The sequence below is a fragment of the Emydura macquarii genome, unplaced genomic scaffold (genome assembly GCF_026122565.2).
Source record: "Emydura macquarii macquarii isolate MOO-44397 ecotype Brisbane River unplaced genomic scaffold, CSIRO-AGI_Emac_v2 contig_1483, whole genome shotgun sequence".
Lineage (NCBI taxonomy): Eukaryota > Metazoa > Chordata > Testudines > Chelidae > Emydura > Emydura macquarii.
In genome coordinates, this window is record NW_027131620.1 from 16,763,753 (window position 1) to 16,906,787 (window position 143,035).

Consider the following 143,035-nt stretch of genomic DNA (forward strand, 5'->3'; position numbering starts at 1 on the left):
GGGGGAGAGGAGGAAGACAAGCAGATACGTTAAAATGAAATCCTGAGAAAGGTTTTGAGTTACAAACGTTTGAAATTTGCTCATCTCCATCACTCCTGCCAAGGGGTGCCAGTTGCCCTGCTGACAAGCCAGTGTCTTGCACCTGTACCATTCTTGGTGACAACTGAGCACTGCACTTTCCCATTTTCATGCTAACGTATAGTGCGAGCCAGGGTCATCTTAAGTCTGGTCTGCAATGGACCAATCTAGTTTAAATTATTCAAGCTGCTAGTGGAAACGGTGTTTAAACCAGTTTTGCTTGCCTCTGTAATTTACAGAATTAAACTAAGCAGATTTAAGCATCTGAGGTGGATCTAAATTGGGAGGATTTGCATATTTTTAGATCAATTTTAAACCTTTCTAAGATAGCCAGTGCATGTTTTTAAATATAGACAAGCCCTCAAAGATCTAGCAAATGCACGTAAAGCATCTGCTGAAATCCACTTCCCAGATCAGCTGAGCCCAAGTTTGCACAGAGGATGCATTCATCTGGAAGGAAAAGGTACTGGCTACTCCAATGTTCCCTACCTACTTTAGATGGGCCTACTTTAAAAATCACATCTCAGGAGGTGTTTCACTTTAGGGTCAGCTTTTTTTTCATAGCCAATCAACACGTTTGCTACTCCAAAGGATTTACAAGTGGCTCTGGCTAGTAGGTGATGTGGGCATTGCTTATTCTCACTGTGCTTGGAAAAGACAGGACTAAACTACAGAGCCAGGTACAGCTGCTGTAGTATTAGCTAGAGTACATCTAATCACATAACTCCCATCTTCAAATACGAGACTGGTGAGTGCACATAGAGAGGGGGTAGTTACACCCCAGCATGTCACACTGATCCAAATCTTTCCCTCCTTCAGCCATACCTATCCCATACCCAAAGGAGACACTCAGTGAGACTATAAAAGGATGAGGTGCTATTTAGTGACAACCATATTACTAGGAGCAGGTGCTTATCCCAAAGGAAACAATGGCAGCTATGGAGCTAACTTCTGTTTCTTTTGGCACATTATGTATCCCTACTTAGAGGTAAAGTATTGAGACAGGAACTCCAGCATTCTAAGCTCTACCACTGGTTTGTTGTGTGGGTTCAGGCACACTGCAACCTATTGTCTCATCTCTAAAATTAAAACAACCCGCTGTATGGTTGTACAGGGCCTTACAACTGATGCTACCATTGTAGGCTTACATTTTTAGAACTGCAAAAGTACATGCCTAAATGCAGCTGCACATGCAAATACACCTAGCCATTTGCACACACGCATGCAACAAAGAACAAAGTTAAGCACAACAGTGCCTCAGGCTAACCTTGTTATAGAAGAAAACAGATCACCAGCTTTAAAGCACTTTTGACCGAGGATCTTCCCTTCTCCAGCCATTCAGCTTCATTACTGAGGTCATTCAAGCAAGAAAGGAACTAGCAACAAAATTCTATTATACATAGTTTCTTAGACCACACTTATCACCATAGTATCTGAATACAAGATCTGTGGCTCAGAAATGCCAGTTGCAGAACTATCAACCCCAAGCATTCAGAACTCATGAGTTGATCTCAAAAGTTGAGAGACTGGATTAAAAATAAGATTCTAAAATAAGTGTTGGATTCTTTCACTAACTTCTGGTTTGAGCCTTTAGGGCAGTGGTTCTCACACTGAGGGTACGCAGAGGTCTTCCAAGGGATGAATCAACTCATCTAAATATCTGCCTAGTTTTAAAACAGGCTACATAAGAAGCACTAGCAAAGTCAGTACAAACTAAAATTTCATACAGACAATTACTTGTTTATACTGCTCTATACACTATACACTGAAATGTAATGTAAGTACAATATTTATATTCCAATAGATTTATTTTATAATTATATGGTAAAAATGAGAAATTAAGCAATTTTTCAGTAACAGTGTGCTTTTCTATTTTTGTATCTGATTTTGTAAGCAAGTAGTTTTTAAGTGTGGTGAAACTTGGGGCACACAAGACAAATCAGACTCCTGAAAGGGGTACAGTACTGTAGAAAGGTTGAGAGCCACTGCTTTGGGGGTACAGACAGGTCACATTTTCAATGCTCTGTGCATTGAGGAGTGGTAGAACTTTTTTTTTTTTTTTTTTTTTTTTTTTTTTTAAAGAACGGATATTCTCATATAGTCACTTTACTCCAGATGCTGAGACTAAGAGAAACATCAAATATTGCAAGACTTGTGATAAAATTGAAGAGTTATTAACACTGAAGTTATAACTAACAAGTGTCTTCAAGTACCTCTGATGCTGTTCTAGAAGAGCAGTTTATTATTCCTATCTGGTTACCAGCACCAATATGTCATTGCCTTAAAACAGGCCAAGTTCAACAGCATGAAAGTTATTTACATTACCAATTGCAGCACTGTTCCATAACAAAATTGTAAACATAATTACGTTCAACAAATGTGTATTTTAAGCACCACTTGGCTGCAGGACTCCCAATTGACTGAACTGATGCACCACTTCGAAAGTTTAGGATAAGTATCAGTTAGCCAGTGGTTCTATCTTGTCATGGACATGGAATAAAGGTGACATCTAGTGGCCAGACATGGAGTACCAACTTGTTTGGATGCTTTTCCTTCACTAACCAGCAATAGTTCACACCCAACTACTGTACAGTTTTCCTTTAGGGTCCCTAATGGATATCGACTTGTACTACAGGAGTCACTCTTCACAGAACACAGTACAAAGTAGTTGACTGTACCAGGTCCACCACATTGCACTTCACATATTATGAAACTGAGCAATCAAAATATAAATCCTTACCACCTAAGTTTATGAAACTCCAATGAAAAAACAGAATAGTGGAATGGTAACTGGGGCCTCTTCTCTATGAAAGGTACTACTCCCATTCCCAGGATGTAATACCTATTGTACCAACTAGAAGATGAGCAATGCAATGAGTTGGTACTGGCAGATACATGGAAAAAATCCCAAAGAATGAGCATTTGGGAGATAAAATTTCACAGCTTACAATTCTAATTCTATTTCTGCAGTAGACAACCACTCACAAGGAAATGGAGCTACTTCAAATTCAAATACATGTGATAGAAATCTTATGGAGTTATCTGAATGTAGGGAAATTGAAGGGAAAAATGAACCCAGCACAGCTTGCCTCTTTAGGACTTCTGATGTTAAGAAATGCTAGTTAGTTTGGGGTCACTGATTCTATCTTAATTAGGAGGCCACTTCAGTTGGCTAGATTATAATGCTCTGATAGACAATGACCATCCAGTGTCATTAAACCATATCAAGCTGCAGATAATGGAGCAGGGCTGACATTCTTAATAACCAGAAGTGCCAATGGAATTTAGCAAAGTGTTTCTCCTAAATTCTTCTGGTCTCTCACACAAGGCAGAGAACTGTAAAAGCATCAGCAAGTGATAATGCCTGGTTCATGCCCTCCCCACAAGTGGTAGTTCAGAGTACCTAGTAGTATACTCCCTTGCCTCACTCCACTGCTATACCTAGAAGAGGAGACAGCTGTTGGTGCTGCTTTGATGTGATCACATGCAGATTTGAAACACTGCAGCTGCTCTTTTGTGCAGAAAGATATGCACTACAGGCAGCTGGGGACCATACCTGTATCCATCAGCACTCTGCCTCAGGACAAGACAAGGATCACACTACCCTGGGAAAAACATCCCTAATATTTTTATGTTTTAGTAAAGGGGTTGCTATAGAAAGTGAAAGGAGAACATATGGATGCAGCAGGAATGCCAAGGCTTGGTGACTGACCAAGTGTTAGTTGAAGCCTGCAGGTCTATTATGTCTCAATTCACTATTAAGAAATTAGCAATTGCAGGGAGGAAAAATATTTGGGTATTTTTGTCTAACCACAAACAAGATTACAGTGGAGGAAGGGTGTGCAGAGAAAGCACACAGAAGAAGTTGGTAAATGCTAATCTGGGTCTTTTGATGAACTTTTAAAAAAACAAACAAACTGCAAAGGAGTCAACTCACCTCATCAATTGTTTTTCCTTTGGCTATTAATGAGGAACAATTACATTCAAGACACAAAGCCATCTATTTCTGCTGTGGCAGACAAAGGTAGAATCTACTGCACCTTATTACATTTCTCAATAGCAAGCTCTGATTATCTAAATTATTTCTCTGATTGGGAAGCCTTGTGTGATAGTACCTCTTGCAACGTTAATACTAGCACCTGATACTGTATTAACTTGAAGAATAGGGGAGCTGTGGAGAAAGGAAAAAGGAAGAAAAGGTCAGAGACAAAGTATGAAGAGAAAGTTTATCCTACTGGAAACAAAGCTGTTTAATCATAAACAAGCAACATTGCACCCGCCAAGAAAAGCAAATTCAGGCACCTGGAAATAATTAGAGCAATAGATGTGAAGATAAAGGAAAAAATGGGGCATGACCCCTACTTTTAAAGTTTTCCCATAATTTGGTGAGATTGGGGATACACAGCCCCACTTGACAAGTTTCCAAAGCTAAACCTGAATCCATAGCTGCCTACATAAGAGTTGCAATCCAACATCAAAAAGGGATCTCAGATGAGCTAAGATGCAGCATCAGGCTTCTCAGATGAAGAGGTCTGATCCCATACAGCTCTTTCTATTGACTGGTCTCAGCAATAATGTAAAACTGCAGGATTTAAAAAACAAAAAACGACTGTCAATCAATGCAGAATTTCCCAAGTTATCTGTTCCTTAAGCAGATATGGGAAGAGACAGTTCTCTAAGAAAACCAACAACCATTCTTGGGTTAGAACTATCAGAGTTCTAAATTAAGGTGTTTTTGTCTGGTTAAAATAATGAAAGTTAGCTGAGATGCAAAGACGTGTTTTTATTGCAAGCACAGTGAGCTGGGAGTGGATTGCTTCTTATGTGGAGTGTGACTGAGGGCAAATTTTAATCAAACCCTTTCTCTAAAGTACACTGCTGTCAAGTGTACATCATTTCTGCCATGTGAGACATTTTCTTGGGAATATATAAGTAATATTCCATGTATCCTGAAAGGTCTTCAATAGTCACATCATCCACATAGGCCCTTGCTTGCTCAGAGCAAGATCGTGGACAGCTTGAGGGAGTTCTTGATGGCAAAGGCTGGGAGTGGTCATGAACAACTTTTCTTTCAGGTGCCAATGGGATGGTGTTCTGCAAGCCGGAGAATTTGTACACTTCCATGTCTTGCCACCGGTTACACTGACAGGCCTTGTCCATGCATGCACATAGCTTACTCTTGTTTTGTTTGGACACAGACTGGAAGTCAGAAAGATCTGTGGCCTCTAGATTTGCTTTGGACACCAGAGAAACAGCAACAGAAGAGTTTTCCTGTTTGTTCTCTGGCACTGGTTCTGCGACGGAAACTCCCGAATACTCAGCACCAACTCCTTTGTGGCCAGCACCATCAAGAGCAGGACTGGATTGTTCATTTGCACAGAATTCCTTTGGGACTGGCACCCCTAATCCGGTGCTGTTGTCTGGAGTGTCAATCTGGCTCTTGTGCACCAGATGGCTGCACACAGAAGGTGTTTTTGAACTGCAGTGAATAAATTTAGGAAGATGAAGGATTGGAGATTTAGAACGCCTGCGACGCTGGGTTCTCACGGCTCCTCTTGAAGGTTTCCTCATAGACCTAGCAGTAGAAGACACACAAGTGAGTGTTTACTCTATAACCAGTTGTAAATACTATTTCCTTTCTGTGAATCATGGTAGAAAAAGTATTTAAAAAGCAACTTCCTCCACTATATTTATATCACATTTTAATGAGTGCCAGTAGCATCTACTGAAGTTTACAGAACAGATGTACAAAGTCCTTGCCTTGGAGATTGTACAAACTAACTCAGACAGACCTGATACCAGTTCTGGTAAACTATAGGTGTGGAACTAGCACCTGAGAAATCAATGTAAAAGACAACAAATAAAGGAGGAATTTGAAAGAGGAGAGGGAGGGTACTTAACACATGGGATGAAAGAACACCACAGGGAGCACATGAAAGTAGTAGTGATTCAAGAATCGATGAAACGACAATGCTTTACATTTCCAAACTTCTGTTAAAAAGCTGCATAAGCATTAAGGAAATAAAAGACATCAGGTTCTTTAGATGCCCCTAAGGATCTGTTCTGATATGTTATGCAGTTATGAGGCCAAATGATTCTTCAAGAAAGGATTCATGATTTAAAGTGATCATTTCCAAGAAGAAGAGCTTGCTGGATACATTTACAGTGCTCCTGTTCCTAATGCTGGTGGGGCTGCAGAATTTAGAACTTCACCCATAGCTCAGAGATGTTTCACTTTCACTTTGTATATTTAGAAACAGAACACTAATGACATGGGAATGAGGGGAAATGGATGATGTTTGCTTTTAAAGTGAAAATAAAAAATGTAAAATGTTTGTAAACAAGTCTGTTTAGAATCCTAAACCAGTAACAGAACTGGGTAATTAGAGTTAAAATAATTTCAGTTCATTTACATTTAAAACAGTTCAATCCGTCCCAGGCTGCCCTCTTCTTACCCATGCCAGACTTCTTTAGATGTGCACACATTCTTAGGTTTGGTTTCATCTGTAGTTGTTCTAGCCAGTGCTCTTGGACTTGTACCCTCAGCCACAGGAAGAGAAGCAGTGGACCTGAAAAAGGAACATAAATACAGTGCCATTAACTTAAGAGAATGAGAAACACGTCAAAATACTGTAGAGAGGTTATGAATTCTCTTTCCCAAAAACATATTCCTATGTAACCAGAAATACCTTAAGCAAACTGTCTCCTTAAAGCTTCAGTGAACCACTAAATCAGAAAAGACAGTGTGTTAGTCTGTAATTGAAGTGTTAAAAATTCACGCAGTAAATTTTCATAGTGAGCCACCAGTATGTGAATATACATAAATTAAGTAAACAAATGGTGATATTGTAGTAACCTGTGTAATGAATAGTAGGGTGAAGAAGAACACATCTGTTATATCACATTGTTTAATTTTGAAGTCTAAACTCTGCCGGGCAGGGATCATGGTTTTTCATTTGTCCTGTAAGGTCTTAGCACACCTTTTGGCACTAAAATTAATAAATATAAATTAAGATTATAACAGTTCCAGTCAGCCTTATTTACTAAACCATGTTTTGTCACAAGCTGTTAGCCAAAATGATACCTGCAATTACCTATTAACAGGGGCCAAGAAAACACCAATAAATATACGATAGGGAATAATGTGTCTGAGCCAAAAAGTCTTTTCTATGGCTTCATTCTATAATGCTCAAATATCACACAGATGTAAAATGGGTTAAGTGTGGACAAACAACATTACAACCATGTTCAGGCAGGTTAGAAAACGGTTTTAAAAGCAGATTACTAGCAGTCGAATGGACAGAGGCTTACAGAATCCAGTTTCTTTCTGAAGCTTATATATTGCTGCCCATTGCTGGAGACCAGAAGTGAAGTTAGATTTAACTAGAGCATGGCTTCCATGATCAGTAGATGAATGCTTAAAACCCATGTTTTCTGAATCCACTAAGTGTAAAAATGGATTAGCTTTCTACATGGAGGTTTTCAGTCTGGAGAATCCCAAAGCACTTTACACATGGGTGATCCACAATCAGCTATCAAAGTGAAATGCAGCAGCCCTCAAATGGTGTACAACACTACTGTACTATGTTCATCACTCACAGACTGATGTAAGCTCTCTCATTACAACACTCCTGTACTAGTGTTGTAATGAGAAAGTTTACATCAGTCTGTATGCTTTTACTAACTCAAGTCTACTTCAGCACCATTCTTTGTATCTTACTAAAATACTTGGGCCCCTAATGCAAAAATGTGAGTTTTCTTTAAGTACAGGGAAAGTCTCCCCACAAAGGAGAATCTGAAGACACTATGATTTGGAATATATGACAATAGTAAGCCTGCTCCATTATCCTTTTTTTCTGGGCGACTTCCACTTGATACTCTACAAAAGCAGAGCTACCTGCTGAATAAAACATATCCAACATAACTAGATATAGAGTCCAGAATAGAAAAACCAAGTATTCCACTTCAAAAAACTTAAGTATGGAAGTCCAATGTGATTAGCAAAAACACCAAACTTAAGATCTTTAGAAGCAATATCATAAGTGTCCTTATGGAGAAGGGTCATGGAAAAATAGTAAGTCCATCCAATGCAAATTTGAACAGCTTTCAATGAAGATATCTGCATAGTACATTTAAAGTAAAACGGACTGAGAGCAACTAATGAAAAGGTCCTAGTATGGCACAACCACCTACAAATAATACAGACAAAAGATGTCTCAGATATGTCCACCTCAAGAATGCCCTAAATAAGCATTTATTTGGTGACTAGAGGGCAAGACACAGAGAGGCACACTCCATAGCACAATAATGACTGAAGCAGCATTATTACATCTGAATATAAAAAATCTGGATGAACACGTCCAGGACAGGGGTGACTGGTGCTGTTTTACTTCTGCCTTATACACTTGATAGTGTGAGAAGAATAATGAATATAACTGAACTAAATCTTAAATTAGGAAAAATCAACCTGAGTAACAGGGTAGAAAAGATTCTGTAGATGAAAGGGAAAAAATTGCTAGTGTCGATTACACTTAGGTGAAAATTGGGCTAGGGAGGAAAGGATGTCCATGGAGTTTCTCAGAATTTTGATTAAATGCTTAGGAACACTGTACTGATACCACAATCCACTGTCAAACAGTTTTTAAACAAATAATTGGAATGGCGGCTATTTAGCTACTAGCTTTTAAATCAGATCTTCACACTGCAACTCTAACAGTGTACACAGCCTTAAATTGAGTTTTTCCTAGAGAAACAGGCTCCAGAAAGTGCCTCACCTTTATAGCCACAAAGATAAACAAGTCTTAAAGCCAGTCTTTCCTAAATATAAACATTCCTTGGCTATAAAAAAATTGTTTATCTGGAACACACTAGTCCCTGTATACATGGAGAATGTTAGCTATATGAAACTCTTCTCACTATTGTAGATCTGATCAACAGAACTGCAAGGTTAAAGTACATTATATTTTCAAAGTTTTGGCTTAAGTAGATTTGAAGATTTACTAGCCTCTCCACCCACATTTTTAAAGCTGCATACAGTTTGTACACAGCTGCTATAATTGAGTATGCAGTTAGTCAATGGGCAAGTGCAAATTAAGGTTGCAATTCTGAAAATTTAGGCCCATGTCTATCAATCTTCTGGAAAGCCTTACAATACAGGTCAGGAAAGCATACTCTCTCTCCCACTACCTCAAAAAACTGTTCATACAGTTTCATAACGAATTGCTCATACAACTCTCATAACAGGAACCAGTTAATCTGGAAGATAAAATGAGCAGTAACAGACGAGGGGAAGGTGAAGCATGAGGTCATGTAAGAGTCTAGCAGTGGGGAAAATAAATGACAATTCAAAAGCTGAAGGCAGAGAAGAGATGGATTTTGAACTGCATTTTAAAAAGGGAGTAAGGTATCACAATGAAGCAGACCAGGGAATACCCAAGTAGTCAATGGAAGGGCAGCAAGACTTTATAAGAAGAAAACATGCCTCATTTAATGAAAAAAACAGTAGGGTCTGGACTAAAACTGCTTTAAGATGAAGACTACATATCAGTAACCTAAAGTATTTAGCTCACTTGACAAATGTAAGGCAGCTCTGAGCTACTGCCATGACATTTGAGACGACTAGGAATTTATGATGTAGTAACCTCCACTTAGTCACAGCAATGACTCACCCTTCCCACTCCTGTGTCTCATCGCTACCATGTCCTCTAGTTTCATATATCCAATTCATGGATCATTAATCTTTGCTCATAAGGCACTTTTGTGGAAAGTCCAAGTATTATACAGCAACCAACTCCGAACAGCAGTGTTTCTACAAGGACTTGGATATTTTAAGTTTACCCAAAGTGGCCTTTATCCTTACATATTTTGGTCCTCTCCCAAATACGGGAAATAAAATACTAGATATGTTTTATTGTACCGCACCTGTAAAGAAAAGTCCTTGTGGACATTATATGTTTGTAAAATATTGTTATAATACTTCACTTCTAAGTACTTTAGAATAAGGTTAATACCCACATTTGTATACACAGGAAAACTTGGGTACAGACAGCTGAAGTGAATCAAATAAGGGAATACAGTGAGTGTCAAGGTCAGGATTAGAATGCAAGTTGAGAATATTTAAACATGAGACATTTCTCATGGGATTATTTTCAGGCTCTTTGCAAGTTGCAAGTGTTTGAGTTTTGAGATTACGAATTTATTGTGATTAAACAAAATCAGTATCCAACTTCAGATTTTAAATGAGATAAAACCAATTTGTTAAAGATCAAATCAGAGATCATTGGACTAAACATGCAGATACTTGATAAATGCAGAGTGTTCCTTTATTTATGAGGCTTCTTAAGTGTCAAAAGTAGGATGTTATAAATCCATCTCAAACCCCTATTTTCAAGGCGTTGTAATAGCCCAGAGTATCCTTTCAGGCTGAGGGTTGACACACTGGATTTCAGCCAACCAGGGAATTATTTTGCAACACTAGCACTACATTGGTTCAGACTGGAGTTGGATGTTTCCTGTGAAGTGAAATTCAGTCCTTATACCCTGTCTTGGGCCTTTTCTAAATGTCAACTGGGCTGAGCCAAGATATTAACATTCAGAAAGCAGCTTCTCTTTCTACTGTAACTGCTTTGAACACAGACCAGTCAACTGGAGACTGAATGTGGAAGAGATCGTATCAGCCCTTAGAACTCACCTTATTGGAAAAGAGGTGAAGCATATTGAAGAGCAGGGCATATGCAGGGAAAGGGATTGTATTGTCATAGATTTCCAGTGAGTCTGGTCAATTGTATTGAAAGACCTTGAATATACTAGGGCTCTCTGAGGCTTCCAGTATTATCCTCACCAGCTTGAAACTGACTGAGGCCTTGTCTATACTTGGATTTTAATCACCTGTTCAGTTGCTTCAGTGCAAATTGCTTATGTGTTATTCACACCAGCCCAATTTTCGCTTTTTTCAAACCAAGGAAGGCTGCATCACTGCAAATCATGCTGCTCTGGTGTAAACTGTACCTATATTAGGAATTTGCACTGGTGACACCAGTGGCTGAAATTCCAGCGTACACTAGGCCTAAGAGTTGAGGCTTGACAATTGTGTCGAGTGTTCTTTTATTAAGTAGGAGAGGATTCCATCTTGAGAATTAAAGTTGAGACGGACAGACTCCTTATGCGCTATTATTGTGGAGCAGTGAGTCAAGTACTGCACATCAGATCACCCAGGTAAGGAGAAGACATACAACATCCTCCCTTTCATTGTTTTCTGCTATAGAAAATATTATTCTTTGAGACTAGAGTCCAATGGTGGTAATGCTGGATTCCTACATCACCTCACCAGTATTTTCATGTTGATGTGAAAAGACCACTTAATTCAAGGGGGTAAGAAGGGAGTCCATTTCCATGGCTCAATTAAATGGTTGGCCTTGCTGATAGCATTGCCAATAAACACTAATTACATTAGTAGCATTCTAGTAATGTGCACGTCCTTTGATAACCAGGGCTCAGACCAAACTCATTCCATATGGACAACCAACTGACTGCTATCAAATTGTGGCAACTTTTAGTCACTGCTAGCCCAGGTTGGACTTGAACCAGTAACCTAGATGTAATGTGACCTGTATCCCATTTACTAATCCACACAGCTATACAGCCCGCTGATTATAGATTTTTTTTTTTTAATTTCAAATTTGTTGTGCTACACAGTTAAGCCAGCCACTACCTCATCCTTTGGTATCCACTCAATCGCTTTAGATTTGTAGAGTGGTTCTCTAGCAGTCCACTCGTTACATAGTCCCTCAATAGCTCATTATATGCTTGCTTACCCTGCTGCATCAACTCTTAGCTTTTTGAAAGCTGTCTGAAGACTTTCTTCTTCTCCATCCTTAGCTTCTGTTTTCATCCTTGGCACGGAGAGTGCTGACAGAGTTACCATATAGTGCTGAAAACAGAAAGTGAGTGTATGAAAATAAAATGGAGACAACCAGCACTGTTGTCTTTACTACAATTGCCCACCATCATCATAACTCACAAGAAATAAATTCTGAGTAGCAAACTAGCATACATGCAGCCCTACTTACTGTACTAAGACATTTCTGTGAGATGATTCAGAAAGAGGAGCAGGAAGATACGCAAGAATGAGTGTCATCATCATCTAGAACAGTTCAGGCAAATAAAAACCTTTAGAGTAAAATAATTTGGTGTCAATACTGAGCCAAGTGGGGTCAGGGATGGGATAGATCTCTTCAATGCGGGAGTTTTCTATGGATTCCTATACTTAGTTCCACTGTAACAAACTCCATTTCAGAAGCAGTAGAAGAAACAAGGAGAGCCAGCACCATGGTCCCAGTCAACTTTCTGTAGGCCACTGCTGGTCCAGTTTGGGAACCTCTGCCGCACAGTATAGTCTTTGGGGCTCTGTCCTGTTTTAAAAAGTCTCAAATGATATGGCTTTCACCACTTCCCTTGAAGACTACTCAACAAACCAGGGATACGTCTACACCAATGGTTCCCAACCTGGTGTGCGGGTCCCCCTTGGGGGGGGGTACCAAAGATTACAGGGGGTCCATGAGGCTTCGGTAATATTCAGGTCATTTAGCCCCCGAGTCCCGTGCCGGCTGGAGTGAAGAAGCAGCCCCTCCAAGGGAGCAGCAGCCCTGAGCTCCACTCCAGCTGGAACGGAGAAGCAGCCCCCCACAGGCCAGGCAGGTGGGACCTGGAGCAGCCCCATGACGGGTGGGACCTGGAGCAGCCCTGACCAACCCGCCAGAGACCACCTCCATTACCCTCAGTCCATTAGGGATGGGAAGAGGTGGGGCCACACAGATCATGCAGTGGTGGCTGTGCCAGGCAAGGCTTAGCTTCTTACTCAGTAAGAGTAATTTATTATTATTAATGTAATTTAGTGTTATCATCATCATAATATGCATTTCCAGGGGTTGTGTGTTTATGGCCAGTGAGGGGGGAACTGGGGCGGGCGCATGTTTTACCTAGTGTTAACTAGGTAGGGCTTTCACTCAAAAAGGTTGAGAACCACTGGTCTACACTACAGCAGCATAGCGATGGTGCTGCAGCTATGCCACTGTAGCACTACAGTGTTGATTCTTCCTACAGCCGACAGAAGAGGGTTTTCAGTTTACACGTCCGTCTGAGAGGCAGCAGCTAGGTTGACAAAAGAATGCTTCCATTGATCAAGCTGCATCTATATCAGGGGTTAGGTTGACCTAACTACAATGCTCAGGGTGCAAAACTTTTCATGACCCTGAGCAACAAGGATAGGTTGATTTAATTTTTAAGTGTAGACCAGGCCTAGATTCCAGCCTCAGGAAGTTCTACTACAGGTTCAGCGCAAATCTTCCATTTCTTAATTTCAATTTTTTTTACTTTGTTATATCCTAGCATTTCATACTAATTATCTCCTCTTGGATGTTTAAGACCCAAAAACTATTTGTAGACTTGTGTCCCTTACTGTCCATGCAACTACCAGTCACTTGACCTATTGGACATCAATCCTTACAACCTCTCAATCATTTTAATAATCTCTGTTGCTTTTCTTCAGCTCTTTCCAATTTGTCAATATTTCACTGGTAATCAGTTGCCTAAAACCAAATTAGTAATTGTTCTAATGCTTTAAACAATCTAAAACAAGTTTTTAAATACTTGGTGTTTAAAATGATGTTTTATTGATTGGTAAATACTAGACCAGTATGGTTAAAATGATTCTTTTAATTTGTAAGTACTCCATATACTTCTGTGGAAGAGTCCTATGAAACTAATCTTTGATATGACAGATATAAATGGAATATTGACCACTGTAGAGCTGAGTTCTCAAGTCACTACAGAGATAGACACCAAAGAGCAACAGATATTAAGTAGCTTTCATTATGGTAGTTGATAAGGGCTATTAAATAAAGCTATTAGCACAATATTACATACATTGGTATTTGAATACTACATTTGCTAAATTAATTCTAACTTGTATACCCTGGAAGAGACAGAATAAGTTTAGGTGAAAGAGGACTGCAGCTAAATAGTCACACAGATTCTCAAGAGACAAAATGAAACAAGTAAATATAGAAGGGTTAATTCTGCCACCTGAAAATCTCATTTCTACCTGGCCCCCCTCAAATCTCCCAGCTGGTGTGTCTCCTGCTTGCTCTGCAATGCCTTCATTCAAATATATTCCTTAGCTGCTAGTTGGGTGACATTATGACACATCCAAAAAGATGGATGTGTCATAATATGTTTGATGCACATACTATGAATTGAGTCAGGCAGCCAGTAAACACAAGGAGAAGTAACTGAATACAAAACTGGTCACTGCAATATTCATCTGAGCAAAAAAGTGAGAGAAAATTAACAAAACAGGTTGGTTTATAGGACACTCTTAATCAGATACTGGTACCACTTTGTGTGATGTTTGCTTACTCAAGCTCCATTTCCTTGGGTTAAACAATTTCTGTCACAAATCCAATGTGGGGCTTGCCCAATAAAATAATTCTTCTCTGTCCCAATGAAAAGATCTCCTTATAAACAGCTTATACCTTCTTGCCAATTTTAGACTGATAGGGAGTTAAATTTGAAGCTTTATGCTAGAACACTTTACATCATGGCAGCCTGAGAGGCGCAACAGCAGTTAACAAGGAAATGGGGCAAAAATTTTAAAAAACAGTTAAAAAAGATGTTTAATATAGTGGCAGTTTTAGATTTGGTGGAAATTTTAGAAGATATATGGTCCTGTTGTTTTTATTCGCTGGAAACAGAGCAGTACAGAGTGAAATTAAATTGATAGTGAATTTGTTCACACAAAGCCTTATGCATTTTATGATAAATTGGCAGGATGAATTTAAGTCTTTCAGAAGCTGTCCTGATTAGTGAAGATCACACAGAAAGTTTTGGAAATATTAGTTAATACCTGCCAAAATTATATTCTTGTTTTACCTCTGTCTTCAGACTATATAATCTCAACCCATTTCTGTTCTATTGCCTTCAGAGAGAAGCTCACATACTTCTAAGAACCTACTTCTTTTGTGAACAGCAATCACAAGGAACTCACTACCAACTGAAAGGCTGGGCTGTATGAATGTTATTATGCAAACACATTCATTCTCTTTGAGTGGTTTACAACCTTTTTTCATTTACAGACCCCTATAAAAATTTTGAATGGAGGTGCGGCCCACTTTGGAAATCTTAGTCTGTGGAAATCCACTGTTCTATTTCATTTGGAGACCAGTATCTGAAAAGTCTCATGGGGACATTGGACATGAAAAGGTAAGGAGTTTATAAGTGAACAAGGTGGCTAAAAATCAATGATTTTTTAAAATTAAAAAAAAAAAAATCAAAAGAATTGGCTTTTTTTATTTAAATCGGATTAAAAAAAAATCAAATACTAAATGTCTCTCATTTAAAAAAATAAGAGTTTTAATTAAATCTCATCACAAACATGGCTCTAGTCTGTCCAGCCTAACTACCAGCTCTTGCTTCTTGAAAAAGTTTTGGGCTTTCAGTTTCTGTTTCTCAGCAGACTAAGTCACATGTGCAAAGAAAGATGCAGGCTGGATAGGATTGTTATTGTTCTGTGCTTATGTGGTGGTGGAGGTGGGCCAAGCAAGACAGAGGAGTTAGTTAAGACACTGTCTTAAAGGCAGAGAGAGAATATGTTCATCATTTGGTATTATTCACTCCATGCGCAAACGTGGCAAAGATGAGAAGATACTTAGAAGAAATGGAAAGGTGCTTCTTAACAACATATGGCTGCAGTGCCCACTTAATGCATTTTTTAGCCAAAGACAAGTATGTCTTCTCCAGGAATAAAATAAAATGTTGTTGAAGTCGCAAAATACTTCCACAACAACCATTTTGCTTCAGCTTCACTGAAGAGAGCAAGAGGATCCAAACTAATTCTCCCTCAAGTTCGATGGAATTCTGTGGTTGATTGTTTTGAACAATTTATTAAGAACTGGCCTATTCTCATAAAGCTTTGTGCAGAAAACCATGATAAACAGATGGAAGTATCTCATCCAAAGTATCTAACATTGGATTAAAGAAGAATGTAGAGGATATGCTCAGTATACTGAAGCCTATATCCATAGCCTTAAACAAACTTCAGAGAAATTGTGCTGCATTGCTGGTGCTGTCGCACTTCAAGAGACATTGAAGGAAGAAATACCTCAACAGAAAGTTAAACTGCGGCAATAAAGAAGCAAATGGATCAAGCACTAACTTCACCTCATTTTCTTGCGAACAGTCTCGATCCCAGACAGAAAGGTAGATGCCTAACTTCTGAAGATGCTGCTGCCATGGCATGGGCATCTCAAAATCACTCCTCAGTTATGCCAGTCATAATAAATTTCAGGGCTGGAGTGGAACCATCTAAACAGTACATGTTTACTGATGATGTTTTGAACAAAGTCACTCTCCTGAACTGGTGGAAATCATTAGCCAGGCACCTTGAAACAGAGTTCCTTCAATTGCTAAGCCAACTTTTCACAGCAGTAGCGTCCTCTGCAGGCATAGAGAGAATATTTTCATCGTTTGGTATTATTCACTCAAAGCTAAGAAATCAACTGGGAGTTGAAAATGCAGGAAAACTCGTATTTCTGTTTCAGTCTATGAATAAAAATGACAGTGAGAGTGGGAAAGAGGAGAGCTAGTTGTAGACGTTTTAAGGACAGAGTACATTTAGTGTTGTGATGACTTCTGTTGGAGTTAATAACATTTGAAAATAAAAAAGAGTTTAAGGACAGCCATCAGCCAGCAACTCAGGAGACTGCTGAAACTGCAAATGTGAACCATTTATGTCACATTTAAGATTTAGTTTAATAAAATACAAGTGTTATTGTGTTTGTGTGTGTGATTTAGTTCTTACCATTCCTAATGTACTGCTGCTGCATCTGCAGCTTGACACAGGTAATGAGTGTTATGTACTATTTCCTAAATTAATAAAAATAAGTTATCTAAAAAATTATACAAAGTATACCCTTATAGATGCTATATAAAATGCTGTATTGAGTTGTAAATTAACATGTTTTAGTGATCAGATTTACACCATTGTTTAAGAAATGTGAAAAAGTATCAGTGGGAAACTTGATTTAAATCAATGATTTTCTTGGTGATTTAAATCCCCTTGATTAAATCAATCCACCCTGAATGTGAATAAAACAGAAACGAGCCATCAGTGCGTCCGTCCCCAGTTCCTGCAGTGGCAGGCTACGATTGAGGTACGGAGGGTAGCCCAGCCTGAAGGAGGATCAGACACTTATAAACGCTACCTGTAAGGCCAGGAGCTGCCATCGGAGCCCAGCGGGTTCTCCGGGCCCCAGGCCGTCATCCGGTCAGTGGCTGGAGAGTCAGACTGAAATTTAGCGCTTTTTATCTTCCACTCGTTCACCGCCCTTGGACGGCAGCAGCCGACGGGAGCTCGGCGCTTGAGTCCCCCCCAGCCGTACCCCCACCTCCACTGCCCGCCCGCCCTTCCACTCCCAGGCCCCCAGCCCAGCGCGATGTGCCCCTCAGCGGGGACCGGCCTGCCCGGCCGGGGTGACTCAGCACCAACCGCGCTCACCCGGAGGAAGCGGACAGCCGAGGGCCACCGCTCGGCCAAGAGAGAGAAGGACCCGCACGAGGGCGGCTCCCGGCTGGCTGGGGACGGTCCTGCCGCGCGGACACAGCCCGCCGACCGGGAGCCGCAGCAGGCGCTGGCCCCGGAGGAAGGGGCAGGACAGCCGCCCCAGAAGGGGGCACCTGGCAGGGAGGACAAGCCGGGCAAGGGGGAGGCTGCTGCCCCACCCAACGCACTTACCTCGCTCAGCCCCGCGGAGAAAGAGCCTGCAGAGGCCCCGAGACCCAGCGGCGTCCGCTCCTCCGCGGCGGGAGCCGCCGTTTAGGGTCCGACTAACCCGGATGGGAAACCCTTCACAAAGGGAACGGGCGCCACCAGTCGACGACAGTTCGGACGGGACTATGCAACCCTCCAGCACGCATGCGCTCTCCGGACAGGCGGGGGGCGGAGAAACACAAAGCGCGCATGCGCAACACCCGCAGGGGCGCAGGGGAAGAGCGCATCTGAGCATGCGCCTCGGCCATCCTGCTCCTCGCGTGCGCTTCCGTCACTTCCTGTTGTTTTTATTCCCCCCTTCCGAGAGCGAGTCTTGGAGCAGGCCCTTTGGTGAGTGACGCATCCGGGGAGGGCTGGTCTCACCACCCCTTATTCCTCCCGCACCGGTCCCCGTCCCGTGCCGTGCCCCTTTTCGCAGAGGAAGAATCGGAGCCGCGGGCGGGGGGTGGGGTCTGGCGCGGGCAACCCTAGAAGGCCTGGAGATGACGTAGGGGGGCCTTCTCCCGGGCATAGTGCTGCGCTATCTCTGAGGGGAGCTCTGCTGCCGCCGCTCAGGCGCTGTCCAGCGCCACTGAGTTCGCATCGCAGGTGGGGGAGAAAAGGAGGGGTAGGGTGGCCAGATAGAAAGTATGAAAAATAGGGACAGAGCGGGGGGAATAGGCGCCTGTATAAGTAAAATCCCCGAAAATTGGGACTGTCCCTATCAAATCAGGACATCTGGTATCCCTAGGGTGGGGAACGGTGCCCCCCTCGGCTGTGGGAGGCAGGAGCATCCACAGCGCCTCTGGGCTGCCTGATGGCAGCTTGTATTTCTCTGGAGGCCCCTGTGGTGCTCGGTGCTGTAGGTACATCGCCAAATGGCAGGCGGCCCCTGCCTCACAGAACTGCTCTGCCCTTGGGTTTGCGCGGTGAGCTGGGCAGCAGAGCGCTCTGGGCCCAGCTGCTATAGGGCATCGCCCACCCCTGAGCCAGTTCCCTGCAGTTTGAGTGGGCCTTTTCCCTCCAGCGCCAAGAGAGACATGCAGAGAACAAGGGGAGCGGGGAGCTGCTGCTCTTCATGCAGCAGCATGACAGAAGGTCTGTAGGAGTGAGGCCTGAGCTATACACATGGGTTTTGCAGTGTAACTGTCGGTCAGGGCTGTGGTTTTTCATGAAAATAGTTATATCAGTACAAGTCCAAGTGCAGACACGGCTATACCAGTGTAATGGTACTTTATACCAGTACAGGTTATTCCCCTTCATATATGTGAATAAGATATCATTGTAAGCATGTTTATATCAATATAACTGTGTCTACACTAATTAAGGGTTGCACTACTTCAGCTGTGCTGTTCAGTTAAAGCATACAATGTTTGTATGTAGAAATGCCTGAGTCAAATTCAAAACAAAATGGTTGGGAAATAAAGTAGGGGTCACTTCTCAAAGAAGGTTGTGTGGAAGTGTCATTGCTGGGTTCCATGTTTGTGTCTCGATGTGTTTTTTCGTACGTACAAGTGCCACAAATTCATACTGGACTGAGTCAAATCAAATTGCAGGTTATGGAGATTTAAATTATGCCTTCACAGTCACCAGTGTAGCATCATTACCTTGAGTTATCTTCCATGGTTTTATATGCCCTGAGGACAGAAATTGGGCAAGCAATTGGAATGTGGTTAACAATTCTGTTGATGCATGAGCTACCAGAACAGGATCTCATTTCCTCTCCTAGAGCTGTGCAGAGCTAGCAGTAGTAAACAGTAATAAAAATGTATATTTGCTAGAAAACTAAGCAGATATGACGAAACACACAGAACAGATCCATATGGTAAGGAAATGACATTTTATAGTCACCTTTTAGAGAAGGTTCACACTTGTGACGTTTTCTTCACAACCTGTGTATTTTCTATTTGTCTATGAAAAACACTATACTATACTTTACATTATAAAAAGCCTAGATAGATAGAATGGAACCAGCAACACAACAGGTGTACATTCTGAGAGAGCTCCCCTTAAATACATCAGGGATGGCATGCTGAAGGGCAACTCAGCTGCACAAGAAGTATGGCTTTTGGCAGTGTGCGGCATGCAATATTTTATTGCATCTGATAAATTATTGTTAAATGTAATACATTTAAAACAGCTATTAAATTAAATTAAAGTAGATGAGTTTTCACTACAAAAAGTGTCAGTTGTCAATTACCTTCCTGTCTAGTCTAATATTTGCAGGCACATTGCATATCTTTATACTTACCTACTTAAAGAGCCATTGGGATGTTGTTGAATCAGGGCAGAAAAAGAATGGCAGCACCTGGTTCCAACGCAGGAATCTATAAGCAGAGAGTATGAATGAGGCATTTCTGGCCTGTGTTAGCTCTGAGGTGACTAACTTTGTCTTTCTACTTCCACCCTGAGTTGTTGTTTCTCCTTTTTCCTGCATGTTTTATTGCCACATAGATCCTGTTTTGTATGTGCACTGTGGACTGCAGAGGGAAATGTACTCAAATAATGTTAACTTTCACTTTGCAGCCTATGATGCACATAGAGCAGTGTTTCCCAAATTGTTGGTCCTGACAAAGTTCTAAATGGGACATGAGCCAGGAGCAGAGGGTTAGAAAGTGAGCCCACCCTGTATTCACCCCAAAGCTGCAGTTCCTGTCCCACAGGTCTGGGGCCCAGTTCCTCACTCCAAGAGTTGTGACCTGATGTATGGGGTCGCATTGCCACTCAGGTTTGGCTCTGCCTCCCTTTCATCACAGAGTGGTGGCTGGGCCAAACCTGAGTGTTTCTGCAATTCCATGCACCAGATCATAACACCCAGAGGGGGGAGCTGGGTGCAGTCTATAGGACAAGAGCAGCTACTGCTGTGTGAATGCAGGGCAGGTTTGCTCTCCAACCTTCTACCTTCAGGTCTCCCCTCCACACGAGGCCAAGATTCATGATGTTGTGCCAAAGCAGAGAGGGCTGGTGTGGGTAGTTGGTGCCCCCCATCAGGGCAAAGAGGAAGAGGTGGTGGCAGAAGAGAAGATTCTGGCCTCTTTTCACCTCCCCCCTCCCATATGATTCCTGAGTGGGTTGCAAAAAAAGACCAAAATAAATTGGTGGGTCACCTGAGTAAAAAGTTTGGCAACCACTGACGTAGAATATGAAAGAATAGATTGTTAGAGAACACAGATGATGTCTGAAGACAAAGATCAAGATGATAGTCTTTCTGCTGTGGTGGAAGGAAGTGATCCCTTGATATTAGTTCTTAAACCTATAGGAGAGTTCTCTAGTAGTAGTGGGGTAGTATACAGAAGAGAAAATCTACCTATAAGGACAACATATAGCAGTGAATTTTTAATAGCAAGCACTAGAGTAGAGTAGTAGTCATGTTGCAACAGAACCTCCTCTTCCACCTCAAGGATGGCAGGACTGGGTTGCTGGCTGTGATTAATCTATTCTTGGCCTTGCAATTTCTGCTGTATCATTTTGTAGAGTCTCTTGTTGGATACTGTCCTGTTCCATCAAACATGGAATTTTGGTGTAGAATCTCCAATCAGAGAGTAGTTCTCATGGACTTTTCCCATGGTAGCATGGGTTGTAGTAAGATATGTCAAAAGGAAATGGGTAAGTGCTCTCTTCTCCAGTGTTTTCTTTCTCTAAGTATTAATATGAGAACAAATTCTGTCTCAGAGTTACACACAGAACCAGTGGCACCCACACACAGAGCTAAAGCCTCTTTCACTGGGAGCACTATGCTTCCTTAACCATATAAACTTGAAAATGTTGTCCCTTTTTCTTAGTCCAATATAGCCCAGATGCCTATGGAACTCTCATTGGTTATCATTTCATTCCAGCAATGGGATAAAAATATACTTGTGTGCAGGCTTTGGCCTACCACTTCTTTATGTCAAAAAGTGCTGCTGCCTCTCTGTTACCTCAGGTCTGTCTCACTCTCTTCTGTGTTAGTTGTCTAATCAACAGTGGCCAAATCCTAGATGAATTTAGCCCAACAACTTCTGGTCCTAGAAAGCTATGTGATTTCAGGGGATGGGGCTGCACTTCAGTTTCTATGTTCCTTTCTCTTTTAGATATAACATTCTTTTGTGGCTCAAAGTACTTCCTTAATTTGGCCAAAGCTGTATCACAGTCAATTCTAATGTTTCAAAAATATCCTGCATCAGAATCAACAAAGTCCATTATGAGAGCCCATTTCTGTTCTGGCTTGTCTGCTTCAGAGGCTATCTTTCCTCATTTTCCCAGTGATCGGTGATATTGGGTGATTCTCCAGACACATCAAAGAGTCTAGTAGGAGGTAAATCTTCATTTCAGATGTAATGTTTATAGCACAGCAATGACTGGGTGCACACACAAAGGTACCTGTTTCCAGTAAGTGCTTTATTACCTGTAATGCCTTGTCTAGGCTAGGTGTGGCCTATCTAAAGGAACAGGCTACAAAACAGTACAATTCAATTCACTGTTTAGTCTCTAAATTTTACACTCCTGTCTGTGGTGTAGTCCTGTAGGCTGAAGTTAACACTATTCTGTATGAGTTCAAGATAATGCAGATAATATATGTACTGTTTTATAGGCTTCACTTCTCTTACTCTTTCTCAATAGTTTCTCTTTACCTTATTGACATAAGAGTTCCTCAGTGTGTGTTGGTTCAGCGTGCTGACCAGAAACTACTCAGGAAGGCTGATTGAGGTCAGTGTCCTTTCTGGCAATGACAAGTGCCTCCGTGAAATTGAAATGCCAGAATTACTGTTTTATAAACTGCCAAAGTACACTTTGTGTTAAAACAGTGTGTATGGAAGTGGTGAGACTTTGACTGTAATTCTTCAGAGCAGGAACTGTGTCTTCCTCTGTGTTGTGAACAATGCTGAGTACACAGTTCAGGCTGAACAAATAATAATAATGGAACGGTTCTAATTTGAAGGCAATGGCACTGACACTAGAGGAATGATCCACCATGTTGTGTTTCATTTCAGTTGTGTGGAGTTTAATCAGAGACCAGTAAGTCTTCAGTTCCCAATATTAAATCACAATTTGTATGTTTTTTAGTGCAAGCTATATGGCACAGTCAGTGATACTCTGACAGCTCATCAATGGACTCAGAAGATAAAGACAGAGAGGAAGAAAGTCTGCAGACAGCTTTCAAAAAGCTAAGAGTAGATGCATCAGGGTAAGTGAGCTTGTAGAAAATTATCACAGTTTGTCAAGTTTTAATAAATTAAAAAACACTTTGTACTTCCCTTGTTCAATGCTTTACAGGCCTTACCTAAGCCTCCAACCCACCCGACCCCACCCAGTAAGTAAGGGACATAAAGGAGTCATTTCAATGACCACTGCAATGAAGTTACCTGTGGCATGGAAACATGTCTAATTGTGGGAGTTTTGTGTTAGATGGCTCATTAGACATCTGACTGGCTATTTGCATTTATTGCACTTGGGTGCGCAGTTGAGTGAGTTAGGCATACAAGGCATTTCTGGTAATGCAATTGTATGCTTGCAATTCTGAAAAATAGGGCCTAGAGTCCTATACAGGAATTGCCTTGCATTCCATTTCTGTCTGAGAGGAATAACGAATAGCTAGCCTTTTTACATCTGATGCCACATCTTCCTTCCTTCCCACTAGCTCCTTGGTCTGCTGCGGTAGCCATCCTGTCCTCTTGTTTTCAGTGAAACCATAGGTCTCTGTTTAGCAATCAGCCTGTGACAATAGAAATTGGAACATGGATTTACTTCCATTACCATTAACATATCCTTCTGAGTGGAGCATGGCGCAATATCAATATGCAGACACTTTGAGATATGTTGTGGCACTACCTTAATGTAGCATTTTTCTTCTCACTCAGATCTACTGCATCTCTTACTGTGGGGGAGGGAACAAGTCTGAGAGCACCAATAAGAACAGCTGTGGACGGAGCCAAACCTCAACCTGTCTGTTCCAAAGAGACTTGGCATGGGTAAAACACAGTGTTAATTGAACTGTATATTTATTTCTTGTTATTTAGAGATGATGAAAACATGCATAACATTTCAAACAGGGACTGCTGTTTAATTAAGCAGCTGACCCATGTTATTTTTTCCTTTTTTTGTTCATAGAAACCATCTTGATTCTTTTTAATCCTTTTAACAACCCTTGAAGCAAATGCTGTTTGATTGTCTCCCTTCAAGAGAGAACAGTATCCATATCTGTCATATCTGGGCTAACTGAACCTTTGACCCATCCTGATATCTTTGAGAACACCCTCCTTCAGCTCTCGGGCCTCTAGCTGCTAACTGCCTCTGTGTGATTCTTCCATTCTCAGACCAGGCTCTAGGTATCAGTCCCCTGTTACTAACTGATTACCTCACCAGATCTGACTTATTTCCAGACCCTGGAATTCTGTTCCCTCTGGGGCAATGAAAGAGGTAATCAGTGACCAAACAGCCTCCTTAAAGCAAAGTATTAGTTATTTAGCACAAAAGCATTTAAGGGAAAACAAATCTTAAAAACAATAGAACAGACTGTACGTATATCTACCTCTGCCCACTAAGGCTTACCACTTCTTAGATTTGGGAAGGACCAGTTCTTTCAGACTCCTCCAGAGAGCCTGTCTGTGGCAGCCTGTCTCCCTAGACAGCTGTTGACCAATGACATCCGTCCCCCACCTTTGCAGGAATCAAAATACTTCCTTTTTGTAGCCCTTTGATTTGGGAGGTTTGCAACTTATTGGAAACAGAGGAGACAGGATCCTGGATGCTAGCTCATTGTCTTTCAAGTATGTACCTTGTTCTTATCTATGTTATAGATACATCTTATAGATGTTCTTATCTAGGAAGCCATTGTTTTGCTTCCCTGTTTGTTCTTCCTACAATCCCTATTGAATCCAAGTATTATTGTGTGTTAAACATTCTACAATCCCAATAAAAGTTTACACACACACTCTCAATAACTAGGTTACATATCAATATTCTTAGATTCTTACATAGTGCTCTTACAGGACTGATAACGTTATTCCATATCAGCTCCTCTTCTGTTATCATATCAATTACTGATTCTCAGGAGGATGTATCAATGACAATTGTCATCTCAGTCCTTTACTCTCCTTTCTTGCACCCAGATTCTTAGGTGTCCTGAATGATCATTTTGTAATTTAGTATTAATGAAATAAAACCCAGCATCAGTTCTTTTCTCCTGAGTCTATTGCTGCTTCCCTCAAAACCTACTCAGCTTGGTTCAGTTACAAAAAAAATCCTACTGCAGGAAAGCATCCTTCCTTTGGGGGTATCAGCTTCCTCACAGTCCTTCTTGCAGTACTCTCTAGCTGCTACTCTCCCACTTTCTTCACCGGCTTCCAGCATAAGCTAGGATGGAGGGAAAGTCAGTTCTCTCTCCCCATCCCTCTTTGTGAACGTGTGTTCAGATATCTTGGGTCACATCTCTTCTGTGACATAGAGCACAGCTGCACTAGAGAATTCTGTGCCTCTATACACTTTCTAAATGTAGCCACTCTAAGCTGACAGGAGAGAGCTCTCCTGTCAGCTTAACTACTCCAGCCCTCGCAAGCACTTTCCACATTGGCGCTTATGTCAGTGTAACTTGTGTCGCTCAGGGCTGTGAATAAATCATATAAGTGACGTAAGATGTAGTGTAGGTATAGCCTTAGTCTGCTGAGAGTGTTCAGTTACCACTGGAGGACTGGGGTTTTCTATAGCTGTATAGGTAATTATCATTCAGGTCTGATACTTGACACTGTCTTGCTGTAAGTGAGGTCCTGTTTTGGAAAGCATTAGGCTCTGGAATTGAGTTCTGAATAACCTAATTGTTCATCTTCTGTTCACTGACAGGTGTGTGAGAAAACCCTCCAGAGGGTCAACAAGAACTCAGCGTCGCAGGCGTTCCAAGTCTCCTGTCCTGCATCCTCCCAAGTTTACCTACTGCAGTATGAAAGCATCTTCTGCCCGCAGCCAATTGAAACACAAAAGCCAGCCAGACACTTCAAAGAATAATATCAGCTCAGACATTTGTGTTACAGAAGAACCGTGTGCAGGGGACAGGTACGATTCGTGCTTTGAAGCCAGTGATTGCAGAAGAGTCAGAAATGAACCTTTGGGAGCATCCACAACTGCACAGCCTTTGGAGAATTCAAGAGATAAGTGTGCTGCTGTTTCTTCGTCCTTTGAAACTAACCTGGATTCTAGCCAGCCTTCAGATTTCCAGTCATTATCCATGCCCAGCAATAGCAAGCAGTGCCCTTGTGCGGACAAGGAATGCCAGTGCAAACAGTGGCGAGCCATGGAAGTGTACTCTTTCTCTGGCTTGCGGAGTGTCCTGTCGGAATGTGAAAAGGCAGTGCTAGAAGTCCATTCCCAGTCTCTGCAGAACAAATCACCCTCTGGTATGGCTTCAGCAGGTTCTCCCCGATCTTGTTCTGAGGAAGCTCGAGCCCTTGTGGACGATGTGACAATTGAAGATCTTTCAGGATACATGGAATATTACTTATATATTCCCAAGAAAATGTCCCACATGGCAGAAATGATGTACACTTGACTACAAGGAATCCATTGAGAATCATGGGCTGGAAAGTCAGTGTTAATGGGTGGGTGAAGTGCTCCCTCAGAGCTATGAGTGGGAATTTGGCCATTCTCATTGCTGTGTATTTGCTCAAATGTTTCTTTGCACCATACAGTGTAGTTTTTTAATAAAGTGAAAAACAGATGATAGCCTCTGAACTTAGTGTTTTAAAAGAATGCACTAAACTCTCTACAAACCTCAAAGAATGAATTGTAGATCAGATAAACTCCCCTTTGGTCTGTGCTGTGGACATTTCAGCTGCCTGTACTGCTTTCACTATATATCTTAGAAGAATAGGCTTTTGTGTTTGAAGCAGGGGATTTGTGGTTTTTGGAAGATCTGTTCTCTTTTTAATTGCAACATACTTAAGTCAAACCAGGTCCCAGTAACTTAAAGAAAAAATATGTAGCTAGGGCTCTGCCTTAAACCAGCCCACTTGTGGGGGAAGGATGAGTAAATATTCTGTATGTTGGGCAGGGTCTCTTTCATTGCTGCACCTGAGTATTGGATAGCTGGTTCCACTTGAAGCAAATTTTGAAGCCTTCTTCCTCACCACTATATTTAGAAGTGCAGACTGTAATAGAGCATGTTTCTGCACCCTATATAATAATAGTAATAATAATAGCTCTTTCATAGCACTGTATTTTATAGATGGGGAAAGTGAGGCAGAGCAAAGCAAAGTGATTTCATCAAGGTCACAACGCAGGCCCATAACAGAGCTGACAATAACTCACATCTGAATCCCAGTCCAGTGCCCTATCTACTAGGCCACACTGTGTTTGTAGTAGAAAATCAGCTCCTGTGTACATCACTGGTTTTTCCTCATTGGTTGTTTCTGGGCCAGTATTCCCATAGGCCGTGAGTCTGGAAGGGGCAGAGAGACTTTATACACATCATACAAACTAGATGGTGTAGGACAATAACACTGAAGTTGGATGAAAATTTTCTGTCAGAACATTCTCTTTGCAGAAAGTAGCTCTTTGACTAAACTGAAATCTTCACCAGAAACCACTTTTGTAAAAACACACACACACACACACTCTTCAGTTTTCATTTATCAAAAACTTTGAGGGGGGTGTTAAGTGACCCCCCACCAATTCCATTTTCATTTACTTTTTTTCACTGGGCAAATAATTTCCCAAGCCAGCTCCGCACTCAAAATCAGTTATCGACCCATAGTAGAAGGCAACAGACTGCATGTGCTTTTCCAAGCACTATTGCAATCTCTGCTTGTAAACCTCAAGATCAATGGGCAACATGTTTGGGAGCTACTGCGGTATCTTTACAAATCAGTTGTAGCAGGTGTACATGTCTGTACTTGCATTCTGTGCTGTGGAACCTCAGAATTCCCAGATAAAATATATATACATCTAGAGTTAAGGTTGAGTACAGATCAGTAATTTATGGGTAAATATATTACAAGGAGTTTGTAATTATCCCCCAAACAAGTATGACAAATCCAGGAAGTTCAGAGCTAAACTTTTACTTTAAAAGAAATCCAAACATGCTGCTGTCTGAAAACACAGTTAAGGCACATAAAGGACCATAACTGTAGTGAGGCCATGCAATAACCATACAACTATTATTAAGCCATAATAGTGTTTGTAGTCATAGATTAGATTAAGCTGATTTTTAGACATCAATTTTGACGACTTTTTTCCCCTCATCATGTCACTAGAAGGCATAGTTTGGTTATCTGGGTGCCTTACTTGTGCGTTCCACACCTTACTACAGTTTGGATTTCTTTTAAGTTCAGCCTTAACTCTGAATTTCTTGGCTTGTAATGCTTGTTTCTGATAATTGCAAAATCCCTGTAATGTTGTTATCTTTAAATTCCAGCTCAGTGTTTTTATCTGGAAATTCCTTTGTGTCGCTTTTTATTAATTAAAGTTTAATACATGAATACTAAACAAAGAGAATGATAACATGCAATATATCTAATGGGTTGAAGCTATCTAATATCAGCCTTTACATTTTTTTTTCTTGTAATTTTTAGAGCCAGATTCTGCAGTAGGCTCTCTGCTTCATCATACACTGGAGCAGCACAGACCAGCCAGAGCACAGCTCCTGGCCTCCACATTCCCCTGTACATACACCCAAGTTTCCCTCATGTGCCCTGCATTTCCCCACATGCATTTTCTCACTCCCTCCCACATCCTCCTGCAGACCACACCACTCTATTTCCCCTTTCTTCTTGTAGCTTTTTTTTACCCATTCAGTTTCCCCCTGCATCCTCCCCCCTCTTTTCTTTCTTTCTTTCCTCTTCAGTAAATCTGTTGCAGGCAGTAGTTCTTTAAAACAAATTTTTTGGATTAATGATGTTTTACCCAATCTTCAGGAAGAAAATTTCTTCTTCCCAGGTGCCAACCGATAATGTTCTTCTACAGAGAATTCCATGAAGAAGTGCCCTCTTCCAAAATGGCTGCCACTTCCTATTGTTCTCCAGGGGCATGAGACTACAGGGCTGCCATTGGCAAAGACACCCTCATAAAATGGTGACTGCCTGCCACTAAGAGGTTCCCAAGAGGTTAACAAATCCATACTAGAAAGCATCTATGTAACGTGTTTTCTTTTCTAGGCTATGCTAGTATTCCACTTGAAATTGTTATTAGTTGTCTGACCCACAGAAAAAAACAAAAAACCCAGTCAACTCTCCATGTACCAGCAGGAGCACTGAGAACTGGCACAGCCATTCCATTTTCCCTGGAAATGAGATCTTAATTGTTACTGTGTGTGGTAAAAGGACTCTAGTGGGTCCTGCAAAGCACTATAGTGTTGCTTCTATCCTACCATGTTCAACTGAGCAATGACCTTGCTGCTGTGAAAGATGTACAGGAAAAGTGGGAAGATTAGGCCGATAGGCTAGTACTACGAGAATTTGGTATTGAACTCAAACATTGTGAATACATCAGATTGCACCAATCATATGGAGTTTTCAGCACAGAGCATGGACCAGATCCTGATGCCATTTAGTATGGGCTGGGGGTGAAATGTAGGAAAAAGTAGAACTCAAACAATTCCAAGAAACATCTTAAAGTACTAGGACCTTCATGGAGCTTCATTTGAACTATGGAACTTTGCTCTGCAAAATGGGTGGAAATAGCACGAAAGCCGGCTCTCCAGTGAGTTTTCCAGTGTGTCCTGTGTTAGATGGAAATAGTTTGAAGCCAGGCACGATTTCAGAAAGTTTTAGCAGCTCCAGTTCTGGTTGGAAATACCATGAGAATGCCCTCGTATTTCAGGCAGCTCTGGAAGTGCTGAAAGAGAGGCTAATGTTTCACATCTTGACTATTTCAAGCTTGCTCACCTCAAGTCTATCCAGAATACTGCTGCTAAGATCATCTTCGTGGCTCGTCTCTCTGATCACATCAATCCCTTCTCTGAGTCCCTCTTCACCTCTGCCTAGCTATCTAATAAATCATGGGGATGCCAACCTCTGCCTTTGACCTACCAGCATTCCCTGGCTTCATTGCCCAACAGTCAACTTCTTTATTAAACACCTTCATGCTTTCCTCCATACTACCTGAGAAAAACTCCTGGATATAATTCATAAGCCTCACCTCTGCCATAGTGTCTACAAAACCCTATTGGTTGATCATGGCTAGTCAAGTAAGCTGTTATGACTTCCTCTCTTCCTTCAGTTTTGTACTCCCTTACTAGCACCCCCGTTCCTGCTGCTCCTCACTCTTTCTCTAGCCACAGCTAAAAATTGTTACAAAACAAGCAGCTAACAAAGCTGAGCCAATGCTTCACCGGGTTCATTTGCTTCATGGTACATTCCCAGTCGCTACCCTTTGTACGTTTTTGGGTGTTCAGCTGTAAGCCTTCTGAGGCAGGGATTGTTATGGCTATACAGCACCCAGCACAAAAGGCCCCTGATCCCAATTGCAGCCTTTGAGCACTACCATAATAGAAATATTTACCCCATGGTATTCCCGCATTTCCTGCCCCAGCTGAACTAGCATGTAGAGAGCTGCAAGACAAAGGCATCAAATAAGGTAACTCTTTCCAGGCACAGAAACGGCTCAGTTTGCGTGTGGGGCAGAAGGGCAGGCTGGTTCATTGAATTATTTTTCTCTTTAAAGGGGGTGGGATGAATCCCACACTCAGAATAGGTTAGACAACATCTGGCAGGGGTGATCTAGGTATAGTTAATCCTGCCCTAGCATGGGGGCATGGACTAGACAACCTTTTGAGCCCTATGTTTATGATTCTATTAGATACATGTTGGCACTCACTGGTTCAGGCCTGCTGGAAAAACCAAAGCAGCTGATTCCTACCATTAAAAAAAAAAAAAAAAAAAAAGCTGGGCCATGTTTCTGTAGTCCTGGATTCACCCTTTCATCTACCTTTAAATCTCAGTCCTAATCACCTTGCTATCAAGCCCATTGTAGTTTAACCCTTAGCATGCCTGCAATTTGATGCTTTCCATTTCTCTAGTCAGCACCTTTCAAACACTAACAAATTAACTTCACAATGTCAGGTGGAGTAGATCAATATCACTCCCATTTTACAGATAGGAAAATTGATGAGGAGAGGGAGGGGAAGAAACTATCTCAAGGTCACACAATGTCAGTATCATAGCCAGGAATAGAACTCAACAATCCTGCCCCTCAGTCATTTGCTGTTTATTAGGCCACACCCATCGGAGTGGCAGCCCAGTACACGCTTCCAAAGGCTGTGAATAGCTGCAGGATCTAGAAGGATACAGAGACTGTCATTTTCATTCCTGACCATACAATATATAGTATATAATCAAATAGTCCACTAGATGGTGCTTGTTGGACAACCATCTGTCCTGATTTGAAGGGCTCCCCTTCTCTTGTTCTAAGCCCAAGCAGCGGCACTATTTGATTATATCCATTGTCAGTGAGAGTTTTTAATATAAAGAGGTCTGGAAAGATACTTCATGGGCACTGAACCTCTTATTCTTGTGCCTAGAGAATAGAAATGCCAAATCCAAGGCTAGGATGAGCTGGGGAAGGCAGCATTGCATTGCTTTTCACTGCAGACTGTGCTTTTGTTTAAGCTGCAGAGCTGGAGTGCTCAAAGTTTGTGACCACATCAGCAACTTGCCAACCACCTAAAGGCAGTCAAGTATCAAGTTTGCACGTATATACATGTAATAAAGCATGCACAACTCCAGCGCTGGGGATTGGATCTCTCTTGGCAGATGCGTAGAAATTGCCTGCGGCTTGAGGTCCCCTGTCATAAATGCTAGAGCTGAACAGCTTTTTCTGTTAAGTCTTCACGGGCTGCACTGAGGCCCCCGGATGCACTTTGCAAGCCCTTGCTATAGAGAGTGCTGCTCTTCCATGCTTGCTTCATGAGACTGAGGAGGATAAAGGAGCACGGGCAGCAATAGATCTTCCTAATGCCCACCCATTAATTTTCCTTGCTTGTGGGACACAATGCACCGGGAAATGAGGCCATGAAGGGACAAGGCTGATTCATTGTTAACTCCCACCTCAACCCCCAATATATGGTTTTTAAAGAAAGTCTGGCTATTTGTAGAGGCCGGACCTGCCTTGCACATCACCCTGTTGTAGACAATGCCTGTGGAGAAATGCATAAGGTGGGAAGCCTCTGTTAAATTCTCTAAAACAGGGGCAAACTCCACTAAATGTCTCAGTTCCCCCTCCAGCCCTCCCTCACCCCCTCATTCCAGAGGGCTAGTTCTACATGTGTAGCATTAGGGGTAAAGGTGGGATCAAAAGAAGCTGGTGATGGGAAAGATTTGTGGGGACAGGTCTCTGAAAATGGCCCTGAAAAACGTGCAGGTCTTTTCTTTTGGGCACTCCAAGCCCAGCCCTTGCGTACTCAAATCAGCAGCTAGACAAGGTTCGTTTCCTGGTGTGTGAAACATACATACAAACATGCACCAGCACATTTTGCATGTGCATCTTGTGTAGGTACAGATTTAGTCCCCCTCAGTTATCAAGTTCATTCTCCCCGCCAGTACAGGATTTGTTTTATTTCCTCAGGCTTTAACCAGTCTAGTCTGAAATGGGGCTTTAGCACTTTTCTTTGGAGACTATTTCAGTGTTACAGATGACAGATTATACTGTCAGGAAGCTTTGCCAGATATGAAGCATAATAAAGCCAACTAATGAGGAGTATATGTCCTGATTTTCAGACCTGTGTGCTCATTTGTAGCCCCACATACTGTCACAATAGTTGCACCCACAGAAGGCCCGTAGATGTCTAGCCAGTCATTTGCATGAGCACTGACTCTGACTGCATGCACAATTACAATAATTGCATATGAAATGCATGGTCCCAATTCTGAAAATGTGAGTAATCAATTTCATAAATAAAACCATTGTAACCCACATCTGTGAGCTCTTTGGGGCAGGTATTGTCTTTTTGTTCTGTGCTGATACAACACCTAACACAGTGGGGTCCTGGTCCATGACTGGGACTCCTAAGTGTTACCGCACTACAACTAAATTATAATAATTAATGAATGGTTGGAACATACAAAAACATGAGAACATTTGAAGCATCCTTGCTTCTTTGTTTCATACAGGGCTGTAGGTAGGAAAGCACCTACTGGATAATTTATAGACAGCATGTATTTATGAATCAGTTTATTCTACATACAGTTGATGATATAAATCTGAGCATCAGTTACAAAAACATTCCTAATGAGATTCAGGGTTTGGAGTTGCAGGTGGCCCCCTGAGTTGGTGTGCAGATAACAGAGACTGTTTCTGATCTGATCCGGTGAAACAATGCACGTCCCGTGTAGCATGTTTCGGTGGGAGCCCTGATATGCGTGTAAATGGGTTGCAATTTAACACACACCACCCCCTTCTTTTGTAAAATCAGACCCGATTCTGATTCTACTGCCCTGCGTTCCCAGTCCTAATACAGAGCGTGTGATGAAATTCAGTCCACTTGCTCCAGTAATGATGCTGTTTCCACGAGCCCATGTGATGCTTGGATAGTGCAGCTGCTGCTGCTCTCTCCTTCCTCTGTTCTTCCAATCTCAGGCTGTCATGGCGACTCCCAACAATGTTACTCCCACCAACTGCAGCTGGTGGCCCATTTCAGCTCTCGAGAATGATGCAGGGAAATCTGCGGAGGTTGAGGACATCCAGGACCTGACAGACCCTGCTCTCAGATCCAAGGACAGGCTGGTTTTGTATCACTGGACCCAATCTTTCAGCTCACAAAAGGTAAATGCTCTGCTGGATTCCCAGGGAAGAATCACCTCCAATATCCAGGGCAGATCCCTGCCTTGGGAGAATGGCTTGGGTGGATGCTTTGTAGGATGAGCAGATTGGCTATTCCTCAGGGACCAAAAGGGGAGTAGCTGGCAACACAAATGTCTAAATAATGGTGTGTTTTGTGCCTGCATTTTGACAGAATCTGTCTGAGGTGGGAAGAAGGGGGGATTCACTGTAATTCTGCCTTTAATTTGGGGTCAGATTTTGGGCAGGAAAATGTTCATGATTTATGATTCTGTTTAATCTAAAGCCTGACTCTCCCGTGATGCTGAGAGGGAGAAGTGTAGACAAAGACAATTGCATTGAAATTTGAGGACAATCCTGATGTTGGGGGAGGGGAAGGTGGCCATACATACACTGGTCACCATTAGTTCCTATGGATCCTGGTACAGAATTCTATCCATGGAGTTGAACAGAGGGCACAGCACTGTGCCAAACAATGCTATTGAAATCCTGTTTCCTCGACTGTCTGCATCTGTTCAGAGCTGCCACGAATGGATTTTGGTAACAGATACCAATCAATCATATTCTTCAGTCAATAGTGAATGTCCTATTCTGCAGCTCAGGTGTTCAACAAACCCAGCCTTATTTTCATAGTCACAAACAGCTCCCAGTTGTTCTCCTGACATTCATTGTATATGTGAGCTGAATTATTCATAGTGGAGAAGGTGGACATAAAGTTTTTAAGAGGGAAGGGCCTTTGGTTTCTCATGAGAGTAGAATGGTCTTCCTTCACCCCAAGCACATTTCGGAGGCTGTGGGGGGGAGAGGGGCTTCTGTGTGTACACAGAGAAACCTCAGGGCACACGGTACAGCAGGGTGTCTACAAATGTTCAGTCCTTTCTTCCCACTCTTCCTCTTGTGATGGGTGACTAAGGTGCTTATTCTGCATTTGCACAGCTGAGTTGTTAGGCGTAACAATCTGACTCCCATCTTTCCTTTCTTCCCTGCATTGCAATGTCCCTTTTGGGAGAGGGGGAGGAGGGGTTGTTATTCGTACCCTTATCTATTGCTTTTCTCATTTGTTTCCCAGCATTGGGAGGGAAACAGTTAACCAACCACTCACACATTTTCTACAACCAATCCAGAGCTGGCCATACCTCTGCCAGAACCCATGGGACTCCATGAACACTGCATGGCACATTTAAAGACACAGTGCACCATTTCATATTGTTTATAGAAACCCCAATCTGATTTTTTTAAAGTCACTTGCAAAGGAATAACACCCTGAATGTAACAGAGGTTATCCTTTATAACAGAGGTTTTGTTTCAAGTCCTCTAGGAATAAAGCTGTCTCCAATCCCCTGTCTCCCTGACTAATTACACAGACCCATCATCTTCCTGCCGGGATTGCTGAATATTGACTATCAGAGTAGGATTCCAGGGGCAAACCCTGAGAGGTGGGAGGCATCTGCTGACTCCCTGATTTGGCCTTTGCTCTTGTGAAATAGATAGGCTTTTATTTTGAAAAGGTTTCTTCTTTCAATCTGGGTGTCTGGCACAATAAAAAACTTCAAGTTGCTGAGCATAGAGAAGCCTGATGATAGAAGTGCCCTTAGGTGCTACCAAAATGCCACACGCAACCAGGCCACCTGATCTAGTCTGCATGCAAAGCAACGACTGAGGTTCCTTGTTCTACGTTTGGGCCCAGCCGCACCATTCAGCACCACGGCCAGAGCATAAAATGGTCTCCTGCAGCCTGCCAGAAACAAGCTGGAGGCAATGGGAAGGGGAGCAGAGTAACCAGGTTAATTCCAGTGTAATCCACCTGAGTTAGTTACACCAGGAATACATTTGGTCCAGTATTTCTAAAGCAGACCTTGGACCTTCTTCCGCTAATTGATGCTCCCCCTCAGACCCCAGGGGTGAGTGTCTGGCCTATTGATGTTGGTGGCAAAGCTCCCATTGACGTCAGTGGAACCAGGATTCCACTCTAAGTCTCTGGGATGCAGATGTTTTGTCAGTGGCTCTTATAGAGTGGTGCACATCTGGAACCCAGACCAGTGATTTTTTTTTTTTTTTTTTTAGGGAATAGTCTAGCTAGACAAAGTAACTGGTTCTGGTGGCAGAATCCCTTAGAGCAGGGATTCTCAAACTTTTTTTGCTGGGAGCCCCTCTGAAAATATATCAGGCTGTGAAGACAACCCCCTCTCCCCCCCCAAAAAAGTGACCCCTCCCCATACCATGCCACTCTTACTTCTGCACTACTGCCTTCAAGCGGGGCGCACAACCAGCAGCCACTGCTGTTGTGACCCCCTCACAATAGCCTTGTGACCCCCTTTTGGGTCAGGACACCCCAGTTTGAGAAATACTGCCTTAGAGGCTATTACAGGAGGTTCTCAAAGACTGACCTGGAGATCCAGGGGACTGCTTTGATTACTGAGCACTTCACAGCTTGGTTATCAGTTCAAATCTAGTCCAGGGCAGTTGTTACCTTCTGGCACTCTTTGGTGTCTCTTGTATGAAATGAGCTGGTGAGGCATAGTGTAGTTCCTAGCAGACTGGGTTTCTATGTGATAAAAATTGCCATAGCAATTGGTATGGACACCCTCCTTCTTGGCAACCTCCGCTGAGAGCTCATGGATTGACTAAATCTGATGGAACGAGTTCTTCTCTTAGCCCTAGATGCAGTTCCTGTAGGACAGGGTCAAGTTACACTGACAGAGGTTGCTGTGCGTGGGAAGGTTGCTCTGCTGCTTTGCTTGCTATATGTGTTCTATGAATAGAGGATATCGGTCTCCAGGGCTGTCAAGCTTCCTGCTTCCATCAGAACCAAACTGCACTAAAGATTATTTTTCAGAAAGAGGCTTGTCCCAGCACGCCAGTGCTTATTATCATCAGAATCCTTTTCCACTCCAGGCTCTGAAATGGAGTCCAAGCTGCTAGTGGCTCTCTCTTAGCTTGAATGGAAGCCTCTTCCCACATATAGGGAGGAAGCATGGTCTAGTGGTTAAAGGACAATTACGGGAGTAGAACTGTGAGATTTCATTTCTGGTTTTGGCATTTACTCACTGTGTGACCTTGGGCAAGTCACTTCCCCACTCTGCGCCTCAATTCTCCATCTGCAAAACAAGGATAATCGCCCCCACCTACCTACCTCCCAGTGAGGCTGTGAGATTTCATTCCTTAATGTTTAGAAAATGCTCAGCGATCTTGGGATGGGATGTGCTACCGACACACAAAATACCCGATGAGTATTGTCTGGTAATGATGGGCAGCAGATTGCTCTGCCAGGGATTCAGTGGACACAACTGGCACTGTAAATTGTCAATCCCGTAAATAATGAATTGCTAATTCTGCAGACACTTTGTTTGAAGGTTGGAATTAAAAACATTTATTTTTTAGTTTTGTTTTTTAGCAAATGTTAGTTTTAAGAAAACAATTGCTTGTTTGTTTTTAATTCAGCAATTGTGTGGTAGGCACCTGTTAGGTGTCACATCAGTTTTGTTTTTATTAGTGTGCCCTACTTAAGTCATAATGGTGAACGTTTTCAAAACCTGCATGTCTAAAATTAGACTCCTAAATTCATATTTTGGATCCTGAACTAAGTGGGCTGATTTTTAGATATGCTGAGCACACATAATTCTTCTAGAAGTTAATGGGAGTAGTGAATGTTCAGCATCTTCGAAAATCAGGACCTTAAATATGGCTTTGAGGTCTAATATTGAACACATGAGTTTGAAAATATTGGCCAATGTATTTTATACACTTTATACTTTTCACTTCTCTAATGTTTTCCATCTGAAGATCTGGAAGCACTTTGCAAGTGTTACTAATTCAATCTCAAATCTTCTTGCCCCTGTGTGGTTGGTATCATTGCTCCAATTTTAAAAATGGGGAAACTGAGGCACAGAGGTTTAGTTATTTACTGAAATTCTCATGGAAAGTCTGTGGCAGAGTCAGGAACGGAACTCAGATCTCCCAGTTCCATGTCCCAACCCACCTGTCACCCCTGAAGTTATTTTGATTTAGAATGCGTTAAAAAAACAGACATCCTGGTGTTAATACCATGCATCAGTACAATTTGTTGAGTGCCTAGCAAAATATCACTGGTTAACTATAGTACTGGATGGGCAGTGTGATGGGCCAAGCTTTTATTGCTGGCACTCCAGGCTCCCTGACTTTTCCCTACCCTAGGATGAGGCCCTAGTGCACCCCACTGCCTGCCTCCCCTTAGCTGTGCACAGCTCAACCTGCATGCTGTGTGTGCTGCTTTGGGAGTCAGTTTTGTAGCAGCCCAACCCCCCTGGCAGGTTGGAGCACACATAGCAGTGGGCACTGCTGGTACTGCCAAGGTCCTAGCCTGGAAAATTGGCACAGCTGCCCAAAGAGGCTGGGATACTCACTGATCTAAATCCCTGACCTCCCCCCAATCAGAAGAAGGCAAACCTGGTACCCAAAAGCCATGTAAAGGACGGGATGCAAATGTAAGGGATGCATTTGTGCACACGGAACAGCTTGGGACGGGGAGTGCAAAGATGCTTTAAGCCACCTATGTGTCTCCATGATTCTCCTGGGTCAGGTGTGTTCTGGGAAGGAGCCCTGGCTGATCCCTGTACCGCCTGCAATGGCCTTGGCGGGGGTATGTGTGTGTGTGTCTGATGCAGTATTAGGGGGGTCACTCACACACTGTTGTCATTGGCTGCTTCTCTTTTTCCGGGCCATACCTCCTCCACTGGTGGAAAGGAGGGATTTGGCATAGGTGTCACTAACCTGTCTCGGTGCTGCCAGAGGATGACCCTAAACTGCACTGATCATCCTAAGGCTTTCTACTCAGGCAGAGGGGCTCAGTGGCTAGGCATTGGCTTAGGACTCAGAAGAGCTGGGTTCTGGTCCCTGGCCTGTCAGGTTTCTCTCTGCCTAAGTTTCCACATCAGTCAAATGGGGATAATGATACTGACTTTCCTTTCCAAGGCGACTTGAGATCGCTGGATGAAAAGTGCTGTGCAAGAACTAGGTAATATTGTTTATTATCACCCTGAGTTTAGAGCTGCTCAGCCCATGAAGCTGGGGACGTGGGTTATACAGCAAGGATTTGGGAGCCTCTCTAAATGAGATCCAGTGTGTGGCATAGCTTTGTGTGTGCACCAGATAGGAACAATATGGCCCTAATAGGTGCCTACCGTGACCCTAAAACAGGCATTTGAAGTGTACTAGGTATGGTCGTTTGTTCTCTCTGGCAGCTTTAGGAAGATTTCCAGAGTTGACTGTCTGTATCTTAAAGAGAAACACATAGGGAGCAGAGAAAGATGCACAGGCCAGACAAAGTGTCTGAGTCGTGCTCCCCATGAATGAAACTGCTGAGCAGTGTGGGTGGTGTAGAAATGTGCAGTATGTCTTCCTGCCTCAGCAGATCCCAGTGCTGGAAGGGAGCATGGACTAGATTGGCAGATTATAACACCACTCTCACAGAGTGACTGATAATCAGTTGATAAAACCATAAATCCAATCACACAGAAGCTTAAGCTTCTATAAGCATTTACTGGCCTTTATCAGCTGATAGTGATAAGTCAGGACACAGCCTGGGCTAAAACACAGAGATCTGATTAGTCCAAACCTTTTGGTCCAAGGAGTGCAGCAGTGCATGGCTGAACTTCAGCAGGGTGCTTTGTATTAACAGCCATCCTCACAGGGAAGCACACAGAAATGTGCACACTCACAGAGACAAGTCCTGCTATGTAGATACACACACACACTAATTGCCACACTCAGAGAGAAACACCCACAAACACACCACATTTTAATTAAAGAACTAGAATATAAAATTAACATGACACACAATAAATGGATTGAAAACTGGCAAACTGAGAGGTCTCGAAATATAACCGTGAACTGTCTTATAGCGACAGACTCAAGAAGCTCAATCTAAACAAACAAACAAACAAACAAACAGAAAAGGTTAAGGGATGATTTGATTACAGTTAAGGATCTACATGGGGAATACATTTTAATAATGGACTCTTCAATCTGCCTGAGAAAGGAAAAACATAATCCAGTGGCTGGAAATTGAAGCTAGAGAAATTCAGACTGGAAATAAGGTGTACATTTTTAGTGGTGAGGGTAATTCACCATTGGAGCAACTTATCAAGAGTTGTGGGGGACTCTCCACCATGGAGAATTTTAAAATCAAGATTGGATGATTTTCTAAAAGATCTGCTCTAGGGATTATTTGGGGGAAGTTCTACGGCCTATGTTATACAGGTGGTCAGATGAGATGATCACACTGGTCCTGCTGGCCTTGGAATCTATGAAACTATGTGCACACCCACTGTGTCACACACACATTCACACAAGCACACCCCCACAATGTGACATGGCACCAAACACCTACATAACCCATGTGAAGAGACCAGTGTGTGAGCAGTAACTGTTAATACTATTCTTTATTATTTGTATTGCAGTAACTCGTAGGAGCCCTAGGCATGGTCCAGGGCCCCAAGATGCTAGGAGCTGTACAAACAAGGAACAAAAAGACAGTCTCTGCTCCAGAGCGCTTACAATCTAAATAATCTGTTAGCTTGTTGTTTGTGAGTGTCACAGATTCTTGGAGCCCACTGAGTGTTTCATGTGCAGAACAGAGGTGGACATTTCCCCCTCATTCCTCATTTTCCAGAAAAGCAAAGCAATCCCTCGCCTTGGTGAGCTTTCCCTTGTTTTTGCCCTGCATGGGGGTAGGAGAGCTCTGGAAGAAACAAAGTGCAGGAGGAATTAGGGTAGAAATATATCACGATTGCAGAGGACAGGAAGTAAAGGGAAAGTAGGAACAGGGCTGCAAGAGAAAGAAGACATGGAACAGGCAGCAGAGGAAGCAGACAGCATCACAGAAGGGAAGAGGCAGAGGGAGTATTATAGGCAGCAGAAGAATGAGGACATATAACAGTTAGTAGGAGAAAGGAGAGTAACAGGTGGCAGGGGAAACAAGTGGCATTATGGGTGACTAGAGCAAGAGGGAGTGCAGCACGCGGCAGGAACAAGAAGGGAGTGCAGCATGCCTAATCGTTTCATTGTGATCAGAATAACTCTCTATCGGCTGAGGTTCCCATGGAGCTCCTCCAGGCATGCACCACCTGTGCGTCGCTGTTCCTGTGCTCCTCGCAGCACCGGATGAAAGCCCGGAGGAAGACAAGGACAAGATGTACTTGGAGTGATGGAGCATAAAGTGACAACCTGACTCCAACACACACCAGCAGCCTGTCAGCCTGAAACCCTGGGCTCCGGCAAACCCAGCACTGTACGGTAGGGAATTATAAGCTAGGACTAAGCAATGGCAGGAGAGCTCCTTTCAGATTCCACTGGGCCCAAGGAGAGTCGGAGGGAATGGGACATGCACGGAGTATCACAGTTGTTTGTCATGCAGGTGCTAGTGATGTCAGAAGCATAATATCCTGGCTGCAGGTGGAAGCCATAATGACACTTGGTACCTGCCTAGCATCCCTTTTTATCTAAGGATCCCAAAGCACTTTATGAAGGTGGGTGCAATGAGTAAATTATCCTCACCTGACAGCTCAGGGTAACTGCAGCTCAGAGACATACCAAGGGCACAGAGAGAGTCAGTGGCAGAGATGGGAACAGAACTCAGTAGTCTGGGCTCCCTGTTCCCTGCTCTAACCATGTAGCAGGAGCACTCAAGGAGCCAGACCCTTCTATAATGCAAAATGTCTAGCAACGAGGACCAGGAGAAGCGAAATACAGAAGATACAGGCTCCAGGATGTGAGGGACCTTTATCCTGTAGAGCAGCTTCATACAAAGCATAGCTCCCAAAACACTTCACAGGGATAAATAATAGGAGTCAGAAAGTGAGCAGAGGCAAAGGAGGAAAGAGAGGCAGGGTTGATGAGGTGGAGGGATAGATGGAGACTGTCTCACAGAGCAGGAACTGCAGAGCATGCGGCTCTCTCACTGACTAGGATGAGAGTCCAGGGAGGGACAGAGAGGAAACTAGTGCTAGAAAAACAAAGGGAATGGGCAGGGGTCTCCCCGTTGGACACTTGCATCCACCTCTCCCCACGACACTCCCGTCTGCATCTAGACCCAGCAATATTCCCAAGTGAGCACTGGCTGGCGGGGGGTGAGGAAAATAGCAAGCCTTTCCCTTTTGTGTCAGTGATGCTCCATGTGTAAGTGCTGAGAGCCACTTTGGCATGTAAGGGAGGCGCCCAACAATCACCCGACGCTGTCCAGACATAGATTTGCAACCTGTGTATCGTGGCATGTCCTTGTATCTCAGGGATATCATGTTCAGAGGCGCCATTGTGATGAAACATAATGGCCCAACAGGAAGACATCACACTGAGATTACTCCTGTCTCCAATCAGCCCATGATGCCTGCTGCCATCACCCACTTGTTCAATTTTCAACCAAGCACGTTGGCACTTTCTCCCCAGCTGCCCCTCATGCCTGGGAGAAGCTCCCCGGAAACATCCTCAAAACCAACTCATTATCCACCTTCAAAACCCTCCTTCCAACTCTCCTTCACTGTGAGGCCTATAAAACTCTTGACAACGGCTAGGCTGCTGGTGTGCAGAGACCACGGTCTATCATGCTGGTCAATATTGTCTCATTTTCATTGTTTCCTTTTCTTCCCCCACTGGTCTGTATTCATCTGTCATCTTGTCTTAGACTGTAAGCTCTTTGGGAAAGGGGCTGCTGTTCTGTGTTGTACAGCACCTCACACAACAGGGCCTGACTCCATCATGGGTGGTCCTAGAAATTATGATAATATAAATAATAATAAGTTTCTGTGGCTCTCTGAAACTGGGTAACAAAATATCTCCTCTGCCATCTACCTCCTTCTTGGCTGCTGGGAGAGTTGCCAGAGACTCTTGTGTATTGGGCCCAGGGCATCTCTTGCTGTCCTCCTACCTGGTACATGTCAGGTGGCATGGGGAATAATCCCAGGATGGGCACTCTTCTGAGTGCCTGTTGGTAAGAGTCGCTCCAATCAGCCCTGTGAACTCCACAAGGCAGCATAGGGCCCAAAGAGCTACAGGTGGTGGAGTATCACTGCCCTGCAGACTCTGTGGATATGGGCAACCATATGCAGAGCCTGATGGTGAGCCTTCTCTGCCCTTGCTTCCTGCTCTAGGTCCGCCTGGTCATCGCAGAGAAGGGGCTGCCGTGCGAGGAGCGGGATGTCAGCATGCCCCTGACTGAGCACAAAGAGCCCTGGTTCATGCGTCTCAACCTCGGGGAGGAAGTGCCCGTGATTATCCATGGAGACAACATCATCAGCGACTACAACCAGATCATCGATTACATGGAGAAGAACTTCACGGGAGGTAATGAGGGATGGGCCAAAATTCATCATCAAGATGGGGTTTTCATGGGAAATTGGGTTTTGTCTCAAGGAAACTGTTGGTGAAAAGTTTCTACTTTTCTCTGACAACCAAACATTCCAAAACCAAAAAGTTTTCAGCCAAAACTAAAAACCTGCAGCTGAAAACCAGAAATTTCAATTTAGAAATGTCACCACAGTGCCTCAGGGGAGTTGTAGTTCATGTCCCTCATGTACCCATTCTCCTTTATGAACTGGGCTCTGCAGCGGGACTACATCTCCCATGATGGACCACAGCCATGGGGAACTCCCATAATGCATTGTACCAGCTCAGCAAGAGAACAGGCCATGGTGCATCATGGGAGATGTTGTCCAGCCAAGGAGTCCAGCCTGGCTAATTTTTTTTTCATTTTTCCATGTGCAAATTTTCCATTGGGGGGTGGGGGGGAAACCATTTCTGAGCAACTCTGCAGGCAATATCTGCAGCCATATTCTGTTTTAGTAATGCAACCCCTCTGATTTATGATCACCAGTGAGCTCCCCCTTTCAGGTGTGACTTTTCATTGTCTCCATTAGGGTTGCACACATATAAAGGAGGGCAGAAGATGGCCTAGCATATGTGATAGCATCCTGTCACCAGCAGAAGGCATTGACCTAGCCAGTGACATGGAATAGCTCCTAAACCGGAGTGACAGATAATTTCAGCTCTTCTGGCTGCCCCAGGCAAGGGCTGAGAGCAGAGAGACAGTCTTTCCTTCATCTCTGGTGATATTACAGACCTGGCTTTTTAAAATGAGACACAATTGTATGCCTAGTCTGCACACACGTTGACTATCCCCTCAAAACTACCTAGTGTGCAAGTGCAGTCAAAGGCACCCACTGTCTTTCATACCTTTGTAAATCTCCAACTTGATCTGTAAAATGCCCAGCACAGTGGGGCCTTGGCCTCTGGGCACTATTGCAATTAGGGTGATCAAATAGCAAGTGTGAAAAATCAGGACAGGAGGTGGGGGTAATAGGCATCCATATTAAAAAAAGCTCCGAATATCGGGACTGTCCCTATAAAATTGGGACATCTGGTCACCCTAACTGCAGTCGTTGTAATAAAAACAACAACCACGTGCACAATGAGCTGAGATAGTTTGGAAATGGATTCCCCCACTCCCTCCCATGAAAAAATTCTGACAAAAGCAAAAATGTTTCATTTTCATAGAAATTTCTCTGCCAAATGTTCTGGGTTTTTTGTTGAAGAATTGAAAACTCCAAAACTGAATTGTTCTCTCTTTTTGGAAACTGAAAACCAACACAGTTTTGATGAACCCCCAAAAATTTGCACTGACATTTTAGTAAATAAAAACTCAAAAACATGCAAGGACATTTTTTTCATTAAAATTCCAATGTTTGTTGCGGATTTTTGCTTTCTTTCGCTAGAATTTCTCTTTTGTTGATAAGCTGTTCTCTGTCAACAAACGATTCGATAGAAAGTTTCCAATTAGCTCCAATGATTAGTGTCAGAATCACAATAACTGCAGGCACACATTAGATGCACAGTTGCACCCCAGCGTTTGAAAACATCAGGCCCTAAGGATGCAGTGGATGGATGTCTTTACATAACTTTCAATAAATAAAGCAATTGCCCAAAGCCATGGTGCTGGGAAGGGGAAAAATCCTCCAACTCTGGTTAGCAGGGGACAAGCTATTAGTCATATTAATAAGCTCCGGAATTATGTCCAGCTCATTCTGCCTGTTTCTGCAATGCCAGTCTTTTGAAGCTGATGCTGGAGAGACAAATCACTCACCCCATAAAAATGTTTTGATATTGGAAATGCTCTTTATACTAAGGATAAATATTTACCAGGCTTAATCTTGTCTAAGGCTTGTAGCAGAGCCTAGCTCTGTTGGTTATCAGCAATACCCTGTGAGATAACATATAACGTGACATCAGCAGCAATCAATCCAAATATGAGGAGTTTGTTCAGCAAGCAACAGACAAAACAGGTGCTGTTCCAGTGAGCTAATGCCTCCGATACCAGGTGAGGGGATTAGGTCCACAGCCAGAGCTATTGCATTTTAGTGTGGTCACTGAATATCCTTGCTGGAAGGGCCGGCTATTCTGAGTACATTGGGTTCCACCTTTGGAAGCTTCGGCATGAAATGATACGATACTAGCTGGGAGCCATATGGAAGGAGCTGCATGTTATAGATTTTGAATTAGTATTATTTCATTCCATTGGTGGTTGTTCCCAAATGAAAAGTCCTAGTTTGTGGCTGGGATCCAGGCCCTTGTACTTGGTGCGGGGGCAGCGTGAAGGTGAACAGCAAACGAGAAACCCCATGAGGGACTTTGCCTCAAACATATCATATTTAGAAGCTGTAAAATCTCTCGGTCTGAAAAATTCAGTGGGAATGGCTTTAATCTGATAGATTCCCAGAAACTAGCAATGGAGACACCTCACTTGGTCCCATGCAGTTCATCCCTGGGGGCCAGGCCAGGATTGTTCCCTATAACACATTTACTAGTACTTTATACAGTCTAGATTTATATTCTCCTAGGGAATAGACACCTTACTTCTCATGGGACAAGCCCTTCCCATTGCTGCACTTACCTACCCCCTCAGAGGGAGGTGATGCAGTTTAATTAGATTCTTAACAGCACTTGAAGATGCAGAGTGCTACATACCAGCTACCAGATATTATTTCCCTCCCAAGTCTGATATTCTTTTCTGTGTGAGGATGTACCATGGCTAGATCTATAATGCAAATCCTGGGGCTCATGCTCAGAGAAACACCCACAGAAGTCAGTGAGAGTTTGCCAGAGTACAGGCCGAGCAAAACCTGGATTAGGACCTCATGGTTTGACTTTGTGTTTGGTGCAAGGAAATGGAAATCATGGGACCAGTGGAAGATTTACACCAATCACAGCTGAGAAGAAATCAGCTATTCACCTCTGGGAATTGTTTAAATCCTCAGTTATTTTTTTTGTGGGGGCCACATTTTCACTGGGTTTCCAAGAAACACCTGAAAAATCCGCTTACACGTACAAAACCCTGTGCTGGTGACACAAAACCATTCAGATGACATAACCAGCTTTAGGATAGAAAAGGCAGGTACACTCCCAGACCTTTACTTAGCTACTGAAGATCCCTGAAGCAGGAATATGAAGGTTTGCAACACAAAAACAGCAGGTGCTATGTGGCTTGTACCAGAATTGTTTGGCAAACTGTACATCTTCAATGAAAACACCGTTCAGGTCTGATCCTGCATCAGCACTCTAGTGAGTAAATCCCATTGCTCACCATTGGAAGGGCTGTCAGATCAGGTCCTTCATTAAGACGCAGTACGAGCCAACATAATTTCTTTACCCAGATCAAGAGCCAGGCCCTTTGAAACTAAGGATGTGAGCACTGCACTGCAGACAGCATACGGGCAGTGTGGCTAACTGAGCCCCTGCGGTAAATTTACTCACTGGCCATTAGAAGCAATCTATAAAAGCCATAAAAATGGCCCTGATATTCTCAGAAAAATAATGTTTCCCTTATTCCAGTGTCAACCCTGCTGTATTTTCAGCTCTGAATCTAATAAAAAAAGAGTGCTACAAACTGTTCCCGATAGCTTATGCTACCTGTGTGGAGTGAACCAGGCGAAATAAGCCTAGAAACAGCAAAGCCACTAAATATTGAAACAGAAGCTGAACGATTCAAAACAGGCTTAGAGAAAAGAGGTGATCGAGCGGCTAAGGAGCTGAACTGGGCCTCAAGACTCAATTCCTCACTCCACCACAGTCCTTCTTTGTGACCTTGGACCAGTCACTTAGGCTGAGATTTTCAAAGATGTCTGAGGGAATTAGGTACCCAACTCCCATTGATTCAAGAGGTGCCTAACTCCATTAGGCTCTTTTGAAAATCCCAGCCTTAATCTCTCTCTGCCTCAGTTCAGGAATACTTCCTACCTCACAGAGAAGTGAAGACGAACATTCATAGTTGTGAGGTGCTCTGTACTCAAACAGAAGGAAGCTTTAGACATTGTGAGCCTCTTTTCTTAGGCACTCAGCTGCCAAGGGCTGTTGGCAAAAATCCATGTGCAAGAGTGTGCCTAATTTGTATGCGTAATTACTGCGGCTGCTTGAAGATGATCAGAAGTGTCTGTTTGCATGTGAATTGCATGTGCAGTCACAGTCATTACATGCACGTATTAGACGTGCCATTGTAAACAATCCTGGCCTGCTGTGGCTTTGAAAAATCAGGTCATTGGCTCACACGTTTTGGTAAGAAAAGAAGGAACTGAAATGTTGTCGGTCAGGAAGCGAGAGCGCACACATAAATGTGAATGTGTCAGTGAGTGTGGGCTGATGACCCGGTACATAACGCAGCCAGGCCTGACCTTACAATAGTTGATATTTGAGCAGTGCTATGAAGATGTAAAGTGCCATATAAGTACTAAGTATTGCTATTATTATTAAGTGGTATGGTTGTGGGCATTTGGCAGCACCCCAGTCGGCACACAGGAGCTAGCATAAAGCTAAAGTATATGTGGTGGATCTTGTCTATAGGGAGTTGCTGTGGCTGTGTCCACTGATTAGCCAAAAGGCTTCACTTGGAATAAAGAGCATCATAAAATTGTTCTGTGGCTCTACAACTCCATACACAGGGAATTTAGACAATGCCATCAATTCAGGGCACAGAGGTTTGGGGCCAGTTTGCTTTCCTGGGACTAGAGCTCAGCATGTTTAGAGATGCAGAGAATTTGCAACCTCCACTGAAGTCAATGGCAGTTTCAGATACTCACTGCGAGACCCAGGCCCAGAACATTTATGTGCAACTGGTGGGGGAGGGGAGCATACTGTACATGATCCGCCTAATCCATCAGTGCACAAGAGGGGAGCAGCAAAACCAAAACCAGGAAGGCTTAGATCTGGGGTTCATTTCACTTGAACCTCCAACATTCCAGGAAAGTGTTTCAATTAATGGTTTGATCCCTGGCACATCTCTAATCAGAACTAGCACAAGCTAAACACAAACCTGTGTTGCAAAACAGAAAGTAATGAGCCACCCTAAATTAATCTCTGATCATCCCAGTGGCCTGGGGACAATCAAGTCACATGGGAATAGGTTGACGTAGCATAGCTGTAATCAGTGCCAACGTTTTGTTCTGCATTTCAGAAAATGTTACCCAGCTGATCCCTGAAGCCGGGAGCGTTCTTCATACAAGAGTGGTGCAGTACAGAGAGCTCCTGGACTCGCTGCCCATGGATGTCTACACTCACGGTTGTATCCTCCACCCCGAGCTCACCATGGACTCCATGATTCCAAAGTACGCTACAGCTGAAATCCGCAGTAAGTTGCTTCTTCAGCAGGGCTGCCTACCCTTAGTGAACACTGGGATGGTATGGGATGTTTATTTCTTTCTAGCTTGGCCCTATGCAACCTCCACACCGACAGGTGCTGTTGACATACATTTAAAAACACAAGGGCATAGGAGATACAGAGTAAATCCACCAAAGCAGCAGCATTTTCCCCTGTGCTACTGCGCGTCATTTGGTTGTGTGATTACTTTTCACCTTCAGTGACTTCAGCCCTCTGCCAGGACCTGCTCAAACAGATGGGCTCAGCGGTGTGCGCAGGAGACAAAGCAGAACTCTTCACTGAAGAACAGGAGACAGTCTAATGGCCTGCTGACCCAATATACTGGCTTTGTTGGAAACACGTCTGGTGTCACTCAACCTCCTGTATGACCTTTGCTTCAGTTGCCTTCTCCAAAAGCTTTACTCCAGATGTTTATTCCCTCTGGTTCAAAGCCATTCTGCATGAGTTCCCCATTTACTCCAAGTGCCCCATATTTTACCCTGTGCCCTTCCCCAGGGTGGAAAATATATCTCCCGAAACAATGGAAATCCTGCCGTTTTGAAAATCTCAGTCTCCTTTTCCCATGGCAAATCAACCCTTAACCATTCCCCAGAACTTACAGCTTTCGGGCAGAATGTTTTTCTATTGGAAAATGCTGTTCAGTTGAAAACTGCTACACTCCATGGGAACGTGTCAAAATTTTGTTTTGAGACTGTTGGAATATCTCATTTTGGCATTTTTGGAATGGAACGTTTTGATTTTTCCTTTCATGAAATGGAAATTCTGGTTCCCGCACAGCTCTACTCACAATCAATGGCTGAGTGCCGAGGAGCATCCCCAGTTCCATGGAAGACAGTGAGAAAATTGAGCATGGGCAGCATTAGACCTTCCAGGATGGGACCATTAGACCCTCCAGATATAGCATCATCCTTGCAGGATGGGACCATTAGACCCTCCAGATATAGCATCATCCTTGCTGCTCTCTGGGTACCCTTCTCTAGGATGATAATCTTCACCCTGCAGGATGGAACCCAGTGCTCTGCACACAGGCTCCCAGATGGGGATTCAGCCTCTTCAGATGATTGTCTCTTTCCTGTAGGATATTTGTACCCCCTGACCAGAGAGGCAGGTGGGGATTGTGGACCTGTTGCAACAGGAGCTGTAGGACTGCTCTGACGGCCAGGCACTGAGCATGCCAGGGGTGCAACGTCAGCATCAAGCAGGGCTGCTGTCAAAGGCCTGTCTTCATAATAGATGCAGACATAAAAACCAAGAGGGCAAGAGGACTAGCCCTTGCTCAAGCAGGTGCTAGTCCATTGGGCTTCAGTGGAGTTGCACTATTTTAGGCCATAACTGAATGTGACCCAGAGTGGTTAACATCCAGGCACAACGTTCTGCCAGTTACTCATGGCTAAGATGCTCAGCCAGTGAATAGAGTAGCCTGGTTAAGGCCTTCTGTGGCACTGTAATTAACTTGAGGTAATTATGGCTTGGCGGTTCTGATTCCAAACAACCAAGGTAGCAGACAGTCTGGAAAGGAGACAGAGAAATCAACTGCAGCCTTTTAGGGCAGAGGGTGGGAGGCCATCTAGTGGTGGTGAAGGGGGATCAACCTCCATGCGTCCAGGACCAACAGTATGACTTTCAGTTACTGGGCCCTTTGCAGATGTTTTATTCATCCGTGCGGGTGGAGGGTATGCTATGCCCTTCATTATCACATAAAGCACATTGCATTCGGATGCACTAGTCGTTGTTGCTGAGGGGACACTGCTAGGAGAGATTGTTATACTGCACATTACAGCTCAGAGACCATGTCAAACAGCGCACGTGTTAATGATCGCCAAGCACATTCCACTCGAACATGTGCTGTCAGTTCCTGGGGCCTAGAAAGCCCTCTGAACCACTTGCACTGCTGTAGGGCCGTGTGTGCTTTGGGAGTACAGACCTTTGGGGTCCTGGCCACAAAGGGGTTATCTGGTCCCCTTTGTGCCATGGAGGGGGATCCACACAGGCCAGCATGGGTGCAGGGCTGTGTGTGGAAGAGGCCTGTGGGGATCCAGTGACCCCCAAGGCCCAGGTAGGTGGATGGAGCTGCAGCAGCCTGTTCTAGCCTAGGGGCAGAGTAGAAACCATGGTGTGTATTAGCCCTGTGACCTGCCCCACAGACTGCCTAGTGCCTCCCACAAGGCCTAAGGACTTTGGTTTTGAGCAGGAGGGTAAACATCAGAATGGAACACGTTGAGTGTCGCCAAATCACAGCCTCTCTTTCCTCCCTCTCATTGTCTCTCTTTTTCTCCATCTCTTCCATGCATGCTTTCTCCCTGCTGCTCTGCTCTTTTCCATGTGCTTTCTCTCCTGCTTTCCTTCTTCCTCTCCTTCCCCCCATCTCCAGTGGGCTCTTTCATTATTATTTTCAATAATGTAAAGGTTATAAGGGGAAGATTGTGCAGGGATTCAATTACAGACGCTGGATGAAGCAACGTAAGATTGTACTTGACCTTCAAGCATTCATGAAACATCGACAATACTTAATATAACTCTGCTGCAAGGACTACTCTTAAAGCACGCTTCTCCTCTGGAAAGTGCCTTTGTCAGAATGACACCAAAGCGCCCCACCGTTATTGTCTCTCAAGGCCGCTGAATCAAAATGGCTCCTGACTCACTGTTTGCAAGTGCAAAGATTTTTTACCTTTGACAAGCACATCCTAGCATCTGAAATTCAAGCTGCCTGCAGTCCACCACATGTATGCATGTCTATGTGCACGCATATACTACTGCTGCCTTGTACTGGGTGGAATCAGATCTGCTCATGTGTATTAGCAGTCCTTTCTATTGATTAAGTTAGTGCCTCTACTTCAATTTACTGAGTACCACTTTGTGTTTTTGGAGCACAATCATGATTATTATTTATATAGCACCTAGGTAGCACCTAGGAGCCCCAGTCACAGACGAAGGCCCCGCTGTGCTAGGTGCTGGGCAAACACAGAATAAAAAGACGATCCTTGTCTCAAAGAGCTTACAGTCTACGTAAACATAAGAGTGTAGGTTCTTTTCCCTGGACTGTGTGTCTATGAAGGGTTGATGACAATGGTGTTGGCTTGCCACAGCTCAGTGCACAGAAGACAGTAGAAGGCTTCCAGCTGTGTGCCTAAAATAAATTCTCTAGAGTCGGGATTATACCAGTCCACCCTCAAAGAATTATAATAGATTGGTGAGGCGTGATTTCTCTTTACACAGACTGTATTGACTCTTCCCCAACATATTGTGTTTATATATGTATCTGATAATTTTGCTTTTTACCATAGTTTCAACCGATCGGGAGTGAATCTTTAGAACAAGGGTCAAAGGATGGTAACATCTGGTATCTCTGGGATGGTTTGTGCAGAGCAGGTGAAATTGTTGAGTATAGGCCAGGTAGAGACAGCCAGTGATCACTAAGCCCACCCTAAATGTCACTTTTGCCTTAACGAGGACATGGAGTGACAGTTTTTGCCCTCATGTGCTATGTTCCCACAGTGTTCCATGTCATCCGGAAGGATAGAAAGCTATGATGTCTGCCAGGGGCACGTTATGGTGTCACTCAGGGCAGAGTTAAGGTTCTGGGGACTGGACTGGCATGCACCTTAACTCTGTATCTCCTGGTTTTCAGACATTGAACTCTAGGTGCACTCAACATTCTGAAAGGGTACGAAGCCCTGACGGTCACATTAATTCATTAAAGGAGTTTTGAGTAATGACCCTCTTTCTCGGAATCATTTATGGTCCACATTAGGATGCACATGTAAATCATGGAGCAAAAGAACTGAGCTGAGCCAGGTATAGGGGAAACCTGTTGCACGCTCCAGCCCTGTTTTCCCCTGTCCCCAGGGCTCCTGGTCTACAGAGATGGAGTGAGAGAGAAGGAGGATGTGGGCTTTACTGATCATCTCAATTCTGATCCGCAGCATGCACTACTATCCTGGGTCCTAGGCTCCCCATACACAGCTCTGCCCATGCTCCTCAGTACTGCCTGCAACTCACTCTGCTATTCCACTGCTTGGTTCTTCTTGCACAGAGACTTCACCAAATGACGTGATAACTATTCTTTAAAAGCAGCCCTGTGACCTGCATAGGCAGCTAGATTCAACTTTCCCACAAGCCTCTCCCCAACCCCAGGCAGCTGTGTTAGGTCAACCTCACCCCTTTCAAGCCAATGAACTGTGAGCTGCCTGTGATACTGTACGGGCATTAATCCTTCTGGCTGTGCTGGGGAATGAAGGGAAAACCAGAGGCTGATTTATAGACTAGCCCTGCATCTTTCTGAGCCATTGACCTTCTGATAATTACCAATGATTATTTAAGGGAGGCACATGAAGGTGAGGGGGCAGAGTCATTACTCGGCTAATTTATTCACTGACGAGCTTGCAGAAATATCCATTTCTAATCTAGTAACCCGTTCACTGCTTCATCTGCTACCAAAAGCAAAGGGTCCTGCATATGTGACTCTCAGAGGAAGGGCGAATGTGGATACCTTGCTGTACATCTATCTATTCTTAAGGGATTGTTATTATAGGCCACACCCTGCCTTCCTGCCAGATCCCCAAATCCCACTAACTGCACTGGAAGTTTGGAATGCCAAAGGAATGCAGGCTCAGGCTCAGGCCATAGAAGTGTCCGGGAAGGCTACTATACTCCCTGTTGCTGGAGGTAGTGTGTATCTTCCTGTTGTAACAGAACGAGCAATGCTTCTTGCTCACAATGGAAAGTGTTCTCACCTCTCGTTTAAATCAGGCTGTTGCTTATTAGTTACCAGTTATAATTATTATTAATAAACCAGACTTTGATCTCAGTTACATGTCTGTAAAATCCAGAATAACTGCACTGAAACTACCAGCATAACTATGAACAGAATTTTGCTCAACATGGCCCAGATTCAGAAAAGCATCAGTTTCAATGGGACTTAAGCGTATCTTGACATGCTTTCTGGTACTGTATATTCTTGCATATGTCAGCACTTTTGACACAGATGAACTGCACCTCAAGGTGATTTACAGACTAAAGGCCCCGTTTTCAAACAGTCTTGTCTAGATGATGCGCGTAAATCCCTATCAGTTTACACTCTCCAAGGGTAAATCTGCCAGAGCTGAACAAAATGGCCAGTTTCAGCTCAGCAAATATTTGCTGTGAAAGTTAATGGGCCAGATCCTTAGTTGGTGTGAATTGGTTTCAATAGAACTTGACCAATTTACGCTGCCTGGGGATCTACCTTCATGTTTTTACCAGTATTTGCACAATTTCAAGGTCCATGGGCAGCGGAAGATTTTGGCTGCAAAAATAGCTGGGTACTACCCCCCCACCCAGGGGCAAAATGATGACTCGTCCCCAGCTGGGAAGGTATCATTTTCACAGACGAATGGCTTCAGAAGGAAGTTATTAGTAAGACACACTGGGCCGAATTCAGCCCTGGCATAAGGGGTTACAACTCTTCAAGTTAGATCTAAAGTTACACCTGCTTACACTAGGGCTGAAGAAGGCCGTTATATAGACAGGTATGCAGTAAAAACCACTTTTCCTGGTGTAATGATTGCGGTGAGAATGACAGTTTCATAGCCAGAATGTGGTTCTTTTCACACAGTGCCAGGCTGACATCACTTCTGCTGAAACTGGCCTTCCTTCTGCAGCACGAGAGGCTGCAACAGCTCTCCTGACCTGTCCTTCTCTCTCCCACCAGGACATTTAGCTAATGCCAGCATGGAGCTGATGAAGCTGGACTATGAAGAGGAGCCCCAGCTGACTGAGCCATACCTTTCCAAACAGAAGAAACTCATGGTAAGTCATCCACAGTGACACATGGGACTTTATTTCTAGGAGGGGGAGGGAAGATGGACCCCAAAGAACAGCCAAGGGCACCCAATGCTGGGGTCCTGATACTGCTGAGAGACTGGGAGAGCATTTGGGCTTATAAGGTCCATCTAAAGTGCTGAATATTTCCTCCCAAGTCACACCTGATGATGTATCTGCTCCACCTGGGGACCAGACTCCAGAGTGAGCTGAAACCACTAGTAGAGCCTTTCTTTCCCCTCACCCTTCTCTGGGCCCAGACTCACTATGGGGCATCCTGAATTTTACTGCAACAGGTACTCCAGCTGGGGCTTGTATGGGCTCCAGGAAACAGATTCGTTACGTGAGCCCAATGGGCCCCTCTCCCAGGCTGATCCAGTAGGATCTACGCTGAGCTGATCTGACCTGGGAGTTGCTTCCCCCGGCCAAAGTGGTAAGAGCTCAGCTGAGCTAGTCTTAACTGGGAGTCCTCTACTCCTTGCTGAGCCAATAGGAGCTGTGCTGCTGACCTGCTCTGTGCAGGAAGTCACCTTGGCTAGGAGTTGCGTTCTCTTAGCCAAAGCTAGGAGCTGTGCTGAGCTGGGTGAAAACGGAAGTAGGTCTCAGAAGGGAGTCACTATTTACATAGATGAATATTCTCTTCAGAGCTGGGTGAACTCCTCCTGCAGCTGTTGAATGACTAGAATGATGAAGGGCTATGGAAGGTGCGGCGTACGTTCTGCACAGCACCCAGTCTAGTGCCAAGAGCACTGGTGAGGAAGCAGCACCTGTGCAAGGGATGTACGGGCTCAGTGCCGCCCATTCAGTGTGAGCCTTTGGCTTTTATTCAGGCCAAGATCCTGGAGCATGACAATGTGAACTACTTGAAGAAAATCCTGGGCGAGCTGGCAATGGTGCTAGACCAGATTGAGGCCGAGTTGGAGAAGAGGAAACTGGAGTATCAAGGTAGGTAGCTTTGTGGGATGTTTTGAAAGGCGTTGCTGAAGAGCCGGCCCAGGACAGAGCAATAGCTTTGCAGCTCCACAACATTCACAGGCTCTCATCCAAAGGCTACTGTGAGGCGTTCCCTTCTCTTCACCATCGCTACCCTTTGGGTGGCCATCTGAGACTGGCTTTCAGAAAAACATCCTATAAAACCCCCTAGAAATCCCCTTCTTTGTTTTTAAATGATTGTGATGCCATGGGAGGCATCACCGGAGAAGCAACACCTGTGTAGTTGGGCACACAAGGGGTTAAGGCCCCCCTGCTGATGTCAGATGCCCAGGTTACAGATTTCCACAGGTCCCTCTCTCCCTATTTACACTCCTCTCTACTGGCTGAGTGATGACTTCTCATAAGGAACCACCCAAGAAACCAGCTGAAAGTTCAGAGGCAGAGGAGTAATTGCCCTCTGCTGCTCTGATGAAATATCAGGGGTGTGACTTGTCATTCACCATTCATATCAACTGCTCCACCCATCTCCTGTCAAACACGGTTACAAGGGAAGCGAGGCTGTGGTGGGAGCTTCTTTGACATTAGTGTGACCCTAGAAAACCTCAGTGCTGGAGGGGAAGGGGAGAAACAAAGGAACTTCCCCTGATCCAGTTGTGGCTGCATCCTTTGCAAAATAACAATAGTTTGTGCATAAAGCCAAAACAAGCTTCTGAGAACTACAATCAGTGAAGTAACTTCAAGGAGGGGCAGGAGGGTGTGTGAGAACATGTAGAATGGTCCCACCTTTCATGCAGTAGGAGGGGACAAGGAATTCTGTTGATGCACAGATGGAAAAATACCACTGCATGAGAAAGAGCTAACTAAATCAGTGCTCATGGGTTACACAGCAGGGCACCTTCTTCAGAGAGAGATTAAACCGCTCAGACAGTGGGGGATTAAAGACTGGCCTTTTCTGCATAAACATGACATTTCTAATAAAAGAACTTGTCAGTGTATTTTAGCCCCGGCCTGTTCAGAGTTGGTGTATGGCTTTATAAATCATCGGCCTTTGTTTAATTCAAGAAGCTTCTACTCACTCCCAGTGATTTGTTTGTGAAATTTGGGAAGTTTGGGAATGGGGGAGTCATACAAAGGTCCAAAGTGATAGCATATTGTAAAATAATCTGGGCAAGTCTATGCTACAAAATTAAGTCAACCTAAGTTACGTCGACCTACAGCCACCACAGTAATTAAATCGCTTTTGCATGTCCACACTGCTCTCCTTGCGTCGGCGGTGCGCATCCTCACTAGAAGCGCATGCACCGATGTAATTGTCAATGTGAGGCACTTTGGGACAGCTTCTGAAAGGCAGCAGAGTCGATGTAAGCAACACAGTGTCTACACTGACACTGCGTTGATCTAACTACATCGACCTAAGAGCTACGTCTTTCGTGGAGGTGGAGTTATTAAATCAGGGTAGTGGGCGAGTTACAGCAGTGGGAGTTACATTTCAGTGTAGATGCTTATGGAGTTAGGTTAACATAAGCTGCCTTATGTCAACCTTACTCTGTAGTGTAGACCTGGCCTCAGAGATTGTGGATGCAAACTGCAGAATTATATGGAGAAGAGGAGAAAAATATTCCTACTAACTGTGATATGTAATCTATCACTTAAATATCTCTGTACCAGATGACTGGAGTATAACTAATATAATGCCAATTTTAAAAAAAGGATCCCGAGGTGACCCTGGCAATTCTAGGTCTGTAAGCCTAACTTCAGTTCCAGACAAATTGGCTGAACTATAGTAAAGAACAAAATTATCGGACACGTAGATAAACACGTTGGTGTTTATGTTGGGGAAGAGTCAACACAGCCTGTGTAAGGGGAAATCATGCTTCACCAACCTATTAGAATTCTTTGAGGGTGTCAGTAAACATGTGGACACGGGTGATCCAGTCAATACAATGTACTTAAACTTTCAGAAAGACTTTGACAAGATCCCTCACCAAAGGCTCTTATACAAATTAAGCTGTCACAGGATAAGAGGGAAAATTCCTTCATGGACCAGTAATTGGTTAAAAGACAGGAAACAAAAAGTAGGAATAAAATGGAGAGAGGTAAATAGGCGGTCCCCAAGGATCTGTACTGGGACCAGCACTGTTCAATATAATCATAAATGATCTGGAAAAGAGGGTGAACAGTGAGGTGACAAAATTTGCAGACGATACAAAATTACTCAAAATAGTCAAGTCCAAAGCTTCCTGCAAAGAGTTAAAAAGGGATCTCACTAAACTGGGTGATGGGGCAACAGAATGGCAGATAAAATTCCATGATGATAAGTGCAAAGATGCACACTGGAAAAAAAATCCCAACTATCCATGCAAAATGATGGAATCTAAATTGGCTGTGATCACTCAAGAAAGAGATCTTGGAATCATCGTGGATAGTTCTCTGAAAACATCCACTCAATGTGCCGCAGCAGCCAAAAAAGCAAACAGAATGTTAGGAACCGTTAGGAAAGGGATAGATCATAAAACTGAAAATATCATAATGCCACTATATAAATCCATTGTACACCGACACCTTGAATACTGCATGCAGTTCTGGTCACCTGATCTCAGATAAGATATATTAGAATTGAAAGGTGCAGAAAAGGGCAATGACGATGATTAAGGGTATGGAACAGCTTCCGTAAGAAAAGAGATTAACAGTGGGACTGTTCATCTTACAAAAGAGATGACTAAGGGGGAATATGATAGATGTCTATAAAACCATGAAGGGTTTGAGAAGTGTTGTTTACCTCTTCTCATCACACAAGAATTAGGAGTCATGCAATGAAATTAATAGGCAGCAGGTTTAAAACATACAAAAGGAAATATATTTTCATACAACACACTGTCAACCTGTGAAACTCATTACCAGGGAATGTTGTGAATGCCAAAAGTATAACTGGGTTTAAAAAAGAATTAGAGAAGTTCATGGAGGATACATCCATCAATGGCTCTTAGCCAAGTTGGTCAGGGTCATGATCCCTTGCTCCAGGCGTCCCTAAATCTCCAACTGCCAGAAGCCAAGACTTGGTGACAGCAGATGAATCACTCAAAATTACCTTGATCTATTCATTCCCTCTGATGCATCTGGCACTGGCCACTGTCAGCAGACAGGATATTGGGCTAGATGGACCATTGGTTGACTCACTATAGCCATTTTTGTTCTTCATGCATGTGCAATTGTACAACTAATCTGCATGCAAAATTCTGTAAATGCGCATTTACAACCTGGATATTTGGGTGCACAATTGGCCATTTATAAATCTTGCTAATTATTTACATATGCAAATGATGAACTTTTGCATGAAATCAAGGTAATTGATTGTGCAGATTAGGCCTGCAGTTGCTCATGGGCATTTCTGATCATCTGTCACTGACTGTTTAGATCCAGAGAAAATAGGTTGGTGGGATGACATTTCCAAATAACAATAAATCTTTTCACTTCTATAGTGCTTTCCATTTAAAGATCCTAACGTGCTTCACAAATACCAACTGACTAAGCCTCACACACCATCTCTTCCACTGTGAGGTAGATCAGTATCCTTACAGACAGGGACCCATACAGAGATTAAGTGACTTTCCCAGAGTCACACAGCAAGTCAGTGTCATAGCTGGGGCTAGAACGCAGGCCTCATCATTGCACATCCCATGCTCTAACCTTCGGAAAATACACATCCTAATTCGTATACATCACTGGTCACACTGCAGTTCCTGTGCTTTTCTTCTCTTCCATTTTGTCACTCTTCTCCCCTTGTGTCCTGGTATTTATGTGGCAGCCCAATCTCCTGTGTATGGGTTTCCAGAGGAGGCTGTGCTGCTGCCCATCATAAAGCTTCAGCTTTCCTGAAACGCAGGGTTATTCCCAAGGTTGTGAATGCTTCAGGCTGTTCTTCAGTAAATGCTTTATATAATGAGCACACAGGAGCCACCAGCAGCTGTCCCACCACAGAGGCTTTGGGACATGAGCATCACGGTCCCCCAGCTCTGCTGAAACTCACGGGAGTGTAAATGGAAAAACCCAGCGTGTGTTTGTGCTGCCCATGGAGTGCAAGTATTTTATGGGTACTGCATAAAATGCCAGCAGAAGCAAGAAAGATTCACTTAGCTCCCAATTACAGAGAGTGAGAGCCTGATGAAAAGAAAGCTATCAATTACCACAAGAGCAAATCAGCCCAACAGGACTTCTGCCCCCCGCAGGGACCCTGACATGTGAGCAGAGAAAGCTTCTCTCTGGAACTGAGCTGCTGTACAACAGCAAGGGAAACAGATTGCCAGAAATATGGGAAGCCCCTGGGGATTCCTGCTCTGAACAGAGTCATCCCAACTGAACAGTCATCGCTAATGCTGCTGGGGAAGGGAACAGTTCCTCACTGATACTTAATAAAGGATTCATAGGGCTCGCCCTACTCTGAATAACCTTTAATATTTGTTTCCTTCTCCTTCCCCCTTCATTCCATTTCCCACTCTCTTCCACGGTCATGAGTGCAATTGAGACTGTAAGCTCTTTGGTGCAAGGACTGTCACTTTCTGTGATCCTCCCAGCACTGTACGGTGAAAGGAGTTCTAAGCAATGTGACAAGCAGGGCTGAGGGGTTCCAGGTTTGGAACAGACCCTGGAATTAGTTAGACAAACAACAATTCCTGCAGCCATCACAATCTCCAGGGCGAGATAACTGGTTCTGATGGCCGTGATGGGAGATGGATGTCATTCTCAGGTCAAAAGCAACAGAGGGCCTTAAGAGCTATCAAGTGCAGTCCCAGCAGACCCCACAGATCTGGGGATTATGGGAAGCCATGTAGTCACTTTGAATATTTGGAGTGATTCCGTGCCCACACCTGCTCATCATGTCCGATCACCCTCTCATTAACTGATATCCTTACACTTAGAAGTCAGCGAATGACTGATTATGGTGCCCTCTGATGGGAGATTTCTGGGGCACTGTCATGGAAAAGAATCACACTGCTACATTTTAGAGTTGGATCGGGTGCAGCTTTAATTGTGACACACACAATCACATAACCATAGCTATGGGGAATACTATAGCCATAGGGAAAACCCAGGTGGCTATAGGGAAGTCAAGCAGCATGTCTGGATGCTGGCAAATGTACTTCACCTGGCTACCAGATACAAAAGACTTATATAGGGGTTGCTTAGGTTCGTTTACATGTTGATCGTATAGTGGAATTTGATTAACAATTTATACTTAACAGAAAAGACAATCACAATGCATAGTGGGGCACACCAGATGCCCTCACAGGAATGCCCAATGAGTCACTTGAGTATACAATGTAGTTTTCAGGGACCCTGGTTAACTCCCGAAGATGGGTGGTGACACAATACTTGTTCAAATGCTAATTTGTATGGAGTAAGTTTCTATGGGGCCAGTAAGACAAAGGGGGGCAGGTACTGGTACTTATCAAAACAGGTGAAGTCTGTTCAGACTTCAATAAGGCTTAAGGCTCATAACAGAGACCTGCCTCTCGGGTGTGGTTCAGAGACCTCTTGTGTGACTTTAGCATCTTTATCCTAATTTCAGTTTCAGGCTACAACTTCAGGCCAGGCCTTCTATGACCAGTTTCAGACCAGGCATTCTATTAATCAATTTTATGATTAATTCTTTGATTCCACAGCACGAAGCCAAGGGCTGCTGCTAGTGTCACTCAAAGGCGTTTTGTTTCCTTCCCACTTAGGCAGGCCTGTTCCTATCTCCTGCTTCATAGCAGGGGGCGCCCAAACTTGAGCCAATTAGTGCCAACTATTTGACAACTGCCCGTGAGCTGCATTGCAGCTGCCCTCGTCTTCAGTAGGGAGCTGCAGCCACTGAGGCTGCAGGGCCTGAAGTGCGGTGCTCCAGCTACCTGACTGCTTGCACCCAGATGGCCCTGGGGCTGTATGGGCTGGGATCTGCCACCGTTTGGCCTGCCCCTCTAAAGGAGGGCAGGGCTGCATTGTAGAACAAACAGGGCAACACTTGATTCACGCGCTGTGCTATGGCCACCCTTCGAGTCTGTACGAGAGAAGGACACACGTCATGAAAATCTGACCTTCCACACTGTTTGGGGTGGCCAGGCCTGGTGTTTAGGTTTGGCCCATTATAGAGATGTCTCCCCCATGGTGGCCTACTGGTGCTGTAAAATCCCCTCTGTCCGGGGGTGGATTTCTGCATGGTAGCTCTAAGGCCCAGGTCGTGGAGGCATGCTAGAAGCAATCCTATGGCGTGTGCTGCTGTGGAGATTCCAGGCAGCCTGAGATGAGCTGTTCGAACATAAAGCTACACATAAAATACACTAGGGTCATTTCAGCCCTAGGAGCAGCCGGGACTCAGGAAGGTGCAACGATGTCTGGAAGCCCCCTTTGCCCTCCCTCACTCCCTCCCCCAGAGCTGTGAGTTCAGGGCTCTGCCTCCAAGCAATGCAGCCAACATTTGAGCTGTGACAGCTGGACTGGATCCTGATCCAAGGTTCTCCCAAGTTCCCATCCTGTGTCCTGCTGTGGAACCTTTTCTACTCATGATTCACACACTCCTAGCAGGGGAGTGATCTGCATTAGCTGCTGAACCAATGTATTAATGAGTTAGGCACCGGTGCTGTCCCCTGCTCTCTGTGTCTGGCAGTATTAGGCCAGCTGCCAAGCCAATAAAAATCAGGCCTTGCAATTAACATTAGCTGCATTGCTGCAGCTTCTCAAAGCTGGCAGACACCCCTTGTTTGCTGCTCCCTGCACAAGGAGGGCCACAAACTGTCTGTTTCTGCTCCATTTGCCTAGTAACGGTCTTTAGAGCGTTCCAGAGCCGGGGCTGCGGCTTTCCTGCTCCCTGTAAAATGCCTGGCCATTCACCTGACTAGAGAATGGGTTAACAACGCAATAATAACAGCACTAATAAAAGATGAGTATAGTTTGATTCGGTGCATGTTCGGTTTTTACACTACAGCAGAGGGGGCAGCCTCTTGATCCCCAAATAGGGGAACATATGCCAGTAGAGGGGGCTCAAAGATCTTCCCTTCTCTGCTTCCCTCTCCACCCCCGTTAGGGCATTGCATTTCCTTTCTTGGTTGGAACAACTGGACAGGGGATTTTCTCCAGTGCTCCCATTCAGGCCCAGGAAGGGTAAAGAGGGCAGAGATCAGGTTTCCTCAGGAGGGAAATACTAAGCTTCCCCCCTTTGATTCACAGGAGCTTTCTCTGCCTTTGGCGCCTCTGCTCTGATTTGTTCAGATAGTGAAATGGTGCTGAGAGCTGCCCTCATTTAAATCTTTACCACAGCTTCATGATGGTACAGGAATAACTCAGGACACAGTCCCAGTCTGGAGTGCTTCTTGGGTGGGGAAAGACAAGCTGGAGGTGGAGGGGGTGGTTTATGCCAAAGTAGGTTTGTTTTCTGACAGACAGAACTGTTTGTTAATGAGCAGATTGTCTCTCACCCTGTGCCATGGCCCTGCATGCTCTGCAGGAACCCAGAGCTCTAGAAATCCACCCCTGCCCCCCTGCAGGCCTCCAGATGGGGCCTGTCCAGGGCTGGGTTGCTCTTCTACTGAGCGTGTCCCTTTCTCCTCTAGCTATTGTCAAACCCCTGGTACCTCCTCAGATTAGTGATGTGTTCTTCAGAAGAGGATGTGGAGGGGTTGGGGCATTTCAGAGATGACTAAGGCAGGTTTTAGGATCACTTACTTATTTAATTAACAATAAGAAATAGCTTGCAAGGTCAGCATGGCACAGATGCTGCTGTAATCTAGCCTGGCTTTATCTTCCTGTCTCCAGCTTCCTAGAAGACTCATCCTGCACCTGTGGGAGAATCAATAGGAACTGTAGCCGAGCATCATATCTTGCAGGGTGTAGGACAGCTTTTCACCTCGTGCTAAAGCTTAACCTTTTATACCAGAGGGCTGCTCCCCAACTTATGGGCTAGGTTCACTGGTCTGTTCATGAGCACTGGCCACTGCAAATCCTAGTTTATTATTGTAGGGCTGCTCTTACATGCTCTGCCACACACACCAGTGTTATTGTAGAGGCGCTCCTTGGCTCTGGACTGCACCCTGTGATTTATCGTGGGAAGGTCACTTCTGAGTGCTGGGCCATAGGCACTAAAGATTTTACCCAGTTATTGATTTTAGAAAAATGTATGAAGAGCATTTAACTTCCCATTGGTTGCCCCTAAGCACCAAACAAAGGTTTTAGGAGGGTTCTAAAGGAAGAAAGGGAAACCCTACCTAGTCGTCTCTTTCTCTTTCTCTTTCTCTTTTCCTTTTCCTTTTCCTTTTCCTTTTCCCTTTCCCTTTCCCTTCTCTTGGCTCCAGCCCTTAGGCCTCTGTGAGTTTATGTAACCCCACTTCTAAGGGAATCAGCTGCTGTCACTAATAAGGCTCACCTGCTACTTTGCCTCTGGCCCTGGAAGGATATTTGGGGAAGTGTTTTAACCCCATCCTGGCCAGTGCCTATGTAGGGGTCCAGCCACCCCATCACAGACTCTCTTCGAGAGCATTTCTCCTCTTATATTATTGCTTAGAGTAGCCTGTGACTGGATGCTTTTAACCCTTTGGTATCTGTTCTCATACCCAGTGTCAGCACTCAATATTGCCTTCCCGTGAAATCTGATTCCAATCACAGATGTGCTGATAATTCTGGTGTCTTGGAAGAAAGTTTCCTCCAGAGGTCATGAGTTTAAAGAGGCAGGAGGTGCTCTGTAGTGGAAGCAGAAAGAGCTGGAGGGGCTGGGTCAGCTGCCATGCTGAGTCCCATAGTGTAGGAAACGTATTTGATTCCCAACCTTTTCTAACATCCCTAATATAGAAAATGGGGAACAGTACTGGCCTTGACGCTGGGGGCCTCCTTCATTTCCGAAACATGGCACAATGTCCAGCCAGCAGCCAAGGACAAATGTAACTGCTCTCTCTGAGTGCTTAGGACAGCTGTTTATTCAGAGCTAGGGCACTTACTAGGTCTGATCCTCTTCCCTTTGAAGCCAAAGGGAGTTCTGACGCTAACCTGACTGTAAGCGGGATAAGGAACTATTGTCTCTAATCAGCCCACAGAGAAGGTTCATGAGTAGTTCTAAATTCAGCCAGTTCTCACAGCCTGCTTTTTAAAACTCCCTAGGGCCCGATCCAACTCTCTGTAAACTCATTAGAAAAGATCAACCCCTTAATGAGCTCTAACTCTACAGCAGTACTTAGAGCCTGAACAAAGACTCATCGCTTTCAGTGGGCTTTGCACCAGGCCCCAATTTTCCAAACAGAGCTTGCTCTTATCTGGTCTGTTTTGTGGCTTAAATCTCCAGGGCAGAAATGCGAACTCTGGCTCTGTGGATGCGTCTTTACCTTAGCAGACGTCCTGCTGGGAGCCACCCTGCACCGCCTCAAGTTTCTAGGACTTTCTAAGAAATACTGGGAAGATGGCAGCAGACCCAACCTCCAGTCCTTCTTTGACAGGATACAAAAACGCTTTGCCTTCAGGAAAGTTTTGGGAGACATACACACCACCCTTCTCTCGGCCGTGGTACCCAATGCCTTCAGGCTTGTCAAACGGAAACCGCCCTCCTTCTTTGGAGCCTCCTTCCTTATGGGATCTCTGGGGGGAATGGGATATTTCGCTTATTGGTATTTAAAGAAAAAATACATTTAATGCCGGCTGTTTGGTGATTAGTTTGGTGTCTCTATGGTGTGTGAAATCATGATGAATCCTCAGTAAGTGTAATGAAATTTGAAGCAAGATATGAATAATTATATTGTTGATGTAACATTCCATAGTCTAGAAGTAGAAACTTATACTGCAAGGAAATAAGACAACAAAAATAAGTCAACTTGTAAATGGCTTTTTTTAGGTTTAAGTATTAAACTGTAGCGACTGGTGAGTGTCATACACAGGCACTTCTGGGCTTGCATGCCTGTCATGGAGTGAAACTGCCTCCAGAGCAGGTGAATTCCAGTGGAAGAGAAACGGCAACCCCAGCAAGTTTCCAAAACACCAGGTTCAACTATGGGATTTGGATACTCTGTTCTGTACCTTTTTGTTTTCAAAATGTTCATTGGCCACATTACACATTTCACAGGTGCAAGTAGAGGGGATGTTCTTCTTCTAGAAACTGTTACATTGTTGTGATCTGGGGGTCTTTCCTGGAAGCAGAAAGGACACAGCCAGTTGGGGGGTGGGGGGCATAGTAGTCAGTCAAGATCAAGGTAGAGTTGTATGATTTAATTATCCATTTTTTCTATTTCCAAGAAAGCAAATATTTTTAATGAGCTGCTCTTAGAATGTATCCACTTTCTACATCGGCTTTTTTTAACGTTTAACTTTTATTAAGAGCCATTATTTTTTTTCTCAGCTGTATGTTTTGACTTCTAAGCTGAATTCTGTCTTGCACAGATTTTTTTTTTTTTTATCCTCGCGGCTCTTTGCCTTGAATTTCCTTTCACAGATTTGCAAAGCACCTTTCACTGACTGAGCATCTCGGGATGCTGAAAAATGCGAGCATTTTCAGAACTTTTCTGCATTTGCCTGAAGATACTTTTGTTTTCTCTTCTGTTGGGAGGGGTGGGGGGGTGTCTTTGCAGTAATTTTCTTCCTGTGTATTTTCTTAGGGACACTTTGCACAGAATCACGTTTATCTATTTCTTGTGCCTTTTGCATGTTGGAAGGAATAATGGGCATCACTGCTACTCATGCTTAGAAAACTATGAGATTCTAAATAAACCATGTGGGAGGAGTAAATGCTTTACATTTCTAAACGTGTTTGACATCAGTTGACTCTTATTTCAAAATGAGTCAGCATTTGGAGGGACTTTTGGGTGGTTTGTGCTGTTTCCTTATGCAGTATGGATTGATATAAAGCCCAAATGGAAGCAATATACCCTCCTCTTCAAGCAAATCCTGAATCTTTGAGCATGCAGTCACTCAGTTTGTGTGTGCAATCATTTGCACATATACGAGGTACCTAATTCATGCATACATTTTTCTTAGGATTTAGGCCCATAGCCTGGGTCACAATCTAGTCCTAAGTGTTTTAATCTTCATTGTAAAAGGGCCTCAACCTGGCTTTTGATTTTGCACCTGCCATTTTTCACCTGGATGTATTTTCAGCATTTAAGGGTCTAACTACCTGATTTGTGGATGCAATCAAGTTTTTAGACATCTAAGTGCCTTTAAATTTTTATTTGTGCTGCAACACTGAACCTGCAAATAACTGGGGGGCAGAAAATCAGAGGCCACTTTCAGAAGTAGGCCTTTTAGTATTCATCAGAGATCTGTGCTTTCTGTGGCAATGAGTGAGTTGTGGGTACATTGTATCCGCAGGGGAAATCAAGACTTTACCTTTCAGCTGGAGATTCCAAACAATTTGATCTCTACTCCCAGGCATTGTTCTTTTTTAAATGGCTCCCAGCATTCAGCTTTTTAAAAACACGAAGCTTTTGAAACCTCTTTTTCTGTGGGGTTTGTTTGAAAGATTCAATTATGAAACATGTAAGCGTGCCATATTATCTAGCAATTGGTTTTGTCCTGTCACAGCTTACTAGTCTCCTTCATTTCTTTCAAGACAGAGAGGAAACTACCCCTGACAATGGTGCATTCAGAAATGAAGCTGATCCTATTATCAGGAGACTGAGAACATGATACAGAATCTTTCCTTTCTAGGTCGCCAAAAAGAGCCAAGCCCAGGTCAGTAGCATTCAACGTAGTGACTGTTTTGTGAAATTAGTGGCAGGGTCATAGTCTGTTTCTGAACAGTCATGTGACACAACTGTTGGCGGCATCAGCAGCCAGGGTACGGAGTGAAGAACCACAGAGCTGGAATTATCCTCTCAGATTGCTCCTCCAAGGTCAGGATTGGTCAAGGTCCATTGATGGGGCCGAGTGGTGGAAATTTGCACTGGCACGACACGTGTTGCACCTGTTGGGAAACTAAATAGAGGGAGGACTTTGCACTCCAGGATATCAATTAAAAAAAAATCATAGCAAAATGTAGTGCTTGTGAAAGCACTTAGTGCTAGGTCATGTTTTAAACTTGTGCCAAAAGAAACTCTACAGCATAGGCCAACGCCATCAAGATTTAAACCAAACCAATCTAACTTGCTCCAAAATCCTGTTTCAGGGAACTACAATAATTGACCAAATGTATTAGGTATTAATAAAGGCTATTAGATACTGGTAAGTCATTGACTGAATAATCAAAGGATAAGGAAACTGCTCTGAATATCAGAAATTAAATATCCCACTTCTGCATCTGCAGATATTCATAGGATAGTGGAGAATAAAGTTCTGACCCAACTACTATTGAAGTTGATGACAAAGTTTTTATTGACTCAGTGGGGCAGAATCAAGCCCTGTGGCCTCAATTCAGCAAACTGCACCTATCCAACAAAGCACTTAAGCATATGCTTAACTTCAAGCACATGCTTAACTCCCATGGACCTCAATGAGGTATAAACATGTGCATAAGCACTTATGTGAATAGGGTTGCACCTCAGCATGTGCTTAAGGGCTTAGCTGAATCAGGGCCTAAACAACCAAGACCTACAGAATCTAGATCAATGCATTTCCAGTACTGAATACAACTAGTACAACTAGTTGGGGTTGGCCCTGCTTTGAGCAAAGGGTTGGACTAGATAATGACCTGACCTCCTTCCAACCCTTATCTGCTAGGATTCTAATGCCAGGATTTTAACTGGTTGAGGCCAAAAATGATGGATCTTTTGTTCAGTCTGAAATAAATGCATTATAGACATTAGTAGATTCACATTCCTTTGTTCTTGCTTTGGTTTGGCATGTCCAAGTGACTTTACTTTTTGCTATTGTTACATTGTCCTTTTATCATGCAGGGACATTTACAAGAGTTTCCCATCTTTCACTATGAAGAATTACACATTAGGAACACGGTCTGTCAGATTTTTTTAAATGACTTGTATATTGGAAATATTATAATCTTGTTTTAAGAAAATAAAATAGATGGGTAATTGGTTCATCAAAGATTTATTTTTGTAGATTTCTTTATCCCTTAGTGCACTTAGCAAGAGTGTCAGGGAACTCAATCTGTAGCAACTCAATCTGTAGCAACTCAACCTGTAGCAGTGAATGGAAGCCACAGGAGTTTGTCTGTATACTGTAGCATAGCGTTGTAGGTACACACAGCTTTCATTGTAGCTCTAAAACAGTTTAAAACAGATTGCTATTCTTTCTGCTTCACCTGAACATCGAACAATTCTTGTTTCCTAGACAGACTTCAGTCAACAGACCAGTCTCTGAACAACTTCTCTGCCTATTTTTGGCAGAGAATGAAATGCTGCTGCATTTGTCAGAATAACAGACTCATGGTTTAGTGTATGAGGAAGGAACTGAGGTTCGGCAAGGTACGGCTTGACAAAGCCCTGGCTGGGATGATTTAGTTGGGGTTGGTCCTGATTCTAACTGGGTTATGTTCCGGCCCTGAGAGACCTCTGGCAGGTCATTTTATTTTTCTGTGCCTCAGATTACCCTTCTGTATCTTGGGGTGAAGAATTCTCCCTACCTCACAGGGCTGGAGGGAGGCTTCTTGTACATACAATGTAATGCATTGGGTGGGGGATGCCACGCAGTTCCAAGGAAACCTTATTCCTATAGCCCAGTGCCACACCAAGGGCCAAATCCACCCTTGAAGTAACTCCACTGAAATCAATGAGAGTTATATCAGGGATACATTTGCCCCAAAGATTCATCTTTCTCCTGATAACCCAGGGCCATACACTAGTGTGATTGGTCATCTTGGATAAAATCACATCAATAAAGGAAGATGATGTGCAGCTTGATGAACGAAGAGTTAAATCACTTTCAGGATTTCAACATGAGAGAAAAGTGCTGAGGTTACAGGAGAGTCTAAGAAAGCTTGCCTGTGAATGAAATGAGATCCTCCTGGGCACCCTCCAAAGACCCAGAGTACTTCCCAGGGCATCGAAGATCAAAGCTTAACAGTATTATTCACACAGGTCCAGCTGATATATATAATAGGAAGTGAGTATGTGAGTAAAAACATACTAAATCTATTTCACAGGCAGATATGCTACAGCCCATGGACTGCAGCAGCAGCTATAGCCTCACATGACACATCTTACAGGGTTTTTTTTGCCAGTGGATCCATGCTCAGTAGTTTGTAGACCGACTACATGCCCACTCTTCCCCTGGCCTGCTCATACAGGCCAGCTCTTTCGCATAATTCTGCACCCCTTCCTGTCTGCCAGGAGCAGGTACACTTCATCTTGCCTCAGCACAGTGGGCTGGACTAGATGGCCCCTTGAGATCCCTTCCAGCCCTACATGTCTATGATTCTATGCCCCAGCCTCAAAAAGGTATGGTGCCAGAAAATGTATTTGGTCTAAAAAGGGAGCCTGTTGTGACCTGCTAGTGACACTTGGCACCACAGACAAAGTCCTTTCACCGCACAGCCATCTAATCTATTTCCTGCTGCCCCCGTCCATTAACTAGTGCAGGATTATTCCCTGCCATTTATTCTCCAGTCAGCTGTGATCTTTATCATGAACCTCTTCTTCTGTCCTGCTGTTATGAAACATGTTCCTAACAGGTGTAGGACATTGTACTGAGACCCATGTCAAGATCTACACAGAGCTACACAGCATTGTGTCTTTTCTACTACAGATGATTTGAAACACCGCACTGAGAAATGAGGGAGCAGAGACCAGCTCACTCCAGAAACAGGTAACATTTTTGGAGGTGTCATCCCAACTTCATGTGTCTAAGTCTCCACATCTAGGAGAACACACTCCTTAGCCTATACCATTGGCAGAGTGAAACACTTGGGCTCAAGTAAGAGGTAACTATTTTGGAGGAGATCCAGCATCTGCAGAGTCGTTCTACGGTAGCAACCCCTTTGCCAGCTCTTTTCCTTTCCTTACTGGGTCATGGAAAGAGCCACTCAGGCAAAACCAGGCAGATTTTATCTTGGTGACAATGGGTATATTTAAACAAATGGTTTCAGAGGCATTCTGTGGTGCTCACCATCTCGCATACATTAATGGATTTATCCTCACAATACCCCAGTGACATGAGGAAGCATTTTCATCCCTCTTTTGATGGATGACAATCACACAGAGATTAAAGGTGATGTTCTGGCTCTAATGAATGAAACCATTTGGAATTTTGCCATTGCTTGCAATAGGGCCAGAACATCACCCTAACCAACTGGCCTAAAACCAGACGGGAAATCCGTGACAGAGCCACAAACTGAAGCCAGATCTCCTGTGGCTCAAACCAGTGCCTTAAATCCAAAACCAGCCTTCTTGTCTGTTGCAACAAAAGGAAACTGTCACACACATGCTAATATTTCAAAATCGTTCCATCTGTTTAGAATAACCAGATAATATCTGGCAATAAACCAAGTTACAAACCTTTACAAAAGTCCTAGCAGGGAGGATTCTTGCCCCCCAAAATACTTCCTCCCCCCCCACTTGACACCATTTGAAATATCTATAATCTTCAAAAATAAGAGATCAATTTAAATAGATAAAAAATAGCATTCCACCCGGCTTCACAAAGCAAACCAGTAAGAATACACTATGACCACAGGCTGCTGAGAACATGGAGTCTGGAATGCAGGAGACTGAAGAGCCACTATCTATAAATACCAACTAAACTACTAACAAACGTGAAACTTGAAGAAACAACAGGTGCTTGTTTCTGTGATCTAGAAATAGTGACCATCCCAAAACGTGGTGGCTGCACTTTCCGCATCACTCTAAAGTAACAGTGCATGATACTACTGGGTGCAGGTGAAAACCAAGCAACAGTCTGTCTGGGAGCGGGGAACCCAGGGGCAACAAGACTCTGGCTGGAGCCCTCACCCACCTGGCTTTCTTGTCCATTTCATGGCTCTCACATGAAGCTGAGAAATTGAGAATGGCAGCCAACAGCCGATGTAAGTAACCCGTAGAGTCCACAGACACTGCCTCGCCCTGTAAGCCCTAGGCCTCTCATGGAGGTGGAGTTATGTCAGAGTAGTAAGGCCCTTATATTGGCGAGAGCAACGCTGCAGTGTGTACATTGACATAATTAAATCGACATAAGTCTAACACTGTAGTGTAGACCAAATCTGTCTCACCTCTTTCTAGGGTGAATCCGGTGCAGAGCTCAGTCGAGCCCCAGACAAGGAAGGCAAGTTTCAAAGCACTGTCCTTTCTATGGTTCCTTTGGTTTTCCTCTGTAATGATGTAGCTAATCCGAGACACGGCCCACATTAGGACACTAGAAACAGAGGTTAGTGCAACGTGATGGCCAGTTCAGGGGGGGAGGTGTTCTAACTGCCCCTCTCACACACACACATCACTAAAAGGTTTGGTATCAATAAATGGACAGATAAAAAGTACATTCTAAGCCCCAGTGTGTGAGGCCAGCGAGCAAAGTTTAATTTTGGAAAAGAATGGGATTTAGGGGAGAAAAGAGAAGCATCAAAATGTGGTTTCAGTTTTATTTAAAACCTGACCTTTCATCCGATCCTTATGAAAGAGCTAAACACCTTCTGTTCTTGCCAATTATGATGTAAATATATAAAGCACGTCTTATATGAAATGGTAGTATTAGTTCAATTAATCCCAAATCTTTTAAAACTTCCCACTCTGTTATTCCTCTTGTGCTTCCATTCCAGGACAGGCCCTGGGCTAGGTGAAAGCTCTGAGATGTAGAATGCCAAAAAATCCACTCAAAAGTTACTTCTTTTACTGGAGTCATTATACAAAACCCATAAAATAAGCCACAACTTTAAATATACAGAGCAAGGAATAAGCAAAAAGCTACTTTTTAAAATGTATTTTGTTTACTTTACCTATTTGTGTACAACGGTGGGATGATGAAGAGCAAAATTCCCTAAGTAATTCCAGAGACACAGGGGACACAATGTAGGCAAGAGACTGGAGCTGTGGTGAATGAACTTTAATTCAGAAGTCAAACAAGGCTGTTATGAATTATAATTTCATGATTACAATTGCTTCATATCACCATCCAATACAAGATTTGAACACTGTCATCTAAAATAATTTTCCAGGTTTTGGTTTTTAAAACCCAGGCAAATTCCAAATGTATTTCCAACAAGTGCTGAAAGTTCAAAAAAAGAATCCATCCATTTTGGCAGCAATCCACATCAGCTCCAGCTATTTAGAATGGGGTTTTCTTCTCTGCTGCAAACTTACCCTTGATGTGGATTTGGGATTGGATTTTTCAGTGGTAAACCTAAATTACCCCCCAAAAAGTCATGATGTTAAATACGTGGACAGAAGATTTCCTGCCTTTGAATTCCATAGACAGCTATTAAATTAACACTGAGTATGAAAAGGGTGGGATCATTTGCCTGGAGTACAAATAAAAGGCACAAAAGAAAAGTTCCAATGTCTGAACACAGCAAGCGAACTTTCCAAGCCAATGGTAAACATGTGGCCTCTGTACCGAGGCTGGATACCTAGCGCCCAGATTTCCAAATACATTAGGAATGAAATCCAGGCCCCTGCAATACTTAAGTCACCAGAGTCGTCCTTACTCATTGAAAGAGTCCCATTAACTACTCATGAGCACAAGTAGCAGGAGAGGGCCCTTAATTTATCTTTACAGGCTCCAGAAACTAAACCTCAACCACCGAATCCCTTGCAAGTCCTCTAGGTGAATTTGATCAGTTACATTTGCCTAAAATGCTAGTGTTGAATATAGTTTCAAGCATTACCAGTCCCTATGCTACTAATTGTAATAAAATAATAGTAATAATAATAAACATAGTTCCTATAATACTTCCATCCACCTAACCAGTGTATTTGTAAATACAGATTGCACAAAACTAGTGTTTTCCAGAGGGGAAGCTAATTTTAATTTAAACTTTAAAAGAATGTCAAGGTTAACTGCATAGTTCTTAATAATTCTGGGGTTCTACTCAGGCTTTAGCCACATGAGGAAGTTGCACTAGCATAACCTAAGACGGAATTTAAACAGATACAGTAAAACTGATATAAATACCTGCGTGGCCTCTCATTTCAGTATAAATGAGTATAAAATCAGTATAAATATCAGATCAGGAGACTACAGTTTCTTGGGGTGTGTCTGCCTAGGAGTCTGAGCTTTTAGCAGTTTAGTTGAAACCTACTGGGGACAGGTTTAAGCTAAACCAAAATAAGATTGTCCACACAGGGGTTTGCATTAGTTTAACTATATCGGTTTAAAAACTGATTTAAGTTAAATTGATGCAACTTTCTCAGGTAGACAAAGTGTCAGACAAAGCAGCTGGTTTGACACAAAGGGCACGTCTAACTTCAAACTGGAAGAGTTCCAGCTCAAAGAGATATACCTGCATTATCTGAGACTGAGCAAGCACACTAAAAATAGCAGTGTATCCGCAGCAGCATGGTGAGCTAGTCACCTGAGTATGTACTTAGAGTCTTGGATGGGATCATACTCAGGGTGCCTGGCACTTCCTGCCACCACTCCACTTGTTTTCAATGTGCTTGCTCAAACACAGCTAGCGCAGGTATGTCTCCCTGAGCTGGAAATTACATCTCTGGCGCCAACTGCAGACAAACCCAAAGAACAACCCAAAATACAAAGCTGTTCTTTTCACCTACTTACAGGAATCTCATGAGATCTGCTTTGTGCCTTCTGGGATTTCCTGAGTGCCCTCAACCATCACTGAATTCAATGGGAAGAGAGGGAATTCAGCATTTCAAAGGGTCATGCCCCAAATGAGAAATGAACCTGTCTATATGTGTAGTTCTGCCTCCCTCACTGGCTAGGAAAGAAGTGTTGAGGTGGCAACATGAAAATATTAAGATCGGGCTACAGATCACCTTGTCCTAAAGACAGCAAAACACTGAACTCAGAATCAAGTGCTGTAGAAAATTAGGTACATTATTGTGCTACTAAAAATAGTTACAGTTTAGCAGACATACAGATGGGCTATCAAAAGCTTTTGGTCACCTGCTCGACTTGCTGTTGCTACTATAAAACTGATTTTGGTTTGTCCACTCCTGACATGAATAAGCCTTTTGTAGAACAAGATAAAAAACTTTTTAAAAACAAAAATTATGCTAAAGGTCCATCTTACATGAAGGACAAAACAGACACATCCCAATTTGTACCTGCGCTTTGTACGTCATGAGGTTTTTACTGGTTACCACTTTTTGCCACAATTTAGCGTGCAATTAAAATAGCTTACTGATGCCAACAGAAAGGCAAGAATAAATATTTTAAAGATATTGCTATAATACCCTTGGCAGAAACACCATATTACATACAATCCCAAACAAACAGAATGATTCAAGACATAGTGGGTCCAGTCAATGCACTTACATGAGGCCAGAAATTTGCTGGGCCTCTGAAAGGAACACATCAAACAGAGCTTTTTTACTGCAAATACAAAATTTGCAACTTGTAACATCTAAAAAAAATCTTTTAAATCATTAATTTTTTGTACAAGCCAATTAACAAAGAATTGGGAGGCGCTGTCTCATTATATTTTAACAAAATATACCCTCTTCCTATTTTTACAACTAGTGTCAAGAATAAAGGGGAAAAAAATTGATTTTTAAAAATTATCTGAAGTAATATAACTTATTTTTTAAGAATTGCATTTTCAAATATTGACAGTAAGCCCATTTAAAGTTATAATCTAGCATTAGACTCTGGGTCTCAAAAAACAAGTCTCTCTTCTCACTGCTGAATATACAGATGGCCAATTAAAATGTATGGGACGTGAAAGCATTTAACAGTTTGAGAATGTGAGGTGCTTCAGTTTCACAACCCAGCTACATTCTGCATTAACAAGTGCATTTTGATTGCCAATTAAAAGTCTGTAGCACCATTACATTATCCTAGGCACATTTGTAAAGATTACAACTAGAGTATTCAAAAAGTCAGACGTAAAACCTAGCACAAGGTTTGAAATATTTTTTCTTAAAAAAGATGGGGGTGGGGAAGAGAATGATGAATTTCAGATCAGTGAAAGGTGTTGGCTTGACTGCCCTAAAGTCTGACCACCTCTGTCAATCCTGGATCCTCTGTTTATTGGCAGAACAAGTAGAGAGAGCATAGGTAGTAGCAGTGCAAGCTTTACTTACATCACCTTGCCAATGGGCCTCAGGATTGCCCAGGTAGGACCCCCACGAAGGGCAAAGAGAATTCAGTCTTCATGAGTGATCCAACCCTTGGCCTCTCTGCTGAGACTGTCAGTTAGGTGCCCAATTATACCCAATTATGGTGGACAGTTCTGTGAGATCAATATTTGCTCACTAGGAACCAGACCAAAGCCACTAGCCAAGCATCAGACTGTAAAGACTATTAGTCTTTCTTCCCCTCCCCTTAAACATGCTCCTTACTATTAAAAAAAAAAAATAGCATTGAACAAACTAATATTCCTGTATTTCAAACAAAATCTGAAATACAGAAACTTTTATCTGCTACAATTAGGCTTCTTTGAACTCAAGCTAGTGTTCTGGGGAGGAAGTCCAGGAGAAAAGGATTGCAAGTACCAGAACCTGTATGTTCCATACCAGGCTGATAGACCCACTAAGCTGCCAAACAATTTTTGGGAGAAGTCATGGAAATATACAGCCGTGCAAAAAAACATCCAGACCCAGATCAGGGTCAGAAAGCTCAAGGCGACGAACAAGGCATTGACCACTGCATGTAATCTTGGGCTCCGGTCAGTGTTCAGGACACGCAGCACAGCCATCTCCTCCACAATCATTAGGGCACAGTATGTGAGGAGGAAGGAGTGCCCTGAGATGTCGAAGCCATGCCAGAAGCCAGCACCCTGGAGGCACTGCTGCTTGCTGCGATGCTCCTGGAACAGCACGTCAAGGGTTGGCGATTTGTAGCAGTTGCCAGTGAAATCCTCAATGTGCAAGAAGAGTCTGGTGCAGACATACCAGACCATGGTGCCGACCAGCAGGGTGCTGAGACGCCGAAGCATCCCCAGGACATTTCGGCTGAGACAGTAGTTGGTGATGGCAATGAAGGGTAGCAGCAGCCAGAATGTCCAGGCCCATGCCAATTTGACAAAATAGCTGCCAGGGAGAAGCCAAAGAGAAACGTATGAATATATTAAACTTCAGGTCAGCAAGGAAGGGGTAGGCACTAGTGGTGTTCATGGAAGAGGGTTCTAAATTACAGCATTCAGAACTATTCACCTTAGTTGTTTCCAGAGCACCCAACACCACAGCATCTAAACTAGAGACCTGTGGAACAGGGGTTCTTAAGCTTTCAACTGACAGCCAAATAGACATATCCCCCCTCTTCATGACTGTCTGGACCAGCTCCCCTGCCCTCCAATCCACCATGGAGTTACATCCACATGTCAACTGCAATTGCTAACATGAAAAAGTAATATCAACAACAGGGGGTGCACACTTTGTTGCTTCTGTAGGCTCAGCTTATCTGCACTCACCAGGGACTCCTTGCATCCTTCCATTCTCCCCCACAAGTACTGGGGGTACGCGAGACACAGGCAGGGGGTACACAGTGAAAAACCCAGTGAAGGGAGGTGGGCAGCCGCCGCCAACTTCTGGGGAAGCCAGGCGGCAGCCACCTGCTTCCCGCCTGGTCCAGCTCCCAGCTGGGGGACAGGCGGCAGCCACTGGCTTCTGGGGGAAGCAGACGGCAGGTGCCGGCTTCCCGTCTGGTCCCACCTCCTAGCTGGGAAGCCGGGCGGCAGCCGCCCCAGTCCTGGGAAGCCGGGCGGCAGCCGCCCCAGTCCTGTCCAGTTCCAGCTCCCAAGTGAGAGCCCGACGGCAGCCTCCTGCGCCCTGCGAGCTGGGCTCACAGCTGGATGGCAGCCACCTGCGCCCCAGCTCTGAGCTGAGAGACAGCCTCCCGCACCCTGGCTTGAAGACAGGCAGCAGCTGCTGCCGCCTGCCCACATCCCTGGGTCCCAGCCTGCATGGAAGCCTCCTCCGCCCCAGCTCGGAGCAGGTGGCAGTTGCCCACCTCCTGGGCTGGCAGCCAGGCGGCAGCTGCCTGCAACTTGCCCAGGTGGTGGCTCCTCTCCCCTGCTTAAAGCCTGGTGCCCAGAAAGCCAGGCGGAGAGCCCAGCAGCTTGTCCAGTCCTGGAGCTGGGCTCTACCTGCAGGCTTACTTGTCAATTTCACTACTCTAGTTGAGCAGTGAAATTGACAACTGTGAGAGCCCCAGATTTTACCAGTATAATAATGTTCAGAGAGGCCCACACAGTGTGATTTGCCCAGGCCCACACGCCCCTAGGGATGGCCATGGGGAGCGCTGCTATCCACTCAGGTGGGCTGCTAGTGCCTGCTCAGACCTCACCAGTTCCCCCCTGTGTGAGGGGAACACCATGTGACCCCGCCATCAGGCCACAGTGATTGGCTGGCATTGAACTTTGAAGGGGAGGAGGAAGGAGGGGAGAAACAGCAGGGGGTTTTATGATCTGTCACAGCCACACAGCATTGCAGAACTCAGAACTCTCCTGCTTTACGAGAAACACAGTCGTCCAGCGGTAAAGGGGGAAAAGATTGTATTTCTCAGAGTGGAAAATTGGGTGTTGGGGTACTTATTACAATTTTCAGAAGTTAGGGGGGTACTTGCTACTTAAAAGGTTGAGAAACACTGTCATGGATGACCCCTCAGGTGGAGAAAAAAAGCTGCCTGTCATATCCGAGCCCTCGTAGGTGACGGAGGAAGGTGTGCGCCAATGCTGGGAGCCGGGACCAGGCGGGAAGCAGGTGGCTGTCGCCTGGCTTCCCCAGAAGTTGGCGGCTGCTGCCCACCTCCCTTCATTGGGTTTTTCACTGTGTACCCCCTGCCTGTGTCTTGCGTATCCCCAGAGGTATGCGTACCACAGGATGAGAAACTATGTTCCACGAGACCTCTCCGATCTGCAGTCTTCTACCAGGACCTCCTCTGGACCTGGAGGCTGGTCTCTGCAACCAAGTCTGTGGTGGCCGCTGAGGGGGCGGATCTCCTTGTGGAGCCCCTGCTACACAATCCCCATCTCAGCATGCAGGTGGCGGAGTTCTATTCAGTGCGCCAGAGCCTGGTCCTGGCAGGCGTCACCAAGATCAGAGACCTCCTGGACTACGACCAGGGAGAACTGGGTGGATCCACAAGCGTTGGGTTGGCACATGGGGCTCTCCACCCTTCGAACCTCCCCCCGGCATGTACTCCAGGAGGTGAGGGCAGCCTTACCTTCCGCTGCTCAGGCCTACCTTGAGCAGGTCCTGGACCTCTTCATCAGGTTCCCTGCCCCATGAACCCCCCCCCGACCGCCTCCTCTGCACACCCCGAGCCGACCGCGAGGCCTGCAGCTGGCATGCTTCTGAACCGCACCACAGGCACACTTCCACACACTTGTGCGCCACTCTCCATTTCCTCACCCTCGTGTCCCGCCCTGACACCAAGTGGTGGGACCTCTTACCACCTATAGAGGACAAGAGACCCCAATGGGCCAGCCTGTATTCCACCTTGGTTCCACGGACCGCTAGGGATATCGGCTGGCGGCTCCTACATGGAGCCGTGAGAATAGGCGCGTACCTGGCGTGGTTCACCCCTCTGGTCCCAAAGCTTGTCTCTTTTGTAGCATGAGGGAGACCCTTGCGTATGTCTACATGGAGTGCGCCAGTTTGTTGCCCCTATTCCAGCTCCTCCAGAACCTCCTCCTGAGGTTCTGGCTGCACTTCTCCCCACACCTCCTCATCTACACACACCCCATCTGTAGCCCCACAAAGTCACAGGACCTCCTCGTCAACCTCCTCCTCGCCTTGGCCAAGGTGGCCATCTACAAGACCCGGGAGAGGAGGCTGGCTGAGGAGGTGCTCTGCGATTGTGGGTTCCTCCGTCGTAGCACGTCTCCGAGCAGTGTCCGCTGACTCCTCGGCTACCTTCCAGGAGCAGTGGGCGCTGTCCGGGGTTCTCTGCTCAGTGTTCCCTTCCTTTAGCCCTTTGACCTTCACAACCCTCCCTGTATTTTCCTTTGTTGCCCCCGTAATTAGCCGAGTCCAGTTCCCGTAGCTCCTCCCCTCAGGCTGGGGGAGGGGCTTTCAGCTGTAGGCGGGCGCAAGCACATCCTGGCACTCAAATAGCGCTGTCCTCCTAGACTGCCCTCCCCCACAAATCCCCACAGACCCCAGCAAGCTCAGACCCCCCCCCTCCTCTCACCTAGGGCAGGCTCCGCCCCCACAGTAAGCCCCGCCCCAAGGAGAACAGGTCCAGGCCCCACCCCCACCGTAAGCCCCGCCCTCTCACATGTTGAGCAGGTTGCGCTTGCTGCTCATGTAGGAGTCGGGCAGCGGCGCCAGCGCCTTCAGGAGGGACCCGCCCAGCATAAGGCCCAGCAGGCTCCAGGGCAGCCATAGCCGCACCGAGCTCTGCACCAGGGCGGTGCGCAGCGGCCGGGCGCAGCGATCCAGACGCTCCATCCCGAGGACTCTCGCTCGCCAGAAATCGCCGCCGCAGCCGGAAGGATCGCGCAGCCGGCGGCCGCCTCCGTCCGCCGTCTGCGTCACCACCGTGCGTGCGTGCGACGTGCGTGCGTCACCGCGCGCCGCTCCAGCGAGCCAGCCGGGGGCTAGAGTCCAAGGCGGATGGCGCCATCTAGCGCCGCGGCCGCTAAGGACGGGACGGGACGGGACGGTTGGTGATGGTCTGACTGACTCCGGTCAGTAACCGGCGATATGTCCGTCCCGCCGCTCCGTGTACGGGCGAGGAGCGGTAGGGGCCGCGCCGGTGCGAGTCTCCGGGGTTTGCCCCTCTCCCGGCGACCGACAGCCACGTGGGTCTATCTCAGCGGTAGGCCTCGGTGAACAGGCCGGGCTCCGGGGCGACTGCCGACCCCGTCCCGCCCGTCAGGCCCAGGGAGAGAGGTGTCAGTCTCCTCAGGCGGCCTGGCCGCCCCAGGGCGAAGCAGTGCCCGGGCCCCAGCAGCACCCGGGCCGGCGCGGACACGCTGTGGCTCCGGCCGGGGCAGCCCTGTCCACGGGCACCTTCCAGAGGCTCCGGCACAAAGAGCCCCCGGCCCGCTCCCCGCAGCGGGGCGAGTCAGTCACTGCCCGTCCCGGGGCAGCGCCGCGGCCAGCACGTGCCGGGAGTGGGACAGTGAAAGCCGGCCGAGCCCTGCCCCCCTTCCTCCCGCCCCGCAGCGGCCCCTTTGCTGAGCCCGTTCAATAAACCCAGAGTCTTTTCACAGCTTTCCACTAAGCGGCACCACACGCCCGAGGAGAGAAACGGAGCGGCCTGGCCCGTAGGCGTCCCGGCCCGGGTGACTGACCACAGCCGGCGAGGGCGGGGGGATGTGTTTGCATCAGTCCATCAAATTCGGTTCTGCTGGGCCCTCTGACAGGCTCTGTGTGGCCTCAAGTGACTAGACAGCGAGGCCCACATCCACTGTGGGGTTTAGGCACTGCTGCCTGCTCCACTCTGCTGCCATCTAACCCCCCAGGGGCCTACGGTCACTTGCCACATCTGTTTTTGCTGTAAAAGTTCCCTACCCACCAAAGTTTCTGCCTCTGGGTATTCACACTGCTGCTTCCCGCCAGACACTCTAGTCTCTCTGCACTCCCATCTCCACGGTGGGTTGCCTAACCACCAGGCTATGGATGGAGTCATTTTGACTTTCTCTCACTGGCCAATAACTTTAATTATTTTATCCAAAAACAGTGCTAGGAGGAGAGATTGAGGGACACCCACTTCAGAACATCCCATAGCCCAGTGGGTAGGGCAGTCTCATGAGAGCGGGAGACTTCTGTTCAAATCCTTCCTGTCAGGTTGAAGGGGGAATTGAATCTGGGTGCTAACCCCTGGGCTAAAAGTTACATGGGGGCTGACTGTAGTATCACACCACCTCCTCCTCTGGCCATTTTTTGTCAAATTTGGCCAGTGCCTAACTCATTCCCATGAACCATCTTAAGTGCCTACGGTGCCTAACTCCAGGAGAGGTGATCCTGGCTGTGGATCACAAACAGAGAAAGACACTTGCCCACAGCCTATACATAGGTGCCTACCTCTGTGAGAAGGGCACAGCTTAAGATACACCCTCAGGTTGGCATCTCCTATTGGCTAACTTAGGCAGCTCTCCATCTAGCATGCTGGCTTTTGTAGATGAGAAAGTACTAATTAGCAACAGTCACCATGTTCCCCAATGTTAGTGGCTAAATGGAATCTCTCCTCAATGCTGCCAGACACCTCAATACTGCCAGTGCAGGAAACCTGGTTTGGGAACCCAAGCTGGGCCTGTTACAATGCTTTGGAGTGTATGGCTTGCTACAGGGCTACCATGCAAAAAGCCTCTTCTCCCTTTGTCCAAGACATTTATAACACTTAGCTACAGACCCCACACAGAGGTTTGTCCTACTGCAGAGAACTGTATGGCAGAACCTCATTTGGTAAACACATCGGCTGCTACAGCTGAGTAAATCTCTGGTCCCTCACACTAAATTTAAGGTATTGCAGTGCTGAGTACAATCATATTGTGTGGCTGTCAGGCTGGGCTCTGGGGAGAGCATTTCCAGTGTCAGCTGACAACCATTTGTCAGGAGGGTTGAACATTTCTTCTGTCTCCTTGGAAACAGCCTTAGATAGCAAAAGGTTAATTGGAAAAAGAAAAAAGAGCCCACCCAACCATCTATGTGTTTGTCTCTGTCTGCCTTTCCATACAATATTAAAGTGATTGATTGTTTTACACTGGGGAACACACTGCTTTTATGTGAACTGACCAGATCTAAGGGAGTTTGGGACTGACTCATTGAAACGATTATGGAGAGTCCACAATCTGAGCATCAGAGAATTCAGGTACCTTATATAGGAATTTGTATCACATTTCTATTGTCTTATGTTGAGCAGGAGGCCCACACCAACCATATTAGGGCAGATGAAAGATCCTATAGAGACAGTTCTGTAAGCTGCCACAGAAACCTCTCCCCTGCTGTATTAAAATAGGATAGGAAAGAAATGACTGCAATAACTACTCCCCAAATAGAAAAAGATACACTTCAGCTGGTGAAGGGTATGGTTGCAAACTAGAGATTTAAAGAAAGAAAGAAAGAATTAAAAGAAAGAATTAAAAGCTAATTTTGTCCAGCTTGACTATGTGATGACTAAGGGGGACATGAGAAGGATCCACAAATATCTGAAGTGTATGTGTAAATCTCTGTAAAGGCTATAGAAGGTGGTAAAAGAGACAGCTGGTCTGGTTGATCTCTAGACCTTTTTCATTTCTAATCTATCCGATTTGATGAAGGCCCAGAGATGAAGCAGGCTGGGTCTGACTGTGCAAATATGGGGCATTTCCAGACATTTCAACATCCAAATGAATATGAACCTTTCTTGATATTCCTACTGTGGAAAAAGTCACTGGAATACTAAAATACATCACTGTCCAGATGTTTTGAAAAATCCTCCATACATATGAATGCCAAGAAATGGAGCAATATGGTATTGCACACCTGGGAATTCCAGCTTGAATCTAGCCTCATTTAGGGCAATGAATTTCTCCTTAGATGGTTACTGTCTCACTAGTTAGCAGATCTATGTGAGGCTTTAGTAATGAACCAGAAACTGGGCACAAAATTCACCTGCTCTGAGGTTTTGTTACAGACCCAACGCTTATCCCAGTTTTACTAAGCTTCATGAATCTTTTAGTGTACCCGGGTCAAGTTTCAAGCAACAACATCTGGATCAAGTATTGAATGAACCCCAGGAATGTTTGTGATTCTGAGTGGAAATCAGATGGTTTTGACTGAGTTTTGGGTTCAAATTCAGAACTCGGAGGGGGGGGTGAGCTTAACATAGGCCAGAAACCTTACAAAGTTTTTATAGCCCCCCGTCATTGTGCCTCTCACCTCCAGAGTGCCTCCCTGAGTCTGGGTGTGATGTTTCAGGGCTTTTTTCAGGCTGGTGTCCCCCTGTAGTCATTACACAGCCTAGCCCTCCAACCAGGTCACTGCCTAATCTGTTCCTCTTCCAGGTTAACAGAAAAGTCCCAGGTAGGAAACCCCAAAGTCTGGGGGCTTTTACGCTCAGTCCTCAATCTCCATCTGGGGCCCACAATATTTGGTGCCCTTATCCTTCCCTAGACCAAGAGGGAACAGAAGGGAACCCAGCCCATGTTCTTCTTTGGGTTCCAGCCCAAGGACTGTTCCTTCAATCCCTCTGCCATTTTTCCTGGGCTGCTCCAATCTTTTGCCCAGCTTGTTAACATCTGTCCCCAGGTCTCTGGATTCTACTATCCATATCTGGGATCTATGATTCCTCACCACCGCCTCTTTGGCAGCTACTGCTGGACCCCTTCGAGGTTTCTCCAAGCAACTGGGAGGTGACACGTGACTCCTAGGTCTTTGACTTAGATAAGTCAGTCCTACCCTCCTCCGAGCAGGTGGTCTCTGTCACCCCTCTCTCCGGAGTTAGGGTTCTCTCCCAGACATCTTTGCCTTTGGTTAATCAGTCCTACCCTCCTTTAATCAGGGGTTCCCTCCCAATCCCATATCCTGGAGCTGACATTGTTACTTAAATTTCCAGTTCCCTTTAGCTGAACACCCTTCCCAATTAGCCTTCCACTCTGGAGGGTTCAGCAGGGCAGCCTTCTCCTGTCAGTGTCTACGTGCTATGAGGGAGTCTTTATGCTGCTCCCCTTCTCCCAACTCCATCCCAGATAGTTGGGTGAGAAAGGAACAGTGTCCAGATTCTTTCTTCAAATACCATTAATTCCCTGGGCCCTTAGGTCCCTCTCTATATATCTGTTGGACGCTTCTGAAGCCTTAAAGGGCCATGCCAGGGGGGAGAGGGTGCTGCAACCATCCTGGATAGTAGACTATCTATCACACTCCCCACAAACAGAAACTGCTGTATCACACAGCTCTGTCACTGAGACCCCGAGATATATTAACAAGCAGCTGAATGTGGGAGGAGCTGGCAAGTACATTTCCTTTGGCTTGACCTAGATAGGAACTTCTTGAGAATCTCAGAGGCCAGATCTAACAGGCTTGTGGTGATGGACACCTCTGGCTGAGTCTGATCATAGAGCTGAGCTCTTCTCTGAACAAAAGGGCGAAAGAGGCAGTCTCAGGGCACTCCCATGTGTTAACCCTTCCAAGGGCTCTTCATTTTTATGTGGTGAATTGAATTGGCAATTTATGTTGGTGAAATGCAATGTCTCCGAGGGCTAGGAAGGGCTGTCCAGCTTCACTCTGTCTGCAGAGACAAGGAGCCTGAATACTAGACTGTGCAAAGTTTGAAAAGGCAAAAGTCTTTAATAAAATAACATTGTTATAACATCCTTAAGGAGGCTCATCTCCATTGTAATCTCCAAAGCTTGAGACTTTCTTGTCTTGTTCACTTTTCTATGTATTACTCTGCACTGGGGAATATCAGGAGCTGCTAAGACCTGTTCTCACATCTTCTGATCATCATAGGATCTCTGGTCAGCCTTGGGTCAATGGGTCATGTCCTGAGCAGAGGGCATGCTGCTGTTTGTCCAGAGTTTGTGTTTGCTCTCAGAGGGGATCACACGCCGGGAGACACCATTGAAATGCAGTGGGCTCCTTGATGTACATCGAAGAATAAAGTGCATTGTGCATCAAAAAGCTCTTGTTTACCTTAACTTCAGAGTCTAACCTGTTAAAATGACAAACGAGTCAGAGAGGTCCCTTTAGAATGTCAGATAGGTTACTAATCACCCCAAAACCAAAATCAAGAGAGAGAGACTAAGGCGTAGATTATGCTACCATTAGCAAGTATTCCAACTCACCTATATCTCTTCTAGCATAATGTGCATGCCTTTTGCTAAAAATTTCACCCATTCAGTGAATTTTTAGAGCTCAAAAGGACTGTCAACCTTATGGATTCACGAAACCAAATGGCTTGCTGTGAAATTCCACTGAAAGCAATGGAGTTCCACCAATAATGAATTTGGCCCACTGTGATTTTATATTTATGAGCAATTTAATTTGTCAAAGTGCTGTTGTGGAAGTAATTTCAAACCAATTTTTTTAAAAATTAAAGAGCAGCATGGAGAAGAGGTACTGCCATGGAACAAAGGTTTGGTTTTTTTTTTTTCATATGAATCTCCTGACTAATAAAAACAAGGTATGTATGGGTGGGGGGAAACCCTGTAAAAGACAGAAGGAAAAGGGGTTTCTCAAAGAGGTTTTTCAAAGTTGTCATCAGCAGATCTGTGACAATGTGCACTCTGAAAGAAGAGGAGGATACATCAGAGTTCGCTTACATTGCAGAGGAATTCTTCATTAGGTATTGAGAATTTCAGCTAAGAAGGCGATCCAGGATAAATGGCATTTGACGATTTATTATATGTTGTTTCTGGCAATACTGCTATGACCATGTCTAGCATTACTAGTCACAGCATCATATCCCTGAATTGAAAAAGACAGACAGCTGCATTCACGCAAATGACTGAGGATAATAGGGGCTGGGAATAGACTTAAGTAGTGTCTGCCTAAAACCCCTTATGCTAGGGCCCAGCCGTCTTTGAGACTTCTTTGCTTCCCAGATTTGTAGTGCTGATCGTCAAAGATGTGTGCTGTAAACTGAAGTTGACTGGTTGCTGATTGGTTGCTAATAAAGTATATTGTGGCATCTGCTACACTACAATAGAATTTCATAAGCTTGGCACCGGTTTCAAATGAGTGGAGCTGATGTCACAGAGCTGGAGCTCTCTTATCTTTACTCCAAATTGAAACATGATTGTCTCTGAGGTCATGAGTTCTAGAATGTTCAGTGAGAAAAACCTGATGGTTTCCACGTGTTCTGCAGATTTGGAGCAACTCCCCTCTTTATTAGTCTTTTTATAGGTGGCATATTCCATATTCCAACTGTCTGCACTGCCATTTGCCATCAGCTGAGGCCAATACTCCTTTGGAAGAGCCAATCACAGTTCCTTTAGAGGGACTCAAAGACGACTGATTCAGTTTAGCTAAACATCAAGAAACCTGATTTTGCACCTGAAATTGGGTCAATGTCATTTCCTCTCTTTGGATTGCATATGGAAAATTTGTAAGGGAACAGTTTCCCCACAACTGGTGGAACTGTGACAGACAAAATTCATATTCAAGTGAATTGATTTTTGGAGGAAAGCAGATGTAACCTACTGCTCTCCCTTTTTTAATATATTTTAACATGCATTCTCTTTGTGTTTGCGGGGAGAGTCTGAAATTAATGGCACTGCAGTACAGTGCAAAATCTATAGTGTATGTCTGTAAAGAATTTGGCCCAAAGACTGTAAAATAAAAAAACCTGAGAAGCGTCTTGATAGTGAAAATAAAATGCATTGTATGGTAATGAGGGAAGTTAATATGTCAAGGAGTGTGCTAGTATTTGGGGTTAATTGTTAATCGCTTTAGGGTTCTACTGGATTTTCAATAAGCTTCAATATCTCTGCTATTGCTCCTATATGTGCATATAGTGCAGTTATGCTCTAAGTGGTCATGGTTATGCAGAACGCTTCCCAATGCCTCTTTGCCTTCCATGGCTGTCTGGCATTTGCTTCCTTGTCTCTGAACTAGAAGTCAGGATTTATCTGACTGCTTCAGACAAAATAGGATCTCCATCTTACAAACCTTTGATTTGAGCTTTAAGGAAAGGTACAGGTTGATTTTTATTGTCTCCCAACATGTTGGTCCATCCACAGTTTTCACTCCATGTACCTAGGCTTGCAAGGATTAGATTTTTAATTGCTAAAGGTCGGTAAATGTCAATTTCACCATACATACAAAAACCGATGAAAAAACATTTCCATCTGTAATAATCAAAATTTTCAAAGGCAAAGTAAAGAAAAATGCTACTTGAGAACATTGACTTAAGGATCTTTACTTTGTATATTTTGACATGTGATATTGACAACTTGTATTTTAATGGTTACAAAGCTTCAACTTTTTTAATCTCAACATCTATGGTGATTAAATAATTGTCTGATCCACCCATTGTCTGATTCCCCATAATTTCCAGCAAGTGAGAAAAATTTAAATAGAAAAAATGCTTAAAACCCATAATTTTGTGCAAATGAAAATTTACATTGATAAAAATTGTAAAAAGCTTAAAAATATAATTATCCATAACTTTAAAAAAAATCAAGTTTCGCCAAGTCTACATGCACCACCCCCTGCACTCCCCTGCTTAGACTTCTGTTCTAGTCACCTATGAAATCTTCTATTCTCTCCCAACTTGCTGAGTTTTCCAAGGACACCTGCAACCCAGATGGATCTGCTTATCACTCATTAGCTGCCTGCTCCTTCCCCTGAGGATGTTCTCCTTGGCTGCTTTTCTCTTCACCCCCTCCCACAGTGTTTTTAAAATTATAATCATTTGGACACCATGTGCTTTTAGTGGCTGAGCTGCATGTATTGGGAATTCATTCTTGCAGGAGTTTGGCCAAGCCCTTCGTGCGCTTTGTTTTCCTTGGTTCACGCTGCTTACATCTCAGTGATTGATTCTGTTTGATTTTGATTGTTAAGTGTGCTGGGGTGTTTGCATAAAAGGTGCTACACAAGCATAATTTGCACAGTATTTTCTTTGCTTAATGGGAGTTTATGCCTGAAGTTCAGGGGGGTTTGGACCTTCCCTGGGACCCTGCCTTTGATTTCCAGTGCCTGAAGCAATGTAGCATGCCCTGCTCCCTGTAAGCTTGGGAGTGTGTGTTCAGCTGGATAGCTATGAGCTCCTTCAGGGCTTTGAACTTCTGTCAGAGGAAGGATGTGACAATCTTTCCATGCCACAGAACCAGGTCTTTTGCCTGTCCCTTGTTAGAACAGATACTTTCAGACTCTGTTTTGCCTCTGTACCGTGCAGACCTTTGGAGCTTTCACATCTGTCAGTGGATGATACATAACGTACAGCAGAAATACTACAGCAAGCGACTGAGGTGACAGAAAATGCTATTACATAACCAATGCAGCTGTTCAAACAAGTGGGAATGGGCTTTTCCTGATCCCTAAACCCCAAGAATTTTGGAACCAAGGGTGGAAGCTTACCCCCCGATAATTTGTACATATGAACTCTCTATCTGTTCTCATCAAATCCTCTGCAGGTCCCTGGCAGACTGTTCAAATGAATAAAAAGGATACAATTCTGGAAAAAGGGAATTTTCAGCAAATTTGGTGGTTATATCCAAAGAGCAAAATAATGTGGGATATGGGGCTACATATTTGAAGAGTAATAAAGAGCCCACTTCATTTTTCAGTGGCACAAGCTTTACTAAGGCAGCAAATTAATACCTAAGGCAACAAAGCAATTAGATTTCTTATACTGTAAAGCCAGGCTTCAGCAGTGTAGCCCAATGGCAGACTTTAATGTAAACAGGAGAATGGAATTGTGGTCAGGTCCCTGGACTGGGATTCAAATGGTCTGGGTTCCATTTGTGGCTCTACCACAGACTTCTGTTGCGACTTTGGGAAGTATCACAGACCTGGTCAGTCTTCCCTTGCCAGTCACTCACCAGATTGCTGTGATGAGGTCCAGACAGTGAATCTTCCATGTGCTGTAAGTTTCCCTGGGTCTCCACAGGCAGTAACACTGCTTCTTTCTGTGGCCTCTCCCGAACATTTCTTGGGCACCAACTCTATCGGTCACCCCTTCATAGAAATGGAGCCCTGCACTCAGCTACCCTTAGGTACCCAGGACCAGCACATGCCCCGTTGCTTAAACACACTCTCCCCCAGAACTCCAGCTAAAGCTATGAATCTTCTGCTTTACCTCCCCATAGGTCCCGTGATAAGGTGTAACGCATGAAAGGTGCAGGCACTTCGCATAGGAGCCTACAGCACTATTGTGCTTTACTTAATTGTCGGAGAAATACAGGTCATGTAGAAAAGAGCAAACATCCTTAAAACAACACCCTTCACTCTAGCCCACCCTTCCCCTTAAGAGACCCCAGGAAGTCAGAACTTCCCCCTGCAGCAGCTTCCTTCATTTTGAGCAGGTGAAAATGGCCAAAGACACTGAATGATTCAGCTCCTGCCCTCTTATAACCTTCCTGCCCTCTGTCAGGTGACTCCCAGGTCAGCTTCTTTAGGTTATCTCAGACCCTTAGCAGGCAACCTCTCCCTTAATTAAAGGGTTCTCCTGGGTAGGGGTTAGCCAACTGTTTTTTTTCCATTTCTGTGGGACAGCTGTTAAATCAATGACCCTCTGTTGTCAGCCCTTTACCACCAACCTTCAGAATTTCAATCCAACATAGAGGTAAAAGGATACCAAAGAAGGTAAAGAGTCCCACACCCACAATGGAGTCTGCAGCCTGACAAAGATACAGAGAGTTCATAACTGCACACAGAACTTATACATTTCCAGACAGAGATTCCCCCAATGGTCACAGCAAGTCACCACAACATCTTATCCATAAGATGGGGATAGCAACACTTCTCTATCTCATAGGAGTCTTTCAAGGACAAATTCATAATTGTGCATGAGGTGACTAGATACAATGGTGATACAGTCTAGTAAAGACTAATAATAAAAGTATGTATCCCAAAATACACATAGTTCACAAAGATGTGAGAGACTCACTATAGAACAAATTACCTCTCAAAAATATGACACTGCCTTATTTTTAAATAAAATTGGTATAGAACTGAATAGAAAAAATCCACAACTAATTTGCATGCATAGTTACTACAATTGTGTGCAAATGAGTAATTGTGCATAAAAATTATCTTAATTAGCTACAATTACCTGTTTTCCTAGTGCAATCATAGGAGTTGTGTGTGCAGTTGTATGCCTGACTAGTTGGAAAATCTGCCACATGCTATATATTCTTGTGTAGAATACCTAACATGAATTTTTAATTCATCTGTTGGTCACTATTCTCTTCTGAGGTGACCTCTGCCTATTTCCACTTGCAGGCTAAACAGACAGCACTCCTAAAGGATTACAGATACATCTTAATAAAGAAAATTTACCAGTAACAATTTCTGTGGGTGGTTCATTAAAATTGTTATTACTCATTATTCAATTTCTCAACTATTTGTAAAAATCACAGGCTAAACCTCATGAAAGGTTAGTAACAATCAATCTGTATTAATCCCATTTCCTTGGCGGCTGTCACATTGTTCTGTTGTACAAATAAAAAAATATTTTTTTAAAGGAAGAAAATATTATTTATTGGAGCTGAACAAATAGTGAAAAATGATCTGTGAATATTCATTCAAATTCAAAGCATGAATAATTCAAGCTTTACTAGTTCAAATAGTGCATTTTTAGCTCATATTTAGTGAAAGGGAATTTAAAATGGTATATTCAGGTGTAAAATTTGGAATTTGCTCCGTGTTGATTAGTGACTGGGGTCATAAATGATTGTTTCTGTTTCGTGATCAGATGATCTGTGCAACTAACCAACACAAACTGTGACTATTACAATTGAATGTACAAGTCACAATTTGTACCTCATTGGTTAGTTTAATTAGTTATACAGGTGACAGCTTGAATTGTGATCTGAACTTGCATTGGCAATCACAATTTAAAATAATCTGCAGATCAAAAGTTAGCAACAGAAAAAACTCAAAATTAATTCTGAATCACCAATGGATTTAAGACTTTCACAATCTCTGTGGTTAATGTGCAAACCGAAAAAATGATTAAATTAATAGAATAAATTGTTGCAAATTATTTCTCTAATTTTGCTATATATTTAGTGTGTTCAAGAAGCTGATCCCACTTAGCTTGAAGCTGCTTCTGTTGATCTCTTCATATGTCCTTCATTTTGGATTTTTGTCCCATATTTGGACCCCACAAGTCTAGAGGCATGGAGGTCCAAAGATTGCCCACTTGTTAAGTTTCCAAACAAGCACCTTTGTGCTTTCTCCCATGTGGCCCCACCTGCTTGGCGGGTGTGTGCTCCCCATAAACATCCATAAAGCTCCCTCATTATCTACCTTCAAATCCCTCTTCAAAACAATCCTTTGCCATAAGGCCTAAAAAACTTGAAAACAGCTAGGCAGTGAGTGTGATGAGATTATTGCCTGTTATGCTAACCAGTGTTGTCTCATTCTTCACTTGTACTCCAATTGTTTTATTAGCTTATAAATTGCTTGGGGGATGGGACTGTCCTTTTGGTCTGTTTGTACAGCACCTAGCACAGTGGGACCAAAGTCCATGACTAGGACTCCTAGGTGCTATGGTAACACAAATAATAAAGCCACCAAATAAGTGTCTCCTCTGATGGCAGTCTCAGCCTGTATGGACATTGGGATTCTATGCCTGGATGAATCAATGGGCATAGGGAAAGCTCACATTGCTACTGCCTGGTCTGTACCTGTTCTGAGACTAAACAGATTTCTGGGGCTGGCAACTTTAACCAGCATTAAGCTCAGTAAAAAATAAATATAAAGCCAAATCCTAGTGCTGGGACTAATTAGAGCAAGCATTAACCAGCTTCCCTAAAAGACAGGATTCTTTTCAGTTGTATTTATTTGTACAATTAAAAAAAAAAAGCTATTTTATATGAACACACCACAGATGTGTGACTTGACCTAATCTCTGTTGACACAATTCAGATGTTAGGAAAAATACATGAGCTGTGTTTTCTGCTGAAAAAGGTCTTTCTTCGGCATGGTCCTTTAATGTAGGCCCCCAAACAATTGGCAGGGCATTTCTAACCCCAGTGTGGAGAGATCAGTGGGACCCTGCGAAGGATAATGCAGGATTCCAGCACAATTGCTGGTGCTTAGATGAGGAAAGTTAGTGGCTCTATTCCCACCTTTGCAGAGCAGCATTTTTGCATGCCTGTGAGAGCTCACTCCATCAGGTGCTGGGCCTTTGAACTCCACTTCAAAGCTGGGGGCTAGAGTGAAGTTTTTCTAAACTCAAAAGAACATGTAAATATTTGCAGGCACCAATGAACCCTCCTCGTCATTTCAATGATCAACTGTATAAGATGGCTGGACAGAGAGTTCAGCAGGCTTTGAAGTGTATCATGCTAGTTCAGTGAACCCCTTCAGGAGCTGCAGAGATGGGTGCACACAAAATGCTATGACAGAGAGATTTGCACCTGAACTGGAATTTTCCCCTCCTAAATTCTCCGTGTAAACTCATGAGGACAAATCAACTTTTTGCTCAGCATGGTGCAGCCTCGCAGCTTGAACAGTATGAAACCCCTTTTTCTGATCAGGAATACATGGTGAAAGTAAAGGGCGGAATTCTGATGCCACTAGTGTAAATCCAGAGTAGCTCCAATGAATCAAGAGGGTTATTCCAGATTCACACCACTTGTTGTACACACTGAGAGCAGAATATGCCTTACAGCTGTTATTTCAGACATGACTGATTTGGGGTGTCCTGATCCTGGAGTTTTGGCTTGACCCATTATAATGTCCGAGCAGTTGTTAAATTTAAACCCAGGTTTAGTTTCTAATCCAGATCCACCCACCAAAGTTTAAAGGTCTTTTGACCAGAGAGTTGAGTCTCAGGTGCCTATTCACTGCCAGCCTTTATGCTGAGGCTTCCCGTGAAAGAGCTGATTAGTGCCAGCTGTGTGCTTTTTTTGCCATGCAGGCACTTGTTCACTAACAAAATGGACTGAGACCCACCAACTCATTTCACCTACCAAACCACCATCACATGATCATGAACTTCCTTTAACCTGCTAAGACTAAGGGGGTCTCTCTGGGCAGGCCGACTAGTGTATTTATCAGTTTGAGAGAAGGGGAGACTTTTTATAGCAGATAATTTCTTAGATTAATTTTGCTCTTTTTTCCTGATCACAGATCATCTATGAACAGAATTTAATTTTTCTTGATTTGTTTGCTATTCAAAATTATCCAGCAGACACTTCACTTGAACATGACTCTTAGTCCATGGGCTGTTGCATCTACTATTTGCTCTTCATCTTGCATGATTGATCACTGAATAGGGTTGCCAATTCCAGAGCCCTGCATCATGGCCTAGGGTGAGTCTGCAGCAGCCTAGCCTCAGTTTCCCCCATTAGGGCTGCTCAATCAACTTCACACACTCTCTGCTCAAACAGCCCTCCCTAGGATCTTGATTTATTAACATAAGAGTTCAGATCCAAATATAAAATCCCAGAATGAAATCTACAAAGTTCAAATTCATTCCCTGCTTTAAGCAGACCAATCCCAGCTTCCTAGTCAGGGCAACCACTCCCTGCAGGAGCCTCCCTGTTTTCTGCAACCCACTCCCAGTCTTATTGCCTGGAAACACCCCCGGGTGTTCTCTGTGGGAGCTTCTCTCTTTGCCCTCTCTCCCCCATGTCTCTCCCTTATCAGAGGCTTGACTGAGTCACGTGACCCATTTTCCTCACCTAGGGAGGTGAGTTAAATTTGTCACAAGTGGACTAGGGGCATCTTCATCCCGTGACAGTCACCCAAGTCACATGTCATTGTTGCTCTTCCCTCATCAGATGACTGAAACCTTTACAAACAGGATGAGGGAAATCAAAGAGACTCCAAGATGGCAACATGCACAAACCTGACATGAACATTCACATGAGTACTCACAGGGCTTGTGCTTTTTGTGAATGTGCTTGAGAACAAAAATGATACCCTTCTGGAAAAAATGTATGTGAGTAGCAGACATTGTCTAAACACATTTGCAGTTTGAAGATACTTCTTGCAGCATTTGTTAGTCCCGCCTCCTAGCAGAATTAGGAGAGCAACTCATTTATGTCACATGGCAAATCCTTCTGAAGCCAAAGATCATGATTTCTTTTCCCTGTGCCTCATATATGTGGTTGGTTTGGCCTCAGACTGTAAAGCAGGAAGATGGTGTTTGGACAAAGTCGAGTGTGTTCACACCCCAAATGTAAACACTTTGTTTTAGGATAAGTGAAGTTGAAAGCAGAGGAGGAGCAGATGATTTCCACGGGCTAGTCTACACTTAAAACTTACAGTGGCGCCGCTATATCAGTGCAGCTGTGCTTCTGCAAGAGCGCTTGTGTAGCCACGTTATGTCGACAGGAGATTGCTCTCCCACTGACGTAATCAAACCTCCTAAACGAGCGGCTAGCTATCCACACCCCTGAATGACAAAAGTTTTGCTGGCATAAGTGTTAGTGCAGACAAGGCCTCAGTAATGCTGGCATGAGCCGATGATGATGATGATGATGTCTCTATAGACTCCGTAATCGCTGTACAGGGAAGGATTTTGTTTGATCCACATTTCAGAGGTAATACAGTAACTACAAATCAATGGAGAGCAGACTCAGATCAAGAAAACAATGTTCCTATAAACAGTAAAAATATAGCATAACACACGCTCCCATTTCCTCTCCTCCTTTTCCACACGCTGCCCAAGGGGCAGCTGCTTGAGTGGTGATTCGAGCTACATTAAAGTAACAATGGTGGAACCTCAGAAGATTTGGAGTTTGGCTGTGGGTTACCAAAAGTCTGGCTGTTTATCTTTAGTCTTTTGGGTCCAAGAAAATGGGTTGGAAATCCCATGACAAAAAGGCTCTCTTGGGAGATTCTCACCGTTTCTTGTTTTGGTGGGGTTGGAATTACCATGTGCTAATCTGACCCTTCCACCTCTGCTCCTGACCAGAACCTAGAAGCACAAAGATGTGCTCCTATGAAAGACAATTTAAAAGTGACTGAACATGTTTAAGGCTCATTCAGTTTCACAGCTAGAAACAGGCAAAGGTTCCCGAGTTCCTATTCATTCCTAAATGGTTTGTCCATCCCTATCTAGCATTAAGGACAACGGAAAATGTATTTTCTTGTCTGGGGCCTTTTGCCCATTACCTGTCTCAGGGTGAATCTTGTGTTTCTCCCACGCCTAGACTGGGGCCTAATCACTCCACCCTGTGTGTATCAAATGCTTACTGCTCGGCAGCTCTCTCTCAGGGGCCTTTGACCAGTGATAGTAACTAGCAGCCTTCTTAAAACAAAAGTATTTCGTATTTAGCAGTAGGAACGAATCACGAAGGAAAAAATAAGATTTTTGAAACAAACAGCCTCCAAACATCTGTCTTACCTAAAGTACTACTGCCCTGTAAGGGTGATCTTGGCAGGCCTAACTTCTCCAGACACCCCCAGCTGGTTTCTGTGTCTGAGTCTGGTTCCAGGACTCCTAAGAATGTGTCTTTTTAAAATCCTGGCAGGTTCTTTGTCAGTCAATCTTGGCAGGTTTCTTTCTCCTCCTGGTTGAAGCAGTCTATAAGCCGCGCAGGGGAATGAGCTATAGTTGTCAGAGCTAGTAGTTCTAAAATTGTCCCTTAGTAGCTCTTAAATGACAACTGATGGAGGACATGGCTCAAGGATGCTCACCTTTCCCGCCTGACATACCCTAGACAGCCCCCTAGTGAGAAGTTCTTAAAATGAACTACACATACAGAAAACACCATTCCAATAAACAGGCCAGCATACAGTATTAATAATAAAGTATTACAGAGCAGGTCCATTTTCATCACAGGCAGGAAGAAAAAGAAACGTCTCTTTTATCCCCAGGGCAATTTTGTTACAAGTTGAACAAACAAACATAAAGAATCTTTTCTGCAGCAAAACCATTTTGCAGCTAGAGAAAGCGAAACTTTCGGGGAATCTTGCAGGGGAGGTCAAAAGGCAGATCCTGCTGACTGGGACCCCTTTTCATTGGCTGATTCCTAGCCACAGGCACAGCCAGACACAGGGACTCACAGCCCAGAGGGAAGCCTGCGTAGGTGTGGAGGGAAACCAAAAGAGAAACAATGATAACAAGAACTTACTGTGAAGTGGTGAAAATCTGCCTGTGAACTGCTGCCAGCTGCTCAATTTCTATCTTAATTTTGGTCTTGGAAAGAAAGTGAACGTATTAAATACACAGGAACTACAGTGAAGGTGAGGCACACACCCTTCAAGCAAGCAAATTACACGTTATGGCTGCCAGGGTGTCCTCATTTCACTTCCCTGGGTCTAGATTTTAGATTTCAGAACTCTAGCGGATCCTATATGTTATCCGAGCCATAGATTTCAGACCCTTTCCCGTCCAGTGCGCAGCTCCCATGTAGTGCTATCAGTGTTGGAACCCCAGAGAATGATGCCCTCATGTGTCCTCAGATATGAACTAGGGATAGACACTGAGTTCAGGTAAGTATAGACCACATATTTTTGCACATTGCAGAACTTGGTCCAGTGTTCATTATTGTGGTAATAGCTAATAGTATATTGGTGACACCATGATAATCTACTGATCGATTTTCACAAGAGCAGGTGGGCAATTACCATGTTGGAAGGCTTTCTGTATAATCGTGTTAAAAATCTAAATAGTATCACAATGGTCAGACATCACGTTGACCTGTTCCTTACTGCCACTGCCCTCCCTCCCCACAGAATGGTCTCACAGTGGGACTGGAAACAATACATTTAGCTACCAGAGATGATGCCCCCAGCAGAAAATTGCTGGTAGTTGTAGTGTGTGACAATGGCAGGACATTGGGAATGCAACAGGAATTTTAGGTATTTTGTCTTTGTGCCATAGATTTTGGTGCATAAATTGTGGCAATAAGAAAATTTCTTGCTGCAAAAGCTGAAATTTTTAAGCGCTTATAGGATGAGCATGCTAAAAATGCATAGACATAGATAGATTGACAAACTCTGTTTTTGAGGTTGATCTTTTCCATAAAGCTTGAAGTGTGTGTGTATGTGTTGTTTTTGGATGTATATGGGTGTGTACACTTAGGTGTTATTGTTTGTTGGTGTGTGCAGTGGGGACAGTGTATAGGTGTGTGGTGTGGTTGTGTTCTATAAGTATGTGTGCAGTGGTTATTGGAGAGTGGTGTGTGTAAATCACAGGTATGAGTGTTTATAGGTGTCTGGTGTGTGTGCTGGTAAGGGAGAGGGATGGGTTATAATGAGTTCTCTCTGTTTTCTGGAGTGATTCATGGCCTGGTGGATTCTTGTTTTCACGTACCTGTTAGATTCTTCTTATGTTGGCAGAATGCACTGAGATCATCACAAGCCAAAGTCACTGGGCTAAAAAAATAAATTGTTGGCAAACAGTAAATTGATGATTGATTGTTTTGACTTGTGAGTAGCTCCCATGTTATTTATGAAATGAATTTCTAAATTTAGTCGTTACCATAAAAATATCTTTGCAAGAAACTACAGTCCATGACATTCCACCCGCAGAGACATTTATTTCTTGAAACCTCAAAACATTTCTCACCCTTCAAAGCATCCAGTTATACCTTAGTGCCTGGGTTGGTACGATGTTCTCCACAGCCTCGTTAATACAGAAATCTGGCTTGTGGAGACCACAATACCCAGCATGCTGTGCTGCCTCTTGATCTGATCCGAATTGTCCAGCCAGAACATTTCATGGAGCCTGCTGTTTCCACAGGCTGGCCCCTGTATTAAAATCATATCTAAATGATGTAAGTGAATGCATCTCTTGGGATCCTGGCAGATTGCGAGTGTTGCCCTTAGATGGGCAAACCTTGGGCACTTCTGCCACAGTAAGAATCCCAAAATCAACAGTTGTTGCTTTGTTCCACCAAGGCCCCAATCCTGCAAGATGCTAACCACACTCAACCTCACCTGTAAGTTCCACTGAGCTCAGTGGCAGTTGAGAGTGCTTGTCTCTTTACAGGTCAGAACCCAAACCAGGTCTGGTCCACTGCACAAGAACAAAGGAATAGAAGGAAACATTTTCAATACGCGGGTGACCGCTCTGCCCTCGAGAACGACTTTCGTAGCCAAGCGCTGTGCAAACACAAGAGAGTTCCGAAACCCCTGTGAAGTTCTCATCAAGCCCACCTAAGGTAGCCATAGACCCGCATGCAGACGCCCTGCACTTGGGCTTACTGTAACGTCATCAGTGGCAGCATTAAATATAAACCAGAAAACCACTTTCTCATATTTATTTTTGGGTTTTCTCATGCTCTTGCAAATATGTGAGCCGAAATGACATGGTTACAGGAGGACGTTTCAGCTGATCTTCAAGGCAGTAGTAGCCTCATGAACCACTCCAAAGGCATGCAAAAATGGCTTTAGAAATGTAGGATTTGCCACCCAGGATCAGATCATTTGGTCCATCCAGTCCCATATCCTGTCTCTGGTACAGGAACAATACCTTACAGCTCTGGTATCTGTTTTTATGGTAACATGTATGGCCTGGGCTTTCACTATGGTAACATCATTGATTGCTTTAGGAGTGGACAGTCTTAGCTCAGAAACATTTGTAAATGCTTTCAGACCCGCAGAGGCAGCAGAGAATAGCAAAATATTAATTTATTCATGTAATTACCCTCTGTGACTAGATACAAAGACACCTGAGCCTTTGATAAGCTCTTTTCTTCATTTAACAAAACCCCTTGAGGTTTGAGGAACACATTAGCCAAGGCCTTATTTAGACTAGGATTTGCAAGGTGCTAGCTAACCTGTATTAACTAACACATGTTAACAGCCTAGTGGAGACAAGGCAATGTGCTTTTAATTTGTTCAACTGGTTGAGTTAAAGCCTAAGCACCCCTTAGCCAAGTCTAGGCCAGGCTCAAGGCTGCCTTCTCTTTTGCAGCCTGTTCAAGTCCCAATGCTTCCAGTTAGTCACTATCTCAGCTGTGTTCCTTGATTCTGAAGTTTTGTATCACAACGTAAAACAGGATTTTTTCTTCTAGCTCCCACTCATTTCTGCCCCCCTTAGTATATAGCTCACAGAGCTGGGTGAAATCATGGTGCCGAAGTTGTCTGAATAGATCACACCACTCCCTATAACATGCACATTCTTCAACGCCGATTTGGTCCAATGAGAAGCATTCAGAGAAATAAGTAAATGCTGTACACCAAAATAAACACGCTCCATGGAATTGGCTTGAGTAGAGAATAAAGGATAATAAGCACTTTCAGGGCAGATGCCCTCATTCTGTGCCAGAACACCTGGAATTCAGCAGTGTAACTGAAAACTACCACAGTTGGCAGCAGGGCCAACAATGTGTCCCCCGATGAGCATGAATTACTGACTCCCTCCAGTGCATAATCTGGCACCAGAAAGCAGACAGAGCTGGGGAGAGCTATAGCATGACCATTTTAGGAGGGGATTTCAAATTGATCTCTGCTGTCAATGCCAGAGTGAGCTCAGATGGCAGAATGTGCCCTTAGATTTCTTTTCCCCCTGAGTGACATTTCTTTTGGGGAGGTGCCCCCAATTTTTTTCTAACGAAATAGCCATTGAGGTGGTGCCAAGAGCCCCCTAAGCATGTGAAAGTCACGAGATGCCCTACAGATAATAATAGTAATAAAATAATTAATTAAAAGAGCTGATAAAATGCTATTTATTGTTATTATTTTATCGTGTTTTTGTATTATCATAGCAGTTAGGAGCCTACTCATGAATCAGGATTCCATTGTGCTAGGCGCTGTACAAACACAGAACAAGACAGTCGCTGGGTCTTTGCAGCTCAGTTTCAAATACTGTTTTCAGAACTGTGTCCATTGCTGCTGGCATCTCAGAAGATGGCATACAAACAAGGAAGTAAATGAAAAGGAGCTCTTTGGATGAAGTGTTGTTAAAACCTCGGGAGAAATTACCAAATGGGAAAGAATCAAACAGATGTGGAAAGAAAAATTAGCACAAAATTTCTTACAAAGTCATACAAGTCAGAGACGGGAATGACCCTGATTTAGGAACCTAAATCTCATTGCCAAAAAAGGATTTAAAAGCACTTAGGATCTTAAATCCCATGGGATCTTTGTTTCTAAGTGCCTAAACCCCTTTTGACAATGAGATATAGGCTCCTAAATCAGTTAGGCTTGCAACACTGAGTGCTGTGACATCTCAATTCCTTTAAAAATCTGGGCCCAAGGGACTCACCTGAGGTCCCACAGGAAGTCTGTGGCAGAGCAGGGAGCTGACCATGGGTCTCCTAAATCTGAGATTAGTGCCCTAAACACTGGACCCACCCTTCTTTTTATTTGATTTCAGGGTCCACTCAGATGGTGTCTGAGAGCTTGAAAGACACTAGGCCTGTCTGTGCCTTGCCAGAATAAAACACAGGCCGTTTCCCAGGCAGGCCTCTATTGTTCCCTCATAGGGAAAGCAGCTTGTGCCACTAGTAAACCAAGTGCCAGCTCTTGCCAAGGCTGCAGGTATTAGCTAAGAACTGGAAAAACTCATAGGTGGAGACCAGACCAGTTCTCTTATGTTAGTGTTGCTCAAAATAGGTATTAGACTTATAAGACGGTGTTTAGTGTTTAGACTCTATAGAATGTTTATAAGTTGCTGCCTGCATTAATCTTATTTGAAATGTCTGTATTCCATGCTGTAAGGAAATATGTAAATTTACTTTATAACTTGAAAAGTGTTTGCTCTAAACTTCTGAAATCTGAGGGGAAGCGCGTTTCCCCCTGCCCGTCTAGAAGAACTATCCAAATCAGACGGGCCATCAAGGGACTTCGCAGTACAAAGGATTGGTGAATGGCCCTATCACACCTTGGAAATGCTACCTACAAGGAAGCTGGTCTGAATGAAGGAAACAAAAACAAAGACCCAGGAAAATTTGTCATCTCTTTTCTGTTTGACTGTCAAGCCAGAGATACCCAGGGGTTACCCCTGGATCCTCCCTGAAAGACATCTTGTATTAACAGATTACCACATCTGTCTTCTTTAAGAATCATAGATGGTAACTCATTTGTGTATATACATTTGCTTGATTTAACCTGCTAATAACTCTTTTTTTCCTAGTTAATAAACCTTTAACTAGTTTATTACAGGATTGGCTACAGGCGTTGTCTTTGGGGTAAGATTCAGGGTACCAGTTGATCTGGGGTAAGTGACTCGTCTTTTGGGACTGGAAGCAACTTGAATATTTTGTGATTTGTGGTGTAAGTGACCATTCATCACCAAGTCCAGCTTGTCTGGGTGACAAGATAGACTGGAAAGCCTAAGGGGATTGTCTGTGACTCCATGGTAATACTTTGACCGTGATCCAGGAGTTCACATTTGTCACTGGCTTGGTGAAATCTAGTCATAGGACACACCACCAGCTTGGGGTGTCTGCCCAGCTTTTGACAGCCTACCCCAGTAGGCACCACTCGTGATCGTGAGCCACTCCAGATAGCCTCTCTACAGCTGTGTCACACTTTCTTAGAACTGTAATATGGGGAGGCCACACCAAATACACTAGCAGACTCCCATCTCCCTGGAACAATAAGACTTCATGGAGCTGGTCCCCATAATCACCACTGCGGTCATCCACCAGTTCCTAAACTGCAGGGCACTGAGGGTTGGTGTCTGCCATATCTGGGGAGGCAGGTCCATGACAGACAGGCAGCAGGGACTCTGTACTGGGAAAAGACATGTGTCTGTGACTTGTGACCCAGCTAGTTTACTCTATCCATTGTAAACCTCTCACTTCTGTCTAGTGACTAGCCTGGGCTTGATACTAAATAGAATAAATTAGAGAAGAGAAGGCAGAACTATCACTGAGTCAGGCAGTGAATCCAGAAGGGGCTTTTTCAAAATCTATGGCTGGCACTGGGCACCATGCTGTGGCTTGCCTGATATATGGTTTAGTTTGGTGTGGTAGCCTCTTTGTCTGGAACATGGTGCCCCAGACTTGAGTCTCTCTGACAGCATAGCATATGTCCTATAAACCTTCCTCTCTAGCCTGGCCAGAGTCTGACATTCTTCACTCCTCAACCTCCAGGAGTTACAGACACGCAGACGTGAAATGTTCACTCCCCAATGGTCTGGTAGCACACAACCAGACCCTCATTGTTTTCTGCCAGCTGGCTACAAGCAGCAGAAACGTCAGCCAGGAGACATCATTCCTGTCCTAACGGGTTAGGAGGCAGTGACCACTGACAGGATTTGGAATGTGGTGGGGTCAGGAAAATCAGTGCAAATCAATAAATGAATCCTGAATAAATAATCCTACAAGCTCTGGCAAACCAGCTCATGACATCTTGGCTCAAACTCACTCCACAGGCTCCTGTAAAGTCTGGAGACTCAGTTTATGACACAGTCACCAATTGTTGCAGGAGATACAGGCTTCACGGTGATATCTGAGTTCCAACAGCCTGCATCCCCAGGACATGTATTTCTATGTGAAAGGATTGAAGGGATTTAATTTTACTCAAAGGTATTTCATAAAAAAGTCTTGGGAACTAATGAGAAAATATGTTTAAAAGAAAATCTATATAAATGGGACAGAACATGAAATGATGACCCAGGAGGGAGATTTAGGGGAAAGCAGGGTACAAGATCACTCGCCAGTCAGAGCCAGTTTTCTCTACAGGTCATAAGCACTTCAAGGCAGCGACTCTGGTATCTGTATGGCAAGTTTTACGTATTGTCCTATACTGCACACATGGGTGATGTTATAGTAATACTAATAATTCAATGTTGGTCAATGAAATCTGAGAATGGTATAATTGGAAGCAGATTTATCAGACATTTATTACTTATTTTTAATGTTTTGGGCAAAATTTTCAAACCAGCATCTAAAATCTGAATAGTCACTTGTTTGCACATGCCAAATTTGCACATGCAAAATAAGCAGTTAGACGTGCAAGTACCTATTTACATGCATCAATGTGAATTTCTGTATGTGTAAAAGATATAGACTCAGGTTCGGAGGGCATATCTCTTTATCATACCAGTGTATGATTTCATCATGGTTAAAACATGACTGGCTGTTGCCTCTTCAGCGTAAGCTTTGGCCTGGGTTTTTTACACCATTTCCTTTAGTCCAAGATTCAAAAAAGGTACTTGGCATTGACAAGGATATCAAGAATATTCAGAGTTTTCTGAGTTAATGCTGACAACAAGTTTGGAAGGGCTATTTAACCTCATGCTTCAGGCCTAAACCAATCTCTAACCATTGGAGATCAGGATGAGACCTAGCATGGGAGGCACTAGATAAGACACTGGACTAGATGGACCTTGGTTCTGAGCCAGTCTGGCAATTCCTATGTTCTTATTTCCTGCGTTGTGTCCTTGACCCATTAAGGGTAAAATCCTGGCTCTGTCAAAGTCAATGGGAGTTTTGCAATTGACTTCACTGCAGCCGGTGTTTCACCCTAGATGTTACCCATAGTCAGCAGTATTTTCCATTTCTAATTTCACTGATTTGAGGGTGAAATATGCACTGTGAAATGTATCCAAGGTCACATCTGCAAAAGAAGGTCACCTAAAGGAGGCTGCATTTTAACCAAATGTTGAACAAACTTTGGGGGTGCTTCAAAGGAATCACTTAAGACAGGTGATTACTCATAGAAGATGGCTGGATTTCTCCATAACTGTGTGCATGTATTCCAGAGGTGTTCAAAAATTACTTTAAATGAGCTAAATCTAAATGACCTCACATTATAAAACTATGGTAATCACTGGCATTTGCAGATATTTTGCCTCACTTTTAGAAAATAAAATTGCCTAGTGTTTTGAGAGAAACAACTTTGCTTTAATCCATTGCTCTTGAAGTTTTAGACAACTGGAGGGTTTTAGAAAGAAAAATCTCTTCAGAATCAAAGAAACACTTTCTTTCCTTCCTACATTTCACAGGTTTTGGCAGCTGTGGAACTGGAGTTATCATCAGCGTTCACATCAAAATGAACCATTTTTCCACTTGGCAGGCTTTTTATAGAGACACAGAATTTTAACACTTCCTGGGCAAACAGTTCTAATAAATAAAGGGATTTTTGTTTTACCAAACCCAAAATAATCCATCTCCCTCCCTCTCCCCTTTATCTCACAATAAACAGAAGACATCTGCTGATTGCTGAAATCTCTTCTTTCATGTCCCTGGGGCTTCTCAAGAAGGTCTGAAATCATCAGAACTAGGAGCAATAGTGTGAAAGTGACAAAGGGGATCCTGAGATGTGAGAGTGAAAAGGAAACATGTCAGAGACCTAGATAAGGCTGCTCCAGGATCTGATCCAAAACCCATTGAATTAAATGGGAGTCTGGCTCATCCATTCCAATGGGAGTCTGTCTCAGACACCAATTGTGTCCTGTCTGACATGTAGATTGCAAGCTCTCAAGGTCAGGGACTATTGCCTTTGTTATTTGACTGAGCGGTGCTTGGCACTATGGAGTCTGGCTCCTTGATTGGAGTTCCTCAGTGATACCATAATCCCAATGAAGAAGAAGAAGAAGAAGAATTTCCATTGACTTGATTGGGTTTTGGGTCAGGTTCCTAGTAACAGTCTCTCAAGCTTTCAGCTACAACAGGACAGCACTTACACAAATGTGCATGGAACTGCCCACTCAGAAAACATGCCCCAGAAATTCTGGAGGAGCAAACCTAGTCCAGAGTGGTAGTGACTGGAAGATGCTCTGACCTGGTGGCTGCTTGGTGACCTGTCTGAAATGACCTGTCTGTCATCTGGTTCCTCGTAAGAGAGGAAGCAACATCTCAGAACTGCCACCTCTTCTGGCCTCATGTTGGCAGAGTAGAGCAGAGCTACGATGTGAATAGGCCTTCGAGCCCAAGTTCCCTCCACAGCCCTAGGGGCACATTAGTTGGGGAAACTGGAGCTGCTGTTGCTGAGGTTTTACGTGCTGTAGAGATAGACATTTTCTAGGACTGGCACCTTTCACCAGCGGCTCTTCACTATGAGGAGAAGGGCCAAATTCAGCCCTGGTGTGGGCAGATCAACTCCACTGACTCCATCCTGTTACACCAGGGCAGTTTTGGTCTAAGAGGATGCCCAAGATTGATCCTCTCTGGCAATCCCACCAAGAAAGGATAAGTATTGCACCGTGCCCTGTCACAATCTGGCCCTTAGGTAGCACGGTGACCGGTGGCTCCTAAAGTCATTAGACAAATGGATGGAGAGAGAGCGAGAGAGAGAGAATCTTCAGACCCCATTGTGTATTATCATGTAGCAAGTTGCTATGTGTCAGCCATCGGTGCACATCTCATCTGAGACAATGCTGTTAGCCCAGTGATTTATTTCCTCTTTCTTTCTTTTCTTTCTTTCTTTCTTGCAATGGTCATTAAATGAGAATTTGTTGGAGCTGCTGCTGAATGCAGTTGAATGCATGTGCATTTTGGCTCTCAATGAGGTCCTCTCTGCAGAGACCGTATACTTTGGCAGACAGGACAGTCTAGGCTTCAGGATATTACGCCTGGCAGGGACACAAAACCCTACCAGTTCCTGGAATTTAGATTGTCTAGCGGAGTGCTGATTAAGCAGCGCTTTCAATCTGCACCCAAGACAAAACCCTGTAACTGTCTCTGAGCATAGGATTCTTTCAAAGTCAGCTCGCTTTATGGCAGTGGGAACTGCAGCTGGTACACTCTCTCCTAACCATTCAATCTGTCAAATGTCAAACGGAGAAACACAAGCTATTTTCTCAAATGCAAAAATTTGCATTTCACAGTGTCAGATGGGCATTTGCTCCCCAGGGTGGGCTCTTTAATGAAGGCAATAATACCCCCACCTCCAACTCACTATTTTCCCTTTTTGCCAAAGCTACTTACAAATACACTGGTGGCTGCTTCTGCCAGCCTGCCCAGTCCATATCCCCAGTTTATGCCTCCAATCTGTTTACTTCATGCCTCACTGTTGCTCATGTTGAGGGGTTACTGCCCCTCTTTTCAGAGTCCAGGGCTGAAAAGTATGGTCACACCAACAAACAGCAGCACCACCAGTGTCCAGTGAAGGCGCTGTCTCCTACTACCCAACAACTCAAACCTAGAGCTGGGTGCCCTGGAGCAAAGCAGCCACTGCAATTCCTGCTCCTAGAGTGTGTGCAACCAGGCCACCCTCCCCTCTTCTCTTCCTGATATCAAGATGGTTCTGATCAGGCTGGATGCAGCATTGCTTCCCTGCTCACAGCTCTTATCCCTGTGTGATTTCAAAGGAGAGCAGGAGTCAATGCCCAGACACCGAGATAAAGACGGCCACATTGGCTGGGCTGAATTGCAGCTGTGTGTTTACGTGCCGTTTTATCATCAAAAGTAAATATACCAAGCACAGTCTTTGCTGGGACTTGCATCTTCCTGCCGCTTGAGATCATTGGCAAGGAAAAACCTGCAGCCGATCGGCCTTAATCTCACCCTGTGTTTGCCAGGTCAGAGCGCGTCAGGCTGCATTATACAGGACTTGTGGGCTCTCTTTGCCTCTCTGACCACAAGCTGAGCACTCCTGGTCTAGATATTAAACTCAACTGCAGGGAGGTTTCCAGAGCCACTTCCTTTGTTGCTGGAGCTGATTTGGGGGATGTGTTCGAAATGTGACATTAGCCCCGAGGAGAAGTGCCAGGGGGAAGGTTTTTCTGCTGCCTCGCTGGCTACATCATTATTCCATCCACTGTGCAAGGAGCAAATGGGAAAGAGTGGTGCAGATGGTCCATCCACCACATGTCACTGGTGCTCTCCATCCACTCCCCAGGAGTGCCAGGCAGCTTGATTCTCTTTTTTACAAGAGCAGATGCCAGGAAAAAAATCTCACACCTGTAAAAATAAGCACAGAGGAATATTTCATTAGACAGAGTCACACCGGAGGATTTGGGGGGGCTGGAAAGGAGGCCTGCATTTTCTTCACACATTAGACCCACTTTTCGGGCATCATTAGGCTCCATGTCCCCTGCCTCTTCCTCCTGGTGCTGCTGTTTAACTCAAGAGGGGCTGTGGGTTTGTTAGGGGTCCTCTTTCTCACTTAATTTCTGTTTCTGTTTTCACTCCAGTCTGATCTCAGCCATTTACCACCATCTTCTGCTATACTAGGTGACTCCAGCCCAAGCAGAGATGTCCTAATTGATTCAAGTAGGGCTCAGATCATCCTATCTTGCAGGAGTGCTTCAACTTTTCCCAATATATGGTTGCACCCAGTGGTATCTTACCCAGAACCCAACACATGCAGAATGAAGCTGCCCTCATCTTTCATTCTGAGATGCAGCCCAGAGAGGACTACAGGTCCCACATCTAGTGGGTGGGATCAAGATGGAGTAGAGCATGCTGGGAAATGTGGGCTACATGGGCTACCTCTTCCATGGAGAAACCAAGGAAGTCTGTGAGGTGTGTTATAAAGCTCTGTGGGATACATGTAGCCACAGGCGGCACTTCGGCCACTCCTGCCATATTGAAAGGCCTGTATTATCACCCATTACTTGGAAGCATGTGGCATTGCATAGCCTTCGGGATCACTGGTGGGAGCTGGCGGCAGAGCCTGCTTGGATGGCCCACTACAGTGGGATTCGCTTCTGCTGCCAGAGATCTGGCGCCATCTGTAGGGCAACAGCCAGTTTGTTGTGTGTGCTTTTACTTAAATGGGTTCCTGAAACTTCTGCACCGATACCCACCTGCACCTGTTCCCTTTTCAAGTAATGGTGACTCTGGATGATTGGAGGAAGAAGACATGGCTCCTTCGATGAGATTTTGAAGCATTATTAATGTATGTAATGCACCCCCAGGTACTTACGATGACTGGACACCTTAGCAATGCTCTGTAGAAATCCAATGGTGTCATAGAAGCATTGAAGTTAGAGCTGAGGAAGCACTATTGGGGTCCATCTAGCCTATCCCAGGGGACTGTATGCATGCTTGAGTCCAGTCTTCAACATCTCAAGCAATGGAGCTTCTACTGATCTCACTGTTAAGCCCCTCCACCCCCCAGAATGGGCCAAATTTTCAGTCCCAGCTTCTGATTTTTCACACCCTCCTGTCCTGTTTGTGTGTGCACAGACAAGTAGGTGTGTGCACATCACAGCTGTGCAGATGCAAAGGTTATGCAATAAAAGGGGCTGCATGTCTTGTCTGATGGGCCCATTCGACTGTATGTGCAAAGCTGGCTGAACACGGCCTCCCCATATATTACATACTGCACTATCTGATAAAACTATCCCTCTGTGTAACAGTAGCAACAAACCTCAACACAGTTAAAAAAATACAGTCAAATTCTATATAAAGAGAAGAGGAAGAAAGCATATGATGAGCATTTCAAACTGTCCCTTCAGGCTTTCAGCACAGAATTTTCCTGACCTGTAGTAATTCATTCAGTCCCAGGAAACCGTTACTGTTCACTGTGTTATAGGAAAGCACATGTCATCTCTCAGACTTGATTTATATCTTTACAGTGGTTTCACTAACTGAGCTGGAGATCTGAACATCCATTAAACTACTCTGGATGAGTGTCAGGGTTCTGCAGAAAAAGGCCCTTCCTGTTCCACCTGGGACACCATGATTAAGCCATTGTCATTGGAGTGGATTCATTTCCATCCCAACTCAGATATATAAATACACCCTGATTAGTACCTAGGAAGGAGCTGCTCTGAACTGAAGGGTGGCTAGAGAACAGCCCAGGACAGGTGCTGTCCAACATGACCCTATCACTCATATGGAGGGCCGGTATGCCAAGGTGGCAGATTGTTATCCCTCCTGGGACATCCATTCGCAGGCTGGGACTCACGGTCTTGTCTGGGCACCCTACCACAGGAATGAAGACAGATTGCTGCATTCTGCTCTGTTTCACACCAGTTAGGGGGAGCCCTCAGATTCCCAGAGAGCTGCCAATAGGGCCAACTCACCATGGCAAAATATGTGCCCCCCCCCTTTCAAAATTAAAGTAAATTTACTACCAAGGTCCTTTGGGGGGGAGGGGAGGTCTCTGGAAATGTCTGTTATTAGATGGCTCACAAGCACAGTACAAGGGTCCCACATGCATATTGCAGCTAAAGAGAAGCTGTTTTTGGTAAAATAGGCTCCAGTATATCAATTTTATACTGTTTGCAGCCTTACCCGATTCATAACACACACCGCTCACAACAAGCAGAGAACTCAGCCGAGCTGGGCTGTGTGTACACAGGGAAGAGGCCATAAATTGCCTAGCAGAGCACTTTCCAAACTTTAGGACATTCCCCGGAGGAAGAGTTAAGATGCAGATTTTGCGTCAGATGCTATCAAAGGCTCCTAGAACTTGGCTAGGTTAAATCTCTCTGCCACATGTGCCTGAGCAGGTTGTTTGTAAAGGTCAATCTCCCAGTCTGTTGCTGCAGCAGCTAACATTTCTCAGCTGTTCTTGGCTCAGTCCTCAAGGTAAGTAGTCTGGTAAATGTCCTCTCAGCTTCTTTGGGGAATGTCTTTCACTGATGTTAGAAGGTGCATCTACTAAAAAAGAATGAGAGATTTTTTACATCTTAGTTCTGAAGTGGTTGATTTTGCTTCCCACAAGAAAATTATTTAGACTCTCTCACTGATCTTTTTAGAACTTGCCGTTCGTTTCTTTATCTGAGTAAGATTTCAGGGTTTTTTTTTTGAGGGATTTGTACAACATACCAAAAGCCTGTGAAATCAGAGGGACTGGAAACAAAAGCTAATGTAGCATCTTGTTATTAATTAGTGTTGGTTTGTCAGGGGTACATGGGAAAAGTGAAAAATTTAGGGAAGTTTTTACACTCAGATTAGAAAAAACAATCAGCTTTCTGCAGATTTCACAGCTGGTCCCAGTGAATTTGCTCTTATATATGAGCAGGAATTTTAGCTGATGAAAGATATCTGCTTCTTCTCTTTTTTTTCTTTTTCTTTTTGCTTGTGGAGAAGCACCTGTAGTGTTTTGTTTTGTTTTGTTTTATTTCCATTATCTTTGGGGAGGTGGAATTTTCTTGTGAAATGCAAAAATAAACTGTGCCTCTCTTGTTTCCTTTTTTAGATATACAATCAGAAGGAAGAAAAGCTTTGCCTTATTTTTTAATTTCTCTTTGTTTTGTTCCATTTGAAAATAGACAGTTGCAAAACAATAAATTAACGACAACAACAACAAAAACAACCTAAAATGACTTTATTGCACGTGCACCTGTATTTCACTGGCTTGGTCTTCTGGATTATACAGAAATCAAGCTCTTTTGTACTGCCCAATGCCACCGAGCTCCTGTACCCCTCCAGCAGCACTCGGGCTGGCCTGATATCTGGCCTCGGGGTGCCAAGGAGTCGCCGAAAGCGATACATCTCTCCGCGGGACATGAGTGCTCTTTTGGACTACCACAACCAAGTGCGGGCACAGGTCTCCCCTCCAGCTGCCAACATGGAGTATATGGTGAGTTTTTGCCATGCTTCCTGAAGGGAGAAGGACTAATAGTGGGGCCAGGGGCAGATTTAATGCTTTAGCACCATACACCGAGGAAACGGGTGCAAAGGAAGAACCACAGTGCTGCAGAATGGGGCCTTGATGGATTGGCAGTGCCTATTACATCCGCACAGCAAATGCTGGGAGGATGCCAGGTTCAGGCACTGGTCATGTTATTATTGTGATCTGTTATTTCTCAGCAACAAACAGTGTGCTAGGCACTACACAACAGGATGCAGAATCACAGCCCCAGTGGGCTTCCTACGCAAAGCCAAACATGACACAAGGGAGGGTCAGAATGAGCCTCACCAGGCGTGGGGAGGGGAGAGGGTGCACGGAAGCCAACGATGGGTTACTCAGCAACACTTGGTGCTAGTCAGTTAGGCGTGTTTGGTTTTCTAGGATTACTTCTTGTGAGACAGCCGTGTTTCTGGGAGGGACCTGAATGAAGAAAGGGAAGGGGGATCGAAAGCCCTTTAATGAGTGCAGAGTTTCCCTGCCACACGTTACGCCCGGCCAGGCAGTGCCCGTAGGTTCGGTACAGCATTAGACCTCGATACTGGCAATACCACTGCCTCAGTTTGTTAATAGGAGTTCCAGCTCTTGGTACATTTCTCCCTCTGGTCTACGCACAGTGTTGTGCCCATTTGACTGAGGGTGTGATGCTAAAGCGATGCAGCTCTGTGTGAACACTCTGACATTGGCTTAAAGCTGTCTTATATCCATTCAGCGTGTGCCCGTAGGTAACCAACACAAGCCAGGTTCAAGGCTCAGTACAGTGTCCACACGCAGAGTGACGCCAGAGTAGCATCCTCCTTTTAGTTAAACCAGGGCAACCTCTGTGTTGAGACAAGCCCAGATTAGTCAGTTGTTTCCACCCTGCTGCAGACTGTGGGCACCTGCTAACTTGTCTGGGACCTGGGGGAACTTTTAGTCCTGCAGACAGGGAGGGGATATAGAGCTCATTTCACACTAAGGGAGGGATTCCCATCTGAGTGGCAAAGCGCTGCATCAGCAGGCCCCATACAGCTGACAGAGCCTCGGTGGAGACAGCCTTTCTGAATGGGTGAGGTCTTTGTTCACGATAATTGTAGGAGCTGCTTTTTGCCATGGGTAGGGAAAAGGTGAGAAGATGAAAGGCTGCCACATCCCCTGGGCTTCCCGAGCTAGCAGCTGTGAATGTAGTGGTTGGGGCCGGGGGAGGTGGTGAGTCCTGTGAAGGTAACTGATACTTTCGCAGCATCTTCAGGGCAGTTCTGGCTCGCTTTCCATAGGGAATTCCTGGAGCACTGATTGCGAGCTAAGTACCTAATGCTAACTGCTGATTCTGTGGGGTTTGCATCTTTTCTTTTCTTTTCTTTTCTTTTCTTACCCAGGGGTCCAGAAAAGGTTGGGTTATGAAACCTGTGGTAACTAAAAAACAGGAATAAAAAATAATCAGGGTCCTGATCCAAAGCCCATTGACGTCTGTCCAGCGGGAGTCTGTCCACTGACTTCAGTGGGCTTTGGATCAGGCCCTGGAGAAGAAAAGTGCAGCTGGGTTTGCTTGGGAAATGCCAGCTACTGACAGCTACTCTGTACAGAAAGCACCAAGCTCTAGGTTCCATTCAAGGCGCTGGAGACGGGCACTGGGAAAACGCTGGAAAAATAGTCAACAACAGACAAAAAAGAGCCCCATCATAGGCCTGATTCTGCACAGTGCTGAGCATCTTGAGACTCAGCACCTCCCATGACCAGGCCTGTGCTTGGTTCCACTGTGGAATCCTGGCAAAACTGAACGTCATCCGCTGCAAACCGGGAACAGAAATGTCCCCATACAGTGCACAGAGCGGCCCTGTCTGGGTGCGCCTGGGGGAATCTGCCCCCGGCCGCTTCCGCCAGTGCTGCCCAAACAACACCACTGTCTGCTGGGGTTGTCTGCCCCATGTGGAAATGTACCTTCTTCTCCCAGGAGTCCTGGCAGAGCAATTGCTGGTTATTTTGACACCCTCTATGCTTTGGTACTGTTAATGTTTGTTGAGGACTAGCAGCATGCGTGGGGCTTTACATACCTAGGACAAGACCTGGCCTCAGCCTGAAGGGGCTTGTGGTCTAATTCTCACACCCATCCACACAGACTGGACATAGCAAGCGATGCCCGGAGATAACTACCAGCCTAATTTGCAAAGGTGCTGAAACACCTCCAGCTCCCACTGACATCAGCACTTCTGAGAATTAGGCCCCATTTCTCTGCAGGTGTGATGGAGGGCAGGGTTCCAGAGATGAAGGGCATCTCAAACCCAGCTCCAGCGCTAGAGTTTCCTGCTGTCAGTGTGTAACTGCATCCATCATCTAAGCACCAGGATCACAGTTACAGCCCCTTTGTCATTCTAATTGCTGAGAGCAGCTCTTTCCTTCATGTGTTATTTGAAACGTCCTCTTCCATCCTGAACTGCTTTGGAGATGAGCCCCAGCCATGCCTGGGGAGAAAAGGAAGGGTGTTGATCTGATTTTGGAAGCTAGCAGGTTAGGTTGAGCATGTGTGAAGCACGTGCAAGTCTGATCTGATCTGAGTACCACGCAAGCAGAACTATTGCGTATCCCTTATGCATCAACATCAAGAGGGACCCATAATGCACCCTTCCTGGTGGAACCAATTCAAATCCTTTACCCACTGACCCTTTGTGTGTCACCCAGAACCGATCCACTGTACCCCCTCCCCAGTGATACCCAGAGTTGGCCTCTTGGGTATCTATTGGCCAGTGGTAGCCAAAATTAGCTCACTCTGCCCTGTGATACTGAAAGTGATTCTGAGACATCAGAGGACAGAGGGCAGTGCAGGAACCTTCCTTTCTGTTGTCTACTGCAAGTTACCAGTTCAATATTGCCTGCCAATCACATCCTTTCTCCCTTTGGGGTTGACTTCCCTGCTTCCAGGCAGGAGGACCCAGGTGCCCTAACTTGAAAGCCTGCAACACCGGGTCCTGGATTTTCAGCTGTGTGCACGTGTTATGGAAGCAATGACATGAAATGAAGCCGGAGCCATTGCTGCAGCTCGCATTGCAGAGAACTTTGCAGAGCAGAGACGGGGGCAGGAGTTCAGCTGTTAAAATCTCTGAGTCTCTGTTCAGGGCACACACAGCAAATTGCAGTCATGTCACTGCAATGGGTGGCCTTTCATGGAATGGTATCAGAAACCAGCTGAGTGTCCCCTAGTGTACAAACACTAGTTTGTACAAACACTAGTGGGAATAATGTAGGGAAGTGCTCTGCATAATGCAGGGATCTAAGGGTCTTTTTCAGACTAGTCTTCTTGGATTCTAAAGCCATTCCCCTATACACATGTCATGGTTAAATGTTTCCCTTTGATTCTGCAGGGAATGAGTCACTCGTTCCTGCTCTGGACTGTAGCCTAATAACGTACGTTGCTGCCCCATTTCTTTTTTCCTCACCCAGGTGTGGGATGAGAGACTAGCCAAGTCTGCTGAAGCCTGGGCCGTACAGTGCATATGGGACCATGGGCCTCCACACCTGATGAAATACATTGGTCAGAACCTCTCCATTCACACTGGCAGGTGAGCGATCCACAGGTGTGCTCTGATCACGCATGTAGCGTCAAATGAAGTCAAAGTCCTGATTCTTTGCAGACACAGGAGGAACTGCAGAAGGTAACTGAGTGAAACCTTGCCTAAAACAAAAACATATCTAGTTCTCTGGATGTCATTTTAACAGCTTTATTATTTAGGGCCCGATTGTGTCCCCCTAACTGACATTCAGTAGCACCATGCTCCATTGAGAGAAAGAAAGAAACAGGACTAGTGGGGGATTACAGTGCCGTTCAAGGTTGTGATGTTCTCCCCCTGCAATCTGGACTGGCGTGTAGCTGTGTCACCCCAATTCCTCACCCCTGGGCCCCAACTTACTCCGCTTTGCTGTGTGAACCACCCACTCTCAGGTCAGCCCACACACAGCCTCCTGCGAGTAATCAGTCCCTGGCTCAGTGAAGGAGCATTTCTGGCCAGCTGCTCATGGGATAGACTCCCAGCAAACACCTCAGCCTCAGATGCAGTCCCGAGAACTGCGGTCTTGCAGGGTGCAGTGCTGTACACTGCACCCTGCAAGCTCATTTACATTTGTCCATCCATTTATCAAAGAAATTGATATGCACCAGTTCTGTCACTCCAAGCAAAATCTTTACACACACTCAGTCCGCATACTCTGTTTTAGATAAAACAAACAAATAAGTTTATTGACTACAGCAAGATTTTAAGTGAATATAAGTCAAAGTAATATAAATCAAGAGATTAATAATGAGTCAAGGAGTTGGTCACAATCAACTAAAAGGTAACTCGCATCCTAAACTAAGATTAATATTTCAGTAGCTTTTCAGTCTATGATGTTAGCTTACCCACAGCTGGCTGTGATGCCTCTAGCAACCAGCCCCCCACTGTCCCCTCCCGTGGGTAGTTGCCAGTCCTTGATGTTGCTTAGAAGATGGATTCCAGGAGAGAGCCCTGAGACAAAGATGCCTCTTTCTTTTAACAAGTTTCCTCGGCCCCCTGGGGTCAGAACAAATCTCCTCAACCCCCTGGGGTCAGGTGATCAGCTATGTCCGGCAATGGACATGCTTTCTTCCAGTTGAGCCAAAGTGCTCAAAGGTGCTTAGACCAGTCCATTGTTCCTGTATGCATGCCTCTGCGGGGCATAGGACCTCAGCTTTGTGGTTGTCTGCATCTAGTCAAGCCATGTGAGACCCACCTTTGGGGATATGCCAGAGCAGAGTTTCATATCTGTACATGTGCGACATTGCAGGAAACATGCTGCCATAACAATAACGTTCAGTACGTCATGAGCATTCCAAACACACCTCACATGACATATGTTGCATTAGACAATACACAGTTACACTATAAGGGTAAACATGAAGGATACACAAATCACGCTATCAGGGTGTACATGGGGTTCAGTGCGTCACAAAGGTGAGCCAGGGACACGCCCAGGACAGCCCAAATGATTCTGGGCTCAGGTCACTGTTGCTCTGCTGAGGTGAAGCTGGAGCTGGAGCACCTGTTTGCCCCAGCAGCGAATCTGAGTCACAGCTTTGTGTGTGGAGGAGTGTGACTCACCACGCAATGGAAACTGACGGGCATGTCTCAGCTTGAGCTGCAAAACTTGAGCCGCTCAACTGTCAGTAGCCTGAAGAGACCATTAATATATAGAGAAACCCACTGGACCAGAACCCTCGTTCCTGTTGGTGTTAGTGAAGAGATTTGTATGTAAAGCCACTGCAGGATGGAATTGGAGCAGTGGAGGAGACGTGAAAGAGAAAAGCGCATTGGGTGAATTAGCAAATCGTGGTGAGAAATGGAGGTGAAACCATCTGGACATAAATGACTCGACGTTTCATTTGGATCAATGGGGAAGTTTTCTCCTAGCTGGGAAAAGTCCCCTTTATTCTTGCACTGACAACACGCAGGGGGTTAATGGGAGTAAGGAGTGATCTAATGCAGCCAGAGAGGGCCAGATTTTTAGAGTCATGTTTTACATGCCCCTGGCATGCACGCACACAATGCATGAGAGCAAAATTATCCTGCCCAGAGTCCTTAGCACCTGGAGAGACCCACTTTCATTCACATTTCAAACTCCCCTGCCTCTTGCTCTGTTCCCTGTTTCACTCAGTCTGAGCACAAACGAGCCTCCTCCACGCTCTCATGTTGCCTCCCAGCCCCTTGGGAACTCAGTTTCTTTTGGTCCTGGAGGGAGCAAGGTGCGCACTTGTTCGCGTGGCTCCAACACAGCTAAGCAAAGCGCCTCTTTAGGAAACAGATACATGAATGCACCTTGGGGCAGGTCTCTGGCAGATCTGCTCTGGCAGGGCTCCTGGTGGTTTGGTTCCTATTCCTGCGTGTCGTGGGGGAATGAGGAGATTAATGTGTGTGATCTTTCATAGGTACCGGTCGGTCGTGGATCTTGTGAAATCTTGGTATTATGAGAAGCAGCATTACTCCTTCCCTTACCCTCGTGAATGCAATCCCAGCTGCCCCTCCAAATGCAGTGGTTCTGTCTGCAGCCATTACACCCAGGTACAAAGCAAGAGTCACTTGGGGCAGGGTCGTGGTGTTATTAAGTATGCTGATCTCCCCAAACCGGGAGTTAAATGTGCCAGGACCAGAACGCTTTCCATTGCACTGCAGAGTATCTGTGCAATTCTCTTTTGTGTTGCTGGGATAGAATAACCTGCAACTCTGTGTTCGTACAGCGCCTGGCACAATAGGATCCTGGTCCATGACTAGGGCTCCTAGCCGTGACAGTAACACAAGTCATAAATAATAACAGTGATCATTCTAAATGTGGCAGACAAGGGGGATAAAGACTTTTCCAAGGGGTAAGAGTAGAAGACCCAACGTTTCTCATGAGTCTGATACAGAAGCACAAACTGGCAAAATGCAGTGAAATTTAGCAAAAAATCCCAGCTGGCTTCCTGGGAAACCAGTCCTTTTGACTGACCAAGTTCTGTGTTTTGTGGCAGAGGATCAGAGGCCGGGGAAAGGCAGGTTCTGGCATTGCTGAGCCCTCTGTAGCACACCTGGAAGGGGACTCAATAAGCATCAGCGGCTTTATCCTGCTTCTGCAGCTCTTTTAGGGCAATGAACCATAACACCTAAAGAAGCCAGCAGAGAGCCCCTTGATCTGTCCCTTGCCAGGGCTGTCAGTCTGTCACCTTGGGCCAGCACTACCTTCACTGCAAACAAGCACATTTAAAAACCAATATCCAAACACCAGCTCTTCTCCTAGAAGCAGTGGCTGCATTTTCCATTGCTCTGTCTGCCAGGGAGATATTGTCGGTCGTGGCTGAACTAGCTGGATGGAAGGAGGAGGAATGACCCTCGGAGGCTGTCTGGTTTAAATCAGAAAGATGAGAGTGACCAAAGGAAGGCAGGAGTTAGCATTCCTGACAGTTATACAGGCTGCCTGGCCTCAGCAGTATCCACCCTCCTCGGGATGCTTTGCAGAGCACTTGCTGGCCTGAGAGGCAGCTATTCACAGGGGTGTATGCCCAGAGCTGCTGCCCTGTAACACACACATTACTTTTAGGTGAATCAGTTTGTTTACATCAAAGAGCTGGAGCTGCCTCCGCAGGGAGGTTTCTCTCCACGTTCTGAAGCACAGACGGAAGATTTTGGCCAATTGGCTGAAATGCTTCTTTTTTATTTGGCCTCAGTTTCCCCTCATTACACCAGCCCTTTCCCACCTTGCTGATCATGAATCAGCTCCTTTGCAACAGAGCAGCTATTTAGTGTGCAGAAATGTCTGGCTGCCCATTAAATATGGCCCTTCATCCCCCAGAGCACATCCAGGAGGAGTGCGCGCCAGCACGAGGTGGAAAATGTTCCTTTACTTCCATGGTTTGTGGCAAAGCATTTCTACCCTTTAAATAACCGCTTGGCTGCACTGTGGATCTCTTTCTGCTCAGTCTGCTTGGCCCCTGGCAATGCCCAGGCCAGTATTTACATGGGCGTCTGCCATTTATATAGATTTTCTATCCCCTTTCCTCCTGACTTGTCTGAGAGCTTGGATATGTCGCCGTCCCGGTGCAGCTGATGTGCTGTCTGGAGGAGTGGCTTTAGGGAATCTGGGAGTGAATTAGAAAAATAACTGCTTTTTATGAAGAGTTAAATTCAACAACCTGATCAACTTAGCTGGTCCGTCTAGTGCTGATCAGTGGGTGAAGACATCCACTCACGAGCCTCTCCCAACAAGATACATATTCAAAAGGGTGTGGGCTGGTCTCCCTCTTCTGTGGGTATAATCCTGCAATGTGGGCATGGCTGAGTCCTTGCTCCTCTATTCGATTTGTACCTGCAAGCAGGGAATTGGAGGAGCAAATACTCAGATTTGAGCAGCTCGTTTCAACCCCAGATCTGACAAGGCAGGTGGCAGTTTTCCAGGCATAAATTGCAGGCATTTCCCTCACAAAAGGGAGGTCGCTTTGTTGGAAAATGGGCCTTTCAATCAGTCAGCAAAGCACAAGGTAAAGGCAGCCGCAGGCAGCTACTAAGAAAATTGGGTGGGGGTGTTTTTATTCTTTTTCTTTTGGAAGGGGAGATTCCCGAGTCGAGTAAACAGAGGTCCCTTTGCCTCTGCTTGGCAGGCCCCACGGTTCTCCATCTCTGATGCTTCTGCTTTGGCGTAGGCAGCTCAGCCCTTACAGCTACTGTTCCAGAGGGGTAGCCGTGTTAGTCTGTATACATAGATATACAATGGGGGAGGTGGATGAAAGCCGGGTACTTGAGGGCTAATGACAGTCATTGAGTAGGAGGTGAGAATGGGTGAGTTCTGTTCTCATTTGTCCCATGGTTCTCTATGCACTTGTATATCTATGTTTCCTATTTACTGTATCATTCTACCTCTGCATCTGACGAAGTGAGCTGAGTCTCACGAAAGCTTATGCCTACAAAAATTAGATTTGTTAGTCTTTAAAGTGCCACAGAACTCTCGTTGTTCTTACAGCTACTGTTTGTCTGTCTCTGATGCAGATGGTGTGGGCCGCCTCCAACAGAATTGGCTGTGCCATCAACACCTGCACCAACGTGAGCGTGTGGGGCAGCACGTGGCGGCAGGCCGTGTACTTAGTATGCAACTACGCCATCAAGTAAGTGAGCTAAGGAAAGACTCCCACTGGCCCCAGGCAGCTTCAGAGAGAGGATGGGAGCTTGGGGTGACTGAGTGCTCCTTCCCCTCTCCCAGCACACCAGGTTGATTTTTCTGTTTACATAATGATCTTGGTCCGTGGACCGGGCTCTATCTCAGAAAGATCTTTGGTCACCCGAAGGACCCCGACAGGAGGGGAGGCATAATGGAAGCTGTGAATTCTCTCAGCCGTAGCTGTGTGCCCACAAACAGTGCTCTCCCGGGTGTCGAACCTCCTGGCTCTGAAGCGATGGAGTTGACCCAGCCCCACCAGTAGATATCATAACCCGTCCCCTTGCTGCTTTCAGCCTTTGCTCAGGCTGGGCTCTCCTTTGGTGCCTGGGTTAGCCGTAGAGAGTGTTTTCCTTCACCTTTGCCTCCAAGGGTCTTCGCAAGCATATGCATACAGAATTCCTCCGGGGGGCAGCCAAAGCAGCAAGTATTGGCCATGCCTCAGAACACTCTTGCTAATCAGCCTTAGGTAACTCTTCCCCTAGGCAGCTGCAGATCCCGGGGCACCTGGGAAGCGGCGGAGGGCTGTGGCATGCGCCATCCTACACTGGTATGCTGCTGGGACAGTGGAGGTACCATGGCAATTTGAGCATGGGTTAGACTCGGTGTGTGTCCAGCTTCACTTTAGCCCAATGATCCAGGGCTCAAACTCATTCACCCCCTCATGTCGGTAAACAGACGTGAGCTCACACTGTTGCACGTGTGCGTGCGTGCACACACACAGAGGCATGCCAGCCCAGATGGCATGAGGCACAGGGCATTGTGTGCTTGTTTATGACTCTATTACAGAGAGAGCCAGGACATTGCAACATCCAGGCTTTATTCCTTCCTCCACATGTATCATCCTCTCCCATCATGCACTCCCTGGGGTTCTGAGACACTACCCTACAGATAAGCATTCATCATACTACAGCGCCCCCAACTGGGAAGCTATCTATCATAACAAGTGCTGCTTGCGGTCACCGGTTTTGTCACATGCACCACTACTAGCCGCACAGACTTCCTGGCTGGTTAGTGAGGATACAGAACCCAGGATTCTTCTGCTCCAAAAGTACAGACCTCTCCCATTGGAGGTAAAGAAATCTCCGGTGGCTGGAACGGTATTACGGTCCGTCGTACCTTTAGTCTGCAGCCCTAGAAGGTAACATGATCAAACCCCTGTGAACAGGTGTGATCCTATCCAGTAGGGGGCAGTGTGGTGTGCACGCCCACACACACACGGGTTCCAGGCACAATCAAGCACCCACCCAAAGAGCAGTGCGACTCACACGCCATGCCTTCCTTTCCAGGGGCAACTGGATAGGAGAAGCTCCTTACAAGGTGGGGAGACCGTGCTCGGCCTGCCCGCCCAGTTATGGTGGCATCTGCAGCAACAACATGTGCTTCACGGGACTCAAATCCAACAAAGTGAGCTGGTTCTGAGCCTCAGACAGTGGCTGGAGAAGCAGCGCTGGGCCTGGCGACAGCAAAGAGTGGGAAATGCTATGTACAATGATGGTTTAAAATAGGAGAATTATTTATAACAGTGACATTCCAGGCTGCTTCCCCCCCCCCCCCAGCTGCATTTAGGAAGTTTTAGTCAGTAACGGCTCTAACCAGCTGGGGTATCTTTCCCTATGGTTATTCTATCCCAGCTATAGCCCGCTCCCCTACTGCTGTGTAGGGCACGGCCATGCTGTCCCTTCGTCTCTGTGTTATGCAGCTCCTGAAGGAGCATGCGTGGCGGTGTTCCTCTGAGGTTCCCGGGGTAGCGGTGTGTCGAAGGAGCAGTCGCGGTGGGGCGGCTGGCCTGTTCCCAGCTCTGTGGTGCCCCCTTCACCCTCTCCTCCACACTGAGGGTCCAAGGAGGAGCTGGGAGGTCTGAGCAGGCAGTGGGGGTGGGGACGGGACGGGACGCTGCGCACCCCATGTCTCGCTTGTCAGTTGCTCCACGTTCGTCCCCCCAGCGATAAGCCTCTTTGTCGGAACTTTACAATAAAAGTCTTGGGCCCAAGGAGCTTGTGCCTGTCTTTGCTGACGGCCCGTCACCGGGGAACGTGCCCTTGCAACACAGAGCAACACACAGGCTTTGTCTTTCTCTTTGGAGCGAGACCCCATTTATCACAGTACAGATGGCGCTGACAGCCCTGGCAGAGATGCAGCTGTTCCTCCATGAGGGGAGGAATGGGGGGCGGAGGGCAGCATATCTCCAGCCACACACATGAGGGGAACCCTGCAACCGGGGCTTTTCCTTTTGCTAGCCCCCCTCACCCACCCCCCCAGTTCCATTTCCAAAGGTGGCTGCTGCAGTCCCTTGTGAAGATGCTTGTGTCATTTGCTCCACCTTGTGGGCAAAGGAGGGTACTGCAGTGAGGTTGACAAAAGTGCATCCAAAGTGAGATTCTTTCCTGAAGTCTCTCATTTGGCTACAGTTGATGGGGGAGTATAAGGGGCTGCTCTGCTAGAATGGGGCCAACCTGAAAGCCCTGGAGACTGACGTCCATACAGAGCAGGCATCGTTTCTTCCAGGCTGGCATACCTCCCTCTGCCCTGCAAATGAATTTAGCTGGCCCAAAGGAGTGAACTAGTCGATTTGCCCATTTGTTTGGGTCAGGGAGGGCTCCCTATTCTTCAGGTGGGACTCAAGCACAGCCACATGTGGTGCTAACAGGGCCTGCACGCACTTTGGGGGCAGGATTGGAATTCAAAACGATCTTGACAAATCCGAGAATTGATCTGAAAATCAACAAGATGAAATTTAATATAGACCAGGGCGAAGTACTATGGGGAGGAAGGAAAAGTCAAATGCACGACTCCCCCTGGGGAATAACTGGCTAGGCAGGAGCACTGCTGAAAAGGATCTGTGGGTTGGAGCAGCTCACAAACTGAATATGAGCCAACAATGCCGTGCGGCTGTGAAAAAGATGAGCATCATTCTGAGGGTATATTAACAGGAGTGTCGTACGTAAGACATGGGCTGTAGTTGTCCTTCTCTACTCTGCAGTGGTGAGGCCTCAGCTGGAATATTGTGTCCGGGTTTGGGGGCCACACTTTAGGAAAGATGTGGACAAATTGGAGAGAGTCCTTAGGAAAGCAACAAAAGTGATAAAAGGTTTAGGAAACCTGACCTTTGAGGAAAGGTTAAAAGAACTGGGCATGTTTAGTCTTGAAGGCATATTTAGATTGAGGGGAGACCTGATAACAATCTTCAAATATGTTAAGGGCTGTTATAAAGAGGACAGTGATCAATTGTTCTCCCTGTCTGCTGAAGGTAGGAGAAGAAGTAATGGGCTTAATCTGCAGCAAGGGAGATTTAGGTTAGGTATTAGGAAAAACTTTCTAACTATTCAGGTTATTTAAGCTCTGGAATAGGCTTCCAAGGGAGGTCGTGGAATCCCCATCATTGGTGTTTTTTAGGAACAGGGTGGAGAACAAACTCCTAGGAGTCAGGGATGGTCTAGGTTTACTTGATCCTGCCTCAGTGCAGGGGGCTGGACTTGCTGACTTCTTGAGGTCCCTTCCAACCCTAGATTTCTGTGATTCTATGGGGGTGATTTATGTGGGGGTGAGGGAGCCAGTCCAGCATTGGTTAGTAGCTGGAATAGTTCTCTTGATCAGGGAGGAAGGGTGGGTTCAAACATCTGAGATCTGGGCACACAGAGGTGTCCTGTGCAGCATGGAGGGCACGGCAGGGCAATGGTGGGAGTGAATCCAGTGGCACATTACATTTAATCCACTGGCCTTTCTATCTGGCAATGTGAGGGCAAATCCTAGGTCATCAATACAATGAACGTGGGGGGTCTCAACCAGCTGCCCTGTGCAATCAGATCAAAGCCTCTACTCTGCAAAGACACATGGCTAGTAGTGAGTGAATCTTTTACTCCTTGGAGTGACTGTACAACAACTACAGGCCTAAGGAAAAGTGTCTGAGCAGTGGCCACTGAGTGACAGATAACGCTGATTCACCATGCTAAGCAGCAAACGAAGGGCAATGCCTCTCCTATCTGCACTGACAATGAGAGGATGCAGCCCAGCCGCCTGACGCTCAGCACTCAGGAGAGTCTGGCTTGGTCAGGGAGCTGGGGGGAAACCCCCCTCCCTCAGTTCTCTGGGGAAAGAAAGGCAAGCCAGGTACTAAGGATGGAGCAAATCATCTGGTTTTCCCCTCTCCCCATAGGACCATGGCAGCCCAGCAGACGCCTTTCTGGCCGCCAGCCCCCCCCCCCCCCCCCCCCCCCCCCCCCCCCCCCCCCCTCGCCTCTCCACATGCTGCCGCCCTGAAGAAAGGAAAGGGGGAAAATAATACAGAGCAAAGAAGGTTAAAGAACTTGGAGTCATATCAACCCCCTTCAACTGCACCCCCCCATATCACACCCCTAACCCCATATTGTGGGGGCCTGCACATCACACAGCCCAGCCTCAAGTTGCAGGGGGCACTCTATCCCACCCCACCCAAAGGGTCTGGGTCGACACCCTCTCCCTCAAGAGATGAAGGAGCTCCACATCCCCCACCCCTGCCTGCAGAGGACTCCATGCGAGTCACATCCCTTCCCCCAACAGGGCCCATCAATATCAGACACTCCTGCCCCAAAGTCAGAGGCCTCCCTACCCTTCCCCCGGCCTCAAACGGCAGGTGCCCCCATGTCAGACACACTGTCCCCCAAACTGGAGGTCTCACCCTGCCCCACACACACATCCCCTGCCCTGGGCTGCACATCATTCCCCTCCCAATGAGCTGGCGCAGACAGAGACAGATGTGGCTATGCTCAGAAAGTGAACGGCCTGAGTTCCCCCTCTCTGTGCTGGCCCCTCCCCGTCCTTACGGCCCCTGGGCTTCTCTCTGCCCATCCAGGGAAAACTCAGCATCCACATGCGCCGACTCAGGCCAAGAACACTTCACACCACGGGGCTTAAGTTGACCCCAGAGATCGGCAGGACTCAAGGGCTTCTGACAGGCCCCATCTCTCTATCCCAGCCACCCACGTTCCTGGCACCCGTGGCATTAGCACTGCAGAAGTCCTGAGATTTCTGAGGCAGCCCTGAGGGCCTCAGAAGCTCCCCGAAAGCTCGACCCTCAGGCCAACAGGCTGAGGTTAAGCAAGTCTGGATGCAGCTAAGAGGCTCCAAACCTCCCATGCAAGAGCTGCGAATGCTGGGTTTGGCTTGCTCGAGCACTCTGTTTAAGGAGGGTCCTAGTGCCGTGCTCTTGGCGCTTTGCAGAACTCTCCGGGCCATCGCCTTCGGCCAGCTCAGAGCTGTGGCTACCAAAGCCTACGAGCAGGGACTGAATCCCATGGTGACTCTTGGAGACTGGCTCCTGGCCCAGGGGCGGCTCTGGTGTTGTAGCACTCTGGACTGCAGGGGATACACAGATGAGAAGAAAGATGCTGGCAGTGGGTCCAGATCAGCAGTCATGCTATTGTTTTCTGTGGGGTGAGCACTTGCCACTCTGGCCTGCCATTTGACACTTGGAGACATGGGTGGGCAGGGACTCGACCCCTCACTTGCAAGCTGATTGCTTTCTTAACTCAAGCCTGGCATCATCGCAGCCACACCACCCACATCTACTACCGCTCGGGTGACCCTACGTCCCATATTGGCTGGGACAGTCTTTTTTTTAAGCCCTATCTCGGTCATCGCGACTTTTTTGGCAAAAGTGGGCATTTGTCCCATTTGCTCTTGCCAACTGATCAATGCCCACTTTTGTCAGAAAAGTGAGGTGCAGAGGAATGTGCGGGGTAGCGAGCGGTGATGTGTTTGGGCAAGCAACCAGCCCCACGCAGGGGATGGGGGGCTCAGGTGAGCAGCTCAGGCCAGCCCCATGAGGGGGAGCTTGTGCAAGCAGCTCGGGCCAGCCCCATATGGGGAAGGGTGGGGAGCATTCAGGCTAGCCCCACACAGTGTCCTGTTTTCCTTTTGGGAAATATGGTCACCCTAACTACCACAGGCCTAGGCAGCAGCCCCAAGCCTGGGTGTATTTGTGCGGCTAACATAGCCCGGCCAGGGTGATGCATCCATGCAAGATAATGGGTGCGGCACACTCAACCTGCACCTTCCCAGGTGCCAAGCGAGGCGCTCCCGTGTGGAGCAGTGGGACGTATCCCAACGAGCCCGATAGGAACCTGCAGGTTCTGCACACAAGCCAGGTGACACAAGGTGCCCAACAACTGGTTTCGAGGTGTAGCCCAAGGCCCAGTGAGCTTCAGCAGCAGCCATGGGGACTCCGAACTGTGTATTACAAACTGCTACACTTTGGGAGAACGTCCTGGGCCCTGAGGGGAAGTGCCCTCTGCTCGCTGCAGCAGGAAGTCTGAGCTTCGAACCTGGGAGCACGAGGCAAGGAGAGAGGAGGCGGCTGGGCTGTAATCCTGTTCCGTGTTTCCTGACAGAGGCCCGCTTTATTCCTGGCGGCTTGTCTAGGTGGGTGTGGGTGGCGGTGAGTCCCACGGGCACACAAGGCAGAGCACATTGAGAAACCTCAATCCCGAAGTGCGAAAGCCACAAGGCAGACTTAGCTATCTGGAACCCCCCATACTGGGATGGTGACCAGTAGAAAGGGTCCCTCTGTCACACTGAGTACACAGTCTCTCCTCTCTGGGGTTGAACTGAGATTTTTACCTCCAATTTCCACCTCTAATTGGTGGTCACTGATTCTGCATTTGGGGAAAGTCTGACTTAGAGCTGCATATTTCCCTGCCCTGGGGTAACCAGCTAATGGGATAGTTCTGTGGTAGATGTGATTTGATTTGCACACATCTGCCTATAAACACACCCATGTGCAAACACACACTAATACACAGGACACATATGGGACACACGTCTTGCATCCCTTCCAATAAACGCAGATACGTGCATATGCACATTTACCCCTGCACAAAAGCAAACACACATTTACATGCACACACCAGTACACACAAAAGCACAAAAGCAAACGCACATTTACATGCACACACCAGTACACACGTGCATATGCACCCCCATCTCCCCCCCTCCACACACACCTGGGCATACATGCATGTGGCGTGCAGTCTCACCCGTGTACACAGACACAGAGCCTTTGTTTTCTCTCTTTGTTTGGCCATGGCAATAAAAAGTGTTGTATCTCAGAGTTGTGAAGCTGGGTTGGTTCTCTCCTCCCCTCCCTTCCCCTGTCTGAGCTCCCAGCCCGCAGGGCTCTGCCCGTCAGACCACATTTCCACCGCTGCCGGGGAAAGTAACGAGAAAACTGCCCCTGATGCTGGGGTCAGCCTGGCGTGAGCGGGAGCCCCAAAAGTGCGCAGGAAAAGCCATGTTTGAGTTTCTAGCCTGGTGGCAGTTACTATAGCTACAGCGACAGCACCTTGCAGATTGGTTTCCATAAGAGCTTGGTTACTATTTAACATCTCCACCCACATTAGCCCTGATTAAGTGAATCAATAAGATAACAGGAGAGGCAGGTTTCCTTGCCCTCCCTCTCCACAACCCCTCCTGCCTTCACCTAGCTCCTTAGATCTATATTTATTATTTTACACATTCTTGGTTTTCTGCCCCGGGGTTCCTATAGAACTAGTCGACGAGACATGGTCAATGTAATCGCCCAGCTAAGCGCTAAGATGGAGGCTTCCTACTGTGAGTATGTGGGTTACCATCTTCCTTGCTGTGTCTCTTGGCGCCGAGCAGTCGTTGCTAGTGGGAACGAATGTCAGGGGAAGAAGGAGGCGATGGGCTGGCTGTGTGTGTGGCAGTGACGCTCCTGGGGCCTGATCCTTAGGGCTCTGATCAGGAAACTCCCATTGACTTCATGAGTAGTTTTGCCTGAGTGAGGACTCTCAGGATTTGGCCCTTTCTGGACAAGGATTGAGGGGGCAGGGGAAGGTCTCTGAGCCTGGAAACTGGCATGGAGAAGAGAAGTAGGATTCTTTCTTAAATTCTTTTCACTCTGCTTTGCGAGAGGCAAGAGAAATCCGTGCCAGTGCCACACTCAGAGCAGCGCAGCCTGAGGCGTCTCCTCCCTCCCTCACAAAACGCTGTCATGCTCAGAATGGGGCCTGGGTTTCTGTCTGTAAGCCACACTGTTGTGACGTGTTCATTTCACCAGCGGGAGAACTAATCAGAGCGAAAGCGGGGCCCTGCTGTGGTTTGTGCCGGGCTCGGGTGGCATGCAGCAGGTCCGTAACAATGCAGGCTTTCATCACAACAAGGCCTGGTTTCCCTGATAACCGTCAGAGATGGCTGACCATCGAGAGGGGCTGTTTTGTCGGTATTGCTCAGCGACAGGCTACCAGGCTGCGGGTTTAGCTCACAAACAGAAAATGGCCTGAACGTGGCACATGCCAGCAGGTGTGTTACTGGTTAGGCACCCCTGGGTTCCACAGGAGATACCCGGACGGTCCCTCAATTTCCTTCTGTGGCAGTGAGGTTTGACCCTACTTGTGCTCACAACAAAACAAGTAGGACTGAGCAAGTAGCAAACAGAAGGCAATTCCACACTATCCCCAGGTCCAGGAGGTTGTTTTGCTTTGCCAGATGCTACATGCCAAGAGCTTTCACATTAACTAGAGGGTGACGGTCACTTTCCTCCATTGGATGCTGGTCTCATCATCATTATTGTTATCCCTTTTTGACACAAGTGTTGTAGCCAAAATGCAGAATCCTGTGGATTGTTTCCACTAGGAGAAGAAATTGATGACGGGATCAGGTATTTCTTTGGTGCAGACTTGTTTATTTACAAAGCATGTCCAAAGTTCTCTTTCCTTGAACAGAGCAGGAGCCAAACAACAGGAGACAGTTTCTTTATTCACAGTTCCAAGCCTCAGGTCCAAGCCTGCTAGCACTCTGCCCAAAAGCTCTTCTCTCTTAAAGGTTTCTCAGGATCCTGCTCCCAGGGCTTCTGTGGCTGTGTCTTTCACACTCTCTTCCTTCCCTCAGCTTCTGTGGTGTTTCTCACTGCTTCTCTCACACACACACAGACACCCACGGCTCCACAAGTCAATGCCCCCCAGCCCCTGTGATTGCTATATCTATTTCTGGGGCAACCCTTTGGGCCACATGGTTCAGCTCCTACTCAAGCCTTGTTGTGTTTTGGTTTTTGTGTGAGGGTTCCTATTAGTTTAGCTATCTACACAGGAGTTCAGTTGCTTTTTACATTTATCCTGAATAAAAGACAGCTGTTCTGCCCACCAGCTTTAGCGAGGTGTAACATTATTTATTCTCACTGCAGCAGGGCCTGAAGGGACCCAGGGTTTCTTTGGAGAAGTTGCCAGAGCCAAGGAAATTGAAACAACCAGTTTGGCTGCTGGTTAAGCCTGCCCATCCAGCCATCCTGCTTATTCCTAGCTGTTGTGTGTGTACACAAGGAATGTGACACTAATGACTGAAGTCCTCTGACCTGGCACTGGTTGGACACTAGTCATTCTCCAGTCTGTCCTTGTTCTGTTGAAAAATGGAAGCTTCCAGAGCTGTTCAGTCTGACATCTGGTGCCGGCCCTACAGTCACTATTAGGAACAATGGGGTCATTTATAAGATGCACATATGGCAACAAACACTTGGAAGCTATTTGTCCAGGTGGGATTTTGATCACACTCTTTTGACCAGCCTGGAATTGGATGAAAAGATGATCGCTTAAATATGCTCCAGATAGGTTTTCTCTAGACATGCACAGACATCTCTCCAGGATCCTCTTGTTTGAACCAGCTCCTGAGCCAGTGTAAATCAGTGTCACTCCATTTGCTTCATGGAGCTATGTCTGTTTACAAGATGTCTTCAGTTCTCCTGCTCCATCAAATCTCACTGATGGTGTTTAACTTATCCCAGGGGCAATGTAACAATAGGGCAAATCCTCAGCTGATGTAAAGTACGTTTAGGGAGTCTCGTCTATAACAGCTTGTCTGCCTGTGAATATCCTGTATGTGCCTTGGTCTGTGTGGCTGCAGTTTTCAATGGGCAAAAAGCCCAGCTGATTTCACAGAGCCGTAGAAGTCAGAGGTGGGAAAGGACTTCTTGGGTAAAAGTGAGCTCTCAATTGGGTTTTCAGCTTTACACAAACAATGTTTTGCTACAGCCTGCTTTTGTGAGCCCAGTCACCTGCATAGACAGATAGGGCCGGGGGATGTTCAGTGACAAATGCCTGGCACCTCCCAAAACCATGTGCACAAAAGGGCTCAATCCTGCAAGGATCCTATTGACCTGAAGAAGGGAAGAGGATACTGAGCACCTTGCAGGATCAGGCCCAAAATGATGATGATGATTCTTGCTGGGCGTACTGAATGCTCAGTGCTCTCCAAACACCTCTGGAGACACGGCCCTCTCCTGAGGTGCTTTCCCCTGGCTCAGACACATACAGAAGAGCTTGCCTCGTCGGGGGATGGCACAAGCCGAGGCCTGTGCTGGAATCTCAGGGGGCTTGTCGTTGAAAGGCTGGATACGCCCGGTATGTTTGAGGAGGCAGGAGAGGGAGGTGCCCAGGGAGCAGCAGGGCGTTCCAGGCACTAGGAGCAGCATGCGGGAAAGGCGCAAAGATGAGAGCAGTTGATGGAAGCAAAAGGAGCATCTAGGAGTGGAGGATGGATGGCACAAAGGAAACAAGGTGGTAACACGGCCACTGCCGTGCCTAGAGGGGTGTGGGCCCGGGGAGAAGTCGGGACCCTGGCGGCAGCCGCCCGCCTCCCACCCAGTCCTGGTGTGAAGCGTGGGGCTCCTCAAAGCGCCGGGCCCAGGGCGGTCGCTCCTATTCGCTGTACCCTAGGGACGGCTCTGAACACAGCCTTGGTCTGCCTTGTCTATTTAATCCCTTTAGGCAGGGCAGCCTGTTCCTGTGCCTGCAGCACACTCGGGCCCTAGGCCCTACTGCAACAAACAACAACATTCACAACGTAGGCAGGAAGCGCAGAGTGGAGGGGCCGAGCTGAGCATCTCAATGGAGCTCCTACTTGCTGCGGGAAGTAGCTGCAGTGCTAGAATCAGGTGTGAGGCCCCCCTTGTACTGCCATCTCATTGCCCACCTTCCCCACCCGGCTAATGCATGATCACTCCCCTTAGCACATCTGCCAATGCAGCTTTATTCCAGGCTAGTTTTTAGTACCTTGGGCAATTTTCTCCCACCACCAGTTCCTCATGAATGAATCCCCCCCATCTGTTTTATCTAGCAGGGATCAAGCTGTGTGTGTCTAGCTGCAGAAAGGGAAGCATTAGGATAATTCTCCCACTGGGCAGAGACAGCCCCGTCTGGGAAACTTGGAGGTGCAAGACACCCCCTGTTTGGGTCTCCCTGCACTCAAAATGTTTGTGACATGCATTTGACACAGGGTGTATAGCTCACTTCTTCCCACCCCTGATAACGAACAAGACTTTGCTTTTAGCTCTACTTGGCTGATACTACTGCAAAAGGCTGAATCATCTGTTAAATCACTTATTGATAAAGTCACGGTGTCCCCTTGCGTCTGGCTTTAACGTGAGCAGCGGTTTGCCAGCCTCGACATATAGAAGATTTACTGGGAACTTTTAAACAAGTTGAGTCAAATATTTCTGCAGCTAATTTTCTCCTAGAGTCCAGCCCCGATTGAAACCAAATGAAAGGCTGAGACGAGCTGGCAGGTTGAGTGCAGAACCCATGGGAGGAGAGCTAGACTTGGGAAGAATTGCTCCACATCCCACCTGCAGGGCTGGTCTCCCCATCTGCTTCAGTGGATAAACAAAGGAGAGCTCTCAACAGACACTCGCTGTTTCAAAGTCTGTCACAGGAAAGACCGGCCAAGTCTAGCTAAATCTGAGGCCTTTGAAAAAACAAAAAAAAGGAGCCCCTGAGACCAGAGCAAGACGAGCCACTGAATGCTGGCAGAAGGAGGGGAGTCCTCATGAACAATCCGGTTAAAAAGTTATCCAAATACAAATGGAGGAAGGTTTGGCTGACAGCAGAGACTTAGGGAGTGTCTTAGCTCTTCTGCGGTCTGGTCTGAAATGCAGTTTGGGAAAAGGATTCTTCAGACAAGAGCTGGAATCTTAGTCCTGCATGGACACACTTCAAAGGGAGCTTCCGGCTAGCATTTATGGATGGATGGATAGATATGGCCATCTCATTGCCCACCCTCACCCCCTGGCTACTCCCCTTAGCTAGCTAGCTAGATTTGCTCAAGTGATGCAAAGTGCACAGGAACGGGCCATAAATGGCCAGTGAAGAATTTTCCCAGGGCAGGGGAATTCTTTCCTACTACAAAACTGGTGAAGGTGGCGTAGCTGCCTCCTGGAACAGCCACCTCTTTGTCCCCAGCGCTGGGATGGGGTGAGGAAATGGGCACGTTGGAGGTGGGCCGGGGAAAGAGAGGAGTTACAGCAGAACAGAGCATGCTACACGGAGCCTCTGCTGGCACCACTTGGCCTGTAGCATAAGTAAAGCTGTTCCATAGAAGGGTGGCACAGGAGCTGGGAGCCACAACCAGCTTTCCTGCGGCCCACCCTCCACATGGTCCTGGGGGAATTTGCATGCAGTGGAGATCTGGAGACCTTTTTGGAGAAATTTTCATGCTGCTGAAAGGTGCTTCATCCACAGCCTTAGTCCCATTCATCCCCCAAACAGGGGCAAGCTCTGACGGCAGCCATGCCACTAACGTGCACTCCCCTCCCCCCCCACGCTTTGAAGCGACTTCCCCCAGGACGAGAGGAGAGTTCAGCCTCCCGGGCTCGCTCAGTCCCTGTTTTCCCTTCTTTTGTCAATGGCAATGAAATGTAGGAAAAATCCCACAGTGAAGCGTTTCGATAACGTCACGACATCCCAGGGCAGGCGTCTCGAAATGGGGCCTTTCAAACGACTTTTCATTTCCAAATGACCTGTCGGAACAAAATTCATTTTTTATATCAACGTTTCTTTTAAAATGATTTAAAAGGTCAAAACTGGAACAAAAGGGTTTGGGTTTATGTAAACAAAATGTTCCAATCCACCCCAAATTCATTTTCTCCCCAGAATTTCGTTTTGTGGGAGAATTCGAATGTTTGTTTGTTTCCATTCCATTTCGCAATGGCAAACAATTAGAAATTGGAGAATTTCCCATAAAATGGAAAATCTGGTTTCCACCCAGCTCTATTTAAAAGACCCCGAAGATGCCTTTACACCTCTATTTGGGAGCTGTTTGGTTGGGGGCTGGCAAGGCATCCCCTGGCTTCTCACAGAGCAGGGCACACTAGTTTTCCACAACCCAAAGTTTCCCTTTTATAGGCCATTCCTCAGAAAGGGTGTGTGTGGGTAATGTAAAATTGGAAGGATGTGTCCAGCAGGGCTGATGGGAGGAGACATGGGGGGACAATTGTACCGGTGATCTGAGCTCAGTGGGCTTCCAAAACATCTGTCTGTTTGTGTAAATAGAAAGAAAAGGCACGGGGTTGGGGTCAAGGAAACATGATGTACCGGGGCCCATATTTCTCTCCATGGGCCTGCCCGCACCTTCCTAACTGTAACAGAGAGGAAAGGGGTATGCGTTGAAAATACCTCCCCAGCCTGGTGTCACCCTGCTGGCTCTGCAGGAGCTTTGTGGTAACAAGAAGGCATTGGAGGTTGTTAAGTTGAGAGGATAAGCAATGGAGAGATGGACTAAAATGAGAGCTGGCTAGCCTTATAGACAACGTATAGGGTCAGGGATACAGCAGGAGGCCCATCACTCTCTGGACAATGAAGAGGAGACAGGGGCCCTTACCAGTGCTTTATAACCATTGCTAGGAAATGAGGAAGGAGCCAGCCGAGGACATTTCTTTGCATTTTTCATCACATGGCACTAACTGTCATCAGAGCATGTCTCTGCACTGGGAGTCAGTGTGGGCTAGTGGTTAGAGCAACAGGAGTCAGGAGATCTGGGGTCTGCTATGATATTGTCACTGCTAAGCTTGGACATGTCACTCAATCATCCCCTGCCTCAGTTTCCCCACTATGTGAAAGGCTGGGAGACCCTAATGGGAATAGTGCTAGAGAAGCACGAAGTATTATTAGGCTTGATAGTTGTGTCAAGGGTTTCCTTTTCCTTATACCGCAGGGGGAGAGAGGAAGAGCAAAGTGCTAATGATGCTGGCAAGTACCCCGTTTGCATGTGCTGGCTCAGTTACTGTGCACACAGATTAGGCAAACAATTGCAAATGAAGTCTCACACCTAAGTTTTAAAAAATGTGGCTATTATGATTATGATTGAGTGAGCGAGTGTGTAACATTTAAGGTAGCGCCCTGAGGTCACGCTGAAGATCTGGGCCATCGGGCACTATATAAATATAGAGATAAATATGCTTCCTGCCCCAGTTTGCTTACAATCTGTTTCTTTGTTCATTCCAAAGAGTCAGCTGTCAAACTGGGAATGAGCACCCCAGGATGTTAGATCTGTGACTATCTGGGGCAGGATTTACCTGCCAGAAAACAGCTGAGCAGAGTTTCTTGCTACATCAAGGAAAAAGCAAAGTCACTTAATCACTAAACAAAGGATAGTCATTTACTTTAGCTGCCCTGGACATACCTACCGTGCTGTCCCTGAGAGCTCAGAGGCTCTTTATTCAGGAAAACACCCCCACTGTATAAGGAAATGCCTGGGAGATGGAGCTGAGGACATGCTCTGTCCAGGGTCATGGGGAGAACTCATTAACTGCATTTGTAGGGTGCTAAGACATCTTGAAACAAAAGGTGGGTTGTATGCAGTTTTGTAGCAATGCAGCTGACAATAGTGATACTGTCATGTTCTGAGCTGGTACTACAGAACAACATGGCATTTTTATAGTGGGGCAAGATAGCAAAGTATCATGATTCATAGACTGTGAAATTCACCCCTGTGCTGCATGAGGCCTGTGCAGCATTTAAAGTCCCATTTCTGGCCTATTTTGAGGTCTTTAAATGGAAAGAATTTCACCCTGGATCAGAAGCAACATCTTTTATTCCACCAGTGTCTGTTTTTACATCTCAGTGAGTTTCATTTAGAAGCATCAGTACAAATTAGGTGGACAACGAGGCTGGGCTTATGGAAGTCCCAGTCAAATAGCTCTTTAAATATAAACATAATAGTACCCGTTGTCTTTCCAAATGGTGGCACCTTAGTGCAGCTTCACAATCTATACACACAGCCCTAGTGAAATGCAGCCACCTCCAGGACACACAGGACAGCAGAAGGCACAACAGCAGAGCGGAAATTTGTATTGCAAATATTTTTGCCTCCCAATAACAACATTTCCCTATCCCCTTGGTGACTGGCTCCCACTGACAGGCCTTGTTTGGACTGTAAGGCCCTGTCTACACTAGGGACTTTCTCGACAAATGTCCTACCCTTGGTGACACTGGTTCAGCACCATTCATGTTAGCAACGCTGGGACCTCTAGTACAGGTGGATCCCCGGTTGCCAGTTTCATGTAACCCTGTTCAGAGCAGGCCTAGGCAATATGGCGCTAAATGCTAGCAGTAGCCAGCAGCTCATCTCTTCTGGGACTCTCATCATTGCTGACACAGGTGGATGGATAGAACCCATCTGTTCCGTTTCCCTCTGCCTTTAAGTGATGGGTCTCTAGTCTGCACTGGTATCCAGGAAGGAAAGTTTCTTCAACCTCAGCGTGTCCAGCCGCTAGTGGGGAACAGAGAATCACGCTCTGTAAGCAAAGGTTACCCCGAGTTATAAGGATGTTTGGGTGGTTTGGGATATTGGGAATTGGGTACAACGCTCTAGGTCACCAGTGTCAGTCCTGCTCCAGCCAAGGTTGCCAGGGACTGAAAATCAATGCCATCTGGCTATCAAGTGGCCCGTTTGAGATCAGCTGGGAGCTCAAGCCCTGTCTCTAGTGGGCATGAGGCTGAGAAAACCCAAGAACAATATTGTCACTGATGGCACTGGTGGCAAGGCCAAGGATTGGGCAAGCAGAGAGACAAACCTCTCCTCTGGTGGTCCCAGGAGGTCCCGGTGAGGGGCACATTCTCAAGATGGCACAAAGGAAGCTCACACTGCTGCTGCTTTGCCCTGCTTATTTTGTGGCTAGACAGAGGGCTTCAGTCTGCATTACTGGCAGCCCAGCTGTGGTCTCAGGTCTCTAAATAAAGCTCACCAGCTGGAACAGGTGCTACTTGGTGCCCTGCCACATCTAACTGTCTTTAGGTTGGTGCAGTAAATATCCTGACAGGCACATTTCAGTGCGTGTCTCTGTCAACCCATGTCATGCTCAGACCTAGGCAAATACTAAGGGAAAAACGTCAGTGAATATTTGTGTTCAGGCTCCTTTTGTGTTTGCTTTCCTCAAATATTCTAGCAAACAAGTGTCCTGGCAGGAATGTTTGCTGAAACAGTGAATGTTGCAGACTATTCAGCAGAGGCAAATTTCAGGATTGTGATTGCACCAGAAACCTGATTCAAAACAATACTCTATATCTACATGTCCAGTCAAACCAGCTCAAATTTTGAGTATCAGATCCTCTCAGGAAACTGTTTGTACACAAGCTTCAGGTCACGAATTAGCCACAGAAATTATTCAGCAAGCCGTTTAAGTAATGAATACATTTAAGAAATTCGTGATCGGCTTTTGGATAATCCGCAAAGATTAAGAGAAGTGATTCCATTCAAAATGATCAATTTAGTGCTAGTTGCTATGTAAAAGGGCATCTGCGGGGAATGAACCCAGGAGCTCTGTAGCTAAAACCATCCGCCTCTACTGCTGGACTTGTAAACCTCTACGATTTGTGTAGTCATTAGAGGGGGACAAAGAACCACGTTGTGCACGTTGTGGGTTAGGTTACATCTAGGAGTAGAAAATAACCCCTGAAAGACAGGGAAAAGAGGCTCCATTCTGCTACACACCATCCTGGGTTCAACCCCCCACTTCCACTGCAGCCAGACCTCTCAGCAGGCCCCACTGTAGGGTTATGAACAGCGTCTCCTCCCAGCATCACAACGGGATGGGGATTAGACATGCCCTTCTCCCCTCCCACCTGAGCACTATGTGAGCGATGTTCTTCTGCAGCCACATAGTGCTTGCTTCAAGTTAATCCATAAACACATATACAAATAGCACAGGAAGGACTTACACTATATAGCACTTGGTAATCTAGTGTGCCCAAAACAGTGACAACAGCCGGGCTAAGGAGCAGGAGGTGTCTTCCTTCTAGGAAGGAGGAAAATAGGCAAGAGGCCAGTGAGGCCCAGATGTTCAGACTCATGCATGTGCATGGGTCCACCTGATACATCTGTGCAAATACCCTGACAGTGTGAGCAGCTAGCTTCCCGGCAGCATAGGTAGCGTCTACGGTGAAGTGCAACAGCAGTGCAGCTGTGCCGCTGTAGCGGTTTAAGTGTAGATATACCCTAACCATCAGAGGGGTGAAGTTCTGAAACAGCTTCTCAATAGTTGTGGGAGCAAACAACTTGATTAGATTTCAGAGACAGCTGCACAAATTTATGAGTGTGATTGCATGATGGGGATGCTTGTGATGGGAAAGGGCAGGTCTCAGCAACCCTGGGGCTCACTTCCAGTTTATGTCTTATGTTCCTAAAAACTCATGCTTCAGGGTTTCACCTGGCTATCTGAAGGGGTCAGGAAGGGATTTCTCTCCCCCCATAGTGTATTCTGGAAAGGTTTTTGGGTTTTGTTTTTTACATTTCTTATCTCCTTCCTCTGAAGCATCAAGGATGGCCATGGCTGGAGATGGGCAATTGGCCAGGAGGGCCAGAGCTCTGAGATGGCACCAAGCATTTTCTCTGTGAGGTGTTTGGCTAATTCTTGCTTACATGCTCAGGGTCTAACCAATCGCCATATAAGGGGTTGGGAAGGAATTTCCCCCCAGGTCAGATTTGCAGTGACCCTGGGAGTTTTCACCTTCCTCTGCAATGTGTGGGTACAGGTCACTTGCCAGGATTATCTGGGTAGATCTTTTCATTTCCCTGCCATTGTGGGGGCCATGGACACTGGGGCACCTTGGTCCCACTTATTCTCTGCCTGTGGCACATAATAGACTAGCTTCCTGAGGGCTGTGAGACTTTGGTCTCATTTCCGTTGCTGGGTTTGTGCATGGGTGCTGTGTGCTGTTGGTGGCCTGTGAGATCCAGGAGACAAGACTAGACTAGATGATCTGTTGGCCCCTTCTAGCCTGAACTCTATGACTCTGTGACACTGTCTGCGTGGAAGAGGCAGGTACCTTTCACCTGCCTTCTGCACAGAAAACCTCCTGTGGCTGAAAATGGGTGTGTCACAGATTTTATAGCCTTCAGGCCAGGGGGAGGTGTTGGGGGAGCCATACACTCAGCTTCCTGGCGTGGCATTGACACTCTGCTCAGCAGAGCCAATGTCAACAGAAGGCCTGGAGGAAGAAGGCAAAAACCAAACACATGGGCACTTCTCAGAACAAGAGCTGTAAAACCTGCGCAAATCTGAACAAGTGGTACAACACCCTTTTATATGTTCAGAATCAATAGTCGGGGCCACTAATGGTATTTGCCGACACATAAACGACATCCACTGCACAGGGCTTCCCGCGGTTTATGGCTCAAGGCCTGGAGTCTTTAATGGAGTTTGCAGAAGCCAGGTACCTACCACCACATCTTGCTTTACTGTGGCTCTCAAATCAGCAGCCTGCAGCCTCTCTACCATATGCTCTTAAAAGCTTTTTTAAGGAATATTTGTTCCACAGCAACCTGAGTGCACTAATAAGCAGCGTGGTCTGCACCCCACTTCCAATCCCAGAGCATGGCACGTGAAATTAGGTGTGCCGCCTTGTTACCAACAGCAAGTGCCATGTCCCTGGTGTCCGGCTCACTGTGTGAGTTCTGGCACAGATCAGTAACATCTCTGGGGATGCATCCCAGCCACCCTCCTGAGATAAATGTCCCAGCCCAGGAAGCGGCTTCCATTCATGTTAACTTCACTTACGCACACTCAGCTGGTGGGGAGATTGGACTGGGGCTGGGAGTGTTAATGCTGGAGATCTGGGTCAGCTGCTGGCAACAGCCACTACTCAGATATGCCATGGACACTGAAAAAGCATCTGCCCAGAGTAAAATCATCCAGCTTGATGCTGGGCCCAAAGTGCTGATGGAAGACGGGAGCAAACCCATCAGCAGGGCCCTGGGTCTTGGGGTGCTATGCGGCTGGGTGTGCTGTGAAGGAGAAGCCACCCGGGCAGTGGAGAGGCCACCCCCATAGGATGATCCAAGTCTCTCAGGGGATTGTGGAGGAGGCCTCAGCTGAAACTGTCTGTGGTGGAAGGGTAGCCACAACAGGGAGCAGCCTGAGAAGATCATTGGCATTGGGAGAGCAAGGAGGGCAGCGATGGGTGCTGGAGACAGAGGCGGCATCAGGGCAGGAGTGGAAGGTGCAGTAGGGAGAGGTAGTGACAGTCAGATCCCCGACACACACTGAATTCTGGGGCTCTCCTTCATCTCAGCAAGGAGGCTGTGGTGCCTCAGGCTCCATTCATGGTTTGTGATGTCACTGTAACTGTAAGCTCTCGGTGGAATTACAGCCCTGCAACTCTCAGCTGCCTGCTCTGTGCTGTGCGCCTAGGAGCAGTTCCGCTGGCTCAGGACCTGCCTGCGGGCGTGCGGCGTTTGAGCCTGTCTGGGAGAATTCTCTGTTGATCTAGGCATCTCTTCATTAAAGGCACTGCATTTCAGTGCAGAACCCAACAAGGGGGAAGGCGCTTTCACAGGGTTAAGTTGAGTTCACATCTGGCCCCCCCTCTGAGCCGCACCGGAATGCTAATGCATTCATCCCTCCCACCCCACCAGGACTGAGGAGCGTATGATCCGTCCCTGAGCCGAGCAGGGTTCCTGTGTATCCATGCCCCTCAGAGTACACAGCATAGAGGATGGGCTCACAGACTTATTTAGGCCCTGGGGACTGTTCTTAGAGCTGGGCTGGGATTTACCATTGTTCCTTGCTGTTTATCCCAAAGTGCTGCTAGACGTTATAGAGCTGGACAAAGCCATGGACCCTGCCCCAAAGAGCTTCCAGTCCAACCAGAGACAAGATGAGGGAACACAAAACAGAGGCAGGAGCTAGGGGAGATGGTGGACAAATCCAAGACCTGGCCTGGATACTCCAGGACAGTCTATGCCAACTGCTTCTCCTCTCCTTTGTGCAGATTGTGAAATGGGGCAGGGGGGAACCCAGGGATTCTGGGAGGGGCAGACTGGCCCCTAGGGAACTGTTCCAGCTGAGAATCTCTACTGCTGCTCTGACTGGCTGCCATGGCTTTCGCCCTCCGCTGTGCTGAGCATGAAGACACAGAACGTTCTATATGCACATGAGGGAAATACTTTGTTCAGACCCAACTCCCCGGGCACATTAGCACCGATAGCATTCCCCTAACACTGCCTTGCTCTCTGGATCATAATGTCTGTATTTATCACAGACCCTAGCGTGCTCCTTGGGGCAGGGATTGGCCTGGCATGGTATGTGTATACAGTGCCTAGCCCAATGGGACCCTCCATCAGGAGAATGTCTCTTACACATCCCCTTACAGAAGTCCATTGCAGTTGCCCTGTGGGAATGAGCAGGACACTCTTGTGAGGCATTTAAAGACTTGCAAAGGGATCATTCCAAGGCCTGGGGAAGGACCAGCTTATATTGCTGCAGCAGGCCATCACAATGGGCTGTGTTCCAGGAACAGTGATGCAGGAGCGAAGGGAAGCCAGCGCATCTCTGCTCAACTTTAATTAGGCTGGGTCATGGGGTTGAGGGTGCTCTGGTCCTGTTCTGGTCCTAGGTCTTTCACTCCCCAGGGGTTGGTGTGATGAGCGTTTCCTTTGGCTTCTGTCCCAATGGATGCAATTGACCCCTGCTTGCCCTGCGTTTCATGTCAGACACATTCCAGATCTCAAAGCCCAATTCAAAATCGATCCGGTTTCACATCGATACTGTGGATTCTGTCTGACCAGGGCACAGATCTGTCAAACAGCCCCAGGCTGTGAATCTCAGGGAACCTGCCTGGGAAGTTGCTCTGACTTCGGAGTTTGTGATGAAAACCAGGGGAGCCGGCAAGATTCCCATGGGGTGGAGGTTCAGTGGAGAAGGGAGAAGTTTGGAGCCCCTGAGCCTGCAGATTGCTGCTGGGTTTCAGTGGTTTCTAGTAATGGGGAGGCCTCTTTACCTGGTCTCTGAAATCCCAATGCATAAAGATGTGACCTCTCAGATTCAGTGACCGGCCAGTAGGAGATTAGCAGGCTCAGCAAGGAGGAAACAAGCACTGCTGGAGCTGTCCTGAGAAGGAAGCATGGGCAAGGCTTGTCCCTGGAATGGGGCATTTTTGGAAGGCCCCAGTGGGAGCATGGTGAATACGGGGACATTACAGCAGCTTTGGAGTATGATCATTAAATCCATTGCCCTGAAACACCTTCACCTACTAGGGAGGGTGACCACCCATTCCGAACTGAGCAGGACAATTCTGACATGAAGACTTCAAGTCCCGGCCCAGGCTGAATGACTCCGGGACAGCATTTGTCCTGGATTCCCAGCCCTGGACCCTCCTCATGCCCTGGGCCGCACACCCTGGGGGCAGGGATACGGGTCAGGGGCTGCTCTCAGGCCCCCAATCCCTCCCGCTCAGGGCATGTGGAGAGTCCAGGGCTCCACACTGCAACCCAGGCTCCCTGGGCGACTTTTACCATGGCCTGGCTCCGGCTTCTGTCCTGGCCAGGGGCAAGGCCTCGGGGAAAGAGGAGGAGCAAGGGGCGGGGCCACAGAGGAGGCAGGGCTCCTGCCCGAGTCCCGTTTTCAGTTTGAAAAGGTGACTACCCTACCACTGGGGTCGGGGTGACCTCAGTGAAGTGCTGCCCTGCTCCCTCTCGTTCTTGCATCGTCTCATTCCTTCCTCTAGGAGGGGGTCAAGCGCTCCCCCCACCCCCCCCCCCACACACGCACACACACACACACACACAAACGGCTCAGGCAGTGAAGCGTCAGGGCTCAGCATTTTCTGTTCTGTCTGGTTGTGCAAGGCCAACAGCATGGAAATGTCATAGCAGCATTGCTGCCAGACAGGAACAGGAAGATCAATAGAGGCCACGGCACCCCAGTTCCTGAAATAAGGCCAGCGGTGGCTCTCTCAAGGTCTCGTTCTGCTTTGCCTGCCAGAAAATCCTCTTATTTGCCAATAGGATTGACTGTTCCTGTCCCTCTGTCACGCCCCACTGCAAAAGGCCCCCAGGGGAGGAATCACTGAGATCACTGCAGCTGAAAGCTCTTGATTGTGTCACATGTTGAAGGACCTGGATTGCAGTTCCACAGTCATATTATCTCTGATAGACTCACTAGGACAGGGGCAGGCGGTTAAACTAATGTACAAAACTTGCTGACAAATGTCAACCCAAGAGAGTCCCAGCCCACAATAAATTCACCTGCTCAGCCAACAGCCTGGAGAAACCTACTGTGCACCTGGCAGGCTCTGCTGAAGCAAAGGGGTAATTCCAGAACCAAAGGCGACCCCATCAAGAGCTCCCTGGCACCCCCCACCCCCAGATGTTTTGATGCAGGGAATCTTAGCCTAGGTGTCCCTGCAGATTTCACCTGTTAGAGTAGTGCAGGAGGGAGGCAGGCTTCTCAGGTAGCCATAGCCATGTATGGCTTTGTAGGTCAATATCAATGCCTTGTGTGACACTTGGGAGTGAACAAGAGGAAACCAGCGTAGACTCTGGAGAATCAGCAAAATATTCCCTGTCCGGCTAGCAGCACTGGGCAGTCTGCACTAGCTGCAGCGTGTGTAGCATTCAGTAGTAGCCCCATATAAAGTGCACTGCTGTTATACTGAGACCAGGGCTATATAGCTCATAGGTGGTCCCAAAGGTGAGCTTATACGCAGGAGTACATCTAAAGATGTAAAGCTATAAATAGTTCTCTAATGTACTGACTGTAATAATGGTGGTAATACCGTGCGTGTGCAGAGCGCTCTGCGTCCCAATGCATTTGATTATTACATCACTCCCTATCATTTCGTAATAGGGACTGTGGAACTTGTGCCCCTCTGTGTAACACAGGAGACGCAAGCACCAGTTGTTGTACAAGGGTGTTTTATTATGGCTGTTGATACAGACTTGTTTTAAAATAAAAGCCTTTCGCTTCCCCCTTAACTTGCAGAGCCAGACTCAAACTGAGTCGTTTTGTCAAACATAGTGTGGCACATTTTCAAAAGCAGCCTCTGCATTTGCACCTCCCCCCAAAAGAACTGCAGCTATGTGGGTGCAGATATGTGAGTGCCAGGTCAGAGGCCAGGGTAAGGACACTTTGAAAATGTGGCCCAGAAGGCTCAGGGCACCCCTAGGGGCATTGTTGCAGGATGCAGATCTGGGGCCACCTTATAATTCACGTTCAAGTATTTGTCAGAACTCTTTAAAAGCTGTAACTCCATTGCATGAACTCCTGCTTCCAATCAAATCTCATTGTGACCAGCATTAAGAGATTAGCTTATTCCTGCAGCCCACGCTCCGGCTGGCCTCCCGGTTACTTGCACTGAACATGGCTCCTTGTTCACAGCCCTTGTGGTGCTTGCTGGGTAGAAGTCCCTGCCTGGGGGTGAGACTGCTCTAGCTTCTTCCTGGGGCCCAACGGATCATCTGGAAAATGAATGGCAGCAGCTATGACTTGCTCCAGGAGACACCAGGTACTGGTACCAGGTCTTTAACTTTACAGTCAGTCTACTGGGGAAAGGATGGTATTTGCATAGCAGGTGTTGTGAAAGTTCATCCAGATAAATTAAGCAGAGCTATGCTCATGAGCCTCCCCCATATCTGTCCATATGCAGGACTGCTCTGTAACCCCCACCAGAGAGAACAGGAGAGCACCCAGAAAGCTCCAGTCCTGGGCAGTGGCTTTAAAAAAACAGCCCTGGGTGCCAGCATGCATTAAGAGATCTTTTAGGGCTAGGCAGGGGGGTTCTGCCTTTTAGCTGACAGCCTCCCTCTCAGGTACCTAGTGTGTAACGATCATGGCATTGTTCTGGTTTCAGAATCTCCCAAGCCAACATTTCTCTTAAGCCCACATCTGCCCCTTATATTTTGCCAGCTGTTTCTGGGTGACCAGCACTGCTGACAGCCAGCACTGCATTGTTCATCCATTATCCTGAAATCCCAGCGGCCAGGGCCTGAAACTAGTGTCACAGCCTTGTTATCCCAGTCACTAGGCTACTGCCTGGAACCTGTATTGAATGTTTATCACCCTGAGGTCCCTTGCCATTGGCCAGAATTAGTCTGCATTTCCTACTCGTCTGAAGTACCTGGGACTAAGGCATTCTCCTTTATGTACAGTGTCTGAAAAATAGATTTAGGACTTGACCCTCAAAGGATCCACCCCCATGATAGACCCACCTCAGGCCTGCAAAGGTATGTTGACACTACAGCTGCAAGATAGACTCCTGCTAGCGAGGTTCAAACTAGCATGCTAAAAATAGCTGTGTGGATGTTACGGTTCTGGCAAATATTCGGGTAGCCTCCCCCCCTCGCCGACCCATTAGGCTCAAGCTCTGGTCACTA

At 45.7% G+C, this 143,035-nt stretch overlaps 5 protein-coding genes across 6 annotated transcripts; 3 read left to right on the top strand and 2 right to left on the bottom strand.

Annotated features, from left to right (window-relative positions):
* Positions 1–4,290: 4,290 nt before the first annotated feature.
* On the bottom strand, positions 4,291–18,037 carry OSER1 (oxidative stress responsive serine rich 1). The gene is made up of 4 exons (XM_067554341.1): positions 17,867–18,037; positions 11,892–12,007; positions 6,534–6,647; positions 4,291–5,653 (listed from the first exon to the last, which is right to left on the bottom strand). The coding sequence occupies exons 2-4, from the start codon at positions 11,999–12,001 to the stop codon at positions 4,960–4,962; spliced, it is 918 nt and encodes a 305-aa protein (XP_067410442.1). The 5' UTR covers positions 12,002–12,007; positions 17,867–18,037; the 3' UTR covers positions 4,291–4,959.
* Positions 18,038–18,115: 78 nt separating this feature from the next.
* On the top strand, positions 18,116–26,567 carry LOC137157132 (oxidative stress-responsive serine-rich protein 1-like). 2 transcript variants are annotated; one of them, XM_067554342.1, is made up of 4 exons: positions 18,116–18,232; positions 22,925–23,045; positions 23,719–23,829; positions 25,697–26,567. In XM_067554342.1, exons 2-4 carry the CDS (start codon positions 22,969–22,971, stop codon positions 26,397–26,399), a joined length of 891 nt encoding a protein of 296 aa, XP_067410443.1. In that variant the 5' UTR covers positions 18,116–18,232; positions 22,925–22,968; the 3' UTR covers positions 26,400–26,567. The 2 variants fall into 2 exon arrangements, with proteins under 2 accessions (XP_067410443.1, XP_067410444.1); XM_067554343.1 differs by lacking the exon at positions 23,719–23,829.
* A 6,857-nt stretch (positions 26,568–33,424) lies between these two features.
* Positions 33,425–65,768, top strand: GDAP1L1 (ganglioside induced differentiation associated protein 1 like 1). The gene is made up of 6 exons (XM_067554644.1): positions 33,425–33,604; positions 42,742–42,934; positions 48,090–48,263; positions 53,983–54,080; positions 54,923–55,037; positions 64,330–65,768. Exons 1-6 carry the CDS (start codon positions 33,425–33,427, stop codon positions 64,671–64,673), a joined length of 1,104 nt encoding a protein of 367 aa, XP_067410745.1. The 3' UTR covers positions 64,674–65,768.
* Positions 65,769–71,942: 6,174 nt separating this feature from the next.
* On the bottom strand, positions 71,943–79,449 carry FITM2 (fat storage inducing transmembrane protein 2). The gene is made up of 2 exons (XM_067554344.1): positions 79,257–79,449; positions 71,943–76,066 (listed from the first exon to the last, which is right to left on the bottom strand). Exons 1-2 carry the CDS (start codon positions 79,427–79,429, stop codon positions 75,451–75,453), a joined length of 789 nt encoding a protein of 262 aa, XP_067410445.1. The 5' UTR covers positions 79,430–79,449; the 3' UTR covers positions 71,943–75,450.
* Positions 79,450–109,651: 30,202 nt separating this feature from the next.
* R3HDML (R3H domain containing like) lies at positions 109,652–120,300 on the top strand. Its single transcript, XM_067554645.1, has 5 exons — positions 109,652–109,912; positions 113,378–113,496; positions 115,872–116,004; positions 118,459–118,574; positions 119,914–120,300. The coding sequence occupies exons 1-5, from the start codon at positions 109,652–109,654 to the stop codon at positions 120,044–120,046; spliced, it is 762 nt and encodes a 253-aa protein (XP_067410746.1). The 3' UTR covers positions 120,047–120,300.
* Positions 120,301–143,035: the final 22,735 nt, after the last annotated feature.

What these genes read in the sequence shown, in the direction of transcription:
- OSER1 (XM_067554341.1), bottom strand. Translation starts at nt 12,001, where the DNA reads ATGGTAACTCTGTCAGCACTCTCCGTGCCAAGGATGAAAACAGAAGCT. An exon ending in CTAAGAGTTGATGCAGCAGG is followed by an intron (nt 6,648 to 11,891) that starts GTAAGCAAGCAT and finishes TTCCTTTTTCAG; the next exon opens with GTCCACTGCTTCTCTTCCTG. An exon ending in TCTAAAGAAGTCTGGCATGG is followed by an intron (nt 5,654 to 6,533) that starts GTAAGAAGAGGG and finishes TTCTACTGCTAG; the next exon opens with GTCTATGAGGAAACCTTCAA.
- LOC137157132 (XM_067554342.1), top strand. Translation starts at nt 22,969, where the DNA reads ATGGACTCAGAAGATAAAGACAGAGAGGAAGAAAGTCTGCAGACAGCT. An exon ending in CTAAGAGTAGATGCATCAGG is followed by an intron (nt 23,046 to 23,718) that starts GTAAGTGAGCTT and finishes CTTCTCACTCAG; the next exon opens with ATCTACTGCATCTCTTACTG. An exon ending in TCCAAAGAGACTTGGCATGG is followed by an intron (nt 23,830 to 25,696) that starts GTAAAACACAGT and finishes GTTCACTGACAG; the next exon opens with GTGTGTGAGAAAACCCTCCA.
- GDAP1L1 (XM_067554644.1), top strand. Translation starts at nt 33,425, where the DNA reads ATGGCGACTCCCAACAATGTTACTCCCACCAACTGCAGCTGGTGGCCC. An exon ending in AATCTTTCAGCTCACAAAAG is followed by an intron (nt 33,605 to 42,741) that starts GTAAATGCTCTG and finishes TTCCTGCTCTAG; the next exon opens with GTCCGCCTGGTCATCGCAGA. An exon ending in GAGGAAACTGGAGTATCAAG is followed by an intron (nt 55,038 to 64,329) that starts GTAGGTAGCTTT and finishes TTAAATCTCCAG; the next exon opens with GGCAGAAATGCGAACTCTGG.
- FITM2 (XM_067554344.1), bottom strand. Translation starts at nt 79,429, where the DNA reads ATGGAGCGTCTGGATCGCTGCGCCCGGCCGCTGCGCACCGCCCTGGTG. An exon ending in AAGCGCAACCTGCTCAACAT is followed by an intron (nt 76,067 to 79,256) that starts GTGAGAGGGCGG and finishes TCTCCCTGGCAG; the next exon opens with CTATTTTGTCAAATTGGCAT.
- R3HDML (XM_067554645.1), top strand. Translation starts at nt 109,652, where the DNA reads ATGACTTTATTGCACGTGCACCTGTATTTCACTGGCTTGGTCTTCTGG. An exon ending in TCTGCAGCCATTACACCCAG is followed by an intron (nt 116,005 to 118,458) that starts GTACAAAGCAAG and finishes TCTCTGATGCAG; the next exon opens with ATGGTGTGGGCCGCCTCCAA. An exon ending in GTATGCAACTACGCCATCAA is followed by an intron (nt 118,575 to 119,913) that starts GTAAGTGAGCTA and finishes CTTCCTTTCCAG; the next exon opens with GGGCAACTGGATAGGAGAAG.